The sequence below is a fragment of the Primulina eburnea genome, chromosome 3 (genome assembly GCF_022965805.1).
Source record: "Primulina eburnea isolate SZY01 chromosome 3, ASM2296580v1, whole genome shotgun sequence".
Classification (NCBI taxonomy): domain Eukaryota; kingdom Viridiplantae; phylum Streptophyta; class Magnoliopsida; order Lamiales; family Gesneriaceae; genus Primulina; species Primulina eburnea.
This window is the reverse complement of record NC_133103.1, coordinates 36,808,384-36,952,562: the sequence shown is the minus strand read 5'-3', so window position 1 is coordinate 36,952,562 and position 144,179 is coordinate 36,808,384. Positions and strand designations below refer to the sequence as shown.

At 37.7% G+C, this 144,179-nt stretch overlaps 4 protein-coding genes and 1 pseudogene across 5 annotated transcripts; 2 read left to right on the top strand and 3 right to left on the bottom strand.

The window, feature by feature from the left end:
* Nucleotides 1–31,544: 31,544 nt before the first annotated feature.
* On the top strand, nt 31,545–36,088 carry LOC140827560 (protein PIGMENT DEFECTIVE 338, chloroplastic). The gene is made up of 8 exons (XM_073190257.1): nt 31,545–32,549; nt 33,349–33,423; nt 33,538–33,609; nt 34,019–34,099; nt 34,514–34,611; nt 34,905–35,030; nt 35,379–35,427; nt 35,535–36,088. The coding sequence occupies exons 1-8, from the start codon at nt 31,707–31,709 to the stop codon at nt 35,712–35,714; spliced, it is 1,524 nt and encodes a 507-aa protein (XP_073046358.1). The 5' UTR covers nt 31,545–31,706; the 3' UTR covers nt 35,715–36,088.
* A 3,168-nt stretch (nt 36,089–39,256) lies between these two features.
* Nucleotides 39,257–40,721, bottom strand: LOC140827320 (uncharacterized). Its single transcript, XM_073189969.1, has 3 exons — nt 40,294–40,721; nt 39,944–40,245; nt 39,257–39,540 (listed from the first exon to the last, which is right to left on the bottom strand). The coding sequence occupies exons 1-3, from the start codon at nt 40,719–40,721 to the stop codon at nt 39,257–39,259; spliced, it is 1,014 nt and encodes a 337-aa protein (XP_073046070.1).
* Nucleotides 40,722–79,946: 39,225 nt separating this feature from the next.
* Nucleotides 79,947–83,467, top strand: LOC140828482 (probable F-box protein At3g61730). Of its 2 annotated transcripts, XM_073191430.1 has the most exons (8): nt 79,947–80,156; nt 81,006–81,205; nt 81,282–81,326; nt 81,663–81,827; nt 81,927–81,974; nt 82,298–82,468; nt 82,719–82,826; nt 83,118–83,467. In XM_073191430.1, the coding sequence occupies exons 1-8, from the start codon at nt 80,065–80,067 to the stop codon at nt 83,198–83,200; spliced, it is 912 nt and encodes a 303-aa protein (XP_073047531.1). In that variant the 5' UTR covers nt 79,947–80,064; the 3' UTR covers nt 83,201–83,467. The 2 variants fall into 2 exon arrangements, with proteins under 2 accessions (XP_073047531.1, XP_073047530.1); XM_073191429.1 differs by having other exon boundaries at nt 81,663–81,974.
* A 1,335-nt stretch (nt 83,468–84,802) lies between these two features.
* On the bottom strand, nt 84,803–93,482 carry LOC140827319 (uncharacterized; annotated as a pseudogene).
* Nucleotides 93,483–94,345: 863 nt separating this feature from the next.
* Nucleotides 94,346–119,115, bottom strand: LOC140827318 (uncharacterized). Its single transcript, XM_073189968.1, has 3 exons — nt 118,704–119,115; nt 117,842–118,604; nt 94,346–94,640 (listed from the first exon to the last, which is right to left on the bottom strand). Exons 1-3 carry the CDS (start codon nt 119,113–119,115, stop codon nt 94,346–94,348), a joined length of 1,470 nt encoding a protein of 489 aa, XP_073046069.1.
* Between the last annotated feature and the right edge of the window lie 25,064 nt (nt 119,116–144,179).

Genomic DNA, 144,179 nt, shown 5'->3' with positions numbered 1-144,179 from the left:
ATATTCTGGTTTATTCTAAGACTCGAGAACTTCATCGAGAACATTTGAGAACTGTGTTGCAGCAATTGAGGGATAACCAGTTATATGCCAAGTTAAAGATGTGCGAGTTTTGGTTGGACCAAATGACATTCCTAGGCCATATTGTTTCTAAAGATGGAATTACCGTGGATCCAACAAAGATAGAAGCAATGAAGAAATGGCTTATTCCTACGACAATTTCTGAGGTACGAAATTTTCTTGGTTTGGAAGGTTACTATCTTCGTTTTATAGCCGATTTCTCAAAGATAGCCCTGCCATTGTCCACATTGGCAAGAAAGACAGTTAAATTTGAATGGACAAATGAGTGTCAACAAAGTTTTCAGGAGTTGAAGGATAAATTAACATCGGCTCCAGTGTTGTAACTTCCTGAAGGAGTTGAAGACTTTGTAGTGATCACTGATACTTCTAAGAGAGGACTCGGTGCTGTATTGATGCAACATGATAAAGTAATTTCTTATGCTTCCCGTCAGCTTAAGGATTATGAAAAGAATTATTCGACTCACGATCTTGAGTTGGCAGTTGTGGTATTCACTTTCAAGATCTGGCGACATTATTTTTATGGAGTAAAGTGTGAGATTTTCTCAGATCATACAAGCCTTAAATATCTGTTTACTCAAAAGAAATTGAACATGCGTCAGAGGAGATGGTTGGAACTTGTTAAGAATTATGATTGCATTATTATTTACCACCTTGGGAAGGCGAATGTAGTTGCATATGCATTGAGTCTGGAATCAGGAGTTGTGTTGAGTATAAAAAATCATAATATAATGTTAACTTTACTTGTAAAGCTTCTAATTTAAGTCTAGAATATAAAATAAAAGCAAATAAAAATATTTCAGGAATTTATAAAAAATATTTTTCACATTTTGCTTTCATGATGTAAATATATTGAACTAAATCATCATTACTAGAATTAATATGCTCACTAAAAGTACATGCAATGTTGCAACAATCCGTTAAAACTAAATGATAAATAAGATAATAAACAATAGATGATTAATCACTAGCATCATTAAACAATTTTAAAATTTCACAAATACTCGCACATGTGTTCCATTTATTTGAAAATAAATATCACAAGCACGAACATGATGAAAAATATACATAATAAATATTTTTATTAAAAAGACAATAATAACAATTATATGTTGAATTCCAATGAACTGAAACATCTCGTGCAAATTTAGGCCTCATACAATTTATTTTGTAAAATTTTTCTTGTTGTTTAATAATTTTGGGATTTATCCATAGATAACGAATTGTGGTCCTAATTGGTTTAATATATGATTCTAAATTTTTTATTCCATCTTGAACACACAAATTTTAAAAAATTGTGTTTGTACTAGCATTATCAAAAAATTTGAAAAAACTTGATTATTTAAACTATATTCTTTTAAAATAACAAATATAAGTTGAGAAATATTTTTTGGCGTATGTGATTCATTAAAAAATCTATATGCAAGAAATCTTGTTTTTAACATTCTAAAAACTATGTATCCAATGACATGTAATACCTATATATGAACAAATTAGGTAATGATCACTCCAAATATCCGAACATAAAGAAACTTTATTATATAAATTAATAAATTCTCTAACTAATTCTTATTTTTTTCATCAACTAATTTTTAATTGTGCATTTGAGTGTAGTTCGTGGCTATGTCTAATAGAAGGATTTACACTTATTGAAAGTCAATTTTCAAAATATAATTTATTACTAAAACTAAAAAGAAGTTACTCAATCACATAATATTTAGTCATTTCTTATCTAAATTTATATTCGAAAAATTTAAATAGTTGAGAATCAATACCCATTTGAGATGTGAATGTCGGCAATTGCATTTGAGAAGGATCAATAACAATTTCCACCGAGTGATTCTTCTCGATGTGCCACATTAAATTTCCATAATCACCTCTTGTTGAAATTTGTAAATTTTCAAAAAATATTTGTGTTTGGATTGCAAATCAATGGAAAGAAGTAACACTTTGTCGAAATGCTTGGTGAAAATATCGGATGTGTGACATGACACCACTCGAGTTTTAGGTGTTTTCAGATTGCTCATACTCTAATGATTTTAATGATGATGTGTTTGTTGAGCGACAGCATCGGCTTGAGTATCTTGTTTTTATGTTTTTACTCATCGGAAAAATCAAGATCATAGATGTCGATATTGAATGAAAAAAAATCACGATCATCGAACTCGGGCATGATGCTTTTCCCCTTTCCCTTACCACCCCTATGACTTGATCCGACCATTTTTATTAATATAAAATTGAAGAAATTAGAAAAATAAATGAACAATTGACAATAAATCAATAATCGAGACTTGATATTTTGAGAAATGAGATAGAAATGAGAATGATAGATTGAGAGATAATTGTGTGGAAAAAATGAAAGGGTGAGGGTATTTATAGAAAAATATTTCGAACAAAATAATTCAACGGTTAACCCGCCGGTTCAGGTCCAAGTCCAGGTTGATTGTTGAACGACCACATCATTTTTGATGTCATCAACAACCACAAAATCGTGGCCGTTCATTTCAATTTAATTTTTAAAAATAATAATAATAAACGACTAATCCACCGAGTCCATCATCAGCCATTTGATCGTAGTCGTTGATCTCCAACAAGCACTTAATCGATTGATTGTGGGCGAACACCAAAATAATTTTTTTTAAAATACAAATAAAAATATTTTAATAATTAATTAATCTTTAAAATTAATTTTTCAATTTTATATTTTATTATTTAATAAAAGAAAAATAAAATAGTATTAATAATAATATATAAAAATTATATTTATATAAATATAATTGCGGAGTGGGTCCAGTTAAAGCCGAGATCCTTCCCGGATCTGTTTGGGACTGTTAACCGAGTCTAAACTTGTCTTGTCGAGGCCAATTTAATATGATATCGAGTTTAGACCCAGTCCATTGCCATGTCTAGGAAAAAAGTAATTTTTTTAACAAAAAAAATCGAGGTTTATAAAGCTCACAAATGATTGAAGCAATTTAATCTTGAACTAGTATTATTCTAAATTTGAGATATCAACGAACTTTGAGTTTTCTTATATTAAAATTTCTAACAATTTTGTTTTTCATAAAATAAAAGTGCAAATATTTGAATAAAAAAAAACATGATAATGAAAACCTGGAAAAGCATATGTTTGGAAAAAAATATGACAATAATGCATCATTTTTCTCGGCAAATCCCAAATAAAAAGAATATTGCTGAAAATTAATAGTTGATATATTTAAATGTTAAAAAAAATAAGAGTTGATATATTTGAATATTGAAAATGATAGACATGAATTAATTGTGGCGATGAAAATAAAACCAGCAACATTCCTTAAGAAAACAGTAGACGATAAGAAAATCAGAAGCTACTGCTCTAGTAAAACAAAAGTAGTAGAAATGATAGAAAAACAGAAGTTACCTAACGGGACTATCTTAAATGTTACCGTGAAGTTTACCAAGTACTAGTATTAATTGCAGCATTAAATACTGTACGGGGTCATTTAATTCACTTTACCGATTTTAGTATAAATCAGGACTGATTGTTTTATAGCTTTTCTGCAGGAACCTTTTTAGGTAATAAAGCTGATTCAATCAGAAGTCTGAAGACATCATCTGATCATAGACGTTGAACTCAGTCAGTTATATATACATGGAACAAACCCATATAGAGAAGACACGACAGTGCGCAAAATATCTTTCAAGGATCAACGCTCTTTCACTCAACAGAACAACCTCGAAATTCCTTGATAACTTTGAGTTCAACACAAAGAAAAGTAGCACACGCTTCATAGCCAATATCTGATCTTTGGAAGATCATCTTGTGCTACAGTTTCTTACACTCTTCACAATCATTTACAACACTTATACTTTATCATGAAGAGTTTGTAATCTGAAAAGAGTCTTTTCAGAACTTTGTGTATCACATTTTCACTGTGTTGAGTAACTAGGAGTTTCAGTAGGTAAAAGTGTAAGTCCTTCTGAAGTGGGTGTGTACAAGAGTTGTACAGTAATATCCAAAGTCTTTTAGTGATACCTTCTGGAAACAGGAGAAGGGGAGATGTAGAAGATTTCATCTTCGAACTTCCATAAACAACTACTGTCTACTGTTCTTACTGTCTTTCACCTACTTCATCAGATTATTTCCGCACCTATAATTTTAATCTGGTGAAAGTATATGCAACAAGATAAACTACTATCTCTAACAGGATTTTAGTACCTCCTTAGAAAGAAAAAGGAGTAGAGTTTATTCACCCCCCTCTAAACTCAACTTCGATCCTCAACAATTGGTATCATAGCAGGTTATTCTTGTTCGTGAAAAACTACAACAGATTGCACACTTTAGCAAGATTCCTATGTTCTCTAAGGAAGACTTTGAAGATTGGAAGATTAGAATGCAAGCTCATCTTGCAGCACAAGATGATGACATGTGGTATGTCATCACAGATGGTCCATTAAAGATATTAAAGCCTAACACAGCTGTTGCTGTCACTGAGGGTGCACCACAGATGGTTGAAAAATCAAGAAGTGAATGGACCAGCGAAGATAAGAAGAAGGCCAACCTTGATAATGTTGCAAAGATATATTATATAAAACTCTCGACAAGAACACCTTTAGCAAGATTAAAATGTGTTCTACTACAAAAGATATTTAGGAAAAGCTCATCCAGATATGTGAGGGAAATGAACAAACGAAAGAAAAAAAACTGTCTGTAGCAATGCAGAAGTTTGAGAATCTAAAAATGAGAGCTGGTGAAACTCTAAATGAGTTCGATGAAAGATTTAGTGGCTTGATAAATGAGTTAAAAGCTCTGGATAAAGAGCATAGCAACAGAGAAATAGCCCTCAAGGTGATGAGAGCCTTACCCAGAGAATGGGATGTAAAAACAATGTCTATGAGAGTGTCCAAAGACCTAAACAAGTTGGAACTGTACGACTTGTTTGCAGATCTAAAAGCTTACAAGTTCGAATTGGAGGTAAGAAGTGGAGAAAAGCTTTCAAGTCTACCTACCAAGGCTCTTGCTGCTGCTACTACTGCTACTGCCTCTTCTGCTGCTGCTACAGTTGCTCCTCAAGCATTACCTACTGTCATCATCGATAGCACATCGGAGAAGACTGCTGAACAGATCAGCAGTGATGCTATGTCCTTGTTTGTAAAGAAATTATCCAGGTTCATGAAAGAGAACCATCGAGCTTATCAGGGTCCCAATCGCAATTTCAAGAAAGATTCACCATCTGGTGATATGGGATGCTTTAACTGTGGAAAAATCGGTCACTTCATTGCTGATTGTCCTAAAACCAAAGAAGGATGACCAGAAGAAAAAGGATCACAAGAGGAATGACAAAAATTCCAAAAGAGACCGAAAAGTAATGATTGCTAAAGAAATCAAATCCAAATGGGCGGACTCCAGCTCTGAGTCATCTGATTCAGAAAGTCATTCTAGTGACAGTGATGCAGAAGAAGTCAAATGTCTCATGGCAGACACTGATTCAACCTCGACATCTGGAGAGGTATTTGATTTTGATTCTAATGAATTCACACGAACTGATCTGATTAATGCATTACATGAGATGGTTAATGAGTACTCAGGACTTTCTCAATCATTCGAGAAAGTGAAGACTGAAAATCAAAACCTAAAGGATCAAATTAGTAAGTTTGATTGCCTACAAGAAAGTAGTTGTACCGATCTGAAGGTTGAGATTAATAGGTTGAAAACTGAGAATGATAGGATAAACACAGATTACCAGACACTAAAATCTAAAGTTAGAGGTTATCTGTTCTGGTAAATGCTTGGAACAAGTCCTCAGTTTCACTGGAAAAGATGCAGGAATTGCAGAAGCAATCTGGAGACAAAAGTGGTCTTGGATTCAGCAATAGTGAAAGCATATATGAAACTAGTACTAAGCCAGATTTGGATACGAACAAAGAGAAGTACATTCGCTTTGTAAGATCCAGCTTGTTATATGAACCAGAAGTATCTACTGTTCAAATTGAAAGGAATGTAGATCAGATGAAGAAAAGAAAGCATTATGGTCTTGGTTATGTTGAACCCAAGGGAAGAGTCAACCAGAGCTCTGGATCCAGTAAGGGATTCAACTCAGGAGGACAAATCTCTATGAAGGTTAAAAACTACCAACACTATAATTCTAGACCTGTTCAAAAGTGATACAGACTAGACAACAAAAACAGAAGAGAAAAACAACATTTTATTATGCATAATGTTAGAAGTAACAGACCTTCTGTTGCACGCACATCTTTGGATATTCGAAGTACAAGGTCACCAAAAATTGTACAAATGTGGGTCCCCAAAGGACTGATAAAGCTTGGACCCAAATAGATTTGGGTACCAGATAATAAATTTGTGTTTGCAGGAACAAGAAAAGAAAACAGAAATCAGTAACTCTACATGGTATCTGGACAGTGGATGTTCCAGACACATGACTGGACAGAAAAACCTACTTTCCGAGATGATGAGTTGCACTGGACCAAAGATAACCTTTGGAGACAACTCAAAAGGTAAAACCGTGGGTAAGGGTAAGATTATCCATGGCAATATAACCATTAATGATGTGCTACTAGTTGAGAACCTTTGTTACAATCTGATTAGCATTAGCCAACTATGTGATAATGAATATTCTGTAGCTTTTCAGAAGCACTCGTGTATAGTTAAAGATTCTGCTGAATCTACTGTATTAACTGGAAAGAGAGAAGGCAACACCTACAGAGTCTCTTGGAACTCAAATCATGTCAATACTTCTACATGCTTAGTTTCCTCTCTTAGTAATAAACAATGGCTCTGGCACAAGAAATTGAATCATCTGAATTTCAAATCAATCAATCATCTCAAAAAGCAGAATATAGTTGATGGCTTACCTGACATTAATTTTGTTAAGAATCATGTTTGTTCTGCCTGTCAGCTTGGGAAACAGATAAGATCTAGTTTCAAGAACAAAGATAGCAAATCAACTTCAAGATGTTTGGAATTGCTGCATATGGACTTATTTGGTCCAATCCCTATCATGAGCCTAGGAGGAATGAAATATACTCTTGTTGTTATTGATGATTTTTCTAGATTCACTTCGGTAATATTTCTCGCAGGAAAAGATCAAACCAGTAGCCTCCTGATCAAGCTTCTGGAAATGATTCAAAATGAAAAGATAAATCCTTTTATTTGGAGAAATCTCATCCTCTATCGTTGGTAATTGGAAATCCAGCAGCGCCTCTGAAAACCAGAAGGCAAATGATTAATGAATACATGCATGATGCTTTTATTTCTCAAGACGAACCAAAGAAAATTGAAGAAGCTCTTCTGGATCCTAGTTGGATTGAAGCTATGCAAGAAGAGCTGAATCAATTCAAACGAAACGAAGTTTGGTTTCTAGCACCTAGACCATCTCACCAAGCTGTCATTGGAACTCGGTGGGTATTCAGAAACAAACTAAATGAAGAAGGCACAGTGATCAGAAATAAAGCAAGGCTGGTAGCTCAGGGTTTTAGACAAGAATAAGGAATAGACTATGATGAGACCTACGCACCAATAGCAAGGCTCGAAGCTATCAGAATATTTTTGGCCTTTGCTACGTTTAAGAACTTCAAAGTTTATCAAATGGATGTGAAGAGTGCCTTTCTAAATGGTCTATTACAAGAAGAGGTCTACGTCGAACAACCTCCAGGTTTTATCGATCATTTCTCACCTCTCCATGTATTCAAATTACACAAAGCATTATATGGTCTAAAACAGGCACCTAGAGCGTGGTATGACACTTTATCGCAATTTCTTATCGATCATGACTTTACAATTGGGACAGTAGACAAAACTCTGTTTACTTTAGTCAAGAATAAACATATACTTTTAGTACAGATCTATGTTGATAATATTATTTTTGGGTCAACCAACCCCAAATTATGTGTTAAGTTTGGAAAGTTGATGCAGGATCAATTCGAAATGAGCATGATAGGAGAATTAACATTCTTCTTAAAGTTACAGATCAAACAACTTGATACTGGAATTTTTATAAATCAAGCCAAGTACACCAAGGAGCATCTGAAAAGTTTGGTATGGAAGCATGCTCTGCTGCTTCTACTCCAATGAGCTCATCTATTTAACTTGATAAAGATGAAAGTGGAATTCCAGTAGAGGTAACTCAGTATCGTGGTCTTATTGGTTCATTGTTATATCTGACTGCCAGTAGACCAGATATCATGTTTGCTGTTTGTATTAGTGCGAGATTTCAATCTAACCCCAAACAATCTCATTATATTGCTGCTAAACGTATTTTGAAGTACTTAAAAGGAACTCAAAATGTCGGTTTATGGTATCCCAATGATTCATCGTTAAATCTTATTGTATATTCAGATGCTGATTATACAGGTTGCAAACTAGACAGAAAAAGCACAAGTGGTTTCTGTCAATTTCTTGGTGACAGGTTGATATCCTGGTTTAGTAAAAAGCAGACTTCCACAGCCACATCTACTGCAGAAGCAGAATATCTGGCTGCTGGAAGCTGCTGTTCTCAAATACTATGGATACAGCAACAAATAAAAGACTATGGAATTCAAGCCTCCGACTCACCTATTTTCTGTGACAATACCAGTGCCATTGTAATCACACAAAATCCAGTACTTCATTCAGAACGAAGTACATAGACATCAGACATAATTTCATCAGAGATCATGTGCAGAAGAAGAACATTCGTCTGGAATATGTTTCTACTGATCAACAAACAGCAGATATCTTTACAAAACCTATGCCTGAAAATAAGTTTTCTTATTTTCGAAACTCACTTGGATTGATAGACTTAAATTAATTATCTGTTATCTTCATTAATGTGTTGTGACTTCTTCTGTTTCTTCTGAGTTGTTTTGCAGAAAATAAAAGACAAGCGAAAGAGACAATCAGTAAACATAACATAATATTTTCATTAATAATATAGGCGGGGGCGTACAACTTTCACTTCATTTTTAACGTACTCTCTCCAGAATGCCAACCAAGTGGTCAGCTCTCTGGTGGAGGTACGCAAAAATTCCTCTGAAAAAGCAATCTTTTTCAGAGTCCTCTGCTCCTTTAAGAGCATGAGGAGGTAGACGCCATCATCAGAGAAGACGTCTTCGCTGTCAGAATTATGGAGACGTCAATAATACTTCTCCATTGCTACCAGCTGTTTGGTAGTAGCATACAACCCATCTTCAAAGGAGGACTGAAGCTCCTGGACTTTAGACCAGGTGGCAAGTACTTTTTCCATCACCTTGTCTTCAATCGCTTGTTTCCTTGCAGCAGTCACCCTCTTCATGAACTCATCAACCAAATCAGGACTATTCTCTCTTGCCATTTTGTTTAAAGGTGAATGTTTGACTAACTTCTATGACCGTATTTATAGATAATAAACCAGGTTCCAAAGATCGAGGTAATCATATCTTCTGCGTGAAATACGAAGCGTTCTGAATCAAGTCATCGACGGTTCACTTACCAAGATGTGACATTTAATAATTACATTAATTTAGGGGGAACTTTATTATGATATATTTGATTTTGTATCAGAAGCAGAAGGAGACTTATCTCTTCATTAAAATAAGGCACTCTGTTTAAAACTTCCAGTAGAAGCTGTCAAAGTCTTTTCTGATTCTTTCATATATGAATGTCAATTTATCTTTTATAAATTATGCCTTATTCAGCTAATATTGAGTTATTTGCAGAAGAAAACGATTTAAGATAAATACTGGTATTCCATTGCACATTTACTCAAAGATAGGTTACAACATACAATTCCACATCTATGGAGTACTTCCACTCAACCGGATGCATCTGATGATGAAGAAGTTGACGAGTCTCAAGTCGGCCGAAGCACTTACTGATTCACCAGACTAAGTCTTTCTTACTCTTCTTTTTATTCAATGAAAGCAGTAGATGAACAAAAATGTCAAGATTTCCTTACATTAAGTTTATCTACTCCATTCATTGTTATCAACAGCTTGAAGTACTTTTTATGTTGCAAAGTACTTCAGCAGGAACTTATCTAAGGACTGGTTAGAAATTCTAAACTGAGGATTTTCTTCCTAATCCTTATATCTTGGATAAGGATGGTCTTCTTCGAAAATTATCCAGCAAGCTTGAATCTTGTCAGCCCTAATGTATTGGAAAAAGATGTCTTCAAACATCTGTATACGAGTGACTGAAAGTTGCTTTTGGAATTCCTATGTTGATTCTGATTCCGGAGAAGGCTCCGATAGATCACTTGCAACTATCATTTATACTGATTTGAGAAAAGAAAAGTTTGAATGACTTAGTTTGTAAATTTGCAGGCATTTATATAGAGTATCAGGAAGCTGAAGAGCCGGCAATTTTGGTTACACGAATACCAAGATTCATCCATCTTGTCCTCAGATTTCATATCTCTACATTTATTAGTTGCATTTATCAAGGGAGAACAGTATCTTAGTCAGACTAAGATTTTATATCTTTCTCAGAAAACAGATATAATATTTGTCTTTTCGATAAAACAACGAGTCTGCTGGTTTTATCAAAGTGCTCAAATATTTCAGTACTTTGAAACTTCTAGCAGACGTTATCATAAAACGACAAATCTTCTTTTGATTACTCTTAATAACCGTCTGGACAGCCCGCCTCTTTCAAATTTTAAAATCATTCGAGTCTCTGACAAACTCTGCATGTCTTTTCAAATACTCAACCGTAAACATACTGACACGTGTCCTTGTGTTTATTTGATGGCTGTACATTTATTTTAAAATATCACTTTCTCACTTTTCACTATTACCGTCTCAAAACTTTTGTTACTCAGCTAATACTTTCTCTTAAACATCTTCTCTCTACTGCAGAATCTATCTGACTCTTTCCTACTTACAGAAATGGCCGGAGCATATACTCTTAATGCCTATCAAGTCACTTTGCTTCAGTTTTCAATATCAAAGATGAGAACCTTGTTAAAATGTTTCAAGCCCTTGAAAAATCAGGACTTCGACAATTCTTGGAAACACCCGCTGTTATATACAAAACTGCTCTTCTGGACTTCTATGCTAAGGCAACTGTTCATGAAGGAAAGATCATTCATTCTCAAGGAGACGCATCCATCTCCATTGATGCCACACTGTTGGGAGCAACTTTCCTCCTCCCACTTTCAGGTATCTCTGACCTCTATGATATTTCTAAAATAGAAATTCTACTGCTCTCAGCACTTTCTCAGCTTCTGGAGAAGAACTATCTCCCTCTTGCCACAAAAAGTTCCTCAAAATGGAATATCAAGTTCTTGCTGATATTGTGGCGAAAGCGCTGTTAGTCAAAGCTGGCACGTTCGATAAACTGACAAAGGAGAAAGTCCAAGTGATGGCTGCCATCACTTCAGGAACTAAAGTGGATTGGAGTCGTTTTCTATTCCGAATTATGAAAGAAATGGTTACAAAGAAAAGCTCTGGATTTGCTGTTCAGATCAGCACAATGTTAAAGGATTCTGGTTTCGCTCTTACAAGTGAGCAGAATGCTGCTTCTGTAACAATGATTGATGCTGAAAATATACTCTCTTTAAGGCCCAAGCCAACTGTGGCTGAATTTGTTGCTTTGAAAAAGGAGATTGGAGAAACTCTTTCTGAGGTTCAAAGACCTCAAAGAAAGATTAAAAGGAAGAGAGTGATTATCTCTATTGATTCTGACAAAACAGTATCCGAAGAGTCTGCTGCTCATATTCAATCATCCTTACCACCAACTCCCATAAAAAAGAAAGCTCGTACTGTTCTTAAAATCAAGAAGACAGCATAAATTTCTGAAATTGAAAGTGTACCAATCAGACAAGTGTTTACAGAAGTTGTTTCCTCTGCACGACCCACTACTCCTACTTCACTACCAGCTGCTGCATATGTTCCAGCAACGTCTATAGCCTCTATTTTCAGACCGGTATCTGGAATTGTAATTCGAGAACCAACTACGAGATCTTCTGCCTTTCGACCCATTTTGCCTATCTCATCAACCGATAAAGGCAAAGGAAACCTGAATGAAGAACCACAAATTCCTGGACCCAAGACATTTGTGACCACTGGTGTTGATCTTCACTTGGCAGAAATAGAAAGCTCTGCCAATGATGACATGAATTTCTTTGACGAATGGCACAAGATCCGAGTTTTTCATTCCTTTGCATACTTCCAGAAGAAAGGGTCTTATGGGAAAATGATGAAAACTGAGAAGAAGGTTTTTCAGCTTGTCAAAACTGAAAATATAATCGAGGCAATGCGTAGAAGAAACTACATCCTCGAACAGCTGAAATGTCAGAAGTTAGAATCTGTTCTGAAAACTCTTAAGTCAAATTTTGATACTACGATTCCTACCGCTGTTCAGGATCAGAACGTCATTCATATTCTAACTGACAGATTGAAACAGATGAGTGAGCAACTTCTTGCTCAAGAACAGGCCTTTGGAGAGCCAATTGAGTATCATGTCGGCTTTGTTCCAGACTCTCCACAGATTCAGACAGTTGAGGAACGGACTACAGCTTCACCAAAAGCTCCTGCTCTCAGTACTCCTGCATCACCAAAGAGGCCTCTTCAGTCATCATATCTCCTGTCTGTGTGTGAACTGGCTTCGGTGGAAGAAGTCATTGAATCAATTGTTCCCACGTCCTCTACTGCTTAGGAAACTGATCCAGCTACTTTGTTAGTCCCATCATCTTCTCCAACAGCAGACCAACCCATGGCAGAATCAGATGCTATATCCTTTTTGCCAAATATAGAGAACTTTTCTGCTGCACATCAAGCAGAAATGAAAGTTCTTTTGAATCAGCAATCTAAACCCATGACTGCAGAACGATCAGTTATACCTGCTGAAATTGTTCCATCAGAAGAGAACTTGGTCTCTGCATTTGTTGCTCCTGATGAAAAGACTGTTCCTACGAACACTGCTGCCGAACCAACTGTCACTACTGCTCCAGATGAAAGCTCTGCTAATCCTTGCCCTTCTACTGATTTGGTGGATACCATTTCTCATACCAATAATCAAGTCTCTACTGCGTTGATGGTCACTAATCATGTACAAACTCACACGGATATTCGCCTTGCTGAAATAAGGCAACGCTTGCTTGAGCGAACTCCATCACCAGTATCAGAACCATTCAATTTAGAGTTTCAGATTGACACTCTACAAAGGGAACTCAATAATCTTTCTGATTTAGTCAAGCGGATGTCTCGTCAAAGTGTAGCAGAATTAAGTGGTGCTCAGTTTTTACGAGACCGAATGTCCAAAGAAATACATAAAACGGCGGAATCTATGGATAGAATGTATGCTGAAACTATTGTTTTCAGACAAGCTATATCCAGAAATCACGGTAAAATCGTTCTTGCTCAATCTGACATGCTTAATCGACTCACCGAGCATGATGATCTCATACGCTCATTTTCCACCTCCATGGAATTAACGGATGCCAAGATTGACTCTCAAACTCAATCTCTCACGACCCTTAATGATCGAATCTCTACTCAGGCTCCATATGTGGAAATGTTGACCAATGGCATTCAAAACTTGTCTAGAAGAATGGATGATTTTATGGCCCGTATTATTGCCGCTGATACCAAAAAGGGTGAAGAACAACAAAGAGGAGGAAGAGATCCATCTGAAGGAGGAAGAGATCCGTTTGAAGCTGAACAAAGGAGATTAGAAGACCAGGAAGAACTTCAAACAGAAGATTTCAGGATCCTCTAAATGAAGAAGTCATATACAGGGACATTGGAACTAATGATTGACAATTTATTTTGTTAATTTCACTGATATGATCCTTTTGCTAATTGTTATTTGTTCTTTAACGCTTTCCTACTGTTTAAGTTTTGGCATCATCACAAAGGGGGAAAATGATAGACATGAATTAATTGTGGCGATGAAAATAAAAACCATCATTCCTTAAGAAAACAGTAGAAGATAAGAAAATCAGAAGCTACTGCTCTAGTAATACAAAAGCAGTTGAAAGGATAGAAAAACAGAATCAGAAGAAGATGTTACCTAACGGGACTATCTTAAATATTACCGTTAAGTTTACCAAGTACTAGTATTAATTGCAGCATTAAATAATGTACGGAGTCATTTAATTCACTTTACCGATTTTAGTATAAATCAGGACTGATTGTTTTATAGCTTTTCTGCAGGAACCTTTTTAGGTAATAAAGCTGATTCAATCAGAAGTCTGAAGACATCTTCTGATCATAGACATTGAACTCAGTAACTTATATATACATGGAACAACCCATATAGAAGACACAACAGTGCGCAAAATATCTTTCAAGGATCAACGCTATTTCACTCAACAGAACAACCTCGAAATTCCTTGATAACTTTGAGTTCAACACAAAGAAAAGTAGCACATGCTTCATAGCAAATATCTTATCTTTTGAAGATCATCTTGTGCTACAGTTTTTTACACTCTTCACAATCATTTACAACACTTATACTTTATCAGAAGAGTTTGTAATCTGAAAAGAGTCTTTTCAAAACTTTGTGTATCACGTTTTCCCTGTATTGAGTAACTAAGAGTTTCAGTAGGCAAAAGTGTAAGTCCTTCTGAAGTGGGTGTGTACAAGAGTTGTACTGTAATATCCAAAGTCTTTTAGTGATACCTTCTGGAAACAGGAGAAGGGGAGACGTAGAATATTTCATCTTCGAACTTCCATAAACAACTACTGTCTACTATTCTTACTGTCTTTCACCTACTTCATCAGATTATTTCCGCACCTATAATTGTAATCTGGTGAAAGTATACGCAACAAGATAAACTGAAATATCTGTTCGTTTTAAAAGTGCGGAAATATTTTTTTTTTTAAAGCTCGTCATTACAAAGTAATATTTAAAATAATCGTATTTATTTGCCAATAAAAATTATCGCAGTTTAAAAATGACTAACGTCATCCAAAATCAACGTAAACGTAAACGTGTAAAAATCGTAATATCATCAACATATAAAAATGTGTAACTCCTCTCAAAAACATGAATCAATATGCAGAAGAATAATGGTCCTCGGGTCGTGTCACCGCACATCCCGCCTGTCTACTTAGTCTTCGGCACCTCCGGTCCCCTGATCAAAATGCTCACCTGCATAACACACGCCTAGTGAGTTTAAATACTCAACACACCTGTACCAGTAATAACAAGTACATATACATAGCACACAGCAGAGAAAAATAGCATAATCAACATACATTTCATGAGCTTAAAAAACATGAACATAAGAGTGTCGTGCAAAATCGTAACGTGTCAAAACCTGTTTCATCATGTTATCATATCGTATACGTAATCGTGACATGTAAAAACACGGAAATAGCATGTATCATCGGATCAGCATAGACATGTTAAAATCTTAATTTGAATTCCGATCATTAGCTGTGACTTTCGTATCATCATGTCAGTCGATGGATCCATTTACGTGTAACCGCGGTACCCGGCGGCGAGGGACATCAGCGACTGGCATTAGCCGCCCACTGAGCCCGGGCCTTACATGTCATCGTGTCATCGTGTTAGTCACAACTAAATCACTTCCTTTCAAAACGTGTCATCATGTTCATCACTTAATTAAAAGAATGCGTATACATAATATTTTTCCTTTAAACCAAGCATGCACCATAATTATCATAATAGCGTAAAAATCATAAACATGTTGCATAAACATTTAAAATATCATGAATTTGAGATCAGGGCGCTGCCAGGACCAAAATTTCACCCCGGGAGCAAAATGACCATTTGCCCCTAGAAACCCAAAATTACCGTTTCAACCCTGGACCTTTAAAATTGACCCGAAGCTTACCAAACTCCTTAAAATATCCCAAAAATTTTTTTTATAAACATCTCTAGACGTAAACTCGAGCCCATTTAACAACTTAATCGATTCGTTTTAAAACTTGGATCGGGGTCCCGGTTTTAACCCGAATCGAACCAAAACTTAATCAAAATTTTCCCAACCTTATATCCCACCTTACAAACACTTTGAGGCTCTTAAATAAATGCCAGCGGTCCCCTACCCCACGACCAGAAATTCCAGAACCTCAAAAATATCTTGCCCCCTTCTCTATTGTACTCTATTTCTTTATCTCCCTCAAGAACTCACGTACCTACCTACTCCGGCTGCACCAGCCCTGAACCCACCTATCATGGACCTAGACCAGCCCTTTATATACCCTCCTTAACCACCCAACCGACCCCATGCAGCAAAGGCAAGCCACAGCGCGACAATCATCAAACGCCCACTACCCGAGCCTCATTCTCCTCTACTCAAGCTGCCGCCACAACCAATGGTTCCAGTAGTGGTCGGGCCATCCTGGGCCGTGACTCAGACCCACCAGGGTCTGGTCCGAGCCCCAGTTAGGTCCCCACACCGCCAGCACCACCTCTACCCCGCTCCCCTACTCGCCCAAATCACCACAACCGATCAGCCTTCGCAAATCCCCCGATCTTGCCTACGCTTCCCATTCCAGCAACTAAGTTACGTAGCACACCACATGTACAGCCCCTTAACATCAATATACAGCAACCCCTTACACAAACGCAGAAAAACCGTGAGCATGACAATACATGATGCGATAAAATGGTGCAAACCCGAAAGATTAATCGTGCTCTTGAATAGATCGAAAGATTTGATGAAGAAATTCAAACACATCATTAATATGACGTGCATGATGCAAAGAAAGAAGTAACAAGCGTGCCTGCTGATTTTTGTGAGAACAAATGCTAGAAGAGTCACGGCCGAGACATGGGGAAGGCTTGATCTCAAAGGACAAGTTGAAACCATCTCCTTGCTGATGCAGCTCACGGGGAGGGTTGTGAGTGGAGGGGGTGGGCGGCTGTTTAGTGGTAATTAGGTTTAGGGTAGGTTTAGCATAATATTTAATTAGTTAATCAAAAGATTATGGGCCTAAATTTGGTTTTAAAATATATTAAAATGGGTTGGGGTCCATTTAGCTTAAAAGTATGCCCATCAAGTTCAAACACACTCCCGAAAAATATTTCGTGTTGGAAAGCTTTTGAAATAATAGCCGAACCCTCAAAATGTCCTCTGAATCAATAAAATTTACGTACCGTTAAAAATATGCTCTGACAGGTAAAAATACCCAACAAAGCTCATTTCTTGAAAAATACCTTTAAAACATCTTATAATAATTAATAAAAATTATTCACGTAATAAAAATAATTTTCTTGATAATTCCCCGATCTTCGTTCCTCGTTCGAGCGTGAAATGCACCTAGAAACCCTAATGCATTATCTTATAAAATAATATGAAATAAATTCTACCATGCATGAATTATGCATAAAATGCATAAAAATAATTAAACACAATTTAATAAAACAAACAAACATTTAATGATTTAAAACAATTTAATAAAATACCAAAGAAATTTAATAACTTGCATGCATATGGTTCACGTAGACCTGGACGTTACATAAACTACTATCTCTAACAGAATTTTAGTACCTCCTTAGAAAGAAAAAGGAGTAGAGTTTATTCACCCCCCTCTAAACTCAACTTCGATTCTCAACAGAAAATAAGAGTTGTAAATATTGAAAATTACTGTATGATAATGTATGTAATGATGAATTTATTTTCGGATTATTTCCAAAGAAATTCTATAAATATATCTCTCAATTTGTGAAGAAAATAACAATTGAATAGATAGAAGATTTTATAAGTGTAGTTTGATATATTTTGTGAGTTTTAGATTTTTATTTTTTTACCCTTAATTTTTTTTTTAATATGTTATCAGCACGATACTCGAAGGTTCGGTTCTCCATATTTTTCCAATCTCCAAAACACAAGAAAAATGTAACAATATTAAAAAATAAGAGTATTTACTTTACTGTTTATTTATTTTTATTGTATATATATATATATATATATATATATATATATATATATATATATATAATGTATAATATCATGTTATTATATGAAAGGAATCTATGACACCTCATTATAATAACGTGATGTGATTACACTGCTTATATAATTTTATTGTGTTACTGTTTAAATATTGTATATATATTTGAATAATATCATGTTATTATATAAAAGAAGTTTATGAGACCTCGTTATAATAACGTGATGTGATTATTTCACTATTTATATATTTTTATTGTGTTATATAATAATTATATATATTTGCATAATGTCACAGTATTATATAAAAGAAGTCCTTGACACCTCATTATAATATAGTGATATGATATACATAATTATTTAAATATGATTAATATCATATATATCATACTATTACCGTAAAATTTACATATACATACTTATTCTTCCTCCCTAAAAATTTTCTTCATCAAAATTTTCGAAGAATAAGAAGATGGCTCTTTCAAGGATATTTTGTATAATTATTTTGGTTATTATACTCACTAATCTTGTATTTATCGGATAATATTTGCCTCACATTTTTTCTTTATTTTTAAAAATGCTTGTACTTGTAATTTATCCTTTACTTTTTATTTTCATATTAATAGAACTTAACTAATAAAATGCATTGTTATTTTTCTAGTACCACAATTTCAAATTTGGCAAAGCTCGAATTTGTTGTGCTCGATATTACAGGAAAAAATTATATGTCATGGACTCTTGATGTAGAAATGCATCTTAAGTCATTATGTCTAAGCGAGACCATTAAAGAAAATGATATCTCTTCATCACAAGAAAAAATAAAAGATATAATATTTTTGCGTCGACATCTTGATGAAGGTTTAAAATGTGAATATCTCATAAAAAAAGATCACATGGCTTTGTGGAAAGGAGTAAAAGAAAGATTTGAACATATAAGAGAAGTTATAGTTGTGACCGCCCATGATGAACTGAATATGTTAAGATTTCAAGATTTTAAGAAAGTCAGTGATTACAATTCGGCGATTTATTGAATAATCTCGCAATTAAAATTCTGTGGACATTAGGTTACGGAATCAGAAATGCTTGAAAAAACATTTTCCACGTTTCACGCATCAAATATAGCTCTACATCAACAATATAGAGCGCGTGGATTTGTTAGATATTCTGAACTTATCGCTTGTTTTCTTGTGGCGGAAAAGAACAACGAGCTGCTAATGAAAAATCATCAGTCCCGACCCACTAGATCAACAGCATTTCCAGAAGTAAATGTTGTAAGTAAAAATAAATTTAAACCTGGAAACCAAAATCAATTCAGATACAATGTTTTGGTCGAGGTCGAGGTCGAGGTCGAGGTCGTGGACGTGGACGTGGACATGGTCGTGGTCGCGGCCATTGTTTTGAAAACAATCGAGATAGTTATTTTTATAACTCATCTCAAAAGGGGGTCACTAACCACCCACTGAAAAGGAATCATGAGAACATAAGTGGTAATGAAAATCACTCAAAACTATTTAAAAGTTCTTGTTTTAGATGCGGCACTCCAGGACATTGGTCTCGTATTTGTCGAGCCCCCGAGCACCTTTGTAAGCTCTATAAAGAATCGATAAAAGGGAAAGAAAAAGAGACAACTTCACTGAACACAGTGGTCGTTTGAGTGATTCAACTCATTTTGATGCTGCAGATTTTCTGAATGATTTCTTTCGAAATGATCTATATGTTGGTGGAATAGAAATAAAAAATATTGACGCTGCAGATTTTCTCAACGATTTCTCCGAAAATGAACAATATATTGGTGGAATATAAATGTAAAATAATTTATTCTGTCCAGAACGCATTTTTAACTTCAGAATTTGCGAAAGTGGTAAACTAGAAAGTTGTAGCCCTATGTCTTGGCTTACATCTCCAATAGGCCTCATGTCATTTGGAGGTTTGAGTAAAAAGTTATGCTCAATCTCCCAACATGTGTCATTGTAGGAACGACAATACGCACGACACACTTCGGGGCGCTTTTGGCTCGTCTTCCCTAATGATTTGACCAAAACTCAAAATAAGAAAGTTATAGCCTTATGTCTTATCTTTCTAATGAAAGTGGCCTCACATCAATTGGATCAATATACAAAACATTATGCTAAAAACCACAACTACTGCCACATTTTTCATACGGTTTCTGCACTTCCATTACCTATTTAGCTCAAATCCAACCTTTGATTCTACCCATCCATTATATATTCAATTCTATAACATTCATTACCATTCATACCATAACGTAAAGCCATAAACCATCACAACTACTGCCACAATTTTATTTTTTTCAAAATTCGGGCATTACAATTCCTCCCCTCTAAAAATAGATTTCGTTCTCGAAATCAATCATCTCTTTTAAGTCTAAGATGTGATGATCAATACTGAAAATAAAACTGAGAATAGAAGCGTACTTCATTTGAATAACTCTGGATATTTATGTCTCATTTTATCTTCTAATTCCCAAGTTGCCTCTTCGACACCATGTCTGTTCCACTGTACTTTAATCAACAGTATCAATTTATTTCTGAGTTGCTTATCTTTTCTATCTAAAATTTTAATCGGTCTCTCAATTTAGCTCAAATTTTGATCTAACTCAACTTCATCGGGTGGAAGTACATGAGAAGGATCTGGATGATATTTCCTCAACATGGACACATGAAAAACATCATTAACACCTGATAACGTAGGAGGAAGAGCTAATCTATAAGCCAAATCACCAACACGTTCCAAAATCTCATAGAGACCTATGAATCTCGGTGATAATTTACCATTCTTTCCAAATCTAACTGTACCACGAAAAGGAGATATTTTCAGAAAAACTCTGTCACCTTTCTCAAAAATCAACGGCCGTCTCCTGATGTTCGCATACTTAGCCTGTCTATCCTGAGCAGCTCTCATACGACTCTGAATCAATTTCACCTTCTCTGTCATATCTCTTATCATATTAGGTCCTACAATTGGTGCTTCAGATAAATCGTCCCAATACAGAGGAGATCGACACTTTCTGCCATATAGTGCTTCAAATGGTGACATTCCAATGCTCAATTGATAAATATTGTTATAAGAAAACTCTACAAGTGGTAACGAATCCTGCCAACCAATACCAAATTCCATCACTACATTGTACATCTTTTTACTTCCATGGTGTACACTGAATTTACTGCAATGAGCATCACGCAAAATTTGTATCCTCAATTCTGAAATATTAGGAACTACAATACGATCATTCACAAACAAAATACCCTCATTATTGGCCTGAAATTCTGATCGATGTCCTGATTTAACGAGTTCAACTGATTTTTGAATGCTTTGATGTAACCTTTGGGCCTCTTTAATTTTTACAAACAACTCATGCTCTGCCTGAATCATAAATACTCTTATAGGTTGAGTATCTACCACAAAATCCAAACCAGAAATACAACATTCTTCTATTAAGTCAGATACACTGCTAGTGATCAAGGACATATTGCATACTTTTCTGCTCAAAGCATCGGCTGTTGCATTAGACTTTCTTGGATAATATTTTATTTCGCAATCATAATCTTTCAATAAGTCTAACCAACGCCTCTGTCTCATGTTCAGCTCCGCTTTTGAAAAGAGGTATTTCAAACTCTTATGATCAGTGAATATCTCAAATGTCTCCCCATACAAGTAGTGACGCCAAATCTTTAGCGCAAAAACCACTGCTGCTAGTTCCAAGTCATGTATTGGGTATTTAGACTCATGTGGCTTCAACTGTCGTGAAGCATAGGCAACAACACGGCCATGCTGCATTAATACACAACCCAGTCCTTGATGTGAAGCATCAGTGTGCACTATAAATCCTCCAACACCTGATGGGATAGTCAGAACTGGAGCACTAGTCAATCTCTGCTTAAGTTTACAAAACTAGCCTCACATGCCGGTGACGAAAATAAATGGTACATTCTTTTGTGTCAGCTGGGTAATTGGCCTCGCAATCTGTGAGAATCCTTCAATTAATTTGCGAAAATAGCCTGCCAAACCCATAAAACTACGTACCTCAGGAACTGATGTCGGTCTAGACCAATTGATGACTGCCTCAACTTTACTCGGATCAACTGATATACCAGCACTCGAAATCACATGTCCAAGGAATACCACTCTATCCAACCAAAACTCGCATTTGGATAATTTAGCATACAACTTTTCAGTTCTCAAAATCTGCAGTACAACTCTCAAGTGTTCGAGATGCTCAATTTCAGATTTTGAATAAATAAGAATATCATCAATGAAGATCACAACAAATTGATCTGTATACCGTTGAAACACACGGTTCATCAAATCCATAAACACCGCAGGTGCATTGGTCAACCCAAAAGGCATAACCAAAAATTCAAAATGCCCATACTTGGTACGAAAATCAGTCTTAGGCACATCTGTCTCTCTAACTCTTAACTGATGATATCCGGATCTTAAATCAATCTTAGAATATACTGAAGAACCCTGCAACTGGTCAAAGAGATCATCAATCCTTGGAAAAGGATACTTATTCTTTACTGTGGCTTTATTCAACTGTCTATAATCGACACAAAGCCTCATAGACCCATCTTTATTCTTCACGAATAAAATCGGAGCACCCCAAGGTGAAACACTTGGTCTTATATATCCTATAGCCAATAGATCCTCAATTTGTTCCTTTAGTTCCTTCAGTTCAATTGGTGCCATCCTATAAGGAGCTCTAGAAATAGGCTGTGTACCTGGCATCAACTCAATGTTGAACTCAATCTCTCGGACTGGAGGAAATCCTGGAATCTCATTTGGAAATACATCTGAAAATTCACTAACAATTGGAATATCTGCCAATTTAGGTACTGACCTTGAAATATCAATTGCATAAACCAAGAAACATTCTGCTCCTTTCTGCAACAAACGAGTCATGAACAAAACAGATATCAAAGGAATCTTAGCCCGAGAACCCTTACCATAAAACGTCAAGTGATCTGTCATATTAGGCCTAAACTTAACAATCTTCTGAAAACAATCTACAGTAGCTCTGTATCTTGTCAACATGTCAATACCAACTATGCAGTCAAAATCAGACATCTCCAATACAATACAATCAAGCTCAATAACATCATCTTCATAACGAAATTCACAACCATTTATCATTTCAGCTGACCTCATCACTTTGCCCAGTGGAGTGGAAATAGATAATGTAGATGATAATGGCATAGAATGCAACGAATGCAATGTGACAAAGTGCTCAGCTATGAAAGTATGTGATGCACCAGTGTCCATCAAAACATAAACATGATAACCTGAGAGAAAACAATTACCTGCAATGACATTATCTGGAGCTTTATGTGCCTCATCCTCAGTGAGTGCAAAAACTCGAGCCTGCTGTCTAGGTGGTTGTTCTACCCTGTGGCTACCACTCTGTTTGTTCTGATCTGACCGATTTGTCTGCTTATAGGAATGAACTGTAGGAGTCTGGCGATTCTGGTGAGGTGTCTGTCTCGATGATCCCCCACTCTGAGATATATCACTGCCACGATTAGGACACACTCGAGCATAGTGTCCCACCTGGTTACACAAATGGCAAGCTCCTAAAACTCCTCTACACTGAACGGTATAATGTCTACCACCGCACTGACCACAAGTCAGGCCTGAATAGCCAGTGCTCTGAACTGAACCAGACTATCTCGATCCACTAGAACTCGAAAAATTACTTCCATGCCTCTTAAATTGTTTGCCTCTAGCATTGAACTGCTCTCTTATGTTGCCACTGTTACTGCCAGTATTACCCTGTCTGAACTGCTGTCGAAACTGTGGCTGTTGGGGTCTTTGCGAATATTGAGAACCTCTCTGCCTAATGATTCCAGTTTCAGCTCCCTTGGCTCGATCAAGAGCCTCAGCAAAAATGTTAGGCCTTCCAGTATTAACCAGGGTAAATATATCAGGATTAAGACCATTTATGAAATGATCGGCCTTAGCTTCTTCATCGGATGCTACATGAAGAGCAAATCTCAGTAAATTCGAGAACTTAGTAACATAGTCCTCAATATTCAGATTTCCCTGCTTTAAATTTGCAACTCGGCTCCCCTATCTTTCCTGAAAGAGGTAGGAAAGAAACGCTGATAAAATTCAGATTTAAAAATTTCCCAGGTAACAATCGTACCTCGACCCTCTAAAGCTTTCTTGGTCATGATCCACCAACTCTTAGCAACATCTAATAACTGATGAACAAAATAACTTTATTCTATGATCATCTGGATACTCAAGAGATTCAAATAATTGATCCATATTCTCCAACGAGTTCTCACACTCTAATGCATTCTCGGTACCCTTCAACATCGGTAGGTGCAAATACTGAAATCTGGATAACAGTATCTCCATCGGAGTAGGAGTTATATCCATCTGAGTATGAGTAGCACTGCCCTGATCTTGTGCCACTGGTGTGTCCTGTCTAGGTCTACCACGACCTCTACTTCGAGTAGCCATGTCTGATATAAAATAGATCAAACACATATAAAATCACAATATCATAATCATCTCATTCTTGTATCAATCATCTCTGGCTCTTGAGACTCAACAATCTCAAAAATCTCAAATAAAGCTCAACAATATAATATCTCAATTATATTCATGTATTTCACATTATGGTACAATGATAATGCTAGCAAATATATCTCATGATCAAGCAATTCGAACTGACTCGATCTACCCTGTTCCCAAATATCATACGCTCTGATACCAACTAATGTGGGGCCCCGGGTCCGATATCTAATACTAATAATTTTAAATGTATCAAACCAAACGATTTAATAAAATATAATGTTCACAAACTGACATAAACATCGTCAGAATAATTTAAATGTCTCAATTGTTTGAAATATAATTTTCAACATGTCAAAATAATTAGTGAACAAAAGTAATCCAAACATCATCAAATAGCTCCTAAGACCCGAGAATCCCACTCTAACTCGTATCTCCTCACCTGGAACTGGACTCTGGCATCCAAAGCCTCGTCTTACCTACCGTCAAGCACATGAAAACAAGAGGTAGCCGACGTGCCGGTGAGTATAAACCCAGTATGATACAATCAATAGCATATGAGAATTTAATTTTCAAAATAGTTCATATAAATCCATAAAGATGCAATATAATGCAATGCATGATCAGAAGCTGTGGGCTATCAATAAATTTCAAGATCAAGTGAATCATCTGGTCATAGGGTACCCAAGGGAATAGAATCACCCAGCAACATCCACCGACTCATCCGCTCGGGGTGGGGTGCTGTGTTCTACCATCCAAGGACTATGGTGCGCCTATAGAGAGTGTTCAGTCTATAGCAGCGACCTCCGCATACACTATGCCAACTCAAGTATAGCCCCATACGTCCAACAAATCAATATATCAAGGCGACCTCCGCCATATCAAATCTGAATCAAAAAGTGGCTCAATATGCAATGCAATTATGCATTTCAATCTCATCAAGTCCATATAATAATAAGCTCATCAAAAAGATCAATCATAAAAAATCACAAGTATTTCATCAAGCCATAGAATTTTCAATTTAAAATAAAAATGATACTTTTACCTCGTATGTTACCGACCTTAACATACCTTTCAAATATTACCAAAGAATATCGAAATGTGTAGGTGAGAAGTCTTGAACCTCTGAATTTTACTATAACTCAAGAACTCGGATCATTTATCAAAACAGAGCAATTTCTGTTCAAAATTCATAATTAATTCAATAATGCTTCGAATCAAGATCCGCAATTTGAATATTCAAGAAAACTCAAATCCCAACAATTGTGTAAAGAAGGAATCCATATCATTTCTTAACCGTAATATGGCATAAAAACATTCATTGAATCATTTTGTCAAACACGTGACGTGCGTGATAAAGAGTTAGCTCCTCTACAATTCCATTTATTTTCCAAAATATCAATACATACAATACCATCAATCATTATATTAACAACTTTACCTCAAAACACAAACCAAACAACCCATTGTTTTCCCTTCAATCACTAACCCAAGGAAATAAGCTTTCTTACCTTGCTTCTAAACTCTTGAGGAGAAGAACTTCTAATCTCCGAGCAAAGATTAAGGCTTCAATCAAAGATTAATATCTTGGAAGAAATTGGATTGAAGGAGAAATGAAGAACCCTAGCTCTAAACCGATGGAGAGAAATGAGGATGAGAAGAAATGATACAAAAATCATTCCCCAGTCTAATTTATACCATCCAAACCTCAAAATACGTTTTTTGTACAAGTGATGGGAGCCATGGCGCATGTTTTGGCTCAAGGGCGTTCACCATACTGCCCAAACACCAAAATTTCAGCAATGGGCGCGCCATCACGCGGGATCTGGCGCAGGGGCGCGCTGTATTCTGTCCAAAACGCATTTTTAACTTCAGAATTTGCGAAAGTGGTAAACTAGAAAGTTGTAGGCCTATGTCTTGGCTTGGACCTCCAATTAGCCTCATGTCATTTGGAGGTCTGAGTAAAACGTTATGTTCAATCTCCCAACATGTATCATTGTAGGAACGACGATACGCACGACACACTTCGGGACGCTTTTGGCTCGTCTTCCCTAATGATTTGACTAAAACTCAAAATAAGAAAGTTATGGCCTTATGTCTTATCTTTCTAATGAAAGTGGCCTCACATCAATTGGATCAATATACAAAATATTATGCTAAAAACCACAACTACTGGCACATTTTTCTTACCGTTTCTGTACTTCCATTACCTATTTAGCTCAAATTCAACCTTTGATTCTACCCATCCATTTCTATTCAATTCAATAACATTCATTACGATTCATACCATAACGTAAAGCCATAAACCATCACAACTACTACCACAATTTTATTTTTTTCAAAATTCGGGCATTACATATATTCTCATGGGTATAATACTCAGACAATAAATGAATGAAATGATAAATATATGTGTCTTACCACATATAAATCAGGAAAAAAATATGTAGTTGAAAAACTATCAATGCTCCATAAAGGATTGCATTATACATATGCAATTCTAATTGAATCAAACATGGTAGTTGATAATTCTTCAACATTGATCAATTGGTATGATCGATTAGGACATACTCGTTCAACAATTATGCGAAGAATTATAGAAAATACACATGGTCATCCGCTGAAAGACCAGAAGATCTTTCAAAATAATAAGTTTCAATGCAAAACATGTTTTCGTGGAAACTTATTATAAGACTATCACCAGCTAAAATCCAAACTAAATCACTCATGTTTCTTGAACGTATCCAGGGTGATATTTGTGGGCCAATTCATCCACCATGTGGATCATTTAGATATTTTATGGCATTGATCGATGCCTCCAGCAGATGGTCACATGTATATTTATTATCAACCCAAAATGTGGCATTTGCAAGATTACTTGCTCAAATAATAAAATTGTGGAATCAATTTTCCGATCATACAATCAAGAGAATTAGACATGATAATGCTTGTGAATTTACTCCCCAGACTTTCAATGATTATTATATGTCAATGGAAATCACTGTTGAGCAGTCAGTGGCTCATGTACATACACAAAATGGATTAGATGAATTATTGATTAAATGTCTACAACTGATTGCTAGACCAATGATTATGAAAACAAAACTCCATGTTTCAATATGGGGTCATGCAATTTTACATGCTGCTGCAATAATTTACATCAGACCAAGTGCATATCATAAATACTCCCAATTGCAGCTTGCATTTGGTAAAGAACCAGATATTTCTCATCTGAGAATTTTTGAATTTATGGTATATCTGCCTATTGCACCGTCTTAACAAACAAAAATGGACCTCAAAGAAAAATCAGAATTTATGTTGGTTATGACAGCCCATCAATCATTTGATATCTTGAGCCTCAGATAGGTGACATGTTTACAACACGTTTTGCTGATTGTCATTTAATGAGGAAATCTTCCCAATGTTAGGGGGAGAAAAGAAAAATATCGAAAAGAAAATTACATGGTATACATCATCATTGTTACATCTAGATACAAGAACTAAACAATGTGAAAAAGATGTAAAGAAAATTGTGCACTTGTAAAGAATAGCAAATCAGATACCAGATACATTTGCAAACAAAAAAAGGGTAACTAAATCATATATACATGTTGTAAATGCCCCTGCTCGAATTGAAATTCTAAAGAAACAAATTGAAGACACTCATGATGTCATTAAACGCCTAAAGCGTGGAAGACCAATCGGTTCCAATGGAAAATCCTAGAAAAAGAAAAATCATAGAGAAACAGGATGATCACAAAATAGAGAATGATATTTCGACGGAAATACATGATGATGAAAATGTTCCGTCAGAACCACAAACTGATGAGAATCATGAAATCTCTATCAATTATATTGATACTGGAAAAATATGGAACCGAAAAGATGCAAAAGAAATTGATGAGATATTTTCTTACAATGTGGCATTTGACATCATAAATGACATTGAAGATCATGAACTAAAATCATTTGATGAATGTAAAAATCGACAGGACTGGATAAAATGGAAAGACACCATCCAAGTTGAATTGGATTCGCTAAATAAGCGTAATGTTTTTGGGCCTATAGTCCTTACACCTGAAGGTGTAAAACTTGTTGGATACAAATGGTTTTTATTCGAAAACGAAATGAGAAAAAATGAAATAGTAAGATATAAAGCTCGACTTGTTGCACAAGTTTTTTCTCAAAAGCCTGAAAATAGATTATGAAGAAACGTATTCTCCTATTATGGATGCAATTACGTTTCGATATTTGATTAGTTTGACGGTATCTGAAAATTTAGAAATGCGTCTTATGGATGTTGTAACAACTTACTTATATGGATCACTTGATAGTTGAAGGATCGTTTGCTAAACATCTTTGAGATGCTTCAAACAAAATATTCTCCAATAAGCTGCAATAGCTCGTGTTCTAAGAATATTAACACCGATGAATTAAATCGAGTTTGGTTTTCAAATCAAGCGAAAGAAACTCGAAGTAATACTTTGTGAAGAAGACTGTTAACTTAGAAAGCATTTTATCTTATGTAAACTGAATAACCGAAAGAAGATAGAATAGTTTTTGCATTCTTCAGTTTAGTTATGGTGTCAACTGAACTGACGAATACTCCAACTGATCAAAACAGTTTGAAAGCAATAGTTAATCAGTTAAATACACAAGATATGTTTATGGATGTTCGGAGACTTCAACTGCCCTACATCACCCCTTATACCGCCTCGGGTAGGATCCACTAGAAGACTTTGATTTATACAACTACTTGTACAAACCCACTCAGCTAGGACTTACCCACTTCCTAAACTGAACTCCTAGACTTAGACTGAAGGCAGTACCTTCCAGTCAACACTTCTTTAATGTCTATGTGAGAAAGACTACATACACAAGTTTAGCGTCTTTGTGCAAGACTGTATTTGAGTGTTTGAGAGTGTTTGTGTGTGTGAGAACTGAACAAGGATGTTCTCATACACTGAGGGAAATACGCTTCTAATATAAGTTGATATATCTGTAACGAGTTCCCTCGACTGGGCTGAATGCTTCTCTTAAGCTGGTATAACTTTGAAGTGTGCCCTTTTCTCTTTCTCTCTTGAGTTGTATGTTGTATGAGTCTTCACCGATCTTCTCTTTATATAGGCGGAAAATGCATATCGTACAGTGAGACTCATTTATTGTATCCGCTGCATTTGAATCGGCTTCTTAGACTATGTGTCTCGTCTTTTTGACTGCCTTTCTGAAGCGTTTTGTCTTTAATGCTCTGATGCAACGTCCATTATTGTCCTTTGACGGTATAATGGCTTTGTACCTTCTCGCACAGCTCGAATCCACTTGAAAGAGTTTGTCTTCATCCATAACTGAAGGATTCCAATTGATGCTTCGAACTGGTCAGTTGAACCGATCTTTTAGTTGGGCTGGTGAAATCAGTTGACTCGTCGGTGGAACTGATTCCACACTTCATTCAGTTGGACTGATCAGCTGGGTTTCTTTTTCAGTTGAGCACTACTTCGGCTGGCCAGACTTCTGAGGTTTTTCTGCTGAATCACCTATGAACTGGACAATCAGCTGGACTGCTCAATTGACGTAACCAGCTTGAAGGAAGAATTTGAAATAAACGGCCTTGGAAAAACAAAGTATTGTCTGGGTTTGTAAATGAACATAAAGAATTTGGATTATTTATTCACAAGTCAAATTATAAAGAAAAGGTCCTTAAACATTTTAATATGGATAAATCAAATCCTTTAATTAGTCCAATGGCTGTTAGATCATTAAACAAAGAAAAAGATATATTCCGTCCATGTGAAGATGATGAAGTTATTCTTGGTCCAGAATTACCATATCTAAGTGTTATTGATGCCTTTATGTATCTTGTAAATTGCACAAGACTTGATATATCTTTTGCTGTAAATTTATTGGCAAGATTTAGATCATATCCAACAAAAACACACTGAACGGAATTAAACATATATTCCGTTATCTACGAGGATCGACATACTTGTGACTTTTGTATTCAAAAGATACCAATCAAAGCATAATTGGTTATGCTGATGTTGGGTATTTATCTGATCCACACAAGGCACGTTTCCAAACATGATATGTATTTACTCGTGGAGGCACTACAATTTCTTGCCGTTCACAGAAACGAACACTCGTAACAACTTCCTCAAATCATGTCGAGATTATTGCACTACATGATGCAAGCCGTGAATGTGTGTGGCTAAAACCGATGACTGAACATATCCAAATCTCATGCGGATTATCATTCGACAAGAAGCTCGTGATACTCTATGAAAATAATGTTGCATGTGTTGCTCAAATGAAAGAAGGATACATAATAAACGATAGAGCTAAACATATTCCCCACAAAAGAGCTTGATAAGAATAAAGATATAGATATTCGTTACATTCAATCAAGTAAAAACTCATCAGATCTCTTTACAAAAGCACTTCTTATGAAAATATTCAGAAAGCATGTATTAACATTGAGATCCGCAATCTACAAAATTTGTGAAAAATCCATTCGTGTTTACATGAGGGAGAATTTACGTGACTGTACTCTTTTCCCTTATTATGGTTTTTATCCCGTAAGTTTTTCTTAGTAAAGTTTTTAACTAGGCAGTATAAAAATACGTAATGAAGACAATCATTGTATCATGATCATCATCACAAGTGGGAGTGTTGAAAAATAAGAGTTGATATATTTGAATGTTGAAAATAAGAGTTGTAAATATTGAAAATTAGTGTGTGATGATGTATACAATGATAAATTTATTTTTGGATTATTTCCAAAAAAATTCTATAAATAGGTCTTTCAATTTGTGAAGAAAATCACAATTGAATAGAGAGAAATCTTTATAAAATATAATTTGATATATTTTATGGGTTTGATATTTTTAATTTTTTACCGAATTTTTTTTACTTTTAACAAATATATCATTTCTCCACCCAGCTTTCCTCTTTTCTTCTTGTCTTTTATACTCCTTGTTTTCTAAAAAACTAGGCCATAAACATATTGTCTTCTATTTTTTTGTTATTTGGAATCCGAATATCCAAATTCTAGTAATTTTCCTATGATGCGGGGCATAAAGTTATGATATGTATAGTTTGAGGGGTTCGATGCAATTAAAGTTTCATCTTATCTAACTCAGTTGCAGCTTTGCTCTGCAACTTGTGCGTCGAGAAGATTGAATGAATTACGCCAACGGACAGAGTGAGAGCGTCGGCGAAGCTGCGAACGGCGTCCATCTAGAGTACGCAAGGTGCGCAGGATAAGCAGAAATGCCGATTATTCATCACCCCGGTTGTAGCACGCCGTCTTTCTTCAAGCTGTGTGCACCATTCACTAATTACTGTAATAACTTCTCTACTATTACGCCGTTTGTTAAGCATTCAAAGTCTCGGTTCATATCTTTCGAAAGATTGTATTTTTCCTCCAAATTAGAGAAAGTTAGGCGAGCCCATGTTCGATTGTGCGCTGGAAATGGAGTTTTAGAGGAAGTTGGGGATACCATTTTGCCCCGGGAGCGTGAAAGTGAAGAATCTGAAGAGCTTGAATTACTTAGCAAGCCTTCTCCGAAGATAGTGGACAACGGGCCTGTCGAGGAAGTAGTAGAAAATGATCAAAAGAAACCGGACAGGGATGAAGTGTTAGAGACCTTTTACAAGTTCTTCAAACCATTTGAGGAAGAAATTGATCCCCGAGACATTGGAAATGAGAGTTCAATCGAGGAAAGTAAAAAGGTGATTGTGGAGTATTATGAGCCGAAGCGGGGTGATTTAGTGGTGGGAGTGGTGGTTTCGGGCAACGAGAGTAAGCTTGATGTGAGTGTGGGTGCAGATTTACTTGGGACAATGCTGACTAAAGAAGTGTTGCCTTTGTATGATAAGGAGATGGACCATCTGTTGTGGGACGTGGAGAGAGATGCTGAATTATTGGTGCGGGGGAAGATGGGAATTGTGAAGAATGATGAGGCGCTGAGTGGGGAACCAATGCCAGCTAAGCCTGTTGTGGAGCCGGGCACCGTTCTTTTTGCTGAGGTTCTTGGGAGAACTCTTGGTGGCAGGCCATTGCTGTCAACTAGAAGGCTCTTTAGGCGCATTGCATGGCATCGCGTGAGGCAGGTTTTTTTCTTTCTTTTTTCTGTTTGCGCGTTTAAATCTATTGTATCATGATTGACATAGACTCATACAATTGTGTTGGATTTCGATTCATAAAGTGGTTACGATTGGAAGGAGATGTACAGGTCGAGCCAAAATTCTTGTGATCCTTGTTTTGGAGATTTTTGCCACAGTTGTATTAGTTTGGATATTCAGAAATAGTGGCAAGATAATATAGGTTGGGCTAACAAATGCTATTTACTCTAGTGCAGTTTTGAAACAACCAATGCATATTATTCCTCCTTGAATGACTTCCATGACTAATAATTCTTTAGTTAAGATGCCTACTCTAGCCATTTTCGTATCATTCTTCTCCAAAAATCAACAGGGGATTGCAAACAGAGAATTTTGCTATTAATTGTGAATTTTAATGTTAGAAATTTGTGTCAGGATAATGGAGGTTGGGCCAACCAATGTTTTCTTTTTGTCTTAACTCTGTAATGGTATAACCTCTATGGTGGAAATTCTTGTGATCACTTCCATGGCACATGACAAGCAAATGGGTGCTGTCTAAATAATGCTGGTTCATTGCTAGACCAGTAGGCTAAGCTGCCTCTACTTATCTGATTTTGGTAGATGGAGGAATTGATTTTTTAATAATTGTTGAAACATCAGTATGGATCAGCCTGAAGCCGGGTGATTTCAACATAATTTTCATATTAAGATATGCTGGTCTATATTTCCAATACTGTAATCTTATCCTCCAACGTTTTGATTTTATGGGTACTATATATCGAGACATTTGTTGTTTGATCTTGTGCAGATTAAACAACTTAACGAGCCGCTAGAGATTAAAATAACCGAGTGGAATACTGGTGGCCTCCTTACAAGAATAGAAGTAAAATCTCTCTCTCTCTTCACACACACACTCACACACACTCACACACACATTGCAATATTTCACAAGCAAATTATTTGTTTCACTCAATGATTGATGCCATTTATTTTTCAGGGGCTAAGGGCTTTTATTCCAAAAGCTGAATTGATCAATAGAGTCAACAACTACACTGAACTGAAAGAGAACGTATGCAAAAATTCTGTTTCACACGTCTACCGTCTTTTCCATGATATTTTTGCATTTCAGACAGATATTGTGTTTTATGCATTACTGATGGTTAGTCATAAATATGAATTTGTTGGCTGAGCTGTTACGAGTGCACACAGCCAATCTATTATCTTTCATCTACATGTTAAGGGCATAAAGCCGCTTCAACTAAGGGGAAAAAAACTAATAATAAACTTTCTTGCATGAACTGCAAATTTTTTGAATTAATAACTATAATTGAAATGTAATTAGCATTCAAAGCCTGTGCTCACTCATCTAAGCCATTGCATGACCGATGTTCATGTTATTTACCTTTATGTTTGTTCACCAGCACATTGGTATGTTATTATGCTAATTGGCTACCTCTCTCTCTTTTTTGATTTTCCAGGTTGGACGTAGAATATATGTGCAAATCACTAGAATAAATGAAGAAACTAATGATTTAATACTCAGTGAGAAGGAAGCTTGGGTTGGTATTTTCTCGTCAAACAATCTCCTATCGTCCTAAAGGGCTTTTCAAATCTATCTATTAAAGGGCTTTTCCAATCCATCTATTATATTTGAATATTGGATTCAGTTTAAGAAAAGTTAAAGGTCGGGTTGGTAGAAACATGAAAAAAATGTTTTTATGAATTTTTTTTATTGGATACCTTTACCGATCAAACTTTCATATGTTTAATTGTTTCATTATTTTCAGCTATATTAAATATTCTTAAGGTTGAGTCGTTGAGATCCATTCCATTTGAAAGGCAGTGTAACATTTCTTCTTGGGCCGCATTTTCTGCTTCTTTCCACTACAAATTCCTGGATTAGGATGCACTGTGTCATTATTTACTTGTTTTTTTTGTGATAATCACATCTAACTTGGTTATACAATATTTAGGCGATGATGCATCTTCAAGAGGGAACACTTCTGGAAGGAACAGTCAAGAAAATTTTTCCATATGGTGCACAGATACGGATAGGTGATACTAATAGGAGGTGAATGATGTTTGTTTAGTTAGAATTTTCAATTGTAGTTTACCCGCTGATCTTGATATTTTGTTACGTCCTTGTGTTGATAAGGTATTCTTGTCGTGAATATCAACTTCTAAGAATATAATGTGAATTGAAAGATATGTTGGCTTCTATGAGCTTTCTATTTCTCAACTCAAGATATTATTTCTCGTCAATTATTTACCTGCACTATGTATCCCTATGCTTACAACTTTGGTCCTTTTTGTGCTTTTTGTAGAAGAGCATAGATTATTATCTAAATTCCTTGTCTTTTGCAGTGGATTGCTGCATATTTCAAACATAACTCGAGGGCGGGTTAATTCCGTTAGCGACGTACTGGCCATTGATGAGCAGGTTAAAGTACTGGTGGTTAAGTCAACATTTCCTGACAAAATTTCGGTGAGGTATATTATGACATTCACATGCTGTTCCTAAGTATCTTTTAGCTTGATCTATCGCTATTGGAGTCTGACAATTGGTTCCTCTAGTTGCTACTCTCTGAAAAGCTACGGTTTTATATTAAAAAATGTTTATAAATTCTTCATTATAATCGAAGCTGCTTCTGTGTTGAGGCAGCCATTTTGTTGCTACAATTTTGCTCTGACTTGAATTGTATGAAGTTAATTAGTCAATAGAAGAGGTTTTTCGTTTGTCTAGTTTGTCATTAGAACATTTCTATAAATATAAGTAAAAATTGATTGCTGGAGAATAGTTAAAAGGACTAAAGTTAATAACTACATTTTGTCTTACAGCATTGCCGACCTCGAAAGTGAGCCTGGACTTTTTTTGTCTAATAAGGAGGTAAACATTTTAAACCATGCAATTTAGTCACTCGTTTCATCATCTTTAGGGTATCTCTTATAAATATCTACTAGCAATTATCTAAGCACAGCTTCCCCTTTGTTCAGAAAGTATTTTCTGAAGCTAAAGTAATGGCAAAGCAGTACAAGCACAAAACTTCAGTCTTTTCTGCTACACGAAAACTAGAGGCTCTTCCAACATGCGGCATACCTTTCGAAGATGAAGAAAGATTGTGTGCTAATTGGAAATGGTTTAAATTTGAAAGAGACGGTGAGAAGGATTTGTGACACGCGAACTACGGAAAGAACAAGAATCATCAAATCAGGGATAAGTAAATCACTGGTAATGCTCCAAGAAATCTTGGTGGATGTTTGGCCCTTTGTGCAATTTTGCAGAACGATCAAAGTTATCGGTCATTTAACTGTCCATTAACCAAATTCAACAGAGGGGCTAATATATTCTGTAGTTTGAGAAACACTGAACAAACTGTTCTTCTCGAGAATACTTCAAGCCCGATACGATTGTTCAGTAATTTGTATGCTACATTTACTTAGGATGTAGAAAGAGTTCTTCAAACATTATTGCAATGTCATTTTTACTGTTGGTGTGATTATTTCGGAATGTAACTCCAGCCCGGTATATGTTATATACTTTCATTTTATTTGCATATTATTTATTTACACACGAAAAAAATTCGGCTCACGGGACGATTAAGAAATTAAGCCTGGTCAAATTTTTTAAAAATATTTTAACTTCGAACACAATTTGTCACGTCCCGTGACTGGGGTTAGTCGTCATCGACGTTATTCAATAATCATATAATTGTCAAACAACAAGTTTCGTAGAACAATATATACCAAAACTATTTTATTTCTCATAATCAACAAAAATAATTGTCTTTACAACTCGAACGCCAAAATAAATTAAAAAAATGTCTTAATAGTGCGGAAGCGATAATCATAAACTAATCTTTAAAACTTCGGGGATATCTAGAAATCTTCTATCATCCGCAAAATTGCTCTTCTTCCTCTTTTTCCTTTTGCTCTTTGTTCTTATTTGGGAGGAAGGAAATAAAGGGCGAGTATTTTGGTAAATACTCAGGAAGCAGGGGCCGATTGAGTACATACATAACAACATACATGATTTCGAGGAAATACCATATCATGCAAAAATAATTTCATACAACATACTTCATAAACATAGACATCCTTTTTTATACTTAAAAGCTCTCATTTTTCGAAATAACATCTAAAATTTCGTTTGCATGCGCTCTACAGAAAAATATAACATAAGGAAAATTGATCTTAAATATTTGACAGTAAAAATAGTTCAGTTTAAAATAACCAAACTCATCCAAAATCATACGTAAACACAAACGAATAAAAATATTAAAATCATCAACGTATGAAAATGTTCATCTCCTCTCAAATATCATAAATCATAACGCGGAAAGCATACGGTCCTCGGGTCGTGTCACCGCACCAGGTCTGCCTACTCAGAGTTCGGCACCTCCAGTCCCCTCACCATCAAGCTCACCTGCATTACACACGCCTAGTGAGTCTAAAGACTCAACACACCTGTATCTTAAATAACAAGTACATATACATGGCACACAATAGTGAAAAATATCATACTCAACATATATTTGAACTTAAAAGCATGAACATAAACGTGTCGTATAAAATCATAACGTATCAAAACATGTCATCATATACGTATACATTTTATTTAAATTGAATTTAGTACATTAGTTGTGACTTTCGTATCAATTCTATCGTATCAGCCTCTATTAGATGGATACATCTTTGTATAACCACGGTACCGGGCGACGGGGACATCAGCGACCCGTCCACTAAGCCTTGGCCTCAGCTCATCATATCTCATGTCATCGTATACATATACATCGTCAGTCACAATCAATTCTCATCCTTCAAAAACATCATCATATTCACCATTTAATAAAACATGCATATACATCACTTTTTCCTTAAAACCAAGCATGCACCGTATTTATCATAATTTCATAAATATCATATACATTATGCATAAACATTTAAAACATGATAAAAAAATGTGTTCAGGGTGCTGTCAGGACAAAAATATCCGACTCTGGTGCAAAATGACCATTTTGCCCCCGAAAACCCAAAATAACATTTTTAACCCTGGACCTCTAAGATTTGACCCGAAGCTTACCAAAATCCTTAAAAAATCCCAAAACATATTAAAAGTGTTTCTTAGACGTAAACTCGAGCCAGTTTCACAACTTAAACTATTTGTTTTAAAACTTGGACCGGAGTCTCGGTTTTGACCCGAATCGACTCGGAACTTAACCCAAAATTTCCAACTTTTTACCACACCATAAAAACATGTAGAAGGCCCTAAAACCTAAAAAAACAGACTCCTAAACTTTCAAAATTTAGGCCGACAAGCTGCTGAATTTCGCTCCTTATTACACCAACCCTAGTACACTTGCTTCCCAATTTTTGCGGTCTAGCCCACAACCGATGGAACTAGCCACGACTCAGTATTTCCTGGACCACCCTAGGACGTATGTAATTATTCTTCAGGGCAAATACCACTGCTGCTAGCTCGAGGTCATGAATCGGATAATTATTCTCATGGACCTTCAGCTGTCTGGATGCATAGGCTATCACCCTGTCCTGCTGCAGAACCGCGCCCAAACCGAGCTTTGATGCATCTGTAAAAACCACAAACTCTCCCTACCCTGATGGCATAGCTAGTACTGGTGCAGTGGTCAATGCTAGCTTCAGTATGTTAAAGCTCTCCTGACACTCAGATCTCCAGATAAACTCGACATTCTTCTTTGTCAAGGCGGTCATAGGCACCGCAATAGAAGAGAATCCCTGGATGAATTTTCGGTAGTAACCTGCTAATCCCAAGAAACTACGAATCTCTGTCACGCTCTTGGGCACTGGCCAATCTCTGACTGCCTCGACCTTACTGGGGTCGACCTCTATACCATCCTGAGATACAATGTAGTCCAAGAATGCCACTCTGTCCAGCCAAAACTCACATTTACTGAACTTGGCATACAACTGTCTGTCCTGTAGAGTCTGCAGTACTGTCCTCATGTGCTGACTGGGCTCCTCCATGATCTTTGAATATATCAAGATCGTCAATAAAAACTATGACAAACTGATCCAAGTATGGCTGAAACACGTTATTCATGATATCCATGAAGATGGCTGGTGCGTTCGTTAGGCCGAAGAGCATAACCATAAACTCATAGTGCCTATAACGCGTTCGGAAGGCTGTCTTATGCACATCAGACTCTCTCACTTTCAGCTGGTGCTATCCGGATCGAAGGTCTATCTTTGAGAACACAGATGCTCCCTGAAGCTGATCAAACAAGTCCTCGATCCTCGGCAGCGGATAATTATTCTTGATTGTGACTCTGTTCAGCTCTCTGTAGTCGATACACAGTCGCATGCTGCGATCCTTCTTCTTGACAAAAAGAATTGTTTCGTCACAAGGAGAAAAACTAGGGCGAATGAAACCCTTATCTAGAAAATCTTGTATCCGGTCTTTCAGTTCTTTCATCTCGGCAAATGCTAGATGGTATGGTGCCTTAGATATCGACACTGTCCCTGGCATGAGCTCAATTGAGAATTCCACCTCTCTGTGTAGTGGAACGCCTGAAACATCGTCAGGAAAAACACTAGAGAACTCACTGACTACATCCACGTCCTCTAGCCTCTGCTCGACTAGCTCAAACACTGACAGAGAGGAAATGGCGTGCGACATCTGCTGATGTCTAGCTTCAAAAAAATGGATTCCCACTGGGCGGTCTGACAAACACTGACTTCTGTCAAAAATCTATGACTGCACCATGAGAAGATAGCCAGTCCATCCCCAAGATGATGTCAAACTCTGGTAATGGTAGCACTATCAAATCTGCATGCACCGTATACTTCTGTAACATAAGCTCCAATCTCTTCACTATCTGAGAAGTGAATATCTGTTCCCCGGAAGGGATCGATACTCTAAACCCTGAATCCATCGCTACTGGTATGATTCCTAGTCCCTTGACGAAAGATTCGGATATAAAGGAATACGTAGCCCCTGAATCTAGTAATGCATGTGTGGCTACACCTGCAATAGATATCCTCCATCCGACAAAACATACCATCAAATCTAATAGTGTTGAACTTAAGGAATTTCTTATTGGTAATTAACCAAAAATCCTCAAAAATCACTGAATTACCCAAACATTATTCCCGAAAATTCGAAATTAATCCTCAAAAAATCGAAAATTGCAACTTAGCCCCTTATAGTTTCGAAAATAGTCCCCACAAACCTCGATTTTTTTTAGCAATCAAGTCCTCAATTAAGTCCCTAACATTTCTCAAATCAAACAATTACATTCTTAGTCCCAACTAGGTAGATCTTGCATTCTAATTCCTCTTTAAGTTATATGTCCCAATAAATAAATCTTCAAGCAATCATTAAATCCAAGCAATCATGCGACAATTAAAATCTTGAACAAAAGGGTTACCAGTAATCAGTGTCGAGTCTGGTTTTGCCTCGGCCTCCTCGGCATGCATCACATAAGCTCGGCCGGTAGTGGGGCCCTGGCTCCTAGGGCAATCCGCCACATTATGGCCCTCTTGTCCATAAACGAATCCTTTAAAGGTCCCCCACATAAACTTGCCGAAATGGAACCTGCTGTACTGTGGGCATGGCTGCCTGTCATCTGGCTTAGGCGCCCTTGACGACTGAGGAGGTCTCTGCTGCTCCTGCTGCTGTGGTCTCCTAAACTGCCCTTGGGGCTTCTGATGCCCATGCTGCCTCGGAGACCTAGTAAACTACTTTTTCTATGGCTGGGAACTGGACAGAGTCTGATGCCTATTCTTGTGCATCTCATGGTCTATATCCTGCAGAGCCTGCTCCGCCTGAAAAGCGCAGGTGGTGGCCTCATCATAACCTACCGACGTCATCGGCATGACGTCTCGGCGAAGGTTGGGTCTCAGTCCATCTAAGAAATGTCTCAGCTTCTGGGCAACATCTCCCGCTATCATGGGCACAAAATGGAAGCCCCTGTCAAACTTGGAGATAAACTCTGCCATAGATAAATCCCCCTGTCGGAGACTCATGAACTCCCTTGTCAGGCGACCCTTGACGTCCGCTGGAAAATACTTCTCGAAGAACATCTCTCTAAATCTGGCCCACGTGAGAGTAGCCACATCCACTGCATGTGTAGTTCCCTCCCACCAAAGGGATGCGTCATCCCTCAGCATATAAATGGCGCACCTGGGCCGATCGACATCCCTCATCTGTAGGTACTCGAAGTGTAACTCCAGAGCCCTAATCCATCCCTCTGCCACGAATATATCGATGGTAACTCCGAACTCTTTCGGGTTAAGCCGACGGAACTGTTAAAAAACATCTGTCTGTTGACGGGGGTACCTGCTGGCCTAGCTGGGCCTGCTCTAGGAGCTCGCTATCACCTCAAGTACTCGAGTAGCTGGGTCCCCTAGCGGCGACAGTCGAGGTCCTCTGCCTCCTCGAAGAATCTCATCCTGCCTATCTATAATGGGAGCACGTCTGGGAGGCATATCTGAATATAGTCCAATTTATAATCGTAACCCATCAAACAATTAATGTAGTTTTTTTTTTAAAAAAAATAATAGACCTTAAATCGTAAAAGCAGTTAAACCTATACAGTAAATCATCGTAAAGCGTAAATCATGTTTACATGCATGTGATAACAGTAAATCATTTAAAACATTTAAATCATAAAAGCTTATAGACTTGAGGCTTGAAGACTGAGTGACAGAAGCTGGTGGTGCAAAACCCTATACAGGACCCTTGCTCTTACACAAACTGTGATGTCTACTCCTTTAAAAGTGTTGAAATATATATATTTTTTATTTTAAAAAAGCTTTCATTTTCGAAATAACATCTAAAAATTTCGCATGCATGCGCTCTACAGAAAAATATAACGTAAAGAAATTTATCTTAAATATTTGACAGTAAAAATAGTGCAGTTCAAAATAAACAAACTTATCCAAAATCATACGTAAACACACACGAATAAAAATCTTAAAATCATCAACGTGTGGAAATGTTCATCTCCTCTCAAATCTCATAAATCATAATACGGAAAACATGCGGTCCTCGGATCGAGTCACTGCACCAGGTCTGCCTACTCAAAGTTCGGCACCTCCAGTCCCCTTACCATCAAGCTCACCTGCATCACACACCCCTAGTGAGTCTAAAGACTCAATATACATGTACCCAAAATAACAAGTACATATACATGGCACATATCAGTGCAAATACCATACTCAACATATATTTCGTGAACTTAAAAGCATGAACATAAACGTGTCGTATAAAATTATAACGTGTCAAAACATGTCATCTCATGTGATCATGTACATATAAATTTTCTTTCAATTGAATTCATTCATTAGTTGTGACTTTAGTAACAGCTCTATCTTATCAGCTCTATCCGATGGATCCATCTACGTATAACCACGGTACCGGGCGGCGGGACATCAGCGACAGCATTACCCGTCCACTGAGCCTTGGCCTCAGCTCATCATATCTCATTTCATCGTATAGATATACATCGTCGGTCACGACCAATTCTCAACGTTCAAAAACATCATCATATTTACCACTTAATAAAACATGCATATAAGTAACTTTTTCCTAAAAATCAAGCATGCACCGTATTTATCATAATTTCTTAAAAATCATATACATGATGCATAAACATTTAAAACGTGATAAAAAATGTGCTCAGGGCGCTGACACAAATCTCGACTCGAATGCAAAATGACCATTTTGCCCCCGAAATTCCAAAATGACTGTTTTACCCCTGGCCCTCTAAGATTTGACCCGAAGTTTACCAAACTCCTTAAAACATTCCAAAACATATTAAAAGTGTTTCTTAGACATAAACTTGAGCATGTTTCACAACTTAAACGATTCGTTTTAAAACTTGGACCGGAGTCCCGGTTTTAACCCGAATCGACTCGAAACTTAGCCCAAAATTTCCAAATTTTTATCATACCATAAAAACATCTAGAAGGCCCTAAAACCTAAAAAAACTGACTCCTAAACTTTCAAATTTTAGGCCGACAAGCTGCTGAATTTTGCTCCTTATTACACCAACCCTAGTATACTTCCCAATTTTGCGGTCTAGCCCACAACCGATGGAACTAGCCACGAGTCAGCCTTTCCTAGACCAACTTAGGACATCCCTGAACCTACTGAACCTACACAATCAGCCTCATGCATGAATCATAGATAACCCGATCGAGGATCACCCCAAACGCACACCACTCTCCATCTTCCTACCCCATGATCGATCGACTTCGTGCCTTGTCCCAGCAATGGTCGAGCCTTCCTAGGCCATGGTTCAGACCCACCAGAGTCTGTTCCATGGCTTGGTTCTGCCTTTGCACCGCTGGTTCATGCCACACACTCGATCTACTCTCCCACGAGCCAAACACCATGGAACTTCCTCGGTCCCTTCCCAACTCGACAAGGCTTCAACTCCACCCTAATTCCCCTACTTATTCAGTGATTCAGACCCCCTCGTGACAGCAGCCTATAGCCCCCTTCCAGAAATTCAAAACAAACGTGAGTTGGTTAAAAAGGAAGCAAGGATTTGAAAAAAAACCGAAGCTTTACCTTGTTATATGCTGGATCAAACATTTCTATGCAAATAACACATTTATCAGCAAGTATTTAGCATGTATGACTCAGAAATAAAAGTACATGGCATGACTTGAAGAATTCTACGCAAAAACGTCGAAGAACAAGTGTCGGGAAAGCGTAGGATAAATTTATCTTTCAAGAAATGCACTTGGCCGAAGCTTTGCTTGGGTTTTGGCTGCTGAAACTGAGGGAGAATGGTGAGTGGGGAGGGTGTCGGCTAATGAAGAGTAATATTAGGTTTAGGGTGTGTTTTAGGTTAAATAAAATAGTATAATAAACTCTAATGGGCCATTAACTATTAATTAAAACTTTAAAAAGAGTTTTGAGCCCACTAAGCTAAAAAAAATAGGCCCATCATGCCCAAAAACACACCTGAAAAATATTTCGTTTTGGTAAGTTTTTGAAAATAATATCCGAACCCTCAAAAAGTCCTCTGATTCAATAAAATTTGCGTAGCACTGAAAAATATGCTCTGGCGGGTAAAAATACTCAACAAACCACATTTCTTGAAAAATACATTTAAAATATCTTATGTTAATTAATAAAATTTAATTGTGCAATAAAAATACTTTTTCTAATAATTCCCCGGTCTCCTCTCCTCGTTCGAGCGCGAAATGTATTTAGAAACCCTAATGCATGAAATTTTAAAATTTCATGAAATAAAATCTATCATGCAGTTATTATGCATAAAATGCATAAAAAAAATTAAACATATAATTAAATAAAACCCTAGATTGAATACATTCAGGTTACGTGAATTAAATTCCTAGACCTCACACTTAGGCACTGAGATTTATCTACGTTACATGGTTTACTGACGTCAGTATCTAATTTGTACTCCTCTAAGGGAGCGAGACCATATAGCGGTTACATCCTCACCGCGTAAGAGTCATATCATATATTTGAGATTCCCTCCCATATCCGGTGGAATTCTCACAGTACCATAACATAATTCACATGATCGTCATATCAAGAAGGGAAAAACGAAACAACAATGCTCGACCGAAGTTTAAAAGAAACGAAGGAGCGCATAACAATTTCATGATTTTAAATCAAGCACACTTACAAAAAACAAGTGTGACAAATAAAAACTCACTTGCGAAAAAATATGCACATAAACAAAAGCTCACTTACAAAAGATAAATGTGCAAACTATAATATAGCAAAAATATACTTACAAAGTAGTACTTGATGAAATGTGAATGTTGGAAGGAGCGACGCCTTGCTACTAGCTCAAGAATCGAACAAGTATCCCCAAGAAGCACAATGAATTTCACCTCCATGTAGCTCGAAAAGGGTGAGGGAAATGCTAGGAAAAAGTTGTGCCTCTTCCTCCACTACACCACATGTATATATAGTGGTTGAGGAGCATGAACTAAGGCTATGATTGGCTCCTAAATTTCGGTGGTTAGCCCGTCAATTAATCGGTGGATTGATGCCTAGATTTAGGGTGATTAAATGGTCTAATTATTAGATGATTGCAAGAGCAAATTTTCAGTCAAATGAGTTGGCTCTAATCATAGTTGATTTGGCTCCCAATCTTGTGATTGATTACCTCATGTATCCACTTATAAAACATTATAGCACCAATTAATTATTTAGTGATATCTTATTACATACATGTGAAATATATATTTTATGTATACACACCCTTTTTAAATATAAGAAAAATCCTTCCATAATAATTGTCATGCCATGAAAAAGTACTAGAGTTTTAATACTTTGTAGACTTGATCAATATATATAATCATGTATTCAAATTAATGGTCTCAAGTAGATAATTCATACACATACTAAATATAAAAATAAAATTTTATACATGATTAATTAATTACAAGACTCGGAAATCTAGATTCTCACACAATTCATTATGATTTTGAGGGTTATTTTTAATAAAAAAAAGAGTTTGATCAAGATTATCAAACTATGATTATGTCTGCCTTTCAGATGACACCAACACTATGCTGTTGGAAAATAATGAATATAGACATGGATCATGTGATCGTTAATATTTTTCTCATGAACACCATATAACTTAATGATTGTTTTCATGATATAAATATACTACATTTCAAAGTATTCATTGGTTTGATCACGTATTAATATGATGTTCTTTCTATGCATATTGTTATATACAAATCCCAACTTGTTGAGTTATAAACTCATAGAGCTCATGTATTTCAGGAACATGTAATGAGAATAATTAGGATGTCGATCCACCAATGGATGTTTGTCAAGTGTTTTGCCTTGACGAGAACTTGGGCATGATATAATTATCACTTTTGTTGATATTTTGATATATGTAAAATGATATATTGTAGTAGAGATGATGTAAGGTGTTTGAAGTAAGGTTGTGTGGTTAAAAGGGATTTATATGTTTTAAAGTTATGGTAACAGAGATGTTTATGTAGTCTATCGAATGAATATCGGTTTTACATGAATGAAAATTTATTTTATGGTTTGAGTATTAGGTTGTATTCTTTTAAACTGTTATTTGTCTTTTTTATCTCCATATTTATCCAATAATTCATCTATATCGGATTCAAACTCAAAATTAATGGCATATTATTTCTCTTTATACGATACAAAATGATTGAAAAATATGTCATCCATTGAATCATCATCATCATCATCATCATCATCTATATAAAAGAGCTAATATGACCATTGTGAATTATCATTTAAGACCTTAAGGAGTATATAGAGTGTGTATTTTGTGTGAGTTAATGTGGATATTCTGTGTAAAGTCCAAAATACGATGACGTAATCCAACTGCATACAAATCTAGAGAAAATGAAAAATGACTACTAATTAAATTTTTTTAGTTGCATGAATTAATTATGATATGAATGTTTGCATGTTTAAAATGTACCTTTCTACATGAATGCATAAAACTGAGTTTTAAAGATTATTCGAATTGCGATCGAGGAACGGAGATTGGAGACTATATAAGGGAAAATATTTTTATTAAATAATTATTTTTAATTGTTTAATGTGTGGCGTATTTTAAATTGCATTTTCGAAAATCGGGTGTTTTTACACGCCGAGTCGTATTTTTAAATGGTAATCAATTTTCGATGAAAATATGAATTTTTCGAGAACTCGGCTAATATTTTCACAACCTTTCCTAAACAAAATATTTACATATTAACTAATGGGCTTAATGGACCTATTATACCCATGTTATTGGGCCTAAATCTTGTCATGCTATTTTATATTAAAAACAAGACCCCTAAAACCCTAACCCACATTCACAACTCACGTCCCTTCACCCTCAAACACACTAGGACTCTTCCTAGAATCAAGACACATGCACACACGAGAAAAATTGAAGGGGAAGGTCATGGTTTTGAAGAAAAATCAGCATAGGGCCTTCTTTTCGTCGACGTACTCGTATCGTCAAGTTGTTTTCGTGTGTAATAAACGCAAAGACACACCTTAATCTTCCTTCAAACATCTTTCACACCATATTATGTATTTTTAATTATGTTTGCATGAGGAATATGATGCAACACTTTAATTTTTCTTTTTATGGTCATATTTGCATAAAACTAGAGTTTTTTTTTAAAAAAACTCTTCCTAATGATGCACAAAGGCGCTGCCATGGTAGGGTAACTTGAAGGGATATTTTTCCACATGTTTAAGGACCCTCAGGAGCAAGTTTGAAGGCTGGACAAAGAAAGCAACTAGGTTGAACGAAAATTGTGTTTTTGTGTGGACTAGGGTTTTGGCTAGAGCACCTTGAGAGCCACGACCTTAGCTGCTGTTAGGGCGTGACCAGGAGATCTAAGGAGGCTATGTGATGGTCCTAGGGTGGTTGGACGATGGTTGGACCGAGGGCTAGGGTGATCGCGTGATCTTGGGGCCGCGCATGCCTTGGAGGGTGACGAGTTGAGGGTGTTGGCTTCTAGGACCGCTAGGTTCTATCCAGCAGCGTGTTTTGGGTTTGTTCTAGGTCCTACGAGGGTCAACTAAGGTCAGGAGTTGGTGGCTAAGGGGCTGGAGTCGAGGCAAGCTAGGGATCGAACAAATTAGGGCTAGGGTTTGTGTAGAAAATTTCAGAAGGTTCCTAGGCTGGTCTATGGGTCTTGCTTGGCTTAATTTGTGTTGTATATGGTATAACTAGGTGTTATTAAGCTATGTTTCAAGTTTGGTTAGGTTTCGAGTCAATACAAGTCAAAACGAAGATGTATGTCTAAGTTTAAAAACGAATTGGGAAATTAGTTGAGAAGATTAAGTTTACGTCTAAGAAATAATTATAGGTATATTTTAAGGTCATATGTTAAGTTTGGATGAGTTTGGGTTGTCGTTTTAAGGCCTAAAGATAAATTGGGAAAGTTAGAGTTCCAAGGGCAAAACGATCATTTTACACATAAAAAATGTTAGACGTCGTGGCAGTCTTCTGAATGCTGTAATAGATGTTAAAGTGTGTATTTTAAATGTTTATGGAATTTTATGATAAAACGTTAATTCTAGAATATATGTTGCATGCTTGGTTTAAAAGAAACTGATTTATATATGCATGAATTTTTATAAGTGATGTAAATATGAAAAGTTGAAGGAGGTGAATTGATTGTGACTAATACGATGATACGATGATATGTAAGACCAAGGCTCAGTTGACGGGTGAGGGTATCGTTGATGTCCCCGTTGCCCCGTACCGTGGTAATACGTATATGTTGAAAGGAAATATGATATGATATGATGAAAGGAAAATGTTAAAGTTTATGTTCATAAAAGTTATTTTAAGTAAAAGTATTTTCATATTGCTTGTGAATTGATATGTATTACTTGTTATCATGATTAAGGTTTGCTGAGTCAATAGACTCACTAGGTCTGATCAATGCAGGTGAGCATGAGATTGATATTAATGGAGGTCTTAATGGTTGATCTTGTAGAACCCGATTTCAGTACACGTATAACCCATGCATCTATTTAAATTATTAAAACATTCAATTTATTTTAAAGGAGTTTAGTCATGCATAATTTATTTAAATGCACTATTTTAAATTAAGTTATGTTACGTCATGCACGTTAAAATGTCTTTTGAGTTTCATGTTTCAGACGATTATTCGAAGCGGGATTGAGGAAAAGACTCGGTGATGATTTTTGGCAATTTTAAAGATGGTATTTTATTTTAAGTTGAGTTTGGGGGCATTTTTAAATAATTTAGTGAGTTTTAGCATTTTTGAGCCTAAATCATTATTTAGCAATTTTAAGAGTTTAAAACTTTTAAAATTAGTATTTTATGAGATGTTAGTATTTTAATGTATAAGATAATTATTTAGTAATGGTAAGACGTTTAAACTTTTAAGTTTAGCACTTGCACTATTTATTTTTTTTGAGTTGTGTTAAAGTAAGGGAAAGTTAGTATATTTTTTATTAAGTTGTCAATTAGTCATTAGCAACTTTTAATTATTAACACTCACACACACATTAGTGCTCAAAACACACTCCAACACACTTTTACACGCAGTAATCACACGCACAAAACACACACTCTTCAATCCATTCTAGTTTGTATTATTGAGAGAAAAAGCTTAGGGTTCTTGGCAAAACAGCAGCCGCCCCTTTTATTCAATATTCCCAGCGATTTTCGTTGGTTATTTTCGAGGAAAAACGGTGACACGTTCGTTCCCGATCTAGCCTCGCTCCATCTCCGCTTCGGTGTCGTCGCTACGGTATTTTAAATATCAAAAAGGCACGTATATTCTGTTCTTGCTGTGTCGATCAAGTCATATATCGAATTGCGTTGTTTTTATGCGTAAAAGTTATGTATGATGATAGTAGTTTGAGCGGATCATGGATCGGATCAATCTCGAAGGAAAATTTTTAGATCTAAAACTCGTTTTTACTGTTCATGTCAAAACTGCGATTTTCCTGTTCATATTTTGGGAAAACTTTCAACGGCAAAAACGTAGAACTTTTCGATACCTTTGATTTGACATAAAATTCTAGATTTTTGGACGAAAAATGAGAGAGTTATGATATTTTTCGTGTGACTGCTCAAACTGAAATTTTAAGAAAAGTTTGGTACCATTGTATTTTTGAAGTTTTATGTTGCAGGCTTCGTTGGAAATCGACGGGCGATCGTCGCTGCATATGAGTATGTTAGTATTGAGGTTTGTTGTAGGTCTCAAGGTTTTGTTGGACGTCGTTAGGTGTTTGAATTAGTTTAAAGTCGTAGGAACTCGGTTGATGTCAATTGCCAATTAGCACTGTATTGGGTAGCATGGTGGACGTCATATCTTGAAGTGTTTATATAAGTTTTATGCAATGTTATGGTGTCCTTAAGGTGTTGAATCATCGTGTTCAAGTGTCAATTTGGGTGTGTAGGCATGTGCATAATTTTTCTCGCAGGTTTCTTCGTACAGTGTGCAGACGGACCCCCACACGGACCCGAGCACGGGGTCCGTGTCTTTGTTTTCCCTTGGTGCGTCTTTACAGTAGGTACACGGACCTGGTTCCGGACCCATACACGGGGTCCGTGCCCCTTCCCTTCCCGAGTAGTCCTTTTACAGTACCTACACGGACCCTCACCCGGACCCTGACACGGGGTCCGTGCCTTTGTTTTCCTTCGGTATCAATGTCCAGAGCCTACACGGACCCCTATACGGATGTAGTTACGGGGTCCGTGTCCTTCATTTTTGGGGAAGGAAAATTTATTATGCTTTGAGGTTAGACGTCATGGGTTAGTACAATGATTTACAAAGTCGAGTCATGGGGAATTGTAGAACGTCCTAAGAATTTAATGAACTCGTAAGTGAGCATGATTTACCTACGTCTAAGTATGCAAGTTAAGCATGTCAATCCATGATCAGTATGTGAAGCAACGGCCCCAATCGAAGCTCAACGAATCCCTCAACGCCAAGTAAATATGTTTGACGTGCAAAGAAAATATGTTTAAGTTTTTGAGGTATGCTAATTGACTTGTGACCAAATTATGAATGGGTTTGGAAGTCGGTGAACGTGGCCGAGGACCTCTCCGCCCCGTTAAATTATGAACGGGTTAGATCGTGGTTGGAAAGCGTTAAATTATGAACGGGGACCAACCAGCCCGTTAAATTATGAACGGGGATCTCATGTATGCGACAGTGGATACGTCCCTGTCAGCCCAGTACTGTGGTGTGTCTGATCAGGCGTTTATTATGTATGGGTCACTTGCTTTGAAACATCCTCTACGAAAAATGATGAAGTTATGTATGTTTACGTATGCAGTATGTTTATGAAAGTTTATGATGATGGCACGTCTAGTTATGTATGTATGTTCAAGTTCAAGTTTATTTCAAGTTGAAGTTTATGCAAGTTCAATTTAAAGTATGTATGTCCTATTTTAAAGATGCATGCGATTTTATTATGTAATACTCGTTATTTCCAGTTTATACGTGTTGAGTCTTTAGACTCACTAGACTTGATCGATGCAGGTGAGTACGATGAGCAGGAATTAGGAGGTGGCGACCAAGGGGCAGGCTTGGGCTGAGCGGCAGGCTAAACCCGAGGACCGCAAGTTTATGTTTATGCAAACTTTTAAAATACTCTGATGTTATGATTTGAGTGTGAGACGTTTTAAGACAGCGTTCTTTTAGCAAACTTTTATTTGATGATGGATTATTTTAAAGATATTTTATGAATGTTGGGTGACTACCGTACGGATGTTTTATTTGAATGAAATTTTTATTTTTCCGCAAATTTCAAGTAGTAAAAGTACGGTACGTTACAGTTGGTATCAGAGCCAGGTTCTTGTAAAGGGTTATGCCTACTGCCAGTCGCAAGAAGCTCTCGAGGTCACACCTCAAGTCTGTAAGTTTTAAAGTTTTGAGTTATGCTATGTATTATGCATTAAGTTATGATTTCAGCACGTCTATGTTTTAAATTCGATTTACGTGCATCTTATGATATTGGTATTGCATACATGCATGTTGGGTTTACGTGTTGGGTAATTTGTTGGAACAGTATGCCTCCTAGACGTGTGATCGACCGTGAAACAAGAGATGAGAACAGAGAGCATCGGGAGGAGGAGAGGGCCAATCCTCCACCACCTCCACCACCAGATATGCAGGCTCAGATGCTTGCCGGTATGACACAGTTCTTCGCACAGTTTGCGGGGAACCAGGCAGCAGTAGGCGCAGGGGCGAGGCCCCAACCAGAGGCAGTATATGAGAGGTTTAGGAGGATGAGTCCGAAGGAGTTTTCGGGTACTACTGACCCGATGGTCGCTGAAGGATGGATCAAGTCCATCGAAGTAATCTTTGACTTTATGGAACTGACCGACGCAGATAGGGTCAGATGTGCCACGTTCCTTCTGACAGGGGACGCCAGATTATGGTGGGAGAGTGCATCTGTGGCAGTCAACTTGCAGGTGCTGCCTTGGAATGGTTTCAAGGAAGTTTTCTACTCCAAGTACTTCACTGAAGAAGTACGAACCAGACTCACCAACGAGTTTATGACGTTGCGGCAGGGGGACAATAGCGTGGCAGATTTTGTTAGGAAGTTTGAGAGGGGATGTCACTTCGTGCCCCTCATTGCTAATGATGTCCAGGCGAAGTTGAGGCACTTCTTAAATGGTTTGCGGCCGATCTTGCGCCGTGACGTGAGGGTAGCTGGCCCTACTTCTTATGCAGTTGCAGTCTCTAGAGCTCTGGCTGCAGAGCAAGACCAGCGGGATATTGAGGCGGACAGGCAGAGCAAGAAGCCCTATCAGGCTCCACCGCAGCCACACCATCAGCAGCAGAATCAGCGACCCCACTTTAAGAAACCGTATCAGGGGCCACCAGGAAAGAAACTTTTTCAAGGACCGCCGAAGGGCAAGGGTCCCGTTCAGCAGCAAGGGGCGCCGCAGAGGCCCGTTGTTTACCCAGTGTGCCAGAAGTGCAACCGTCAGCATCCCGGACAGTGCCTATGGGGATCCGGGAAATTTTTTAAATGTGGGGCTACAGATCACGTGCTGAAAGAGTGCCCACAGTGGAAGCAACCAACCCAGGGCAGAGTATTTGCCATGCATGCACAGGAGGCGGACCCAGACACCACCCTACTGACTGGTAAACTTTTCTACCTAAGCTCAGTATTATATTGCCTTGCATGTGGAATTTTTCTTCTTGGGATTATTAGCGTGCTATTAATACTTTGTGTACCTAAGGTTATTGAGTTCTATTGTGCTTAAGGTTTATGGTATAAATTTTGAGATATAAGTTAGTTTTGTGTTGTGCTAACGCGTCTTAGGAAACATTTTCATTAAGAGACTATCCACAACCGCGTTGATAGACTCAGGAGCCACTCACTCCTTCATATTAGAGACGTTTGCTAATCATTTGGAACTCAAGTCCATAGGCCTAGACGTGAACTTTTCGGTGACAGTCCCGTCAGGGGAAGAACTGTTGGCTACCAGTGTGATCAGAGACATTGATCTAGAACTACATGGCCACCTGGTATACGCAGATTTAATCCTATTGCCGATGCCAGAGTTTGATATCATTCTGGGAATGGATTGGTTGACCAAGAACAGAGTCTTAATCGACTTTCAGAAGAGGTCAGTTTTGGTTAGACCGTCGGGCATGGAGCAGTTTCTTTTTGAACCAGCCAGATGGAGGAGTTTCCCTCGCATGATCTCGTGCATGCAGGCAAGGAGGCTAATTTCTAAGGGGTGTCAGGCCTTCTTGGCTAGTATTATCTCAGCGCCTGACGTGTCCACTCCATCTTTATCAGAGGTACCTGTAGTCAAAGAATTTCCAGACGTCTTTCCTGATGACGTCACCGGCCTTCCACCAGAGAGAGAGGTGGAGTTTGCAATCGATCTCGTGCCAGGCACATCGCCAATCTCTAAGGCACCGTACAGATTAGCTCCAGCTGAGATGTTAGAGCTCAAGCAGCAGATTCAGGAGCTCCTCGACAAAGGATTTATCCGCCCTAGTTTCTCACCGTGGGGCGCGCCAGTGCTTTTTGTGAAGAAGAAGGATGGGAGCATGAGACTGTGCATCGATTACCGAGAGCTGAACAAGGTAACGATCAAGAATAAGTACCCACTTCCAAGAATCGAAGACTTGTTTGATCAATTGCAGGGAGCTACAGTTTTCTCTAAGATAGACTTCGATCAGGGTATCATCAGCTGAAAGTTAAGGATGCAGATGTTCATAAGACAGCATTCAGGACCAGATACGGGCATTACGAGTTCTTAGTAATGCCGTTTGGATTGACCAATGCTCCAGCAATTTTCATGGACCTCATGAACCGAGTATTTCAGCCGTTCCTCGATCAATTCGTCATAGTATTCATTGACGACATTCTAATATACTCGAAGAGCCATGAGGAGCACAACCAGCACTTGAGGACAGTATTACAGACATTGCAGAGTCGCAAGTTATTTGCGAAATTCAGTAAGTGTGAATTTTGGTTAGAAAAGGTAGCATTTTTGGGGCATATAGTATCTGGCAGTGGAATCGAGGTGGATCCAGCGAAAGTAGCGGCTGTCAAAGAATGGGTTGAGCCGAAGAATGCATCTGAAATCCGCAGCTTCTTGGGTTTAGCAGGCTACTACCGTAAGTTTATTAAGGGATTTTCATCCATAGCGGTGCCACTCACTTCACTCACTAAGAAGAATGCTAAATTTGTGTGGAGTGATGAATGTCAGAAGAGCTTCGACACCTTGAAGCAAGCTCTCATTTCAGCACCGGTGTTAGCCATGCCGTCAGGGCAAGGAGATTATGTGTTATACACCGATGCATCTAAGCTCGGTTTAGGAGCAGTGTTGATGCAACAGGTTCGAGTTATAGCTTATGCTTCCAGACAGTTAAAGGTGCATGAGAAGAACTACCCGACTCACGATCTTGAGTTAGAGGATGTTGTCTTCGCACTGAAAATTTGGAGACACTATCTATACGGCGAGAAATGTCAGATTTTCACCGACCACAAGAGTCTCAAATATTTCTTCACGCAGAAAGAGCTGAATATGAGACAGAGACGGTGGTTAGAACTTGTGAAGGACTATGATTGCGAAATTAGCTACCATCCGGGAAAAGCTAACGTCGTGGCAGACGCTTTGAGCAGAAAAGTGGCAGTCATAGCACAATTGTCAGTTCAAAGGCCGCTTCAGTCTGAGATTCAGAGGTTTGGTCTAGAGATTTATCATAAGGGCAGAGCTCCTAGACTGTCTAATCTGACAGTCAAATCTGATTTACTAGACCGCATTCGAACAGGACAGCCTTCAGATGAGCAACTACAGAAATGGAGACTGAAGGATGAAGCTAAGGGCAGTGTTTTGTACACAGTGTCAGATGGTATCGTGAGATACAGAGACAGAATGTGGGTGCCTAGTAGTGATTCGATCCGACAGGATATTCTGACAGAGGCACACGCATCTCCGTATTCTATTCACCCAGGAGGTACCAAGATGTACAAGGACCTACAGTTATTGTATTGGTGGCCAGGGATGAAGAGAGACATCCGCAGATTTGTATCTGAGTGCCTCACTTGTCAGCAGGTGAAGGCTGAACATCGGAGGCCAGCAGGATTGGTTAAGCCACTTCCCATTCCCGAGTGGAAGTGGGAGAACATTACTATGGATTTTGTGGTTGGATTACCGAGATCAGTCAGAGGATCGAACTCCATTTGGGTTATAGTAGACAGACTCACTAAGTCAGCGCATTTTTTGCCAGTGAAGACGACTTTCTCCATGACGCAGTATGCGGATCTCTATATCCGGGAGATCGTCCGGTTGCATGGTTTCCCAGTCTCTATTGTGTCCGACAGGGACCCGAGGTTTACATCGTCCTTCTGGAAGAGCTTAAATGCAGCTATGGGGACGAAGTTGCTTTTTAGTACAGCTTTTCACCCGCAGACAGATGGCCAGTCTGAGCGAGTGATTCAGGTTTTAGAGGATTTGCTAAGGGCGTGCATGATTGATTTTCAAGGAGCTTGGGAGTCTAGACTACCTCTAGTGGAGTTCACCTACAACAACAGCTTCCAGACATCCATTGGTATGGCCCCCTATGAGGCACTGTATGGGAGGAAGTGCAGATCACCAGTTCATTGGGATGAAGTTGGTGAGAGAGCAGAGCTTGGGCCAGAAATAGTTCAGCAGACTGCAGACGTGGTGGTCAAAATTCGTGAGAGAATGAAGACTGCCCAAAGCCGTCAGAAGAGCTACGCCGATAAGAGGAGGAGGGATCTCGAGTTTGCCGTAGGAGATCACGTCTTCGTCAAGATAGCACCCATGAAGGGTGTTATGAGATTTGGGAAGAGAGGCAAGTTGAGTCCGAGGTTTATTGGACCGTTTGAGATTTTGGACAGAGTTGGGACACTAGCTTATCGTGTTGCCCTTCCGCCGAATCTGGCCGGGGTGCACAATGTGTTCCATGTCTCGATGTTGAGAAAATATTTGGCAAATCCTTCGCACATTCTGAGTTATGAGCCTTTGCAGCTTGCTCCAGATTTATCTTATGAGGAAAGACCGACTCAAATCCTCGACAGACAGGAGCGCAGACTCCGGAACAAAGTGACTAAGCTAGTCAAAGTTCGGTGGCGGAACCAATCAGTGGAAGAGGCCACATGGGAATCAGAGACAGATATGAGACTTCGCTACCCGGAATTGTTCGGTAAGACTTAATTTCGAGGACGAAATTTATATAAGTGGGGGAGGAACTGTAGAACCCGATTTCAGTACACGTATAACCCATGCATCTATTTAAATTATTAAAACATTCAATTTATTTTAAAGGAGTTTAGTCATGCATAATTTATTTAAATGCACTATTTTAAATTAAGTTATGTTACGTCATGCACGTTAAAATGTATTTTGAGTTTCATGTTTCAGGCGATTATTCGAAGCGGGATTGAGGAAAAGACTCGGTGATGATTTTTGGCAATTTAAAGATGGTATTTTATTTTAAGTTGAGTTTGGGGGCATTTTTAAATAATTTAGTGAGTTTTAGCATTTTTGAGCCTAAATCATTATTTAGCAATTTTAAGAGTTTAAAACTTTTAAAATTAGTATTTTATGAGATGTTAGTATTTTAATGTATAAGATAATTATTTAGTAATGGTAAGACGTTTAAACTTTTAAGTTTAGCACTTGCACTATTTATTTTTTTTGAGTTGTGTTAAAGTAAGGGAAAGTTAGTATATTTTTTATTAAGTTGTCAATTAGTCATTAGCAACTTTTAATTATTAACACTCACACACACATTAGTGCTCAAAACACACTCCAACACACTTTTACACGCAGTAATCACACGCACAAAACACACACTCTTCAATCCATTCTAGTTTGTATTATTGAGAGAAAAAGCTTAGGGTTCTTGGCAAAACAGCAGCCGCCCCTTTTATTCAATATTCCCAGCGATTTTCGTTGGTTATTTTCGAGGAAAAACGGTGACACGTTCGTTCCCGATCTAGCCTCGCTCCATCTCCGCTTCGGTGTCGTCGCTACGGTATTTTAAATATCAAAAAGGCACGTATATTCTGTTCTTGCTGTGTCGATCAAGTCATATATCGAATTGCGTTGTTTTTATGCGTAAAAGTTATGTATGATGATAGTAGTTTGAGCGGATCATGGATCGGATCAATCTCGAAGGAAAATTTTTAGATCTAAAACTCGTTTTTACTGTTCATGTCAAAACTGCGATTTTCCTGTTCATATTTTGGGAAAACTTTCAACGGCAAAAACGTAGAACTTTTCGATACCTTCGATTTGACATAAAATTCTAGATTTTTGGACGAAAATGAGAGAGTTATGATATTTTTCGTGTGACTGCTCAAACTGAAATTTTAAGAAAAGTTTGGTACCATTGTATTTTTGAAGTTTTATGTTGCAGGCTTCGTTGGAAATCGACGGGCGATCGTCGCTGCATATGAGTATGTTAGTATTGAGGTTTGTTGTAGGTCTCAAGGTTTTGTTGGACGTCGTTAGGTGTTTGAATTAGTTTAAAGTCGTAGGAACTCGGTTGATGTCAATTGCCAATTAGCGCTGTATTGGGTAGCATGGTGGACGTCGTATCTTGAAGTGTTTATATAAGTTTTATGCAATGTTATGGTGTCCTTAAGGTGTTGAATCATCGTGTTCAAGTGTCAATTTGGGTGTGTAGGCATGTGCATAAGTTTTCTCGCAGGTTTCTTCGTACAGTGTGCAGACGGACCCCCACACGGACCCGAGCACGGGGTCCGTGTCTTTGTTTTCCCTTGGTGCGTCTTTACAGTAGGTACACGGACCTGGTTCCGGACCCATACACGGGGTCCGTGCCCCTTCCCTTCCCGAGTAGTCCTTTTACAGTACCTACACGGACCCTCACCCGGACCCTGACACGGGGTCCGTGCCTTTGTTTTCCTTCGGTGTCAATGTCCAGAGCCTACACGGACCCCTATACGGATGTAGGTACGGGGTCCGTGTCCTTCATTTTTGGGGAAGGAAAATTTATTATGCTTTGAGGTTAGACGTCATGGGTTAGTACAATGATTTACAAAGTCGAGTCATGGGGAATTGTAGAACGTCCTAAGAATTTAATGAACTCGTAAGTGAGCATGATTTACCTACGTCTAAGTATGCAAGTTAAGCATGTCAATCCATGATCAGTATGTGAAGCAACGGCCCCGATCGAAGCCCAACGAATCCCTCAACGCCAAGTAAATATGTTTGACGTGCAAAGAAAATATGTTTAAGTTTTTGAGGTATGCTAATTGACTTGTGACCAAATTATGAATGGGTTTGGAAGTCGGTGAACGTGGCCGAGGACCTCTCCGCCCCGTTAAATTATGAACGGGTTAGATCGTGGTTGGAAAGCGTTAAATTATGAACGGGGACCAACCAGCCCGTTAAATTATGAACGGGGATCTCATGTATGCGAAAGTGGATACGTCCCTGTCAGCCCAGTACTGTGGTGTGTCTGATCAGGCGTTTATTATGTATGGGTCACTTGCTTTGAAACATCCTCTACGAAAAATGATGAAGTTATGTATGTTTACGTATGCAGTATGTTTATGAAAGTTTATGATGATGGCACGTCTAGTTATGTATGTATGTTCAAGTTCAAGTTTATTTCAAGTTGAAGTTTATGCAAGTTCAATTTATAGTATGTATGTCCTATTTTAAAGATGCATGCGATTTTATTATGTAATACTCGTTATTTCCAGTTTATACGTGTTGAGTCTTTAGACTCACTAGACTTGATCGATGCAGGTGAGTACGATGAGCAGGAATTAGGAGGTGGCGACCAAGGGGCAGGCTTGGGCTGAGCAGCAGGCTAAACCCGAGGACCGCAAGTTTATGTTTATGCTAACTTTTAAAATACTCTGATGTTATGATTTGAGTGTGAGACGTTTTGAGACAGCGTTCTTTTAGCAAACTTTTATTTGATGATGGATTATTTTAAAGATATTTTATGAATGTTGGGTGACTACCGTACGGATGTTTTATTTGAATGAAATTTTTATTTTTCCGCAAATTTCAAGTATTAAAAGTACGGTACGTTACAGATCTTATTGGACTGAAGGTGCACACAACCCCAGGACCGTCACTAGTTTTTCGCAAATAAAACTATGTCTATGATTACTTAAATATTTTTATTACTCATGATGCTTTTGAGATGTTTTTGAGAGAATGCCAGAGTTAAGTTTATTTTTGAAATAATGTTAGTTTAGGTTGGTTGACGTTTTAAGATTTTATGTTTTGAATTAATTTTTTTTTTTGGATTTTCAAATAATAGTCGGTTGGTTTATTTTTAAATGATGCAAAATATTCATATTTTAAATTTTCAGTGTTTCGGCTGAATGAATAAGAAAGAAAAAAAAATTCTTGTACCTTTAAGAAAAACAAGTAGTTGATGTTTCAATATGGCTCAAGATTAAGTGTTAAGCTACGAATCTTTCTCAATGCACATACCTTACCTTAGTCTCTTCGCCCGAAGCCTATGCTTTTTTGAATCCAATCGTAGATGTTATACCATTTATACTTTTTTTTACCTTTTACGTTTTGTTTGGCAAACTGGTGTAAGTTTTCGATGAAATTCTTAATAATTATTATTTAATTAATAATATATATAAAGATTAAGGATATATTGAGACTATTGAGTTTGAAAATTTGACGTGTTTTTGGTCAAATTTTCATGATTTAATTATTAATATTTTTTTCTTAAGAACGTGAATCTTGATAACAATGATCTTGTTGCCCATTTTATTTTTGTTTGGAGTTTTCCCCAATTCGAGTTTCTCTAAATTTGAGAAAATTATACTTTCTCTCGATGATTCTGAACCAAATCGCACCAAAAAATAAATAAAATTGAATTTCCTCTGTCGGTGAACGTCGCCTGATGTAAATGAAACAAGGAAATTGGTCTTTAAATTTGACTCAAAACAACATTTCCAAGATTTTGTTTGTCTTGTGTGTTTTTTTACGTGCGATATACAAATTTTTTGAGAGCATGTAATGCTGTTACTTATAAATCGGAACTGGCAAAAATTAAAATTCAAGAAAACTGTAAATTTGGTTGTTCATATTTATTTATTTTTCAAATTTTGTTCCCTTACGTTTTCAATTTTGATTTTAATTCCTCATGATTATTTTTTTTTTCAATTTTAATCTTATTTTCCACTTATCGATGATGTGGTGCTAGCGTAATACTAACATGTCAAAATTCATTTAACTACATTAATACAAAAATGTCTAAAATTACGACTGAAATCACCAAAATTATTACATATATAGAGAATAAAAGTGGATGGAAAGATAACTTTAATGAATTATGAGTTTAAAATTGTTTATAGCTTATATACACGTGTATTGTTTAAAAGTGAAAAAATTCAAACATACTCGACAAAAAAAAAAAACAATTTCGCCATGAACTTCAATAATTGGTTTTGTAACGCCCCAGATTCGAAAACTGTCCTCCCTGTACCAAGACGATCTTTCCAGCGTGCTTATGTCCTCACTCACACGCACCCTTAGAAGCTTCCCAGGAGGGTCACCCATCCCAGAATTGTCCCAAATCAAGCATGCTTAACTTTGGAGTTCTAATGTGATGAACTACCGAAAAGAAGATGCACCTTCTTGATATGAGTAGTACATATCAAATCTTTTAAACCATCTTCAACTGTATAGTCTATTATATTGAACAGTCTCGCAATCCCTCTCATTCCGCTGTGGGATCGGTTCATTCATGTTCCCTCCACCTAGAAGCCTGCCAGGAGCCGCTCATTGTCCGTGCAATCTCATGGCACCGACGATCACCCCCCGCCCTCTTCGGCCCCGGGCCTCACATGCCCACCAGCTTCGGCTTGGTTCGTCCCCGAACCACACCGTACTAAGAGAGGTCGGCTCTGATACCAACTGTAACGCCTTAGATTTGAAGACTGTCCTCCCTGTATCAAGACGGGTCTTTCCAGTGTGCTTATATCCTCACTCACACGCACCCTAGGAAACTTCTCACGGGGTCACCAATCCCAGAATTGCCCCAAGTCAAGCACGCTTAAGCCCTCTTCAAGTGTACAGTCCATTACATTGAACAGTCTCGGAATCCTTCTCATTCCAGTGTGGGATCGGTTCATTTATGTTCCCTCCACCTAGAAGCCTGCCAGGAGCCGCTCATTGTCCGTGCTGTTGGGGAATTTACCCGAAATGATGCCGATCACGATGATAATATTGCCGAAAAATTGCGGAATAAAATAATCAACAAGGACACAAATATTTACGTGGTTCACCCAAGATAGGCTACGTCCACGGAGCTACTGCAAATCTTTTATAACTGAAAGAAATATTACAACAAGTATATGCAACAATACACTAAATATCTCACACTCCCAACTCGAGTATAACCGAGAAAATAATTTTTCTAACTCACACAAGAGAACACTCAACACTCAAATGCTCTCTCTATTTTTCGAAGCTTTGTAATTGCTTCTGTTTTGGGATGCATTTTCAATACGAAGGATGCACTTATTTATAGGTGCAATCCTCCATGTGAACAAAGGAAACGATTTCCTTTTCTGACGGCCACCAATAAAGTCTTCAAATTTGACACGTTTAGTTTTGTTGACAAGGTCTATGCTCAGTTTTCCAATCAACATTAATGAAGGGTCCTCTCACCTAACATTTCTCCCACTTGAAGACTTGATTTCAATCATGTCTTCACACCATCAGTGCAGCAGCTCATATCTCCAATGTTACTCCTGGAGACCAACTGAAGTCGAACACAACTTCAGTTTGTCAGTGGTTACTGTCTTCGTGTTCATATCAGCAGGATTCTTGCTTCCAAGAATCTTCTCAAGCATCAAGACTCCATTTTCCAGTACTGATCTGATGAAATGGTACCTAACCTGTATATGCTTTGTTCTAGCATGATAAACAGGATTTTTTGCTAAATGAATAGCACTCTGACTGTCACAGTGTAATGTGCTATCTTCAAGCTTCTGACCCAATCCTTCCAGAAAGGATCTCAACCATATCATCTCTTTGCTAGCTTCTGTAACTGCAACATACTCAACCTCAGTAGTCGAAAGCGCAACTATCTTTTGCAGCTTAGATACCCAGCTTACAACTGTACCACCTAATGTGAACACATATCCAGTATTACTTTTCCTGCCATCCAGGTCACCACCCATATCAGCATCGACAAAACCCTGTAAGCCCAGTTTTGACCTCATGAAGCATAAAGAACAACTAGCAGTACCTTTCAAATACCTGAGAATCCACTTAACTGCTTCCCAGTGTTGCTTTCCTAGATTACTCATAAACCTGCTCACGACTCCCACTGCATGTGCTATGTCTGGTCTTGTACACACCATTGCATACATGAGGCTTCCGACAGCAGAAGCATAAGGAACCTTATTCATATAAGCCTTCTCCTGCTCCGTCAATGGTGATTGTGCTTTGGTTAGTTTGAAATGGCTAGCCAAAGGAGTACTCACAGATTTAGCTTCATCCATATTAAATCTGCTAACCACCTTTTTCACGTACTCTTCTTGAGATAACTTCAAGAATCCATTTACCCGGTCTCTAAAGATCCTCATTCCAAGGATTTGCTTTGCAGCATCCAAATCCTTCATGGAAAATTCCTTTGATAAATCTTTCTTGAGTTTATCAATTTCTTCTAGACAAGCTACAGCTATCAGCATATCATCTACATATAGCAGTAGTATGATATAAGAACCGTCAAACTTTTTCACATAACAGCAGTGATCAGTTTGACACCTTAGGAAACCATTTTCACTCATGAATCCATCAAACTTCTTGTACCACTGTCTTGGAGCTTGTTTGAGACCGTACAAGCTCTTTTAAAGTTTGCACACCATTCTCTCTTTTCCCCGTACTTCAAAGCCCTGTGGCTGCTTCATATAAATTTCTTCATCTAGGTCACCGTGAAGAAACGCAGTCTTTACATCCAACTGCTCCAAATGTAAGTCTTCCTTCGCAACTAGTCCAAGTACTGTTCTGATAGTGGTTAATTTAACCACCTGAGAGAAAATCTCGGTGTAATCAATTCCTTCCCGTTGTTGGAAGCCTTTTACAACAAGTCTTTCCTTGTACCGCTTGCTACCATCATGCTCTTCTTTTAACCGGTACACCCACTTGTTATGTAACGCTTTTTTGCCTTGCGGAAGTTGTTGGAAACCAAATTTCGGAGTTTGACAAACTGAAGAAACTAACTGAACTATGAGACCACTGAACATTTAACAACTGAAAGCAGCTGAACAAATGAAGAAAACTGATCAGTTGGAAACCGATCAGTTAATATACTCAGCCGCAAACATATCTCAACTGAATGGTTCTCGGGAAAGAACAATCAACCGACAAAAGGACATAGTAAACAGCAAATGAATATGGAAAGCCACACCTCAATCATTACAGCATAGAACAACGTATTTCGGCTATTGAAATTAAGACGCCGTATGACAATCAATGAAGAGAACATTGCCCAACAAATTATGAAGTGGCAATCAACGGATACTAGAATTCAAATGTACATCGAAGTGACCGTTGAAAGAGAAGTATAAATATGACTGAAGAACAGTAGAAGAAAAACAGACACGATTACTCAATCTTAAGCTTGCTGTTACTCTGTAAAAATCCTAGCTCACTTTCATTTGAATCACTCGTAGCAATCAAGGCTACAATCTGAGCTTATTAGCACTCTCTAAAAGCTATTAGATTCAATTGTGCTAATATCAGTTACGTACTGAGAATATTGTGTAGAACTAAGAGTTTCAGTTTTGGCAGTTGTAAGTCCAAACTGAAGTGGGTCTGTACAAGTGTTGTACTTGATCAAAGTCTTTTAGTGAATATCCTATCTTTGTGATAGAAGGGGTGACGTAGGAGTAATTAAATTCTCCGAACATCCAAAAACAACTCTTGCATATTTCTTTCAGTTTCGTATTCTATCTTTCAGTCAGTTACTTTCCGCAACTACTCTAGTTTAACTGATTGTTATTGACCAACAAGATTCCGACATTCAGTTTGTCACTAAACTGAACTCAAATATTGTTAAAGAACAATTTTAAGTGTGAGTGTTCATTCAACCCCCCCTTTCTAAACACTCTTGTTACGAAAACCGATCCTATCAAGTGGTATCAGAGCAGTTGAATCTTGTTCTTGAATACTTCTGATCTATAAATCTACTAGCATGACTTCATTCAATAAAATTCCTAAGTTCTCAAGAGAAGATTTCGATGACTGGAAAATCAGAATGCAGGCTCACTTAGCTGCACAAGATGATGATATGTGGTATGTCATAACAAACGGACCCATGAAGATTCTAAAAGCACACACAGCAATAGCCATAACTGAAGGGGCACCACAGAGAATTCAAAAGCCCAGAGAAGAGTGGACAACTGAAGACAAAAGGAAAGCTAATCTTGACAATGTGGCCAAAGATACTTTATACAAAACACTGGACAAAGTAACCTTCAACAAAATAAAGATGTGCAAAACAGCAAAAGAAATTTGGGAGAAGTTGATTCAGTTATATGAAGGAAATGACCAAACAAAAGAAAATAAACTCTCAGTTGCTGTCCAGAAATTTGACAATATCAAAATGAAGGTTGGAGAATCAATGAATGAGTATGATGAAAGGGTGAGCAGTATTGTGAATGAATTAAATGCACTCGGAAAAGTGTATACCAACAAGGAGGTTACACTAAAAGTGATGAGAGGTCTTCCAAAAGAATGGGATGTCAAAACTATGGCTATGAGAGAATCTAAAGACTTGAACCAGATCGAACTCCTTGAACTATTTGCTGATTTAAAAGCTTATGAATTTGAATTGCAAAACAGAGAAGGAGAATCATCTACTCCTACAACTACAACTGCTTTAGCAGCTGTCAGAACTGAACCAATTAGTTCAGTTGAGAAATCTGCTGATCAGTTAAGCAATGATGCTATGTCATTATTCATCAAAAAGTTTGGGAGGTTCATGAGAAAGAACCAAGGAAACCTTCAGAAGCAATACCAGAGAAATAATTCCAAAGAAGAAACAAATGCTTGCTTCAATTGTGGCAAAACAGATCATTACATTGCTAATTGTCCCAAACCTAAAAAGGACAGTCAAGGATCAACTGACAGAAAAAAAAACCATATGAGCATAAGAGAAGACCCAGAGATGATAAGAAAACCTACAGAAAGAAACACGAAGTTCTATTAGCTGAAGAGAACAAATCCAAATGGGCAGAAACTGATAGTGACGAATCAGAACCAGAAAGCTCATATAGCTCAAGTGATGAAGAGGAAGTCAAATGTCTAATGGCAAATGATACTGAAGCAGAATCTACAAGTCAACAGGTATTTGATTTTAGTTCAACTGATTTTACACGATAAGAACTCATTTTAACATTGCATGAAATGGTAAATGAGTACCAGAAACTTGCATCATCATTTGAGGAAATAAAGTCAAAGCAAGATGATCCCATGGTCAACAAAACCAAAACTGAGGAATCAGTTGATAGGTTGAGTCTAGAAAGGGAAATTGCTGAGCTAAAAGCAGACAGAAAGAAAGATCAGTCACTGATCTAGAAATTGATCCTTGAAAATTCAAAACAAACTGAACTTATGCAATCCTGGAATAAGTCGTCTACTTCATTGAATGAGATGCATAATTCACAAAAATCAGTTTCTGATAAAACTGTTTTAGGGTTCAGTAATCAAGGAGAAATGTTTTCAAATGATACTCAACCAAAGCTGACAATGAACAAAGGGAAGTACATTCAATTTGTCAGATCAACAGTAGAACAAGAGAAATTTGAGCCCAGCAAACTGAATGAAAAACCTATTGAGAATATGTATAAGGCCAGAAGACATGGAGTTGGTTACAGTCCAAAAATCTCTACTGACTCAGAAAATCATTCATCAAAAAGATTTAGCAAGAATTATTCAAATCATTATAACTGCAAACCAGTCCATAAAAGATACAGACTAAACAATCAGTTGAACCAAGCTAAAATACATACTGTATCATCTGTACACTTTTCACCAAGCACACAAAAACCGAGAAAAACCATTTGGAATATAGCTACTGGAAAGTCAGTTAGACTAATCCAAGTATGGGTTCCAAAGGGACTAATAAGCTTTGGACCCAAATAGATATGGGTACCAAATCAAATTATGTGTGTGCTTGCAGGTAACAGGTACAAATAAAAATTCAATATGGTATTTGGACAGCGGTTGCTCACGAAATATGACAGGAGATGCAATTATGCTGTCTCAACTGATCAAATATAGTGGTCCAAACATCAGTTTCGGAGATAATTCCAAAGGTAAAACCGTGGGTAAAGGTAAGATTATTCATGGTAACTTTACTATTAAAGATGTTTTATTAGTAGAGAATCTGAAGTATAACTTGATTAGTATCAGTCAGTTATGCGACAATGGATTCTCGGTACAATTTGATAAAAACTCATGCTTAGTTAAAACATCAACTGATGAAATCATACTAACTGGAAAACGATGTGGAAACACATATAAAGTCAGTTGGAATGAACAGCCTTATGCACCAGTCTGCTTCATTGCTTCAAAATCATCTCAAAACTGGTTGTGGCATAAAAGGTTAAATCATTTAAACTTTAAATCCATTGCTTATCTGAGTAAACATGAACTTGTAACTGGTTTGCCCAAAATAAATTTTTCAAAAGAAAAACTTTGCTCAGCATGTCAGTATGGAAAACAAGTACGATCTTCTTTCAAAAGCAAGGGCTGTAAATCTTCATCCCGATGCTTAGAACTATTGCACATGGATCTCTTCGGTCCAATACCAGTCATGATCTTAGGGGGAATGAAATACACCTTGGTAGTTGTAGATGATTTTTCAAGATTTACTTGGGTTATATTTCTCAAATCCAAAGATCATACGGCTGCACAACTGATTAAACTCTTCAAAAGACTTTTAAATGAAAAATCAATTGGGATTGATCGAATCAGATCTGATCGAGGAACTGAATTCATCAATCAAACACTTTCAAGTTTTCTAGAAAATGCTGGAATCAAGCATGAGCTCTCAGCAGCAAGAACTCCTCAGCAAAACGGTGTAGCTGAGATAAGAAATCGGACCCTTAAAGAAGCTGCTAGAACAATGCTTGCTGATTCTGGCATTTCTCTAAGATTTTGGGCAGAGGCAGTAAACACTGCATGTTATACTCAGAACAAATCAATGATTAATAAGAATCATATAAAAACACCATATGAGATCTGGCATGGAAGAAAAAATATAATCACTTATTTCAAAATATTCGGCTGTAGATGATTTATTCATGATAATGATAAAAATAACTTAAAAGCTTTTGATGCCAAATCTGCAGAAGGAATTTCCCTTGGATATTAATCAGTTAGTATAGCTTATAGAGTCTTTAATAAGAAAACTTTAAATGTTGAATAATCGACGCATGTTAATTTTGATGAAACTGTACTAACTGATAAGCCAACTGATCAAGTTGAGCTAGCTGATCGATTTACAGATATCAGTTTGGAAGATGATGACAAAGAAGAAAGTCATAACAATCAAGACATCTTTCAAACACCAGAACCAGAAATATTGGATCAATTAAATGAGCAGGAAGTCAATGATAACAATCAGTTATTAAAACAAACTAATAACATTCAAATACCAGCTAACGAGGCATCAACTGAAGCTGAAAATTGCACTCAATTACCAACTGAAGCAGTTTCTGATGAAACAAATGCAGAGTACAGATGGAGAAAATTACATCCACCACATCTGGTAATAGGAAATCCATCTGATCCAGTAAGAACTCGCAATCAAATGTTAAATTTATTTATTCATTCAGCCTTTGTTTCACAACTGGAACCAAAGAAAATTGATGAAGCTCTTGCTGATCCTAACTGGGTAAATGCTATGCAAGAAGAGCTGAATCAGTTCACTCACAATAACGTCTGGAACTTAGTTCCAAGACCAACTTCAAAAACCATTATAGGTACAAAATGGGTGTACAGGAATAAACTAAACGAGGACAGTTCAGTTATACGCAACAAAGCAAGACTAGTAGTACAAGGATATAGACAAGAAGAAGGAATTGACTACGATGAGACGTATGCTCCAGTCGCAAGATTGGAAGCAATCAGAATATTCCTTGCTTATGCATCTCACAAAAACTTCAAAGTTTACCAAATGGATGTGAAGAGTGCATTCCTAAATGGTCAGTTACAAGAAGAAGTATATGTTAAACAACCTCCAGGTTTTATAAACCACAAACTTCCTGATCATATATACTATTTGAAAAAAGCATTATATGGTCTTAAACAAGCTCCCAGGGCTTGGTATGAAACTCTTTCAAAATTCCTAACTGATCATGACTTTACAGTCGGATCAGTTGATAAGACCTTGTTTTAATTTACTAAAAATGATCATATTCTACTAGTTCAAATTTATGTTGATGATATAATTTTTGGGTCAACTAACCCCAAATTGTGCGAAAAATTTGCTAAGTTAATGCAGGATAAGTTTGAAATGAGCATGATGGGTGAACTGACATTCTTTCTTGGACTGCAAGTGAAGCAACTGGAAACTGGTATATTCATTAGTCAAACAAAATATACAAAGGAGTTGCTAAAGAAATTTGGTATGGAATCATGTTCAGCTGCAACAACTCCCATGAGCTCATCAGTTAAACTAGATACTGACGAAGGGGGAATATCAGTGGAGGGGACATTATATAGAGGGTTAATAGGTTCATTGTTATACCTAACAGCCAGTCGTCCTGATATTGTTTTTGCTGTCTGTATGTGTGCCAGGTTTCAAGCAAATCCTAAGCAATCACATTTCTCAGCTGCTAAAAGAATTCTGAGATATCTTAAAGACACGCAAAATGTTGGGCTATGGCATTCCAAAGACTCCACCTTCAATTTAGTTGGATACTCAGATGCAGATTATGCAGGATGTAAGCTTGATCGCAAAAGTACAAGTGGATCTTGTCAGTTCTTAGGAGACAGATAGATCTCTTGGTTCAGCAAGAAGCAGACATCCATAGCTACCTCAACAACAGAAGCAAAATATCTTTCTGCTGGTAGCTGTTGTGCACAACTGATCTGGATTCAGCAACAACTGAAGGATTATGGAGTAACATCAACTGAATCGCCCATATTTTGTGATAATACCAGCACAATTGCCATCACTTACAATCCAGTTCTTCACTCAAGGACCAAGCATATAGATGTCATGCATCACTTCATAAGGGATCATGCGTTAAAGAAGGATATTCGACTAGAATATATTTCAACTGAACAGCAAGGAGCTGACATCTTAACAAAACCATTACCCGAGGCTAAGTTTTTTTATTTTCGAAATATTCTTGGTTTAATTGATTTATCTTAGAAATTATTAGTAATATTGCTTCACTAACAGAATTATACGAAGAAAAGAAGAACACAACAAATTAAAATTAACACTTCATTAAGAATACCAACGTTCCCATTTTACAGAAGATATCATGGCATCAACTGAATCTAGCCACGCCCTAACCCAATCATTTAACTTATAAATTCAAACTCTAGCAAATGCCCTAGATTTCGAAATCTTATCAACAATATGCCACTCCTTCCATAGCATCGCCTCCAAAAGACATTCGTCTTCAACCAAATCCCTAACATGTCTAACTTCAAAACGTTCAAGGTACTTCAGTGGTCTTGCCTTCTGAGCACGAGTAGGAATAGCACCACTGTCACTCACCCTCTTCAACTCATGAATCTTTTTCCATGTTGACAACACCTTCTGAAAAACATAAATCTCCATCTTTCTCTTGATATTTGTTAAACGAGGGGTTGACTGCTCAGTAACATGAACATGAGTGCTGCTGCATGCATCAGAATCAGACATATTGAAATATTTTTTGAAATGATGTTGCATCACATTTTTATCACTATCATCTTATTTATAGGAAAATAACGTTGAAGAAACTGAAGAGTCTCACGACAATTAATGTGTCTTTCACATTTACCGAGGATTTTAAGTTGTCAGTTGTTCATAGTCAACTGACACCAGTTCGAATTCTGATAATAATTGTTTAAATAGTCCTAGTTCATAATCAACATATGACAGTTAGTTTCTCATCAGTTTATGTCACAACTGATAAAATATATCACTTGCAGAAAAACAGAGTTAAAAATCAGATAAATATTTCATTACTTATAAATGTTTGTCTGGATTACATCATCATATATATTCTCCACAACAATTATCCAAAATTTCAGCCAAACAGATAAAGAAGAAGGAGCAGTCATGAGAAAGCTGTGAGAATGAGCTATGCGCCTCAGGATCTTCAATTCCTTGCGGAGCATCAGCTGATACATGTGACCATCCTTGAAGACGTCCACCCACACAGCAATATTCAAGTGTTCTCGCACTTGATTCAGTTCTGCCACCAATTCAGGAGTAGTGGCCTCCCCAGAATTGTACAAGAGCTCAAGCTCCTGCAATCGCTCCCAGTAATGCAAACTCTTATAGAAGACTTCTTCTTCAATCTCAGCCTTCCTGGCCTCTACAGAAAAGGAAGAAAGACTTGAGTCACCAGTATCAGATATTTTTGAATATTTTGAATGATATGTCTAAAACTAACTGAGTGATTTCTATTTATAGAAGAATATCAAGAAAGCTAAAGAGTCGTCAATGGTTCAGCAAGACCAATAACTATTTTGTAGCACTATTTTAATTACTTTATGCACCAATTTAGGGGGAATATTAATTTTAAAAGGTTAACTGAGAAGACAATTGTTTGTAACTTCTCAACTGAAATGAATCAGTTTCCCAACTGATCGTTCAGTTGGATTGTTCACAAATCTTCTCACATACGTTAACTAATTAAAATTTATTATATTCTAAATCAATTGATGTGACTGCATATTGACGACGTGCCTTACTCTAAAACCGCTAATCTTTATACACACGATTACAGCACACGTACACCTATTTTTTATTCAAAATTTTCATGGACTGACACATGTCCAGAATTTGAACAGTCACGCTCAAATGTACTATGCCCGCTTCATTTCAGTTCTTCTCTTTCACGCATACAATCAGTTCTAAGAGCATACTAATTTCCAAAGCTTATTTTCTACGAATTTCAGATCATCTTACCTTCAGAAATGGCTAATCAGATCCCTGCTCACGTGATGAATGCCATGGCAATCGATTTTGACTCAGTTTTATCAATTCAAGAAGCTGATATAAAAAATGTCTTTCTGAAGATTGAATCTGCTGGACTCAGAATGTTCTTGGGACAATCTTCACAAGAAATATACTCGAAGGAAGTGAATGAATTCTATATGAAAGGGTATGTTACTGTTGAAGGAAACATCGCTGTCACTATCAATGATAAGTTGCTGATCTTATCCAAAGAAAACTTTGGAGAAATGTTTTCCTTGCCAAGTGATGGATATGTCAGCTTCTCTAAAGTTAAAACATTCGATATTGAGCAAATGCAATCCTCATTATCTGCTGATGGGGGGAAAATCAAAGTCTCCGACCCAAAGAAAGAACTGAAACCAGAAATTCAGTTGTTGGCTGATATTGTAGCAAAGGGAATTTTAGCTAAAGCTGGCCCATATGCAGCTCTCACTCTTGAGAAATTCCAGGTGATGACAATCATCATGGGTGAGAAGAAAGCCAACTGGAGTTACATTATTTTCAGCATTCTAAAGAATATGCTTCTATCAACAAAACAGTCCAGGGGGTTTGCTATTCCAATCAGTTATATTCTGAAACTCAAAGGACTGGTAGCTAACAATGCCGAAAAATTCTCAAAATTAAGATATTCAATGCCAAGAATATATTGCCACCAAAAACCAAGATGGATTTCTCGCCTAAACAATTCGTAAAAGTCAAGAAGGAGATTGGGATGCAGCAAGCTGCTCCTAAATCAGTCAAGAAAGCCAAGACGCTGGCCCAACTGAAGGCTACAAAGCGAAAACTGATTCTCAATGAATCAGAGTCTGAGAAAACTCCTTCTCCCAAACTTATCAAGATACCAAGGACAAAAAGAACCAAACCAATACCAGTAGTGGAACCGACCATTATTGAGAAACTGTCTCAGTCAACTGCTGTAGTAGCCCGAATTCCAAATTGGGTAATTAACGGAGTAATGGTGATTAAGAAGGTTTAAGGTGTAATTTTGACCGAGTCATGATCGGACGGATCGAAGATGGTTCGGAAGCACCGAAGAGGTCGGAAGGTCCGAAGTGAGTTCGGTGGATCCGATCATTAGGTGTCAAGAGTTGATCGACACGTGGGAGTTCGGACGTTCCGAAGTGTAGGTTCGGTGGATCCGATCATGAGGTGTCAAGAGCAGCTGGACACGTGCATGTTCGGACGGTCCGAAGTGTATGATCGGAGGATCCGATCATGAGCTGTCAAGAGCCAATGGACACGTAAGAGTTCGGACGTTCCGAAGAGGGTTCGGACGATCCGAACATGGCCTATAAATAGTGGTCGGATTTCCTCATTTTGACTCGCCAATTCAGAGAATTCCATAGCATTTCAGTCGTTTCTGACAGGTTCTAGTCTTGTTCCGAGATTTGGGCACTAGCGGGGAGCTGCTGGTCTTGTAGCAGAGCTGTGCTCTAGTTGGGAGCTAGCGGCATCAGCGGGCTAGCGACGGACGAAGGTTTGGAATTTTATCAGTATTTATCTCAGGATTATCTAGTTAAGTCTGGTAGATAAGTTTAGTGATGGTTTTCACTTGATGAATAGGCTTGGATTAGACCTGTTGTCTGGTTGTTCCAGTGAATTAGGATTGCTGTGATAGAGGTACGAAAGTACTATCCGAGATATCCTGGTTGAGTATACATTCTTATATGTGTTGCATGATTATGTGGTGCATTGATATATGTCATATGATGCATGCTATTATGTCACGTTTATTACTGCACGTTGCATTTCATGTTGAGCCGTATTCTCCTTTGAGATAGCCTTTACTGTTGAGCTGTATCTCTTTCGAGATAAGCTATATCTTGGGGCCGCTCAGCACTGTCTTGTGGACGCATGGACACCGAGAGTACACAGTGGCCGACGGGTCGGGAGGGCTTCGGTGGTCCGGGACATTTTAGGTCCACGTCTGTCTTGTAGTGGATGCAGTGACCCAGAGGTTGGACCGCGCGGCACTATCCACTTGGCGCCTCTAGACTGAGCATTGTTGAGATCCTTTTGTGACTCCTGTTTCTTGACTACCCCGGTATCATGATCATAGCATGTGCATTTCATATAGGTCTGTATACTCATACTTTTGTACTGGGCGTTCTTATCGCTCACGTCCTCGGTTTTGTTTATTCTTGGACACCCCATTCCCACGGGGCAGGCCTCAGGTTGGACAGCTCAGGAGGAGCAGGAGGAGGACGTTGAGTAGCTGATTGGTTTAGTTTATCGGTATTGTTTTGATTCGATATGGTTGTATTGGATATTTTATTTGGAGTTATTCTAGACTTCGATTGAGTTGTATAACCATTATTTTTGTTGACTATTTCCGCTGTTATCTCTGATTATTGTTAATTAGGTTAATTGCATGCTTAGTTCTTGCCTAGTAGGTGATTCTGGAACGGGTCACTACAACTGCTGAAAAGCCTATTCAGGCTATTCCATTGCAGGTCATCCCTCCTGATGATACAGTTCCAACTGAAAAGATACCCACAAGAGTAAAAGCTCCCTTCACTCGTGTAAATCAACCCACTATTTTACCTCAGGCTAGACCAAAAGGCGTCACATTAAAGGAACCAGCGGAGTCTACAAAATCTGGCTTACAAATTCCTCATATTCTAACCACAGAGAAGGGAAAAGGCAAGCTTGAGGAGGAGACAAGGCCATCTCACTCCATTCAAACTCATATCGATCTAATTTGGGAAGAGGTAAATACATTTGCCACATCAAAACTCACAGCTTTTGACCGTTGGAAAAGCTTCAGGACCGAAATTTTTGCCAAGAAATTGAAGCACAAATCCCAATTGAAGACGTTTATTAAACTAGAAAAGATAGTTTTGAGGATAGTTAAAGCTGCTACCATTATTCAAGCACTGGAAAGGAGACAGTATTTCTTTGATCAAATACGAGCTAATCAGCTGACTCAGATGGTTAGACAGTTGAAAGAAAACTACAACCCCACAGAGCCAACTGCATATCAAGATAGAGCTGTGTTCACTCAACTGGATGCAGATCTTAGTGGCCTACAAAGGGAAATAAGGTTTTGGGAACAAGATCAAGAACTTGTTTTTCCAGAAAAATCTTCAGGAACAAAGGAATACAAATCTTCATCACCTCAGAAGAATGAATCTTCTGAAGAACTCATTGCTGAAAAATCAACCCAGGAGGTTCCACAAACAACAGCCGAGGATCAACATCTATACTCTGAGACTGAACTTATCTTCGCCAATATCGATGAAATCATTCAGTCAGTTACTCAGGAAGCTCAACTGAAGCACATAATCTTGAATCAGTTGATTCTCTGACTGAACAAAAAGAACAAGAAGTTCTGGTTACATCTGAAGACCCAGTTCAAAATTTTATTGCTGAAGAACATATTCAATTCTCTGATAATGCAGAACAAGCTCCATTTTTTGTAGATCCAGAAACAGTTCAGCAAGTAACATCTGAAACTGAAGAGCAAATTGAAGTGCTCACTCAGAACCAAGAGGAAATACTCACTAAATCTGTGGAAGAGCAATTGCCTAATGTTGGAGACCTTCAAACTGAAGAACCCCCCCAAGTTTCAGCTGTTGATCAAACAAAAGAACAAGCCCATGACTCTCCAATAGCAGTTACCACATACAACCCTGTTATTCTAGAACAAAGTGTTTCTGATGCTCAGAAGCAACCTTCTTCATCTCAAGGTCAAGAAGAGACAGTTGATCGCACTATGATAATTTTCACTTCTCCAGAACAAGTGCCAAGTCAGGAAGATATAGGAGTCATGTCTCCTGAAATCTCAAATTCTGAAGCATTGTTCGATGAAATCAACAAAATCAAGACAAATATGAATCAAATAATGGATGCCATCAAATCCATTCAGTCAACCCAATACTATCATTCTGTAAAGCTAAATGGATCTGAAGATTTTGTTTTTACAAAGCTAAAGAATATTCAAGAAGTTGTAACTGAACTCTCAGTTGCCATAGAACACAAGCCGAACAAAGCCACAACTGCTGCTCTTTTCGTTGCTCAAGATGTGATCAACCAACAAGTTGAAAGACTAGAAACATCTGTTGCAAACAAAATAGACTCACTGCAAACCTCAGTTCTTACTGCCATCTCCAGTATTTCAGCTGATGTCGGCATCTTATCTACTGAAGTTCGACAATTATCTCTTCACATGGCTCAGTTTGACAAAAAGGGGGAAGTGTAGTATGACTCAGAAAAAACATTGAAGAGCAGTTAGCAGTTTATTTTGAGACAGTTTTTGTTAAGAAGCAGTCTATAAAAGTTCAATCATTCAGTTAATATATGCTTAGTTTTGTCAAGCACCAAAAAGGGGGAAATTGTTGGAAACCAAATTTCGGAGTTTGACAAACTGAAGAAACTAACTGAACTATGAGACAACTGAACATTTAACAACTGAAAGCAGCTGAACAAATGAAGAAAACTGATCAGTTGGAAACCGATCAGTTAATATACTCAGCCGCAAACATATCTCAACTGAATGGTTCTCGGGAAAGAACAATCAACCGACAAAAGGACATAGTAAACAGCAAATGAATATGGAAAGCCACACCTCAATCATTACAGCATAGAACAACGTATTTCTGCTATTGAAATTAAGACGCCGTATGACAATCAATGAAGAGAACATTGCCCAACAAATTATGAAGTGGCAATCAACGGATACTAGAATTCAAATGTATATCGAAGTGACCGTTGAAAGAGAAGTATAAATATGACTGAAGAACAGCAGAAGAAAAACAGACACGATTACTCAATCTTAAGCTTGCTGTTACTCTGTCAAAATCCTAGCTCACTTTCATTTGAATCACTCGTAGAAATCAAGGCTACAATCAGATCTTATTAGCACTCTCTAAAAGCTGTTAGATTCAATTGTGCTAATATCAGTTACGTGCTGAGAATATTATGTAGAACTAAAAGTTTCAGTTTTGGCAGTTGTAAGTCCAAACTGAAGTGGGTCTGTACAAGTGTTGTACTTGATCAAAGTCTTTTAGTGAATATCCTATCCTTTTGATAGAAGGGGTGACGTAGGAGTAATTAAATTCTCCGAATATCCAGAAACAACTCTTGAATATTTCTTTCAGTTTCGTATTCTATCTTTCAGTCAGTTACTTTCCGCAACTACTCTAGTTTAACTGATTGTTATTGACCAACAAGATTCCGAGATTCAGTTTGTCACTAAACTGAACTCAAATATTGTTAAAGAACAATTTTAAGTGTGAGTATTCATTCAACCCCCCCCCCCCCTTCTAAACACTCTTGTTACGACAACCGATCCTATCAGAAGTTCTGTCAACTCCCACGTCTCATTGGATGACAGTGAATCCATCTCATCTTCCATGGCCAACTCCCACTTGGTTGAATCATCATTTTGCATTGTCTCTTCATAGGTCTCCGGTTCACCTTTGTCTGTCAGCAAAATATAGTGAAGTGCAGGGGAGTATCTCTTAGGTGGTCTAATGGTTCTCAAAGATCTCCTGAGTTCAATCACCGGGGTTTGTGGTTCATCATCTTTTGCAGTTTCTTCTTCATCTTCCTGGTTACTGGTTTTCGATTCATTCACAAGAATATATGTCAATGGCACTTCATCAGTCTTCTTGACACATCCCTACTCCAAATGATCTTTCGATTTTTGTCTCCCAGAAACGATAACCAAACTCATTATCTCCATAACCAATAAAGAAGCATTTCTTTGATTTCGGATCAAGTTTTGTTCTGCTTGCTGAATCAATATGAATATAGGATAGACATCCAAACACTTTCAAGAAAGAAAGGTTTACTTCTTTGCCGCTCCATACCTCTTCGGGTATTCTGCAGTCAAGCGGTATCGAAGGTCCTTTGTCCTCTGTTGATCAGATATGCTGCAGTGTTAACATCATCAGCCCAGAATGATTTTGGCAATCCAGAATGCAATCTCATGCTCCTTGTGCGTTCATTCAAGGTCATGTTCATCCTTTCAGCTACACCATTCTGTTGAGGTGTACCAGGAATGGTTTTCTCCATCTTGATCCCGTTCTGTGCACAATATTTCTTGAACTCATCATCTTCATATTCTCCAACATTGTCATACCGTAAGCACTTCACCTTCAAGTTGGTCTCATTTTCCACCATGGCTTTCCACCTTTTAAAGGTCTCGTAAACATCGGATTTATTTTTCAGAAAATAAACCCAAACTTTTCTACTCGAATCGTCAATGAATGTGACATAGTATCTCGAGCCTCCAAGGGATGTGACAGGAGATGGTCCCCATACATCAGTATGAACCAGCTCCAACTTTGCTGCTTTCGGTTCTCTACCGCTTTTTGAAAAGCTCACCTTCTTCTGCTTTCCAAAGATACAGCTTTCACATAGTTGGTGTTCAACAGTCTTTAATTCTGGTAGCTTTCCTTTTGACACCAACATCTTCATTCCCTTCTCACTCATATGGCCAAGTCTATAATGCCATAGACTTGAATTGGCTCCAGCATCCACAGCTGCTAATGTGTCTCTGCAACTGGAAATCATATACAGTGTTCCAGTTTTCTTTCCTCGAGCAACGATCATGGCTCCTTTGTTAACTTTCCCGGAACCATCACCGAAGGTCACATTGTGGCCTTCATCATCGAGCTGTCCCACCGAGATCAAATTACTTGTCAATTTTGGTACATGTTTGACTTTGTTGATTTTCCAGACAGATCCATTTGACATCTTCATTCGTACATCACCCATACCAACAATTTCCAAGGGTTTTCCATCAGCCAGGAAAACTTTTCCGTAATCGCCAGTGATGTAATTATCAAATACATCGTGATCACCAGTGGTATGAAACGAAGCTCCCGAGTCCATAACCCAAGAATCAACAGGGCTTTCCATGGATAATAGCAGAGCATCATGTACTTCCTCAATGACAGCTTTGACATTATTCTTCGTTGATCTGCAGTTCTTTTTCAGGTGACCAGTCTCACCCCAGCTCCAACACTTCATATTCTTTTCAAAGATGTTTTTGTCTTTTCCATTTCTTGATTTGGATCTACCGCGCCATCGGTTGGAACTCCTTTCACCACTCCTGCCTCTTCCTCTGTTATCAAGATTTAGAGTAGATCTCGATGATGTTGCTTCACCCGAGTCTTTCCTGCGAACTTCTTCAGCAAGGATTTGATCTCTAACATCATTGAGTTGTAGTTTCCCTTTTCCAACAGAGTTGCTAACCGCTGCCCGCATCGGTTCCCAGTTGTCTGGTAAAGACGCCAGAAGAATAAGTGCCCGAATCTCATCATCAAATTTGATGTCCACTGATGTCAGCTGGGAGACAACCGTGTTGAATTCATTTATGTGTTTTGCCACCGAAGCACCTTCTCCCATCTTCAAGTTGAATAACTTTTTCATGAGATGTACTTTATTATTTGCCGATGGCTTTTCATACATGTCCGACAAAATGGACATCATCTCCTCCGTGGTTTTGGCCTCCGCCACGTTCTTTGTTAGGGTCAATCGTATGACACCTAAAACATGTCGGTCAAGGAGCTCCCAATCATCATCCTCCATCTTTTTCGATTTCTTTCTTGATAGAGGTTGATGCAACTTTTAACTGTACAGATAATCGCTTATCTGTAACCGCCAGAACGAAAAATCTGTTCCATCGAACTTGTTAATTCCTGGTCCCGATCCATCATCTCCGGCCATCGCTTCTCTAGCCTTAGAAAAAAAATCTAAAAAATCTTTTCTGATGTGGAAGATTAGACAAAGCTGCAACCATAGACCATACTCAGAATTCTTAAGATTTTTCACAACAAGACTCTGATACCAGTTGTTGGGGAATTTACCCGAAATGATGCCGATCACGATGATAATATTGCTGAAAAATTGCGGAATAAAATAATCAACAAGGACACAAAGATTTACGTGGTTCACCCAAGATAGGCTACGTCCACGGAGCTACTGCAAATCTTTTATAACTGGAAGAAATATTACAACAAGTGTATACAACAATAAACTAAATATCTCACACTCCCAACTCGAATATAACCGAGAAAATAATTTCTCTAACTCACACAAGAGAACACTCAACACTCAAATGCTCTCTCTATTTTTCGAAGCTTTGTAATTGCTTCTGTTTTAAGATGCATTTTCAATACGAAGGATGCACTTATTTATAGGTGCAATCCTCCACGTGAACAAAGGAAATGATTTCCTTTTTTGACGGCCACCAATACAGTCTTCAAATTTGACACGTTTAGTTTTGTTGACAAGGTCTATGCTCAGTTTTCCAATCAACATTAATGAAGGGTCCTCTCACCTAACACGTGCAACCTCATGGCACCGACGATCACCCACGGGCCTCACAGGTTACTTTTCAAGTAATAGAATTCTTGAAATTTTCAACTTATAGTTACCCAACTTAGAATATTTGTAAAGGCAGGATTTCCTCGTTCGAATCACGAACAATAATTAATGAAGGGTTAGGTCTCTTGTGAGACGGTCTCACGGATATTTATTTGTGAGACGGATCAACCTTGCCGATATTCGCAATAAAAAATAATACTCTTAGCATAAGAAGTAATATTTTTCATGGATGACCCAAATAAGAGATCCGCCTCACAAAATAAGACCCGTAAGACCGTCTCACACAAATTTTTGTCATAATGAAGATTGTCGAGTAGTTAAAAATGTAGTAGTATTTATAAGTGAACTCATCCTATTTTAGTTAAATTCTGAATATATACTTTTATTTAAGATACTAAATATCCAATATCATTAATTGAAATTTACAAAAGAAAATAACTACATCTCAAAGCCCCATGAATTGACGTCTCAAATTGTATTCACAATCTTCCCATATATTTTGTAACTAATATGTTTTTCGTGGGACGGTCTTACAAAAGTTTTTGTGATTACGTAACACCCTGATTAGTAGCTAAGTATTTTTAAAATAAAATTTAGTGAAATAATTATGTTAAACAGTATAAATTTAATTTTGGATAAAAATTTAAAAATAAATTTATTTTGATATTGTCCTATAATTAATAATTAGATCTTCTAGATAAAATAATTTGTATTTTAAATTAATTAGATAAATTGTGATAAGCCTATTATTCTTGTCTGGTATGATTATTCTCAAGACGTAATTGAAGTTTGCATGATTGTTATAGAATTTTCCATTTCCGTCGGTTTGAAACGAAATCAGCCACTGAATTATTTGGGTGCCGCGAAGCAGTGGATTAAAGCCCGCAACAAACATGGAATTTGAACCGGCTCGCTTCCCGGGGATATAAATGGCTCCAAATTCAATTCTTCTCTTCACACTGATAATCGCTCGAAAGAGAATTTTCACGTATTTGAAGCTGAAGAGAGAATTATGGGGAAGCGATTGCGAAGAGCAAGATCGATTTGCTGTTGCGCCTCTCCCAGAGTATCTGTCCACGTTTCTCGTCAATCGAACGTCAACTGGTTAATATACTTACTTCATTTACGTGTTTCAGATTCAGATATGGATTAACCAGTGTTTATTTTTGATACGATAGTGATATGGACGATTCGGATTTTGATTTTTGTGAAGATTTGTGTGCTTATGCTTGCTGCATTGTAACATAAGTAGATGCATTTAACTGAAGCGGAGGATTTAAGCTTTGAAACATAGCTAATTCGAAGTTTGTTTTGGATTGTGGAAGCTCGGCTCTGTTTCAGTGAATAGGAGGATTCCACTTTCACTTTTGGCATATTTGTATGTTTTTTAGCTTGAGCACTGATGAATCAGAATGATTTAGGAGAACGAATAATTTGTGTCAGCTGAACCATGCATTTCACTTCCAATTGAAATTTGTCTATTATGTGATGAGAGGTTCGTGAATCTGCTTGACCTTTGTATTCAATGCCTTGTGCGTCCTTTTTTTGGTTACGAAATTACTCAGTTTATGGGATTAGATTTGCATTAGGTGATATTTGAGTATGATTTTTGCCTGAAATTGTTTGAGCATTGCATTGAAATCTTGTGAACTGTGAAGAGTTGCTGAGTTAGAATCTATTCAGATCCTTCGTTTATCAGCTTATTATCATTTTGATTTAGATTAGATTTCAATCACATGTTTCAGAATTTATTGGCGCACGTAATTTCGAAATTTGACTCACATTGTTGAGCATTGCCATGACGCTGAGTTTGAGATCTGCTTTTTACTCAGTCACGTTGACGATCTGTGATGATGGCAACTTTTTCATTTTCTTTTCTCTTGATGAAAGAGTTCATTTCCTTTAAATTTAATGCAACTTCCATCTGTTTACGTTTGGGTTTAATGCAAAAAGGTTTGAAGTGGATATATGGACCGAAATTGCCAAGTTTATGGATGGGAGATCTCTGGTAATGCTAGGAGCGACCTGCAAGTGGTTCAATCATACCATGATGGAGGATAGCATCTGGAAATTCGCATGTTTGCGTGATCTTCAGGTGCCTGATCCAAGAAATGTCAATTTCAAATGGATCAAACTTTACACTACAGCTTTTGGTAAATTTCAGCCTGCGCTCTTCCATAAAATTTTTCAACTACATGTAGTAAGAGAATTCATGAGTAAACTCTGCAGACGGAAGCCACTCGTACATGTTCTGCCAACAGGAGAAGCATATCGGTAAGTGCTATTTCTGGTTGTATTTTTAACTTCTTTCTTTTTTAAAACACATGCAACTAAATATTGATTCCACTTACTGCATTAGATTGCTGATTTACAAAAAAATGGGACGGAAAGCTCTCTTTAGCTTATGTTATCGTACAAAAAAATCACATGAACCCATTCATACGTCTGCAGGCTATGCAGGGAGTATATCTCCGAATATAGAATAGAACAAATCCGGAAATTCTTCAAGTGATTGGGCATGGTCGCATAGCATTTAGTTTGAATTCGATGCCAATAATACATGTTGAAACTAATGTTTTCTTAAAAAAATTTGTTTGGTGGGGTGGATAGATTGGATGCGAATTGGAGCATTTTCGATTGATTCACATGCGGTACTCTTGACTGAGAGCCTGACAGGACCAATAAGAATTCCAAAAGAAGAGACAGCACAGAAAATGTTGCAGATGACTGGTGGTTGTATATTAAACTCAATAAAAACTGGAATCTGGATTGCTGGTAACCAGTTGCAGTTTCCCATATACCATATTATTATGCCATGCTTCATATTATTTCAAGACTTAACCACCATAATTTCAAATGCAATCATGTTTGAAGACTTGCAGCTTGTTCGATGCCCTATCTGTGACCTTGATGCATGTGACGGTAAGCAGGAAATTAAACCAATATTTTCTTTATAACTAGAGTATCATCAGATTTTCATTAATTTTTCTGGAAACTACAAAATTATACAAAGACAACCAACCAGGTCCTACGAAAGCACTCCCAATTTTATATTTCTAAATGCTGTTGAAGTTTGATTCTGATACTAGATGAATGAAATATATCCATATAACTATCTTAGTTTATTGTATTACATTAAACTCGAAGAAGAAGCTTACAATTGATGCATGTTGTGATTAAAAAAGGTTGATTATGATGTATGGATCAACACATCGACATTAAGAAATTGAGACGCTTTTATGCAGGAACTATGCAAGTCTTGGATGCAAGACATATTGAGCTGTTCCTGAATGAGGGATATCTAGATGGGAGTTGGGATTATGAATTAGTTGGATCCCATGACATAAACAAACAAGCTGATGCAGCCTCCGGAGGGATCTTTGACATCGAGCACATCAATGATCAATCAACCTCTGGTATGTCGACAATATTCCGCTGGAACTGAGGAACAGCATCATGTATCATGCCCTTGATTCAAACCCCACATGTAAAATGATCGAAAATTTACAAAATCAGTTATGCACCCACCAGAAGTTCAATTGAATAAGAAAACCAGTATTTTGAAATTATCAAACATCAATTTGAAATTTTCTTTTTCATTTGAAAATAAAGAGCATTCTTAACTGCAGATATGACAGAACTGGACTAACTCTGAACTCATTTCAGATATTCTTAACAGTAAGTTATGGGTGGGAAAAAGCACGGACTGGCAGCCAAAATCTATGGTAACTCTCCATGCGGTGGCAGTGAACACCAACTTACAACAGAATGATGGTAAGCTCGAAATCTAATTTAACCACTTAACATTACTAGTATGTAGATAAATTGCATTCACCTTTTATGAAATTTTCAATTCCTGAAAAATCCCATTAAATTTCCCCTTGAATGCAGAAGTTTTAACTGAAATAATCTGCTTTTTTTTTTTATAAAAAAAATGATAGTTTAGTTTCAGTATCCGGGAAAATAAAAGAGAAACAAGAATTAAATATGTACAGGTTTCCGCCAATTCAAGTTTATAAGTGAATTACTCTAGTTTCACTTACTGATGAGCATAATTCGAAGCAGGACTTCAGATTAAATACCATGCTATGAAGGCTGGAAAAAATGGGGAGATTGTTTCAATTCGTATATCTCAGCAGCTGCTCTAATTCCTGCCTAAATCTTGACTGAAAATAGAGTAAGAAACTTTGATCCATTTTTGACATTTTTACCTGATTGATCCGTAGCAGAGGAATAAAAATGTCTATCATTAAATACAAACATATACTCAAATGTTAAAAGAAATTCAGCAATATTTTCGTAATAATATACCTCATATATACTATATAGCAAGGAGCGGAGTACTTCAGATTAAAATATGTCCATATGTTTACGTTAAGTGCAGAATATCTGGATTTGCCCAATTTTTTGTTTTGGTGTATGTCTCTCTATCATCCCATCTCATAATAATATTAAGCCATAAATTTTCAAGAGATTGGTATTTTAATTTCTTTACATGTTGGTAATAAGTTAATTAAAATTATAACTATTTAAAAATATCCATTATTGTAAGGCAAAAACTTGTGCGAGACGGTCTCACGGGTCGTATTTGTGAGACAAATCTCTAATTTGGGTCATTCATGAAAAAATATTACTTTTATGCTTAGAGTATTACTTTTTAGTGTGATATCGATAGGATTGACTCGTCTCACAGATAAAAATTCGTGAGACCGTCTCACAACAGGCTGACTCTTATTTTAATTATGACACGGATTAAAATTTCAAAGTTAAAATTATCAACATCTTATTAGGAATAATAATTTCTTTTTTACGCAGTATGTGTGTGGTATAAAATTAACACGGTATTGTCTCTTTCATGTATGACCAAAATGATCGCTCGAAAATGTTTTTGCTATAACTTTAAGTATCATAGATTGATTTGTTCAAAAAAAAAAAAAGTATCATAGATTGATTAGATTAAATGCCTTTCGCATGACAAATACATGTTTCTAAATATGCGCAAATGTTTTCTTCAAAAAATTTCGTATATTAATTAATTGATTACAAAATTTTATTATCCAAGCATATATAAATTACTCGATTCTGATTTTTTTAAAGACCTAGTTATCAAGAAAAAAAATTGTAAATTGTATATCTTTCAATATTAAACATATGTAAATGAACATTGAAATAATTAAAATGAGAAAGTTTACTATCATTTTCGTGTACGATACACTTAATTCAACACACATTTCTTTATTCTAATGATAAAAATATCATGGACAAGTTAGTCAAAATTACGTTTACAAATAAAAAAATGCACTTCAAAAGTAAAGGCAAATTCATATATATATTTTTAGACAGAACCGAATTTATTATTTGGAAAATAGATATAGCATTAAATTTGAAATTTTAATAACTATATGATTAAATATGCTGCTACTAAGAGCAAAGGTACAGAGATTGATTTACAACTTAAAAAGATATGAGATGAAAACCATAAACCCTTTATAATTACATGACCGAAAATACTATTTTGCCTTAATATAATTTTACAATAAAAAGTAAAAACCCATGATTTAAAAAAGATAAAATAAATTATGCACACACGAACTCTATTCATGAATCGTATAAATTAAGAGTATCCTTTATGCTTATTTTACCCAGACATCTTCCTACCTGATGTCGAAAAATCGAAAGGTGTTTATCGAATACATCCCATCCGATTGGAGACGGGAACAACGAATTTAATCGAGAGAGACGACATAATCTAGTTGAAGTGGAATTTACTCCTTTGAAGAATCGTTTATGAATTTAAGAATATTTTTCATTCATGGTGTGCCTTTCACTAGATAATTAGGTCGTTGACAATGCTAGTAAAGATTTGGCACAAGACTTGATAATTTCCAACTATACCTGCGATGAAGCAATTTGTTCTTGTGTGCTTCGCAATCAGCAAGAATTATAACTCTTACATTTCAGGCTTCAGGGCACCGACATACGGCGAGTTCCAGTACTGCCCATCAAAGTCGAATCCATAGCCCACCACAAAATAATCAGGGCACTGCCAAGACATATCGAAAGTTTATTCACACGTATGTAAAATTCAAATTTCACGAAATCAACATCACAACATTTCTTCATAGACAAACTTGGACAATGTTGTCCACAATGTCAACACATTTCGATATAGATAGGAACTCAGAAAATTCAAGAAACTCAAAAACTAGTCCGATCAATCATCAACAGTGCAAACAAGCTTTTCAACAAATATACGATTTTCTTCCCTTTCTTGTTTCATCAGTCAGGTAAAAAAGTTGCATCTTTAATAAAAAAAAAAATTTCAAATCAGTTCAATGGAAAATTATTAAAATTCCAAAAACAAGAGTTTGATCGTTTACATGAATCCTCAATAAATGTAATTAAAACTAAAAATCATTAGGACAACATAAAGGGGAAAACAGGATGCGACAGCAAGCAAATCAGCTGGACTGATGTTCTTTGTTATAACATACTATATTCTTTGAGAAAAGTAGCCGAGCCATCAGGCAGCATGAAATTCTCACATCTATGGAAAATGGTTTGGAGAGAGAGGGAGAACCTCGAAGCCACATTAATACTTTCCTTCTCCAACTAGTTCAAAATGAACCTTTCGTATTGCGGGTTTATCAAGAAGAGAGCACACGGATTCGGACGATGCACCTTTAGACTTCATGTAATCAATCAGGCAGGACAAAGTGTTCCCAGTATCAACAATATCCTCAATCTAAATAGTGCCAAAAAAGGGTACAGAATTAACTTCCAGTTAAGCCACATAAACATATACAACATATGAAACGAGAGTTGTACTGTGACAAGTATCATATAGGGCATCAAACCAAGACAACACTGATAAACTACTGACTGCATTTGACAAGCATCGTAGCAACACCTACACACACAAAGTCACAATGTTAAGAATCATGTCCCACTTATGTTTGTCGGAGGAGTTTGTAATTACTTATAAGAATTTATCTATCACCTCAAGTTAATCATTTCCTCGAAGTGAAAGCATGCAAAGTAGCTTCTACTGGAGTGCATTCGACAGAATCTGACATTTGGGGGATGGACAAGAGTGTCACATAATGGTACAAGTGCATGGTACAAGTGCAGGTAACCAGCATGAATAACTAAATTCCATATGCATGGTATCTAGTTCCTAACGTTCAAGCTGGTTACTTGCAGCGGAAGTTTAAATTTTTTTTTTACGTTAAAAATGTTATTTAAGCGTAGTATGATTTAAAGTATTTATAGAGTGTTCTAGAATAATTTGCTTTTGCGTATATACCATCAGCTCCAACTATTCCGGATTTTAAGCAGAGATAGTTCTTTTTGTAAATATTTATAAATGAATATTTTTTCTTCTTCAACCGTCTAATCAAGTCCACAATCAGAATCTAAATTCATCGTATAGATCGCACTACAGATCTAAACGAAATTTGCAGCGTAACGACGGTGATGTGGTGGAAGGTGGTCGAATTTTGTGAGGGAGGAGAGAGAGAATTTTGGTAGACAAAAACTTGTGTATAAAAGTTATGTTTGTGATTCAACTATTGATTACACATATATTTAAAGTCTCTTCCCGATCTAATCAGGAATCTCGTTTTATCAAGATTCTAATTTTCATTATTAAAAATTCTCAGGTATGTATTTTTCATTCTTGAAAATATCATGCATAATTAAATTATTATCAACTTTTGATAATACAATATACATATATACATATACACATACACACATATATATACACATATATTTATTTATGCTTTAAATTAAATAACTTTTATTTAATGCTCAATCAATTATTAACTAATTAATCTATCCTAGACTCTTCTAGAATATTCCATGAGAATTTTACACTTAGTAGCCACTACTAATAATTTGTATTTAATCAGTATATTCTAAATTTACTAAATGAATAATTGTGAACTCATTACAACCCCGATCGATAATCAGACAAAGCCGAAGTATCGAGGGTGCGAATCTCGTTCACGTAGTGAAAAATGAACATTCGAAGGCAATTTTTCAGGAATCCAGTTTTTCGCAGCTCCCAGTTTTGTGAACTCCTTCAGTAAACGAGACAGTTCCACTCGCCTCACTTAACAAGCAGTTAAGCTAAATTTCAATACTTTCATTACATGGAATCAAACTCCTTTATAATCAATCTCTTTTATATGCATCAAACTACAGTTGTCAAATTCAACTCCTTGAACTTGACTATCTCAACGTGGACACAAAATCCAATAATTGTGTATACCCTCAATGGTTCAGAGATACAGTTAGTCGTGGTTTCACAACTTCATATGATTCAAAACAACATTTGTTCCTATTCAGGATTACCCTAATTAACCTCATTCTTTTCATCAACCTCTTGATCAAGAATGTCAGAACTCAAGTCGATTGCACCCATTAGATCATGGTAAGAGCATCTAGTAACATCGCCCATGATCCTTAAGGTATCATTGATAGCGCACGCAAGAACTTTAAGTTATGGTTAACGTACAGTAACATCAGTTTTACACATGACAAAGTCTTTGTTCTCATGTATCAATTTTGTTTGTTAATCATCTAAAACATAATCGATCTAACAATTTTCTTTTGTTGCTAATTGACAAAACTTGGCAAACATAAGCAATAATAGAAAGACTGGATTTTATTAATCCCCAAAGAACTAAAGAAATACAGAAAAATTGATAATTTGAAATCTGATGATGACTGTTTTAATGCTTAGATTGACTGGAGTGCTTGGGTTGACTTGATTTGGATTTTTTCTCAAATTCAGTCTTCTTCTTTTCGGGAGGCTTGGATGATTCGATTTTCTTTACTTTCTTCTATTTATCGATCTGAGCTGGTGTCTTGAGAAATGTTAGAACGTTGGACAGCTAAGTACTTACACCATCAATCTTGGATGACAACTAAGAGTGCACATCCTCGATCTTCACTGCCAACCGAAAGTTTCTGGTTTGAATTTGTCCACCAAGATGAGTTGCAAAGGCATCTTGTGTTTTCTTAATATGTATGATATAAGAAAAAAATTTCATAATAGAGCAGAGAAGAACGTTAGGTCGATCAAAATATTATGATTGCTTAGGGGCATGAGGATCTTTCCATCATCAGTAATTGTCACTTGACAATAGAAATTATTCAACTTGGAAACACAGATATCCAAGGAAGATCTTTTAAATATACCGAGTCCAAATGACTCTATAGACTTGAACACTTCTGTTATTTCAACATCTTCCATGGAGTAGAATGAGTTGAAAACAATTGCAAAGGAGTTTTTGATATAAGATGAGGTAGCAACTGTAGCGGTCGTGTAATAAACCGTACTATTTTCTACTTAAAATTTGCGGAAAAATTAAAAATTTTCATGAATACGAAAATAAAATCAATACGGTCGTCACTACATCATCCATTCACCAATAAAAATCTTGTTAAAAGAAAAGCTTGCTCAAAACCTCTCGTATCAAAACATAAAATCAGAGTATTAATATTTTCCTGCTTAAAATCTTAAAATAACGTGTGCGATCCTCGGGTCTAGCCTTCTACTCAGTCCAAGCCTGCTCCTTGGTCCCCACCCCTCGTCTCATCATGATCATCCTCACTTGCATCGATCAAGTCTAGTGAGTTTAAAGACTCAACACGTATAAACTGGAATAGCAAGTAGTACATAATAAAACCACGTGCAACTTTAAAATAGGACATACATACTTGAAGCCTGAACTTGCGAAATGAACTTGAACTTGCATACATACATAGACGTGCCATAACTTAAAAATTTTCATAAACATGCTTGCAGACTTGATCATTCTTAAACATACATGACTTCATTTTGCGTAGAGGCATGTTTCAAAGCAAGTGACACATACATAATAAACGTCTGATCAAACAAACCACAGTACTGGGCTGACAGGGACGTATCCACTGTCACATACATGAGATCCCCGTTCATAATTTAACGGGCTGGTTGGTCCCCGTTAATAATTTAACGCTTTCCAACCACGATCTAACCCGTTCATAATTTAACGGGGTGGAGAGGTCCTTGGCACGTTCACCGACTTCCAAACCCATTCATAATTTGGTCACAAGACAATTAGCATACCTCAAAAAAAAAAAAAAATCTTCAAATATTTCCTTGCACGTCAACATACTTACTTGGCGTTGAGGGATTCGTTGGATTTCATTTGGTTCCGCTGCTGCACACTAACATGAATATCAACACTTATCTTGCATGACTTAGACGTAGGTGCTCGAGCTCACCACCGAATTGCATAAATAGCTTATGACATTCTAGATCACTCGGGACTTGATCTCGTTTAATCATACTAACCAGGACATCAAACCCCGAAACAAACTCTAAGATGCCGTGTGAACATTTCCCAACCATAAAAGACATGAACTCACTATTAGAACTTGAAAAGAAGAAAGAACAAAATATTTGGACAGAAGGGGTGGCGCTCGGGCGGTAAAACTTGACCGCTCGAGCGGCCGGGTCCATGCTCGGGCGGTAACAAACTTCCGCTTGGGCGCCGAGGTCACGGGGAAAAACACTCGGACAGAAAGAATGGCGCTCGGGCGGCAAAATTTACCGCTCGGGCACCGAGCAACTGGACTCCGCGAGTTAGAAACTTAATCTCCCAAATTCGATCACACCGACAGTGAACAACGCTTCGAGACTCATCCTAGGATACTATGGCACTGACTCGACTCCACCTAACTTTCCAAACATCTCCAAAACAACAACGCAAAAAGTACACAATAAACCCGTAAACACGGTCTTTGACAACAAAACGGTTATGAACGACTACTCAATTTCCCAATTGCCTTACGACACGAAACGAATTGTCAATAACCATCCCCACATCATTAACAATATACCTATACGCAGCAGTGATCACCCGTCGATCTCCAACGAAGCCTGCAACAATAAAACTTCAAGAACACAATTTACGTAAAAGTCGCAATTTGAGCAGTCCCACTAAAAACGCCATAAATCACTCAATTTTTATCCAAATAATTCGAATTTTATATCAAATCGAAGGTATCAAAAAGTTATACATTTTTTGCGTTGAAAGTCATCTCAGCTTCTTGACTGAAAAATCGCAGTAACTCAAAATACAGTGAAAAACGTGATTTTAGATCTAAAAACTATTTCAAAGCGCATCGATAAATTTCTTGCTCAAACTACTACACACCATACATGGATTTCACGCATAAAAACAATGCAACATATACTATGACATGATCGACGCAGAAAAGAGATATTATACGTGCCTTTTGATGATAACGTTACCGAAACGACGACTCCGACGAGGAACGAGTGCGATGATTGATCCGAGACGAACGTGACACTAATTTCTTGCAATAAAATCACTGAAATTTGCTGGAGAATATGGAGAGGGAGTGGGCGGCTGCTGTGTATCTTAGAACCCTAGGTTTCTTTCTCAAGAAAATGAGATGGAAGAATGTGTGTGTGCAAATGAAATATGTGTGTGTGACTTACGTGAGTGGTGTGTGTAATAATGTGTGTGTGCATGAGTTTAGTAAATTAGGGGAATATAATATGCTAAATTAACAATTAAAATTCTAATTAAAAGATAATCCCCTCATTTACAAAATCTCTCAATTAAATAAAACACCCAACCACTAAAATTTTAAAATTTTGAAGCTTCAAAATCACTTAATAAACAATTTAGGCTTTAAAAGGTTAAATACTAAATAAATTATTTGGAATGCCCCAAACCCAACTTAAAATGAAATACCGCATTTAAAATTTGCCAAACTCGTCACCGGTCTCTTTTCGTCGCTCCCGCATCGAATAATCGCGTGAAACATGAAACTTGAAAACCATTTTAACGTGCATCACATAAACATAAAAAAAGATTTAAAATAATGCATTTAAATAAATCGGGTAAGGCTAAGACTCATGTTAAATTTAAATAAGAAATTTAACAATTAAATAAATGCATTGATTTTACGTGTACTGAATTTGGGCACTACAGGTCGTTACCATTTCTGCAAAGGAAGAGCTTGAAGAAAACCAAGTGTCGAATTTTGCAGAGAAAATGTTGAAATAAGAAAGAGAATTTGAAAAATATGGTGAGATAAAATGAGGAAGGGTAACTGATATTTATATGTGCAACTGAGGTTGTCAATTGGGACACATGTCATGTTGTCACTTAAAAACTTTAAAATTCAAAAAAATCGTACGTTGTATGAACGAATCACTGAGTTGATCGGAATTTAAATCTTAATAAATGCAATTTGAAAGGAATTTAAATGGTCAGTTACCCTTAGAATATTTATTTAAGAACAAATGAGTCAACTTAGGATAGAGATCAGTTAGGATAGAGGTACTGATGGATCAATATGGCTCTAATTCAAATTGTCTCATTATTAAGGCTTTTTGAATCAGTTCCCTAAACATATGAATTTTAAGACTAATCAATAAGATCTAAATTGTTTCTAAAATAAGAAAAACTTAGCATCTGCGAGTAACTTAGTGAAAATGACAGTTCCATATGTTATTCTTCAACACATGGTAAATGATGACGAATATCAATGTTTTTGCTCCGAGAGTGCAAAACTAGATTGTATATGTTTGTTATTTTACTTTTGTTGTCGTAGAAAATTAGTGACCATGTTGCATCAATTTCATAGTCTTTATGTTTTGTTAAATCCACAACAACACCTCTTAGCAGCTAGATATTCACCTTCGACAGTTGAGGTGGCAATTGATGCATGTTTTTTGCTAAACTAAGATAGTCAGTCTCCGAGAAATTGATAAGTTTGACTCATACCCTTTCTCTCCAATTTGAATCATGCATAGTATGCATTTGTATAAGTGTAATGACCCGATTTAATTATATGCTATTTTGAAATAATTAAGATTACTTATTTTAAAATGAGAAATTTAAAATAATTAATTCAAATAATGAAATCGTGTGTTTAAAACTAATATCAGTTTATAGAAGATATTAAAATAGATATTTCAATTTTATAGCACACAAGAGTCGAAATAAAATAGATCAGATCTATTCTTAAACTAATATATATATATATATATATATATATATATATATATATATATATGTGTGTGTGTGTGTGTGTGTGTGTGTGTGTGTGTGTGTCATTCTGATACCATAGGCAGAGAATGATACACCAGGAAAATAATTCAGAAAGTAATAAAAGAAAATAATTCAGAAAATAATAACTTGAAACAACGATGGTTCCCTATTAAAGGAAATCCACGAATATATGCAGAAAGTAATAACTTAAAACAACGATGGTTCCCTATTGAAGGAAATCCACGAATATATGCAGAAATTAATTTGCAGAAAACAATACAAAATTCTTTAAGGCGGTGGTTCCTCCAGTTTCTGATGTCTATAAACCTTTAAGGGGTCTATATACAGAGCATATTTTTGCAAAGAACTCCACGAATCTTAAAGAAGTAGGCGGTTTAACCAGTCATGAACGTATTCATATAGATATATATAAGAACTCCAGAATTTAAAACAAGATTTTATTACTAACCTTTGGAATCAAATCTTTACATAAATGAGAGATAAAAATCAAAAGGGTTTCGGATTTCTGGATAATGGTTCAAGGAATTTGGATCTGGGAAAGGGTTTCGGTATTTCTGGGTATATATATATAAGAACTCAAGAATTTAAAACTAGATTTTATTACTAACCTTTGGAATCAAATCTTTACATAAATGAGAGATACAAATCAAAAGGGTTTCGGATTTCTGGATAATGGTTCAAGGAATTTGGATCTGGGAAAGGGTTTCGGTATTTCCTGGGTTTCGGATTTCTGGATAATGGTTCAAGGAATTTGGATCTGGGAAAAGGTTTCGGTATTTCCTGGGTTCAAGGAATTTTGATCTGGAAGTGAGTAGTGGATAGTGGAGAGAGAGAGAATAATGGTTCAAGGAATTTGGATCTGGGAAAGGGTTGCGGTATTTCTTAGGTTTCGGATTTCTGGATAATGGTTCAAGGAATTTGGATCTGAGAAAGGGTTTCGGTGTTTCCTGGGTTCAAGAAATTTTGATCTGGAAGTGAGTAGTGGATAGTGGAGAGAGAGAGAGAGAGAGAGATGTTTCGGTGCCTCTATACTGAGGTTATGTCCCTTTTTATATACTTTTTTGGGGGTATTTTCGGAATTTTTTTTTAAAACACATGAAAATGTACATAAATACAAATACAATACTAAACAATCTAATACAAGCATTTATACTCCATTATTTCCAAATATCGGTCCAGGGTCGTCTTGTCCAAGGAGGTCATCTTCTTCCAGGTTGAGCAAATCATCAGAGGATTCTGACTTTCTTGAAGGTCCTGGTGAGAATTTCATTAGTATATCTTGCATTTCTTCAGGAGTTTTAGCAGCTGCAAGCATTGCCGTCATATGGGATTTTTGTGCTAGGAATTCTGTATGTTGTCTTGTTGGAATCCTGTAAAGCGGTTTTTGAGTTGGGACTCTTGTATTTTTATTATTAATGATCCAATCTTGGACATTGGTGGCTGTAAGACTCGGAGGAATTTTGAATTTGTCCCACCATTTGACTTTAAATCTTATCTTAATTTGTAAAAAATTTTCATCTGAAAATTCAACAGTCCATGAAAGGACCCAAGGAAGATAGAATTTCATACAAAAAAGGACAAGAGGATGGAACTGTTTTTCTTCTGCTGTCGGGGCATATTGGGCTCTAAAAAGATTAAAGGAATGTTGACAGGGTGTTTGAGTATCTCATAAGTGGATCCAAAATATTCCCACCATGTGTACCACCAGGGTGGGAATATTTTGGGGTTACAAATTTTGGTATCAAAATAGAATAACCATGTACGCTTGTGTTTCTGGTTTTGAATTAAGAAAGAATTGTACCAGGCCTGTTGATAGTCCCAGTAATCAAAAGGTATTTCGAAAAATGATGCTTCTTTATATTTTTCTGGAAATAATATGGGGTTTGAAAGATTATAGCCCCAGTCAATTGGAGCAATGACTTTTAGGATTTTACAGGTGGAATAAGCGGGATCATTATGGCTTTGGTCCAAGAAGCAATTTTTAAACAATACTGAGTCAGTAGTTTCCAGAATTGCTTGATATAAATAAGGGGTCTTATTTTCGTTCCAAGGTTTATAATATCGACCTTTTCCAAAGTATTTTTGAAGTGTTTCAAAGGGATCTTTTTCATGGAATCCTAATTCAACATGTTTTATATTTTGCCAATTATTTTTCACAAAGTAATCAGAAGGAGCGTTTAATGGTGGTTATGTGAGAACAAGCTGGGAATTTGTAGTGTGATAGGCTTTTGAGGAATTATCTGAAAATGAAACAGTTTGGAAGGAATCTTTGGTAAGAATTTCTTTAGAAGGTTTCTTGTCGGGGCTTTCACTTGTCTGGGTTTTTTCAAGGGCATTTTTTATTTCAGGTGTTTTGAGAAAGGATTCAAGGAATTTGAGTCTTTTTTCCAAATCATCACTTACATGTGGTTTTGATTGTGCAGTATCTTTAAGATTCTCTTCTTCTTCTTTTGTAACGATGTCATACCAGTTTTGATTTTTGCTGGTTCGGTAGGGGTGTGAACAAGCTTTTTATCCTTTTTGGGTGGCATTTCTGTTTTGGAGAAATTCTCTTGTGAGGAAATCAGGTAAATAATTTGTATCTCCTTTTATAAATTCGATTTCAAAATCAAATATGCTAAGAATAGCTTGCCATCTTGCAAAAATTTGTTTTAAGGCAAGATTTTGGACATCCTTTTGTAAAATTTCTTTTGCACTTTTACAATCTATTCTTAATAAAAAATTTTGGTTTAAAAGATCACTCTGGAATTTTTGAACGCATAAAACAATACTCAGAATTTCTTTCTTTTTAGCTGAATAATTTTTCTGGGTATTATTCCAATGGGCAGAAGTGTACTGTACTATGTTTTCTTTATTCTCTTGTTTTTGTTTTAATATACATCCATATCATGAATCTGATGCATCTGTTTCTACGATTTTTTGTAGGTTGGGATCTGCGATGGGAAGACATGGAATTTCTAACATTTGTTTTTTGATATTTTTTACAATTTCTGTATGTTTTTCTGTCCATGGTTTTGGGTTTTTTCTGAGTCTATCATGTAAGGGTTTTGCTATTTTATTGATATTTGGGCAAAAATCTAGAACATAATTTAGACTTCCTAAGAATCTTTGTAGTTGGGTCTTATCAAGAATTTTGTCTGGAAATTTATTTGTAAATTCTAAAGATCTTTCAATGGGATTTATGGTACCACGAGATATGTAATGATCTAAAAATCTTATTCTAGTCTGAAAACAGCTTATTTTTGATTTTGATACAACTAGACCATTTTGTTTTGTGATATAAAGAAATGTTTTTAGATGTTTGAAATGATCATCAACATTATTAGAGAATATTAATACATCATCAATGTAAACAATGCAGAATTTTGAATAATCATTATAGATTTCATTCATAATTCTTTGGAATTCAGATGGAGCATTTTTAAGTCCGAAGGGCATTACATTCCATTCATATTGTTCAAAGGGAACTGTAAAAGCAGTTTTATATTTGTGTTTTTGAGAAATTTGTGTTTGCCAAAATCCAGATTTCATATCAAATTTGGAAAATATATAAGCATTATGGAGTTTTTGTAATAAGTCTTTTTTATTTGGTATTGGATATCTGATCCATTTTAACGCTTTATTTAATGGTTTGTAATTAACTACTAATCTGGATGTTCCTCTTTCAATTTCTGAATTTTTATTAACGTAAAAGGCAGCACAACTCCAAGAGGATCTAGATTTAGAAATTAACCATTTTTTCTCTAAATCTTGAATTTCTTTTTTACAATATTCTTCTAATTCAGAATTCATTTGGATTGGTCTAGCTTTAGTTGGTATTTGTCTGTCATTGAAATCTTCTTCATAGGGAAGATCCACAATATGTTCTTTTCTATTCCAAAAAGCATTAGGAATTTCTGAACAGACTTCTGTTTCTAGTATTTTTTGGAATTTTTGAATTTTATTTTGAATTTCTTTTGTTTCTATTTGGTTTTGTATTCTTTTTAAAGAAACATCTTTTTTAAGATTTTCTAATTGAAAAGTCACTCCTTGGATTATGGTGTTAATATTATTTTCATAGATTGAACATGCTTTTATTAAGTTAAGGTTCTAGTTCGAGGTTTTTCTAAAAATTCAAATTTTAATTTTTTATGATTGAATTTAGAAGAAATAGAATTATTGTTAACTTTATATGGGTTAATTAAACTAATAAAAGGAGTTCCTAATATTACAGTGTGATGAATATCATTTACTAAAACAAAAGTGGTTTTTATGTGAATACCATTATTTATTATTGATGCGTCTGTTTTTGAATTTATATTTAATCTTGAATTATTAGCAGCTGAAAGTTTTTCTTGTGTTTTTAGTTGGAATTCAGTAGGTATTATTCCTGATTTGATACAGTTTAAATCTGCACCAGTATCAAATAAGGCTATTGTATTCATTTTGAAATTTTCTGAAAATACTAGATTTATTTTTAAGATGTATTTTCTAGAAGTTATTTCTCTTAAAACAAAAAGAAAATCTTCAGGAATTTTTTCAATATTTTCAACCTTTTGGGTTCATCATTTTCTGTTTCTGAAGAACTCTCAATATTTATATTTTGTAGGATTAATTTTATTGCTTCAGAATTTTGAATCTGTTTTTCTTTTAATTCTCTTATTTCTAATTTTATTTCTTTTATATCTTTTTGTAAGTCTTGGATTGTGATCCCTTTATCCTTTTTTTTTCTAATATTTCAGTTAAGTCGTAAGTATTTTTTGAAGTACTTGGGAATTTTTTATTTTCTTCTTTGTCATTAAGAGATTTTAGAATTTTTTCTAAATATTCTTTTTGGATTGTTGGGTCATTAATATTTTTCAATATATCTAAGATAAGTGATTGATCTTTGGTGAGCATATTGATTTGTTTTTCAGATTCACTACTAGTTATGATTTGTTCATCTGCTAATGATTCATCAGTATTGGTAGAGTTTTCAGTTTCTGAATTTCCTTCAGAAGAATCAATTAAGAGATTAGAAATTTTATTTAATATTTCTTCTTCTAATTCTAATTCATTTAATTTCTTATTTAATCTACAATAATTTGTCGTATGACCTTTCTTATGGCATCTATAACATTCAATATCTTTGAAGGATTTTTTGAACTCTTGCTTGTTATTTTTAAATTTTCTAAATGGTTTTCTTCTTGGTTTTTTGTAAAATTCTTCTTTCGGGTTAAAATTATCTTTTTGATTTCTTCTAAAGTTTTTCTTATAGGGTTTTTTATGTATTTTTTGACAATTTTCTGAGTATTTTGATAAGGATGGTTTATTAGTATTTATATCGAATTGATTATAAAAAGTTCACAATTCTTGTTTTGTTCTTTTCATTTCCCATTTTAGATGTTTTTGCAACTTTAAATCTTGGCATATTTTTTTAGCCCTTCTTGTTGGGTTTGACTAATTAAATGACCATAAGTATATTCATTATAGGCTATAATTTGTTTACCACTGTTTTCTCTAATTTTATTTCTTACCTTATCTCCTAGAAGAGTTGGTAAGCCTGCAAGAATTTTTTCTTTCCAAAATGGTTGATTAGAATCTTCTCTAAGCATTATTCTAGTTAAAAAAGTACTCTTATACCATTGAAAATTACTTAATTTTTTACATTTTAGATTTGATAGGAGTTCTGCATTTTTATCTTTTAGATGTGAAGGATCTCCAATAAAATGTAAGGAAATTGTTAATATTAAAGTTGCTACATCATCTTGTTGCGGATTACCATTTTCATCTAAAATTGGTATTCCTTCTTCATCTGTTTTTATAGAGTTTAAAATATCTTTTTGTTGTTGAATTGTGAGATATAATCCCACTAACCTTTTATTTGACCTGAGAATCCTGCAATGAGGAGTTCAGCGATAGTTTTATCATGAGTTCCTATTTGGGTTTTATAAGCATTTGCATCCATAGTCATTTGTTGTAATAAATTCATGATGTTATATTCTTTCATACCATCTATATTCCAATTGTAGACTGGAGATGCCTTAAAACTTGGTTGGGTAAATGGTTTAACTACTCCTAAATCAGGAGCATGAATAATTTGTAGGGACTGATCCCAACTTATTTTATTGATTTTTGTAGAATTTTGGAATTGTTCGAAAGTTTCACTAATATCAGAATCTTGACTTAAAGTATTTATTCTAGGGATAGATGAAGGTGAATCTGGAACAGTTTGATTCATTGTTTCATTAGAACTACTGGTTGTTGCCATTATTCTACTCAATTGATCTTGAATGTTTTTTATAAATTCAGACTTATTATCTTGAATATTTTTTACACTAGGTTTAGATATTTGGTAAGGTTTAAAAACGGGATTTTTAAGTTTAGTATCAATGTTTTCATGGTTTATTATTGGTTGTTTTTGTAAATATTTTTCTAATTTATCTAATTGTTTTCCTATGGTATTTAAATTAACATTTGTGAAATTATTTTGTTTTATAATATTTTTTATGTTAACCTTATCATTTTCTCCTGGATTTTTTTTTTTGGAATAGCTTCTATTTGTTGATTTTGTATATTTATTTTAATCCCTTGTAAAGGAGGATGATTAGATTGGATTGTCCTAGTATCAGTTATTGTTTGCCATTCTTGTGTTTTATTTCTTATTGTAACATGATTTATACTTTTAGAAAAGGGATATTTTAATGAATTTTGAGAAGCATATATTTCAAACCAGTCAAAAAATAAAATATGTATTTTATTTGTTTTTATAAATTCATAAAATTCTTCTTGAATAATTTTTCTAGAATCTATAAAATGTTGGAAAAACCATATCCTTTTTTCCAGGTTATGTTTGGCATAAAAATCATCATGTAAATTTTTTTATTTATTTTAAATTCTTTTTCTATAACATTTAATTCATTTGTAATGTTTTCTGTAATTGCAGAAAATGTTGGACTAGTTGGTTCTTGATATGATTCTGAATTATGAAATTGTTTTTAAGAGCTTTCTTCTTTTATTTTCGTATATTTTGGTCTAGGAATTTCAGAGGCATAATCTACATTTTTTAAAACTGAATTAGGTAAATCTGAAGTAGAATATCTAGGTTGTGTTTTATAGGGAGAAATATTTATGACTGAAGGGATTTGTGATATTCTTCCTAGATCTATGGTATCAGTAATAGAAGAATCATCATATCTATTGCTACTACCAGATTTTCGATTAAATGAGAGTTTGACTTTTCCATCTGCATATTGATTTTTTTCTTTTAATTGGATGTTTGTTTCTATGTGTCCTATATGTTCTGGATTAATAGCACCTTCTAAGATCCATTCTTCGGGTAGTGTTATATCTTTCCATTGAATTGGTTTTGGAATTACAGTATTGGATTTTCCTAAATCTGTTTGTAATAAAAGGGTTTCTCCTTTCTTACTATGATATTTAATTTTGTAGCAAAGACAGAATTCATAGCCTTGTAATGGATTCTAAAAATGACAGCAACCGGTATTGATCCTTTAAGCATATTATAATTATGAGTTTTTATTTGTAAAACTAAGGATTTTAAAATGTTTTTATCGTTTAGTGATACTAAGAAGTTAAGATAACAATCAAAAGAAATTGGTCCAGTACACAGATTGGATTCAACGGAACTTAATAATGAATATTCAAAATTTGTGAATCTGGCATCTCTTAAAATAGTAAGGATGGAAGTATTTAATCCTTCTTTAGTTAAGGGTTTTATTCCTACTTGAACTAATCCTATATGAATATATTTATAATTTTTATCTTTGTGTTTTTGTAAGGAATTTTGAGATAATAAATTGATTGTTTCAAAAGGCTTTGTAAGTTGTAGATCTCTTTCTTCTGTTTTAATCGTGAAATCAGATCTAAATATTTGGAATTTAGAGTATTTGTAAATCTGATCTTTATTTATTCTAGGAATTTCCCAGTTATCAATAGATTTATAAAAATCTTCTATAATTATTTCTTCGGTGTAGAACCCGTAATTAGACTACGTACAAGCCATGCATAATTCTAGTATTTTGAATTTAATTGACTTCATTGCATGATTATTTAAATGCTTTCCTTTGAAGTTAATTATTTTAGCCAGCAGTTTGATTTTATTCTTTCAGTTATTTCAGTGAGGCCGGACTGGAGTTGGAGTTTAGAGATAAAATTTAAGATTTAGAAAATATTTCCAGGATTTAATTTAGCTAGCAAGTAAGTTGATTTAAGTTAAAAAGGAGGTTTATGATTTATTTTAATTACTTGAGGTGAGTAGGAAATAAATTCATTTGAGTTCAATTAATTAAGGGATTTATTCACTAAATTATTTAAAGGATAAGTAAGGCTTTTAAGGGTTATAAATTTAGTAAATAAGCAACACTTCCCTTCATTTCTTTATTTCAAATTTTCGGCCCCTTAGTTGCTAGATTATTCATTCGCCAACTCACACCTTTTAATCATTTCTTTATATTTAATTAGTAGGATAATTCTTTTATTTTTGGGAGCACCATTTAATTAACTAATTAGTATTATCCTAGTCTAGTATCATGAAGGATAATCAGCCACCCCATCCAATCCCTCCAACAAATCATTTGATAGCAACAATTATTCAAAATTCAAATAAAGGTAGACTTGGTCACCCCTTTGTATCCCTTCATTATTGGATCTCCCCTCACTCCCCTAACCACTTAATCCCTCTCCCACACCACCGAAATCAGTAGCATTTCGGTAGGGTTAACCAAGAAAGAAATCGAGAGAATTAGTGAGAAAGAAGAGAGAAAAGAAAAGGAAAGAAAATCACTCCACCTCCTCCGCGCCGAGCCGTCGTATTCTTTCGTTTTTCTTTCAAACGAAAACGAAGGCATGTCTAGATTTCTTTCAAACCTCAATCAAGTCCTACTATTATTTTAAACATCACTTTTACATGATTTTTACACAAGAAAACCGAAATTTACATCAAGCATTTTCGAAATGCATGTGCAGAATTTTTTCGACTTTCATGATGCTCTTCACGGTTTTCTCTTGTTTCAGTTGCTACAGGTTATGGTTCGACTCCAGGCTCCCAAGGCTGCTCCTAGGCATCTACTAGGATGTATTAAGACCATATTGGTCCGTTTGTTCAACACCATACTCGCTGGAATTCAGCGTTGACAGCAGCTCACCCCCTTCACGCCATTTGAGTTGCTATTTTGCTGTTGTGCTGTCAAAAAGGCATGGATCTGATCATGGCTGCCCCAGGGGCCTATAGCCATGGTTAGATCACTTCCCTATCATGCCTAAGATGTGACTAAGTCGCCCTTTTGGTGGCTTGGTCCATGGTGCATCGGTTTTAAATCAAATGCAAGAACAGCCCCTCCCCTCTCGGCCCCTTCGATTTTTGACAGCATGTGTGTATTCGAGTTTTGTGTATGGGTGTGGATCTTGGTTGGCCTATGGCCCTTAGCCACGGTTCATACCCTACCACTGGATGTCTAGATCGTGTCATGTCAATCAAATGACCACCGGAGCGATCCGTGACAGCAAAACAAGAACAAGAGCCCGACGTGCAGAATTTGTTTTTCTGTAGGAACTTTCGGTTGGTTGCCGGAATGAGGCAAATTGTGGCTGGCCTAGGGCCCTTATCCATGGTTCAAATCATTCCTTGGGATGTTTGTGAGAGGTTTTGATCGGTGGTTCAAGCCCCAATGGCCGTTAGCCTCGAAAACGACGCAAGCAAACCCAACACAGTTGCTGTATTTTTGTACAGCAACTTGCTGTGTGGGTTCGGTGGCTCGTTCCAGTTCTCGGTTGGCTTTTAGCCTATAGCCTTGGACTGGACAGTGCCTCATTGAGTTTGGAAGGTCATGTTTTCTACCGTTCATGATTCGGATCATTTTTGAGGTCATAGAGAATTTACGGTGCGATGTGCCAAATTGACTCTCGAAAGAGCGTTTCTTGTTTTGGCCTCCATTTCTCCTAGATTTCGACCCTCATCATTTTAGGAGAATTAGTTCATAATTTTAAGCGTATTTTAATCATGACTATACGTCGGTTCAGTGTTGGTTTGGGTTGGTTCGGAGTCATGCTTAAATACGAAGTCGTTAGACGTAATTGTCGCATTTTCAAACTTAATTGCATAGTTTGGCCAAGTATAAGCTATTGCATATTTTTCATGGCATATTTAGGTTGCAGCGAGCTTGCGAGCGATCCAATCCAGTTGGTAAAATATACAAGATATTTTCATTTAATTATATTACGTGTATGAAAATAGAAAATACTTATTTTTGAGATTTATGCGATATTGCTTGTGGTCAATTCACTATTATGGGAGCATTATTTTACATGGTCGCCAGTGACCGATCAATTCAGTTTGGTACCACCCGGTCGTCAGTGACCGGTCAGTTCAGTTCAGTTTGATACTCCCCGGTAACCAGTTACCGATCAGTTCAGTTCAGTGCAGGGGCCACAGGCGTAGACCATAATCTCAACAGAAAATTATTATCAGTCATTTCAGTACAGGGCTCCAAGGAGCAAACATTTTTACTATTATATTTAATTCAGTCATGCACGTATTATAAATGCTCAGTGCAAGTCATTTTCAGTATGCCTCATGACATGATATCTTATCCCATGCAAATTTTACTTTAGTATTTACTCGTTACCTACGATATTTGCATGCTGAGTCTTTAGGCTCACTAGACTTGATTGTTTTAGGTACTGATGAGCAAGGGGCCGAGGGCGAGGACCAGTGAGCCAGCTTGGGTCGGCAGTAGTGCCACCCGAGGACCTCATTTGCAGCATGTTACCATTTTATGCAAACATTTTTATCCGTTGTTGAATATTCTTAAATTGTTATTTTTGGCAAACTTTATTTTCTTCCGCTGCTATATTTTTAAACATTGAACTTGATTCATCAGTCGATTTTATGAATGAGGCAATTTAAGTTCTTTAAAAAGAAATTTTTTTAATTTTCCTCAAAATTTTCAAGCAAGGATTTTCGGGCCTTCACAGTTGGTATCATAGCCTATGTTCTTGTAAAGGGTTACACTACTACTGACCACGAGAAGCTCACGATGCCACGTCTTTGGTCTGTAAGTTTTACATTTCAGCATTTTATTTAAAGCATGAATTATTTTGACAACATGCTTCCATGAAATAGTTTCGATCAGATTTTCAGTATTTCAGTGTTCATTTAAAATAAATTATGGAATTATGCATGTTAGTTACGTATGGGTTATGTTGGAACAGTATGCCCCCTAGATGTCAAGTCGGACGCCCGAGAGGTGGTGGCGAGCACCGTCCCGAGGACGGTGATGATCAGAGACAATGTCGGATACGAATGCCCAGATGCTAGCTGGGATGACGCAATTCTTCGTACAGTTTGCGGGGAATAATGCCGTTGCCGCTGCCGCAGCCAGGCCGACAGGGCCCGAGGCTGTCTATGAGAGGTTTATGAAGATGCGTCCGAAGGATTTTTCTGGGACGTCTGACCCCATGATTGCCGAAGGATGGATCAAATCCCTCGAGGTCATCTTCGAGTTTATGGAGCTGGGAGATGGAGACAGAGTCCGATGCGCCACCTATCTGTTCACTTCAGATGCCCGCTTATGGTGGGAAGGAGCGTCAGTAGCCCTGACCTTGGCTACGCTGACCTGGGCACGCTTCACGGAGGTTTTCTACTCCAAATATTTTGCAGAGGAAGTTCGCACCAGGTTGACCACCGAGTTCATGAGCCTGAGACAGGGAGATATGACGGTTACGGAGTTCAACCGTAAGTTCGAGAGGCGCTGTCATTTTATGCCCCTGATCGCGAATGATGCCAAAGCCAAGTTGACGCATTTCCTGGTGGGTCTACGACCGATCTTGCGCCGGGATGTTAGGGTGTCTGACCCTACTACTTATGAGATCGCTGTCTCCAAAGCCCTAGCCGCAGAGCAGGATCTGCGGGATATCGAGAGGGATCGCCAGGGCAAGCGCCCAGTCCAGGTACCACACCGCCGTCCTCCTCATCAGCATCAGCAGCAAAACAAGAGGCCTTTTCACGGACCGCCTAGAAACAGAGGCCAGCAGCAGCAGCAGCGGGGACGCCCGGCCCCGAGGACTTATGAGCACCCAGTCTGTCCCAAGTGCTCACGCCGCCATCCTGGAGCATGTATGTCTGGCTCAGGAAAGTGTTTTAAGTGTGGCAGTCCAGACCACATGTTCCTGCAGTGCGCTCAGAGGAATCTGCCTACCCAAGACAGAGTTTTTGCTCTCCATGCCACGGAAACAAACCCGGAGACTGTTGTTGACAGGTACCTTTAAGCTTTAAGATATTATTTGAATTTCCGTGTTTTGGGAATAGGGATTAAGATTGAACTTAGAAATGTGATAGGATTGCATGCTCTACTCAGTAGTATTTGGGGATTTAAGTTAGAAGAACTCTTATCTTTGCATGTCTATAAGTTTAGTTCTTGTAGCTATTGGATTCAAATTAGAGTTTGTTACGCCTTAAACGCATACAAATCTCGAGGATGAGATTAATGTTTTTAATGCTGTAACATATCCCAAAGTTTTTGTTTTGATGATACCAAAACTTGGATTAAAAATGTACTAATGTTTTATATTGAGGCATGCAGGAAATTAAGAACAAGGTTACGTTCGGAAGATCCGAAATTTGGTTCGGACGTTCCGAAATTGTGCCAATCAGAAGCAAAATAGAAGCTGTTCGGAAGCTGCGAGGAGCAAGTTCGGACGTTCCGAAGACTGGATCGGACGTTCCGAACACAAGCAATCAAATCACTTCAATCCGGAGACAAATTGATCTGACTGTTGATTGAGTAGATTTCGGACGCTACGATGGACATGATCGGAAGCTACGAAGTGTTGAAGATTTCAAATCTCCGGAAACGCGGGAATGTTCGGACGATACGAACTGGAGTTCGGACCTTCCGAAGTTGTTCATACACTGTCTGAAAGAATTGTTCGGAAGAAACGAAGTTTGATCGGTCCCTCCGAAGCATATGTTCGGACCCTACGAAGTCAAGAACGGAAGATCCGAAGTCATTCCAGAATTACGCAAATTGATTTCAATCACATCGGACGTTGTGAAGTATAAACAGAAGATCCGAACCTTGGCGTCCAAGACTAGTATAAATAGGCCTTTGAGGATGCATTCTCAATCATCCCACTCCATTTTCTTACTTGTTTCTTACAAAGCTTTCTACTATCTCTTGTGTGCGTTGATTAAAAGAGTTGTAATATCAAAAGAGTTGTAGAAAAAGAGTGAAAGTAATACTCTCGAGTGGGTTGTAAAGTTCGTGGCTATCCTTGGAGCCCTCAAGGCCAAGTAGACGCATCGAGGCGTGGTTGTAAAAGCTAGCTTGGAGCTCCTAAAGCCAAGTCGTCATAGTGATACCTCGATCCTCATCGAGAAGGGGAGACGTAGACGATTCTTCGTCGAACTTCCATAAACATCTCTATCCCTCTTTACTTTACGCATTTACTTTACTACGCATTTATTTTACGCACTTACTTTACGCATTCATTTTTATTTGTGATTGTCCCTCAAGTCTTCCGCTTGCAATTTTTGCAAACTCGTTTTAAAAACGCTAAAGGGCCTTAAAGAACCTATTCACCCCCCCTTTAGGTTCTTCAAGTGGTATCAGAGCCTAGTTTTTCAAAATCTTTTAAAATGGCCAATCTAGCAAGCGAGTATGCCCAAGGACAATCCACAAATCGTCCCCCTCTTTTCAATGGTACCAATTACGGATATTGGAAGAATAGAATATCTCTATACATCCAATCCGTCGATTACGACCTTTGGAAAATAACGGTGAAAGGTCCCTATATCCCCATGAAAACGGTGGATGATAAGGAAATTCCTAAGGGAATGGATGACCTCACCAAGGACGATATGAAACTTATCTCTCAAAATGCTAAAGCTATGAATATTCTTCATTGTTCCCTAGAAATGAATGAATACAACCGAATCTCGGCTTGCACCTCCGCCAAAGAGATTTGGGACAAATTGGAGATTTGCCACGAGGGAACCAATCAAGTCAAAGAAACGAAGATAGATCTTCTCCAACTCAAGTACGAGACCTTTGAGATGGAACCCAAGGAGGATATCGACACCATGTTCCGGCGGCTCACCCAAATCATCAATGAGCTTGCCCAACTTGGTGAGAACTACCCAACTAAACAAGTGTGGAGGAGAGCCCTTCGAGCACTACCGGCGGAATGGGATGCAAAGCGCACGGCTATCATTGAATCCAACAAGGGAGATGCGGCATCCTACGACCTTGATCAACTTCATGGGACCCTAAAGACCCATGAACTTGAAGTATCTACCCGGAAGGAGACAAAGAAAGATGACGACAAAGTAAAGGCGAAAGGGATCGCCTTGACCAGTCAACTTGAAGATAGAGACGATGAAGAAATGGCACTCCTCACTAGAAAGTTCAAAAGATTCATGCGGAGTTCCAACTTCAACAAAAAGGACAAAATGATTGAGAAGGAAGTGACCTGCTACAACTGTCAACAAAAGGGTCACTATGCAAACGAGTGTCCCTCCAAGAAGAAGGCCGGCAAAGACAAGAAGAAGGCCCTTCTAGCCACGTGGAGCGACAGCGACAACGAAGAGGAGTCTACCCTATGCTTCATGGCAAAGGAAGATCATCTGACCGACTCGGATGACGACGAGGTACCCTCTTACGATGAATTACTCTCCGCTTACACTAGTATGTACAATAAGGCTAAGTCACTTAGAAATGAGAATAAGCAACTTAAAACTGAACTAGAAGCTAGGATGCATGACAACACTAAACTCAAGACAAACCTAAGAGACTTAGAGAAAGCCTTCAACAAGTTCAATGTGAGTAGCGGTAAACTAGAAAACCTCTTGAGCATGCAAAGGTGTAACTTCGACAAAGGAGGTCTAGGATATGAAAAGAAATCAGTCAACTTCGCTAGTCTTATCGCAAAGGCAAAACTAAGAACACCAACATGCACTTACTGTTGTAAGATAGGCCACATAAGACCTAAATGCAAGAAACTTAGACACCAACACAATAAGAATAGTTATTGGAAATGGATCCCCAAATCCCCAACTACTACTAACCTCAAAGGACCCAAAGAAACGGGTACCAACTATCAAATTGTATCTCAATCTTATAGGGACAAAGGGGAGACAAGTTATCGAGCACTTGGTATCTTGACAGTGGATGCTCTCGACACATGACGGGAGAAAAGAAGCTGCTACAATCCATTGGACCAAAAGAAAAGGGATCGGTGACCTTTGGAGACAACAGCAAAGGGATCATAGAAGGCATCGGCTCAATAGGTATATCTAACTCTACTATTATTGATGATGTACTTCTTGTGAAAGAACTTAAACATAACCTCCTAAGCATTAGTCAATTGTGCGATAGGGGTTATGAAGTCAAATTCACACCACACGATTGCACTGTATCACTCACAACTGACAAATCCATTAGTTTCAAAGGTTATAGAAGTGAAAATGTTTACAAGGTCGATTTAAAGATTTTATCTTTTTCAAAAATAAAAAGCCTTGTAACATTAAATGTTGATGACAACATTCTTTGGCATAGACGACTTGGTCATGTTGGGATGAGCACCATAGAAAAACTTTTAAAACTTGACCTAGTTTCCGGAATGCCAAAGCTGAATTTAAAATTAGATTCTTTTTGTGATGCTTGTCAACTTGGTAAACACACAAAGGAATCTTACAAAAATAAAAATTTTGTATCCACTTCTATGCCCCTTGAATTACTTCACCTAGATTTATGTGGTCCCTCGAGGACAACTAGTCTAGGAGGTAAATCCTATGCTTTTGTCATTGTGGATGATTTTTCACGTTTTACTTGGACATTGTTTTTAGCCCACAAAAGTGATGCCTTTGATCATTTCAAAATTTTTGTCAAAAAGGTTGAAAATGAGAAAAATCTTTTGATCAAACAAATCCGTAGTGACCACGGAACGGAATTTCAAAATGAAAATTTTTCAATTTTTTGTCAAAGCAAAGGCATTGGTCACAACTTTTCTTGTCCTAGAACTCCTCAACAAAACGGTGTCGTTGAGAGGAAGAATAGGACCCTAGTAGAGATTGCAAGGACCATGCTATGTGAGCATTCTCTACCAAAATATTCTTGGGCTGAAGCGATGAGTTCTGCTTGTTACATCATCAATCGCGTATCAATAAGGCCAATTCTCAAGAAAACTCCATACGAACTATGGAGAGGGAGAAAGCCTAACATTTCTTACTTCCGCGCTTTTGGATCAAAATGCTTCATCCACAACAATGGTAAGGACAACCTGGGTAAGTTCGATGCTAAATCGGACAAATGTATCTTTCTTGGTTACTCTACTTCTAGCAAAGCATATAGAGTCTTTAATAAACGCACTTTACTAGTTGAAGAATCTATTCATGTCATATTTGATGAAACTAACCCTTGCTTGCCTAGACCTGTTGTTTCTGATGATGATGATATAGATATCCTTGGCGAAGAGTTGGAGTCCACAAGCCTAGATGATGTTCCTAAAGATCAAGAGGACGCACCTCTTCCGAAGGAGTGGACTACGCACAAGGATCATCCCATGGACCTCATCATTGGTAGCCCATCGAAGGGAGTATCTACTCGCTCCTCTAATATGTGCAATTATCTTGCTTTTCTTTCTCACATAGAGCCTAAGAACATAGAAGAAGCTTTACTTGATGATTCTTGGATTATTGCTATGCAAGATGAACTAAATGAATTTAGAAGGAATAAAGTTTGGAATCTTGTACCTAGACCCACTGATAGACCTGTCATAGGAACTAAATGGGTATTTAGGAACAAGTTAGATGAGCATGGTACAATCACTAGAAATAAAGCTAGGCTAGTAGCTAAAGGATATAGTCAAGAAGAGGGAATTGATTATGATGAGACTTATGCCCCTGTTGCTAGACTAGAATCCATTCGCATGCTACTTGCTTTTGCTTGCTCTAGAGACTTTAAATTGTTTCAAATGGATGTTAAAAGTGCTTTTCTTAATGGTGATTTGAAAGAAGAAGTGTATGTTGAGCAACCTGTTGGTTTTGAAGATGTGCACTTATCTGATTATGTGTATAAACTTGATAAGGCTTTGTATGGTTTGAAACAAGCTCCTAGAGCTTGGTATGAGAAATTGTCTACTTTCTTGCTGTCTAATGGTTTTTGTAGGGGTAAAGTTGATATTACCTTGTTTACCTTGACTAAAGATAATGATTTACTGATAGTACAAATATATGTAGATGATATTATTTTTGGTGCTACTAATGAACACTTGTGTAGAGATTTTTCTAAACTTATGCAGGATCACTTTGAGATGAGCATGATGGGCGAGCTCAACTACTTCCTTGGTCTCCAAATCAAGCAATGCAAGGATGGTTTCTTTGTCAACCAAGGGAAGTACATCAAGGAGATGCTCAAAAAGTTTGGGATGGAGTCTTCCATAGCCTCATCCACACCTATGAGCACGACAGTCAGACTCGACAAAGATGAGGGAGGTAAACCTGTTGACCAAAAGTTATTTCGTAGCATGATTGGCTCCCTACTCTATGCGACTGCTAGTAGACCTGACATTATGTTTAGTGTTTGCTTGTGTGCACGATTTCAATCATGTCCAAAGGAATCACACTTATTCGCCTTAAAACGCATTTTCAAATATCTTTCAAATACTCCAAATCTCGGATTATGGTATTCTAAGAACTCATTTTTCGATTTAAAAGCTTACTGTGATGCCGACTTTGGAGGATATAAGGTGGATAGAAAGAGCACTAGTGGTACTTGTTTCTTTATGGGAAATTGCTTGGTGTCATGGTTTTCTAAAAAGCAAAACTGTGTTGCACTTTCAACGACCGAGGCCGAGTATATGGCTGCCGGTAGTTGTTGTGCACAAATTCTTTGGATGAAGTATCAATTACTCGACTATGGTGTTACTTTTTCAAAAATTCCAATCTTTTGTGATAATACAAGCACCATATGTCTAACAAAGAATCCAGTTCAACATTCTCGTACAAAACATATTGACATTCGACATCATTTTATTCGTGATCACATTGAGCAAAATGATGTTGAACTTCACTATGTTGACACCAAGAATCAAATTGCTGATATTTTTACAAAACCACTAGATGAATCTACTTTTACTCGTTTGCGTGGTGAACTTGGCATGATTGAGTTGTAAACATTGGTCAAATACTCTCGTACATATTTGTTAAATTGAGGGGGAGTATTATTAATGTGAGCATTATAATGTCGGATAATACAAATTAATTGTATTTATCCATAATTATGGCTCAAAATTCTTTTATGTGCTAAATATTTTAAATTTTAGGTGTTCCTCATCTTGGCTCCTTCGGAATCACCGTTCCTTATTCGGATGCTTCGTTTCACTTCGGATCCACCGAACGTGTTCGGATCGTCCGAACCTGACCATAGGTTCCAGAACCTCCGATTCACTCTTCGGACCATCCGAACACACATCGGATCGTCCGAACCTCCTTCCGATGTCATTTAATGTTCGCGCCTTCCCAATGCCTGACTGTCGAACTTCGGACCCTCCGTTTACTCCTTGTAGCCTCCGTTCTAGGATCGGAATGTCCGACTGTTAATCGGATTGTCCGAACGTCTTGTCAGATACCCTATCTGTTCGCATTCCGGACCTTCCGAACTCATGTTCGGACCGTCCGAACATGGCCTATAAATAGGCGTTCGGATCCTCTGATTCATTTGCTAATTCACATCCTTCTTTCTTTCCCCACAAAACACCCGCTACTCACTATGCCTCCGCGCCGTAACACAGCTGGCCGAAATGTTCGCCCTCGTCACGGTGCCTTTCACCATGATCTTACCCAACCACCCAACCCTCGTCCTATCCCACCTGAATTCGAAACCCGTAACATTCTGCCTGGTCGTACCCTTCACACCGAATACCTCCGTGCGAATTCCTTTACGTTGATTACTTTTATTGAGTCTCAACGTTGGGGGAATTTTTTCCTACCTTCCGTACCCGATGTCATCTACCCCTCTCTCATGCATCAGTTCTATGCGAACTTTTCCTTAGTTCTTGGTGGTGATGACACTCGTGTTGTTACCATTGTTCAGGGTCGGTTCATTTCTTTTTCTACCGCCGACCTCTCTACTTGGTTCGATCTTCCTCGAGACGGACCGAGTGAGTTCTTTTCTCAGTCTTGGACTGAGAATGACCCCACTTTTGATCGAGTCACTGCCTTGACCACCATCTTCGGTCGTCCGCCTACTCCTGCCGATGACCGTCCTCATGAGAAGGACCTTCCTCCTCAGCTTCAGCTTGTTCTAAAGCTTATCACTTCTTCCATTGTTCCTCGCAGTGGAGACCTCTCCACTTGCAAGTATCTCGATCTGTACATTCTCTATTACTTAGTCTCCTAGCGCTCTTTTAACCTTCCCCGTTTTCTTATGTACGCCATGCAGTACGCGGCTACTTCTACTCGCGTCTCTTTTCCGTTTGGCCGGTTCATTAACCGGATTCTAGCCCATTTGGACATTGATTTTGCAGATGAAGAATCCGTGTCTATTTCTCCCCGCGAGACTATCGACCATGATACCGTTGTTAAGATGGGACTCTCTTGGAATCCCGTCTTATCCTCTTGGGTCGTCGACAAGGATCGCATCTTTGCGTCCTATCGTCCGACCGAACACTTTCATGTTCCCTTCGGTCTTCTTCCTCCTCACGTTCAGACGAGAGGATTTCCCGCTGGTCCTCCTACTACGGGTACCACTCCTACCCCTTCGTCTGATATTCCCTCTACATCCCAGCAGCGTGGTCCCGACCCTATTAGCACTCCTTTGATGACCATGGATGACCTTTCTCATGGCTTCACTCCGCCTGCTCCCTCTGGACCCTACGATCGGATTTTCGAGTATCTCGAGCGATTGGAGACTCGTTTCGACACTCGTTTCTCTCTTTTGGAGTCTACCTTAGAGCGCCATCATACTGAGACTTCCTCGCGTCTTGATTCCATCGAGGCTGAGATGAGGAGCCATAGAGAGTCGCGGGATGCAGATTCTTAGCTTATGTTTTTGTTATTTTTGTTTATTTTATCTTTATGCATCATTGTATAAAAGACTTGCATTTATTAGTGGATATTTTACCTGTTTATTTGTCTCTCTTTATGCTTATGTCTTTTTGATTATCGCAAAAAGGAGGAGAATTTATTTGGTTAAAATTGCTATTAATTCAACCTCTTAGACTTGTTATTTGATTAAGGGGGAGTTATTTAATAACCATTAGATTATGTTGATTATTGTTTCTCAATTTTTAACCAAGTTTTGTGATCATCAAAAAGGGGGAGATTGTTACGCCTTAAACGCATACAAATCTCGAGGATGAGATTAATGTTTTTAATGCTGTAACATATCCCAAAGTTTTTGTTTTGATGATACCAAAACTTGGATTAAAAATGTACTAATGTTTTATATTGAGGCATGCAGGAAATTAAGAACAAGGTTACGTTCGGAAGATCCGAAATTTGGTTCGGACGTTCCGAAATTGTGCCAATCAGAAGCAAAATAGAAGCTGTTCGGAAGCTGCGAGGAGCAAGTTCGGACGTTCCGAAGACTGGATCGGACGTTCCGAACACAAGCAATCAAATCACTTCAATCCGGAGACAAATTGATCTGACTGTTGATTGAGTAGATTTCGGACGCTACGATGGACATGATCGGAAGCTACGAAGTGTTGAAGATTTCAAATCTCCGGAAACGTGGGAATGTTCGGACGATACGAACTGGAGTTCGGACCTTCCGAAGTTGTTCATACACTGTCTGAAAGAATTGTTCGGAAGAAACGAAGTTTGATCGGTCCCTCCGAAGCATATGTTCGGACCCTACGAAGTCAAGAACGGAAGATCCGAAGTCATTCCAGAATTACGCAAATTGATTTCAATCACATCGGACGTTGCGAAGTATAAACAGAAGATCCGAACCTTGGCGTCCAAGACTAGTATAAATAGGCCTTTGAGGATGCATTCTCAATCATCCCACTCCATTTTCTTACTTGTCTCTTACAAAGCTTTCTACTATCTCTTGTGTGTGTTGATTAAAAGAGTTGTGTTGATTAAAAGAGTTGTAATATCAAAAGAGTTGTAGAAAAAGAGTGAAAGTAATACTCTCGAGTGGGTTGTAAAGTTCGTGGCTATCCTTGGAGCCCTCAAGGCCAAGTAGACGCATCGAGGCGTGGTTGTAAAAGCTAGCTTGGAGCTCCTAAAGCCAAGTCGTCATAGTGATACCTCGATCCTCATCGAGAAGGGGAGACGTAGACGATTCTTCGTCGAACTTCCATAAACATCTCTATCCCTCTTTACTTTACGCATTTACTTTACTACGCATTTATTTTACGCACTTACTTTACGCATTCATTTTTATTTGTGATTGTCCCTCAAGTCTTCCGCTTGCAATTTTTGCAAACTCGTTTTAAAAACGCTAAAGGGCATTAAAGAACCTATTCACCCCCCCTTTAGGTTCTTCAGAGTTCCAATCTTTCAGGGAGAATTTTTATATCTGGTTCCGCCACCAAGGCCTTGATAGATTCAGGGGCCACTCACTCGTTTATTTCGGAGGTCTTTGCAAACTTTCTCAAAATCAAGACCATTGGGCTAGATATAGCCTTGAGCTACACGGTAATCTTGTTTATGCGGATCTGATTGTACTACCGATGCCAGAATTTGACATCATCCTAGGGATGGACTGGCTATTGAGGAACAGAGTGTTGATAGACTTCCAGCGGAGATCTGTTCTTTTCCGACCGCCTGGAATGGAACAGTTCTTATTTGAGCCGGACAGGTACTTTCCTTTACCGCGCATTATTCCTTATGTTTAGGCCAGGAAGCTCATGCATAGAGGGTGTCGGGCATTTCTAGCGACCTTTTTATCTGTCCACGAGGAACCCAGCCAGTCAGCCTCAGATGTTCCGATTGTCAGAGATTTCTTAGATGTTTTTCCCGAAGACGTCTCTGGTATGCCACCCGAGAGAGAGGTGGAGTTTTCCATTGAGCTTATGCCAGGTACGACTCCGATATCCAAAGCGCAGTACCGACTAGCACCGACAGAGATGGCAGAGCTTAAGAAGCAGATTCAGGAACTTCTCGACAAAGAGTTCATTCGCCCGAGCTTTTCACCATGGGGCGCGCCAGTCTTATTTGTAAAGAAGAAGGATGGCTCTATGAGGCTTTGCATTGACTACCCGGAGTTGAACAGGGTTACAGTGAAGAACAAATACCCACTTCCGATGATTGAGGACCTGTTTGACCAGTTGCAGGGAGCTTTGATTTTCTCCAAGATTGATATGCGCTCTGGTTATCACCAGTTGAGGGTGAGAGATGCTGATGTTTTCAAGACTGCTTTTAGGACTCGTTATGGCCACTACGAGTTCCTTGTGATGCCGTTCGGTCTGACGAATGCGCCAGCGATCTTCATGGATCTCATGAATCGCGTATTTCAGCCGTATCTTGACCAGTTTGTGATAGTGAAAGGATCGATGAAACGGGTGAATAGTGTTTAGAAGGGGGGGTTGAATAAACACTGCTCGATTAAAATTATTCTTCGAGAAACTGATTTCAGTTGTATTACAAACTGAATCTAAAATATCCTTTCGGTCAACAACAATCAGTTAAACTGAACAAACAGTTGCGGAAAACTAACTGACTGAAAGATATAGTATCTAATTGAAAATGATAACTGAAAGTAATAACACCACAATTTGTTTCTGGATGTTCGGAGACTTGAATAACTCCTACGTCACCCCTTCTATCACGCAGATAGGATATTCACTAAAAGACTTTGATCAAATACGAAAAGGTGTGATGTGAATCTTGATACGAATAAATAGCAAACACGATTAAAACGCAATCTCACCCTCTATTTAATTACGATAATAAGACTCGTATATTTTCCCGATCTTTTGAATCAAGTAATTGATGTGTTATTCACCTCTAAACTATAAGAGTTTAGCAACAAATAAACACGAGGATAACAATCGAAATTTGATACGAACCTTCGAAGAACGACGCCTACGACAACCCGCACAAGCACGATCGACAAACTCCACAAAATTATAAACTTTGATAAGTTTGATTTGATTTAACAAAGCTAAAGCGAAAAGTTGAGAGAAAAATCTCACAAGTTTGATAAAACTCAAAATAATATGTGTATTATGTGTAAAATTTCGTCCAATATGGTTTACATATCAAAAAGATTACTAGAATCTAGTTACCTAACAAAATAAAACTCTAAAGAAGGAAATAATTCGTGCATAAAAACACTAGGCACGGACCCCGTGCAGACCTCCGTGTCTGGGTCCGTGTACACTCGGTAAATAGACTTCAGTTGGAAACAAGGGACACGGACCCCGTGCCCACCTCCGTGTACGGGTCCGTGTAGACACTGTCTTCGCCAATAACATAGGGCACGGACCCCGTGTCTGGGTCCGTCGTCGGGTCCGTGTAGATACTGTCAATGGGCACCTCAGGTTGTATAGAGCACGGACCCAGTGTGCAGGTCCGTATAGACTCGGTCAATGCTATCAATACTTGAATACTATTCCTTTGGTCTTCTAACACACTCCCATGCATCACGACTCCTTCATGCCTACTCATGACTCCTTGTAGTGCCTCCTTGAACTTCTTTAATCGACCCCTCGTGACTGGTCCCTCCGGCAACTGCAAAGGATCCCATGCTTTCCTTGGGACTTGATGACCCGTGTTCGCATCATCCTCCCCTTCTTGAAAAGGATTTGTCCTCAAATCTTGCTCATCACCTACATCAAACAACGACAAATCACTAACATTAAATGTAGAACTTACGTTGTACTCACCTGGCAGATCGAGTTTGTAGGAGTTTTCATTGATCCTCTCAAGAACTTGGAATGGTCCATCGCCCCTAGGTAATAGCTTTGAGCGTCGCTTCTCTGGAAACCTCTCCTTCTGCAAGTGTAGCCACAACCAATCACCCTTCTCGAATACCACCTTCTTTTTCCCATTGTTAGCTTGCTTGGCATATTGCTCATTCCGCTTCTCAATATTGGCTTTGGCCTTTTAATGCAACCCCCTAACAAATTCAGCCTTCTTTTTGCCATCCATGTTTAACCTTTCACTCACAGGTAAAGACATCAAATCCAACGGAGTCAAAGGATTAAAACCGTATACAATTTCAAATGGCGAATAGCTAGTAGTAGAATGCACACAACGATTATAAGCAAACTCAACAAATGGCAAGCAATTCTCCCAATTCTTTAAGTTCTTCTTAAGAATAACACGCAAAAGTGTTCCTAATGTTCTATTGACTACCTCAGTTTGACCATCAGTTTGAGGATGACAGGTCGTAGAAAATAGTAATTTAGTGCCAAGTTTAGCCCATAGTGTTTTCCAAAAGTAACTTAAGAATTTAACATCACGGTCAGACACAATAGTCCTAGGCCATGCAACCTAACGACTTATCTAAAGAACAAATCCGCAATGTTAGATGCATCATCAGTCTTGTGACAAGCAATAAAATGTGCCATCTTAGAAAACCTATCCACAACAACAAATATAGAGTCCCTCCCCTTCTTTGTCCTAGGTAACCCAAAAACAAAGTCCATAGAGATATCAACCCAAGGTTCACTCGGGACGGGAAGTGGTGTATATAATCCATGTGGTAGTGTCCTAGACTTAGCTTGCCTACAAGTTATGCACTTCTCACAAACACGCTCAACATCACGCTTCATGTGTGGCCAATAAAAATGTTCATGCACTGCACTTAAAGTTTTAGCCACCCCAAAGTGTCCCATCAAGCCACCCCCATGTGCTTCCCTAACAAGTAATTCACGAATTGATGGTTTAGGAATGCACAATCTATCCTCTCTAAACAAGAAACCCTTATGCAAGTAGAATTTATCATGTGGACCATGCATACAAGTTTCAAACACTTCTTTAAAGTCATCATCTAGCACATACAATTCTTTAACAAGCTAAAACCCCAAGATTTTAGATTTCAAAGTAGAGAAAAGCACATACCTCCGTGATAGTGCGTCGGCCACTACGTTTTCCTTACCTTGCTTGTATTTGATATGTAGGTGAATGTCTCTATGAAAGCCACCCACTTGGCATGCCGCTTGTTCAGATTTTGTTGCCCCTTGAGGTGCTTTAGAGACTCATGATCCGTATGAATCACAAACTCTTTAGGCCTCAAGTAGTGCTGCCACGTCTCAAGAGTCCTCACAAGTGCATAGAACTCCTTCTCATACGTGGGATAGTTCAGCGCTGCCCCATTGAGCTTCTCACTAAAGTACGCCACCGGCCTTCCTCCTTGCATCAACACGCCACCAATACCTACACCTGAAGCATCACATTCAATTTCAAAGGTGTTAGCAAAATTGGGTAAAATAAGTAAAGGAGCATTAATTAATTTTTGCTTAATGAGATTGAAGGACTTCTCTTGCTCCTCGCCCCAATGAAATGGAACGTTCTTCTTGATCACTGCCGTCATTGGTGCTGCCAATGTGCTATAATCTTTTACAAACCTCCTATAGAAGCTTGCAAGACCATGAAAACTTCGGACTTGACCAACAGTAGTAGGCGTTGGCCAATCTCGAATAGCACTTACCTTGTCTTCATCAACTTGTATACCCTGTGAACTTACCACAAAACCAAGGAAGACAAGTTTGCTAGTACAAAAATCACATTTCTTCAAGTTAGCATACAAATTTTCAGCCCTTAATGTGATTAGCACAAGTTTCAAGTGGTTAACATGCTCATCTAAGTTTTTGCTATACACTAGGATATCATCAAAATAGACCACAACAAATTTTCCTATGTGTGCACGCAAAACATGATTCATTAACCTCATAAAGGTGCTAGGTGCATTAGTTAAGCCAAAAGGCATAACCATCCACTCATATGACCCATATTTAGTTTTAAAAACAGTTTTCCACTCATCACCTTCTCTCATCCTAATTTGGTGATACCCACTTTTCAAATCAATTTTGCTAAAAATGCAAGACCCATGCAATTCATCTAACATATCATCTAGCCTAGGTATGGGGTGCCTATACTTAATGGTTATGTTATTGATTGCCCTACAATCCACAGACATACGCCATGAGCCATCTTTCTTAGGGACTAGTAAAACGGGCACCGCACAAGGTGACATGGACTCACGCACAAACCCTTTATCTAATAGCTCACTTACCTGTCGTTGCAGCTCCTTAGTCTCCTCCGGATTGCTCCTATAAGCTGGACGGTTCGGCAAGGCACTACCGGGCACCAAATCAATTTGGCGTTCAATCCCCCTCAATGGTGGTAAGCCTTGAGGTAGCTCCTCCGGAAATACATCGTCAAATTCCTGCAATAGTGAAACAATAACGCTCGGAAGGGATCCGGCTATATCACTTGTGTTAAGGAGGATCTCCTTGTAAAGAATTAACACAAGTGGTTCATGTGTGTGCAACAATTGTTTCAACTCACCTTTTTGGGCCATGTATGATTTCTTTTTGGCCTCTTTCCTCTCTTTTTCTTTTCCCTCATTTTCTTTCCTCTCTTTTTTTGTTTTTATGGCTATCTCACTCTTTCGATCACTCTTTTTTTCAGCCTCTTCATTTTTGTTTTCAAAGGCCATCTCACTTTTTAATTCACTCCTTTTTTCGGTCTCATCTCTCTTTTTCTTTTTCAATTGGTCCTCCAATACTTGCTTTGGGGACAAAGGAAGCAATACAATGGATTCTTTCTTTAAAACAAATGAGTATCGATTTTTGAACCCATCATGAGTAACGTGCCTATCAAATTTCCATGGTCTACCCAACAAAATATGGCAAGCATGCATGGGCACCATGTCACACAAAACCTCATCCACATACTTCCCAATAGAAAATGACACTAGAACTTGCCTATTTACTTTCACCTCCGCACAATCATTCAACCATTGAAGCCTATATGGTTGAGGATGTTTTATTGTAGGCAATCCCAATTTTTCTACCATCTCAACACTAGACACATTGGTGCAACTTCCCCCATCTATGATTACATTGCAAACCCTACCATTCACAAAACACCTAGTGTGGAACAAATTCTCCCTTTGGCTAGCCTCCTCGTCCTTGACTTGGGCACTCATGATTCGCCTAGTCAATAGCGCTTCTCCTATAACCGCTCTATATCCCTCATCGGGATCCTCCAGCCAGGCATATCATCATCACTACCCTCGCCATCTCCCTCACTTTGAGACTCATACTCACCATAATCATTCAAAAACATTACCCTCTTATTAGGACACTCACTAGCAATATGACCCAACCCTTAACATCTAAAACATTTAGTATCTCTAGAACGAGTAGAAGGAATTTCAGTTTTACCTTGCACTCCGTGTCTAGGTGCCTCTTGCTTTGTCTCAATCTTAGGCTTGGTCACCACTTTGCTATCATCACGCTTTGCTACATTTGGTCGCCAAGAAGAAGACGTACCTCCAGTTTGGTTGGTGCGGCCAACTCCACGCCTTTTGAGTTGTTGTTCCAGCTTTATGGCCATTTGCACCATCTCGTCAAAGTCCAAGTAGTGCCTAAGATCCACTTGATCTTGAATCTCCCTGTTCAAGCCACAAAGAAAACGAGCCATGGTTGCCTCACTATCCTCCTCAATATTGGCCCTAATCATGACTACCTCCATCTCCTTATAGTAGTCCTCAACACTCTTTGACCCTTGCCTCAAAGTTTGTAGCCTCTTAAACATCTCCCTAGAGTAGTGATTAGGCACAAACCTCTTCCTCATGACCCTCTTCATCTCATCCCAAGACTCAATGGGTCTCTCATTATACCTCCTTCTAGTGATCACTAATTGATCCCACCAAATGAGAGCATAGTCTAAGAATTCAACCACCGCCAACCTCATCTTCTTTTGTTCGGAGTAGTGGTGACATTCAAATACGAACTCTACCTTATTTTCCCACTCTAATTATGCCTCCGGGTCAGATTTCCCATGGAACGATGGAATTTTCATCTTAATGCTACCCATGTGACCATCTTCCCTAGTCTCCTCATATCTACCCCGCATGGCTTCCCTTTTTCCTCTCCCAAATCCTCTACCTCTTCCATTCCTACCCCAATTCTCATTTTGACTCTCATCGCCTCCTCCCAGATCATATTCCTCATCATCTCTACCCAAATCCCTAGGCTTAGATTTACCCCCACTAACACTAACCTCAAGTTTACCCAACCTCTCATGCAACGACTCCATTTGGGTCGTCATCATCCTACTAAAATCCCCAAACAACGCATCTATTTGGACCTTGGACAACCCCGAATTCGAACTATCTCCTACCTCCCTCTCCATTTAATTTCAAAGTTGTACCTGCAAGAAAACGTTAGTATAAAACAAATGATCCTCACCCAAATGCTCACGGTAACTCCAAAGAAATTCACTCATCTCTCTTCTCTAATTTTTTTGCTCACAACAAATACTCACTAGTCACTCCAAAGAAATAACACTCACACTCAAGTAATGTCACTAAAATTTGAGGGTTCTCTCAAGAGCGTCAAGCTTTGTATTTTGAGTAAATCAAACAATCAAGTTTCAACTCGTGACAAATGCGACCGACTCACTTGGACAGTGTAGACGAGAAATTCGAATGTATGAACTATATATATATATATATATTTTTGACTGTGAGAGGCAACTGAATATGACTCTCTAGAGAAAATAGAACAAGATATCAAAAAGAAATACTGGTGATTTTCGGAATTTTTGTACTCTTTTTTTTTTTTGGATGAGTACTACTCGAAAATCCCAAAAAAAAATTAAGAGCAAAAATTTTCAAGAATCACAGATTCACGAAAAAAATAAACGAAGAACGATAGATTGACAAGATCTGACAAGGAACGAAGAAATATCATAGATCTGAAATTTAATAACAAGATACTTACTTGATTTCAATAAACCTATGCTCTGATACCAAATGATGTGAATCTTGATACGAATAAATAGCAAACACGATTAAAACGCAATCGCACCCTCTATTTAATTACGATAATAAGACTCGTATATTTTCCCGATATTTTGAATCAAGTAATTGATGTGTTATTCACCTCTAAACTATAAGAGTTTAGCAACAAATAAACACGAGGATAACAATCGAAATTTGATACGAACCTTCGAAGAACGACGCCTACGACAACCCGCTCAAGCACGATCGACAAACGCCACAAAGTTATAAACTTTGATAAGTTTGATTGGATTTAACAAAGCTAAAGCGAAAAATTGAGAGAAAAATCTCACAAGTTTGATAAAACTCAAAATAATATGTGTATTGTGTGTAAAATTTCGTCCAATATGGTTTACATATCAAAAAGATTACTAGAATCTAGTTACCTAACAAAATAAAACTCTAAAGAAGGAAATAATTCGCGCAGAAAAACACTAGGCACGGACCCCGTGCAGACCTCCGTGTCTGGGTCCGTGTACACTCGGTAAATAGACTTCAGTTGGAAACAAGGGACACGGACCCCGTGCCCACCTCCGTGTACGGGTCCGTGTAGACACTGTCTTCGCCAATAACATAGGACACGGACCCCGTGTCTGGGTCCGTCGTCGGGTCCGTGTAGATACTGTCAATGGGCACCTCAGGCTGTATAGAGCACGGACCCCGTGTTCAGGTCCGTGTACATGTCCGTCCAGACTTGGCCAATGCTATCAGTACTTGAATATTATTCCTTTGGTCTTCTAACACACTCTCATGCATCACGACTCCTTCATGCCTACTCATGACTCCTTGTAGTGCCTCCTTGAACTTCTTTAATCGACCCCTCGTGACTGGTCCCTCCGGCAACTGCAAAGGATCACATGCTTTCCTTGGGGCTTGACGACCCGTGTTCGCATCAAGGTGTACTGACCCACTTCAGTTTGGACTTATCACTTTGCCAATACTGAAACTCTTAGTATACAACGCTTTTACAGATCGTAACTGATCTTAGCACAACTTATAGAATTTATCAATCGATTAAAAAGTGCTATATAAGCTCAAGAGTGTAGTCTAGAATACTACTGATATAACTGATAAGCGTGAGCTTGATTTCTGAATGTAATTGGATATTTTTGCAGCGTAACAGCAAGTAAGATACGATAACTGAGAGTCGGGGGGTGTTCTTCAGTTGCTGTCTTCGACTATTTATAGGCTTCCCTCTCAACAGTAACATTAAAGATATTTGAATATTCTAACCGTTGATTGCCACGTCGATATATTCTGACAATCGTACACTGTTCATTCTGAAATGCGGCGAGCCACTACCAGTTGCAGATAGATGTACTATTTGTCGGTTGTTGATTTCAACTGATGACGTATACAGCTGAGAGATCAGCTGGTAAAGATCAGTTGACGATGGAATAGACTTCAGTTGTAGCGATCAGTTGACTGGTGAAGTGTTCAGTTACGTCGATCAGTTAGTCAAATTCAGTTGGTAAATCTTTTGTCAAACGCCGGAATTTCGTTTCCAACAATTTCCCCCTTTAAGGTGTTTGACAAAACTATGGTGAAAGATACTTGATTTAATTCAAAGTAGATAAAATAACTGAATCAACTGAATTCACATTTCTTCAAAATAAATACAATAGATACTGCTCCTATTGTTTCTTCTGCTGTTCTAAGATCTCCTTGATCTCTTCCCCATTTTTGTCAAACTGCTCCATCTTGAGAGAGAGCTTCCCAACGTCAGTAGAAAGGAGCTTGACAGAGGTTGAAATGTTATCGATAGCAGTAGTCATAGTGATTTGTAGCAGTTCGACTTTTCTTGACATAAGTGACTCCATACTGTCGACCCGTCGGTTTATAGAGTTTTGAGTGGCAGTCAGGCTTGAAAAATTCCTCTATTTTTCTGAATATCGTTGACGGCGAATGAAAGAGCGGTAACAGCAGATTTTATATCCTTCAGAGTTTTTAACGATTCCTGATTATCGTCCAACTTCAGAGTATGCGATAATTGAGTGTTTTGAATCTTGGAGATGGCAGTAATCATTTGACTCATACTGTCTTGCATATGTTGAACTTCTTCAAAAATGAGATCAAAATCTGATGAAGATGGATGAGATTGTCGAGAAGTGCTTGGTTCACTTGTAGTATGCTCAGAAATTATCAAGGCTTGATCAGTTGAGATTGTTTCAGCAGCATCTCGAACTGAAGTATCAGCAGCATTAATTTCTCCTTGATCCCGAGGTGGTGAAGGAGGATTTGGTTCAGTAGATGGTGACACAACTGAAAATTGTGCCTCTAAAGGGTGATCGATTGAATCAACTGGCACATCAGTTGGGATAACCTGATCAGTAGATGGATCTGGCTGAACAGGTTCTTCTGCAGAAAAAATGACTTATGGATTGATTTGATCAACAGAGTGATCAACTTTGTCAGAAACGGGTGCACTAATCTGGGATTCTTCCACAACGGCCTGAATAACTTCATCAATATGTGCGAAGGAGAACTCAGCTTCGGTATACAGTTGTTGTTCAACTAGGAGGTGAAAGAGGCTTATCATGAGCTGGCTCTTCAGTTGGAACAAGAACTAAAGCTGATGATGGTTCTGTTTTGTCAGATAATGCTTCTTCAAATATTTCCTCGTCGTCATCATCTGAGTCTCCTTGATGGAGAACCAATTCTTGATTCAATTCCCAAAACTTGATTTGAGATAGTACTCCTAGAAGATCAGTGTCTAGCTGAGTAATTACAGCTTGATCAGCGTAGGCAGTAGGACTTGTAGGTAAATAGTTGGTCTTCAGTTTGGCAACAATTTGAGCCAATTTCTTCGCTCTTGTCTGATCAAATATATAACTTTTCCTCTCCATAGCTTGAGCAATGGAGGCAGCTTTGACTGTCCTGAGCACAAAAGCCTCCAGTTTGATGAATTTGCTCAGTTCCGACTTCTTCTTCAATTGCTTGGCAAAGACTTCAGTGCGATAGGCTGTCCAAGCATTATAGAACTTAATTTTTGAAGCAGCAAAACTGTTAACCTTTGCCCATACAAGGTCAATATGAGTCTGAATTTGGTTGGAGGGTCTGGGCTCTTCAATCAACTTCCCTTTCCCTTTATCAGTACTCATGATGTGAGGAATTTCCAATCCTATTCGAGTAGATTCCACCTGTTCTACAAATTTTATGCCTTTAGGTCTAGCAGGTGCCACACCAGTAGGACGAGAGATTTGAATCAGAGGAGCTTTGATCCTAACTGATTCTTTTTTGGTACCAGTTGAAACTTCTTGTGGGATGACCTGCAGAGGAACTGCTTCTATAGGATGCTGATCAGCTGTAGAAATCATTGCATCAATAGTAATGGATACCTCAGAAGTGGTTTTAACCCTTTGAGTTCTTGGTTTCTTCGTAATATGTGGGGATGGAGTCTTCTCTGACTCAGAGGCACTCAACACTAATTTTATTTTAGCGACCTTCAGTTGAGCCAACGTTTTGGCCTTCTTAACTGATTTAGGAGCTGCTAACTGAGTCCCAATCTCCTGTTTGATTTGCACAAACTGACCAGGAGTTATATCCATTTTGGTTTTGGGTGGCATCGTATTCTTTGCATTGAAAACCTAAAATTTCGATGACCTTTCAGAATCATCAGCCACAAATCCCTTTACTTTCAACAGAAAACTGAGGGTGGCATCGTATTCTTTGCATTGAACACCTAAAATTTCGATGACCTTTCAGAATCATCAGCCACGAATCCCTTTACTTTCAACAGATAACTGATTTGAACAGCAAAACCTTTGGACTGTTTTGAAGACAGAAACATATTCTTCAGAGTGGTAAAGATAAGGTGCTTCCAGTTGAGCTTGCAATCAGTCATAATAACAGAAATGGCTTGAAACTTCTCCAAGGTGAGGGCAGCAAATGATCCAGCTTTTGCCAAAATCCCTTTAGCAACTACATCAGCAAGCAACTGAATTTCATGCTTCAGTTCCTTCTTAGGATCGGAAACCTTAATCTTCTGTCCATCAGCAGAGAGAAGGGTTTGCATTTCTTCAATATCAGATGCTTTAACATCCGAAAGTTGTGCCAAACCATCAGTAGGTAACGAAAATAATTCCCCAAGAGAGTCTTCAGAGATGATCAGCAATTGACCATTAACAGTAGAATTAATGTTACCCTCAGAATCAACCATGCCGGTGGAGTAGAAATCCTGAAGTTCTTTGGGATAGATGTCCTGTGAGGATTGTCCCAAAAATATTCTGAGTCCAGCAGCTTCAAGTTTCTGAAACACCTTCTTGACTTCAGTATCGCCGAAGGATAACATGGATCCAAAATTGATGGCCATAGCGTTCAGCATAAAAGCGGGAATTTGAGTTGCCATCGATAAGTTAATGACTTCCTGAAACGAAATTGAAGAATAGAATAGTTCTTGCTCTCAAAAGTTTGTGGATAACTGTAAGGTGAAACTGAAATGAAGCGGGTAAAGGTACATATGTACGTGACTATTCAAATTCTAGACACGTGTCAGTCCGTAGAGATTTTTTAAAAAAAATAGAGTGTGTACGTGTGCCATAAGCGTGTGTACAATTTGAGCGGTTAAAAATGAGTCCACGTCATAAACTGAAATTCATCATGAGTTTAGCAGACAGTCACGTCATTGATTTGGAATAAAATAGATTTAATTAGTTAACTTATATGAGAAGATTAGTGGAATATTCAACTGAACGATCAGTTAGTAAAACTGAGTCCTTTCAGTTGAGAATTCACTAACAACTGTCTTCTCAGTTAACCTCTTAAACCACCATTCCCCCTAAATAGATGCATTAAGGAAAATAACAATAAAATAAGCCAAATTAATTAAGAAAATCATGAGGCTTGGTAGAGTAATCGTCACTTAAGGAAATGTCCTTTCATTTTCCTCGACTTGGCCTATAAATATGAGTTGAAGGGTTAGTCATAAGTATCAGCAGACAGTATTAAAAAGAATGGAAGGAGCAAGTAGTTCAATCGTCTCTCCCTTTTCTCTTGAATCCCGAAAATCTGCTATAGAAGACGAAGTGTTCTATGCCAGTCTTCCCTACTGGGAAGAGTTACAGGAGCTGGAGCTCTTGTACAACACTGGGAGGGTGACCACCTTCAGGCGGAAGGCCCACTTGAGAGAGGTGCGAAAACACTTAAATATTTCTGCAGAGGTGGATGTCTTCAAGGAGGGCCATCTCTATCAGCTGATGCTTCGCAAGGAGCTGGAAACTCTTAATAGCATCGCCTCTACTCACAGCTTCTGCAAGACCTCTTCCTCAGCTCTAGCTGTTTGGATGAGAATGTGGATAGCTAGTGTAGAGGAAACTTATGAAAATGTAGTCCTCTCCAACTTATATGGATAAATAAAATGATTATTTTGATGAAGCTTCGTTTTTCTTTGTTTCTGCACTCAATGATTTTAAATAATCAGTAGAACAACAGTACAGCTGACATAAGAATCATAAGCAATAACAATTAATTAAGACAAATCAATTAATCCAAGTATATTGTGAAAATGAGAAAACTTAGTCTCAGCCAGAGGTTTGGTGAAGATGTCAGCCGCTTGCTGTTTAGTTGATACGTATTCCAATCTGATGTTCTTCTTTAAAGCATGATCTCTGATGAAATGATGTCTGACATCTATGTGCTTAGTCCTGGAGTGAAGAACTGGATTATACGTAATAGCAATGGTGCTTGTGTTGTCACAGAATATTGGCGATTCCTTTGCATCAACACCATAATCTTTCAGTTGTTGCTGAATCCAGAGCAATTGGGCACAGCAGCTTCCAGCAGCAAGATATTCTGCTTCAGTTGTGGAAGTTGCTATGGATGTTTGCTTCTTACTGAACCAAGAAATCAGTCTGTCTCTTAGAAACTGACATGATCCACTTGTGCTTTTTCGATCAAACTTACATCCTGCATAGTCTGCATCTGAATAGCCAACTAAATTGAAAGATGAGTCTTTAGAGTACCATAATCCAACATTTTGTGTGCCTTTAAGATATTTCAAGATACGTTTGGCAGCAGAGAAGTGTGATTGTTTAGGATTAGCTTGAAATCTTGCACACATACATACAGCAAACACAATATCAGGACGACTAGCAGTTAGGTACAATAATGAACCTATTAAACCTCTATAAAGCGTCATCTCAACTGATATTCCCCCTTGATCAGTGTCTAATTTAGCTGATGAGCTCATAGGGGTGCTTGCAGCTGAACATGATTCCATGCCAAATTTCTTCAGCAATTCCTTAGTATATTTGGTTTGACTGATAAAGGTTCCTGAATCCAGTTGTTTCACTTGTAGACCAAGGAAGAATGTCAGTTCACCCATCATACTCATCTCGAATTTCTCCTGCATTAACTTGGAAAATTTTTCGCATAATTTTGGGTTAGTTGACCCAAAAATAATATCATCAACATAAATTTGAACAAGTAGAATATGATCATTCTTGGAAAATTTGAACAATGTCTTATCAACTGATCCAACAGAAAAGTCATGATCAGTTAGAAATTTTGAAAGGGTTTCGTACCAAGCTCTTGGAGCTTGTTTAAGACCGTATAAGGCTTTGTTCAAATGATAGACATGATCAGGAAGGTGATGATTGACAAAACCTGGAGGTTGTTCAACGTAGACTTCTTCCTGCAATTGGCCGTTCAGAAATGCACTCTTTACGTCCATTTGATAAACTTTGAAGTTTTTGAATGAGGCATAGGCAAGGAATATTCTGATTGCCTCCAGCCTTGCAACTGGTGCATATGTCTCATCGTAATCAATTCCTTCTTCCTGCCTATATCCTTGTGCTACCAACCTTGCTTTATTGCGCACAACTGATCCATCTTCGTTTATCTTGTTCCTGTACACCCACTTTGTACCTATCACAGTTTTTGAGAGTGGTCTTGGAACTAAGTTCCAGACATTGTTATGGATAAACTCATTGATCTTCTTGCATTGCATTTATCCAGTTCGGATCAGCAAGAGCTTCATCAGTTTTCTTTGGCTCCAGTTGAGATACAAATCTGAATTGATAAATAAGTTAAGGATTTGATTTCTTGTTCTTAACGGATCAGATGGATTACCTATCACCAATTCTGGCGGATGTGATTTCTTCCATCTAAGTTCAGCATTTGTTTCTTCTGTATTAGCAATTCCCTCAGTAGGTGACTGAATGTCTTCAGTTTCAGTTGGAGCTAATTCAGTTGGCAACTGATTCTCATTTGTGTGCTCCACTAACTGATTGTCAAGATTTGCTTCCAATTCAGCTGATTGATCCAATATGTCAGGTTCAGGTGATTGGAGGTTGTTTTGATTAAGATGGATATCTTCTTCATCATCATCGTCCAAGCTTATATCTGTAAATCTATCAGCTAGCTCAACTGTATCAGTTGTCTTAGAAGTTAGTGTAGACTCATCAAACACAACATGAATAGATTCTTCAACATTCAAAGTATTTTTGTTGAAGACTCTATAGGCTTTACTCACTGAAGAATAACCAAGAAATATTCCTTCTGCAGATTTAGCATCAAAAGATGTTAAATGGGTTTTACCATTGACAAGTATAAAACATCTGCAGCCGAATATTTTGAAGTATGAAACCACACTTTTTCTTACATGCCAGATCTCATAAGGTGTTTTCATATGATTCTTATTAATCATTGATCTGTTTTGAGTGTAACATGCAGTGTTCACTGCCTCTGCCCAAAACCTTTGAGAGATAGAGGAATCAGCAAGCATTGTTCTAGCAGCCTCTTTGAGGGTCCGATTTCTCCTTTCAGCTACACCATTTTGCTGAGGAGTTCTGGCTGCTGAGAGCTCATGCTTGATTACGGTATTCTCTAAATAATTTGAAAGAATTTGATTGATAAATTCAGTTCCTCGATCGGACCTGATTCTATCAATTTCAACTGATTTTTCATTTAATAATCTTTTGAAAAGCTTAATCAGTTGAGCAGCAGTTTGGTCTTTGGACTTGAGAAATATAACCCAAGTAAATCTTGAAAAATCGTCTACAACCACCAAGGTGTATTTCATTCCCCCTAAGCTCATGACTGGTATAGGACCAAATAGATCCATATGTAACAGTTCTAAGCATCGGGAAGAAGATTTACGACCCTTTGTTCTTAAAAGAGGATTTGATTTGTTTACCAAACTGACATGCTGAGCAAATTTTGTCTTTGATAAAATCCATTTTGGACAATCCAGTAACAAGATCATGGTTACTCAAATATGCAATAGATTTGAAATTTAGGTGGTTCAATCTATTATTCCACAACCAGTTTTTAGAAGATTTTGAGGCAATAAAACATACTGGTGCATAAGGTTGATCATTCCAGCTGACTTTGTAAGTGTTTCCACACCTTTTACCAGTTAGGATGATCTCTTCAGTTGAGTTTTTGACTGAACAAGAATGTTTGTCAAACTGAACTGAGAATCCATTATCGCATAACTGACTGATACTGATCAGATTATACCTGAGATTCTCAACTAATAAAACATCATTAATGGTGAAATTACCATGGATAAGCTTACCCTTACCCACAGTTTCACCTTTAGAATTATCTCCAAAGCTGATGTTTGGTCCAGTGTACTTGATCAGTTGAGTTAATAAATTTGAATCTCCTGTCATGTGGCAGTGAACATCCACTGTCCAAATACCATATAGGTCCAATGCTTGTACCTATTACCTGCAATCAAACATAAGATAAGATTGTGGTACCCTTTTCTATTTGAGTCCAAAGTTGATTAGTCCTTTAGGAATCCAAACTTGGATCAGTCTAACTGACCGTCAAGTTGCTGTATTCCAAATTGTCTTTCCGGTCTGTGTGTGTGATGTATGGTGTGCAGAAGATATAACATGTGATTTGCCCTTTTTCGACTGATTGTTCAGCCAGTATCTTTTCTGAACTGGCTTGCTGTTATAGTAATTTGAATAGCCATTTGAATAATTTTTGCTGAAAAATTTTGGTGGGTGACTTCGTGAGTCAGTCACAACTTTTGGGCTATAACCAATACCACATCTTTTGCCCTTGCTCATATTGTGAGTTGGCTGTTCAATCAATTTACTCGGCTCAGCTTGTTCTTGTACCATAACTGATTTGACAAAGTGAATATATTTCCTTTTGTCCATATTCAGTTTTGGTTGAATATCTTTGGAAGGTATTTCATCCTGGTTACTGAACCCTAAGCCAGTTTTATCAATAAATGATTTCTGAGAGTTCTGTATATCAGTCAATGCAACGGATGATTTATTCCAAGCCTGAATGAGCTTAGTTTGCTTTGTATTTTCAAGCATTAACTTTTGAATCATTAATTGATTCTTGCTCCTTTCAGAATTGAGTTCGGCAATCTCCCTTTTTAGACTCAACATTTCAACTGATACATCAGTTGTTGTCTTATTGTCAGAGGGATCAGTTTGCTCTACTCTGACCTTTTCAAATGATAAGGCAAGCTTTTGATATTCACTAACCATGTCATGAAGAGTCGAAATAAGTTCTTCTCTTGTGAAATCAGTTGAACTGAAGTCAAATACCTGTTGGCTGCTTGATTGAACTTCTGTGTCGTCAGCCATCAAGCCCTTCACTTCTTCCTCATCTTCACTAGAGCTACAAGAGGTTTTTGGTTCTGACTCTTCGCTGTCAGTCTCTGCCCATTTGGCTTTGCTATCCTCAGCTAGGAGTACTTCATGCTTCTTTCTGTAAGGCTTCTTGTCGTCCTTAGATCTCCTCTTATGCTCATACACTTTCTTCTTTCTTTCAGTTGAAACTTGACTATCCTTTTTAGGCTTAGGGACAGTCAGCAATAAAATGACCAGGTTTGACACAGTTGTAGCATGCATTGGACTCTTCTCTGGATTGTTTCTTTGGTACTGCTTCTGAAAATTCCCTTGATTCTTCCTCATGAATCTTCCGAATTTTTTGATGAACAATGACATGGCATCATTGCTTAATTGATCTGCAGCTTTCTCAACTGAACCAGTTGGTTCTGATCTTACAGCAGCTAAGGCAGTAGTTGATGCTGGGGTAGATGGTTCTCCTTCTCGAGTTTGCAGTTCAAACTCATATGCTTTTAAGTCAGTGAACAGATCATGGAGTTCAACTTTGTTAAGATCTTTAGACTCCCTCATAGCCATGGTTTTAACATCCCATTCTTTGGGAAGACCTCTGATAACCTTCAATGCTACTTCTTTATTGGTATACACTTTTCCAAGTGCATTCAGTTCGTTGATGATGCAGCTGGTTCTTTCATCATATTCATGCATTGTTTCTCCAATTTTCATTCTGATGTTATCGAACTTTTGTACAGCAACAGATAGCTTGTTTTCTTTGGTTTGTTCATTGCCTTCGCAAATCTGGATTAATTTCTCCCAAATCTCTTTGGCTGTTTTGCACATCTTGATTTTACTGAACGTCACTTTGTCCAATGTTTTGTACAATATGTCTTTTGCTACATTATCCAAATTAGCTTTTCTCTTGTCTTCAGCAGTCCATTCATCTCTGGGCTTTTCAATACGGTGAGGTGCCCCATCTGTGATTGCAACTGCTGTGTTGGCTTTCAAAATCTTCATGGGTCCGTCAGTTATAACGTACCACATGTCATCATCATGTGCAGCTAGATGAGCCTGCATCCTGATTTTCCAATCGTCGAAGTCTTCTCTGGAGAACATAGGAATCTTGTTGAATGAAGACATAGTGAGCGATTTGAGTATAGATATTCTTTGAAAGGATATGACTCGCTCTGCTACCACTTGAAAGGATCGATGAAACGGGTGAATAGTGTTTAGAAGGGAGGGTTGAATAAACACTGCTCGATTAAAATTATTCTTCGAAAAACTGATTTCAGTTGTATTACAAACTGAATCTAAAATATCCTTTCGGTCAACAACAATCAGTTAAACTGAACAAACAGTTGCGGAAAACTAACTGACTGAAAGATAGATTATCTAATTGAAAATGATAACTTAAAGTAATAACACCACAATTTGTTTCTGGATGTTCGGAGACTTGAATAACTCCTACGTCACCCCTTCTATCACGCAGATAGGATATTCACTAAAAGACTTTGATCAAATACAAAATGGTGTACTGACCCACTTCAGTTTGGACTTATCACTTTGCCAATACTGAAACTCTTAGTATACAACGCTTTTACAGATCGTAACTTATCTTAGCACAACTTATAGAATTTATCAATCGATTACAAAGTGCTATATAAGATCAAGAGTGTAGTCTAGAATACTACTGATATAACTAATAAGCGTGAGCTTGATTTCTGAATGTAATTGGATATTTTTGCAGCGTAACAGCAAGTAAGATAAGATAACTGAGAGGTCGGGGGGTGTTCTTCAGTTGCTGTCTTCGACTATTTATAGGCTTCCCTCTCAACGGTAACATTAAAGATATTTGAATATTCTAACCGTTGATTGCCACGTCGATATATTCTGACAATCGTACATTGTTCATTCTGAAATGCGGCAAGCCACTACCAGTTGCAGATAGCTGTACTATTTGTCGGTTGTTGCTTTCAACTGATGACGTGTACAGCTGAGAGATCAGCTGGTAAAGATCAGTTGACAATGGAATAGACTTCAGTTGTAGCGATTAGTTGACTGGTGACGTGTTCAGTTACGTCGATCAGTTAGTCGAATTCAGTTGCTGGATTCAGTTGGTAAATCTTTGTCAAACGCCGGAATTTTGTTTCCAACAGATAGTATTCATAGACGATATTCTCGTCTACTCCAAGAATCAGGAGGATCACAGCAGACATCTGACCACAGTGTTGCAGACCTTGCAGAAACATAAGTTGTTCGCGAAGTTCAGCAAGTGCAAATTCTGGTTAGAGAAGGTGGCGTTCTTAGGCCACATCATTTCTAGCAGTGATATTGAGGTAGACCCAGCAAAAGTTGCAGCAGTCAGAGATTGGGTTGTGCCTCAGAATGCATCCGGGATCCGCAATTTTCTTGGGCTAGCAGGATATTACCGGAAATTCATTCAGGGATTCTCCTCTATTGCCGTTCCACTCACATCACTGACCAAGAAAAATGCTAAATTCGTGTGGAGCAAGGAGTGTCAGAAGAGCTTCGATACTTTGAAGCAAGCTCTTATCTCAGCACCAGTTTTAGCCATGCCATCAGGGCCCGGCGAGTTTGTCCTTTATACGGATGCTTCGAAGCTCGATTTAGGTGCAGTTTTGATGCAGCATGGGAGAGTGATAGTGTATGCTTCTCGACAGCTGAAAATCCACGAGAAGAATTACCCTACTCATGATCTAGAGTTGGCGGCCGTAGTTTTTGCCTTGAAGATTTGGAGGCATTATCTGTATGGAGAGAAGTGCCAGATCTTTACCGACCACAAGAGCCTCAAGTATTTCTTTACGCAGAAGGAGCTGAACATGCGTCAGAGGCGTTGGTTGGAGCTTGTGAAAGACTATGATTGTGACATTAGCTACCACCCGGGTGAAGCTAATGTAGTTGCGGATGCTTTGAGCAGAAAAGTCGCAATGATGGCTCATTTGACGATTCAGAAACCTCTTCAGCTTGAGATGCAGAGGTTTGATCTAGAGTCATATCCTCAAGGTAGAGTTCCCCGTTTATCTACCTTGACTATCAAGTCCTCTCTTATTGACCGTATTCGCAGTGGTCAGGCAGCAGATAAGCACTTGGCACAATGGAAACAGAGGGATGAAGCCAAGGGCAGTGTCTTTTATACAGTCAGCGACGGTATAGTGAGATACCGAGACAGGATGTGGGTTCCTAGCAGTGATACTATCCGAGCAGATATTCTATCAGAGGCCCACATGTCCCCGTACTCCATTCACCCTGGGAGTACGAAGATGTACAAAGATCTACAGTTGTTGTATTGGTGGCCAGGGATGAAGAGAGACATCAGACGTTTTGTATCCGAGTGTCTGACTTGCCAGTTAGTGAAGGCGGAGCATCAGAGACCAGCAGGTTTGCTCAAGCCTCTTCCCATTCCCGAGTGGAAGTGGGAGAATGTTACCATGGACTTTGTGACCGGATTGCCGAAGACAGTCAGAGGATCAAATGCCGTCTGGGTGATTGTAGATCGTCTTACCAAATCAGCGCACTTCTTGCCCGTTAAGACGACTTTCACCATGGTTCAGTATGCAGAGTTATATATCCGGGAGATAGTCCGACTTCATGGTGTTCCAGTTTCCATCGTATCTGACAGAGATCCCAGATTTACTTCCTCGTTTTGGAAGATTTTGCATTCGACTATGGGTACGAAGTTGCTTTTTAGCACATCTTTCCATCCGCAGACAGATGGGCAGTCAGAGCGAGTTATTCAGATCTTAGAGGATCTTCTCCGTGCTTGCGTTATTGATTTCTCCGGGAGTTGGGAGTCGAACTTACCATTGGTTGAGTTCACCTATAACAACAGCTTTCAGTCTTCTATTGGTATGGCTCCGTATGAAGCACTGTATGGCCGCAAGTGCAGATCTCCTGTTCATTGGGATGAAGTAGGAGAGAGAGCAGAGTTGGGTCCAGAGATTGTTCAGCAGGCGGCAGATGTAGTAGTCAAGATCCGTGATAGGATGAGGACTGCTCAGAGTCGACAGAAGAGTTGTGCCGATCAGCGGAGGAGAGAGTTAGAGTTTGCAGTGGACGATCATGTTTTTGTGAAAGTGGCACCTATGAAGGGTGTCATGAGATTTGGGAAGAAAGGGAAGCTCAATCCGAGATTCATTGGACCCTTTGAGGTCCTTGACAGAGTTGGGACGCTAGCTTATCGTGTTGCTCTTCCGCCGAATCTGGCCGGAGTACACAATGTGTTCCACGTCTCCATGCTGAGGAAGTACATGGCGAATCCTTCGCATGTGCTGAACTTTGAGCCGTTGCAGCTTACCCCGAACCTGTCTTATGAGGAGAGACCAGTGCAGATCCTAGACCGACAGGAGAAGAAACTTCGGAACAAGTTGGTTAAGCGAGTCAAAGTCAAATGGCTCAATCATTCAGATGAGGAAGCTACATGGGAGTCTGAGCCAGAAATGAGGAGTCGGTACCCAGAATTATTCGGTGAGTTCTAATTTCGAGGACGAAATTTCTTTTAAGGGGGGAAGGATTGTAGAACCCGTAATTAGACTACGTACAAGCCATGCATAATTCTAGTATTTTGAATTTAATTGACTTCATTGCATGATTATTTAAATGCTTTCCTTTGAAGTTAATTATTTTAGCCAGTAGTTTGATTTTATTCTTTCAGTTATTTCAGTGAGGCCGGACTGGAGTTGGAGTTTAGAGATAAAATTTAAGATTTAGAAAATATTTCCAGGATTTAATTTAGCTAGCAAGTAAGTTGATTTAAGTTAAAAAGGAGGTTGATGATTTATTTTAATTACTTGAGGTGAGTAGGAAATAAATTCATTTGAGTTCAATTAATTAAGGGATTTATTCACTAAATTTTTTAAGGAAAAGTAAGGCTTTTAAGGGTTATAAATTTAGTAAATATGCAACACTTCCCTTCATTTCTTTATTTCACATTTTCGGCCCCTTAGTTGCTAGATTATTCATTTGCCAACTCACACCTTTTAATACTTTCTTTATATTTAACTAGTAGGATAATTCTTTTATTTTTGGAGCACCATTTAATTAACTAATTAGTATTATCCTAGTCTAGTATCATGAAGGATAATCGGCCACCCCATCCAATCCCTCCAACAAATCATTTGATAGCAACAATTATTCAAAATTCAAATAAAGGTAGACTTGGTCACCCCTTTGTATCCCTTCATTATTGGATCTCCCCTCACTCCCCTAACCACTTAATCCCTCTCCCACACCACCGAAATCAGTAGCATTTCAGTACGGTTCACCAAGAAAGAAATCGAGAGAATTAGTGAGAAAGAAGAGAGAAAAGAAAAGGAAAGAAAATCACTCCACCTCCTCCGCGCCGAGCCGTTGTATTCTTTCGTTTTTCATTCAACGAAAACCAAGGCATGTCTAGATTTCTTTCAAACCTCAATCCAGTCCTACTATTGTTTTAAACATCACTTTTACATGATTTTTACACAAGAAAACAGAAATTTACATCAAGCATTTTCGAAATGCATGTGCAGAATTTTTTCGACTTTCATGATGCTCTTCACGGTTTTCTCTTGTTTTAGTTTCTACAGGTTATGATTCGACTCCATGCTCCCAAGGCTGCTCCTAGGCATGTACTAGAATGTATTAAGACCATATTGGTCCGTTTGTTCAACACCATACTCGCTGGAATTCAGCGTTGACAGCAGCTCACCCCCTTCACGCCATTTGAGTTGCTATTTTGTTGTTGTGCTGTCAAAAAGGCATGGATCTGATCATGGCTCCCCCAGGGGCCTATAGCCATGGTTAGATCACTTCCCTATCATGCCTAAGATGTGACTAAGTCGCCCTTTTGGTGGCTTGGTCCATGGTGCATCGGTTTTAAATCAAATGCAAGAACAGCCCCTCCCCTCTCGGCCCCTTCGATTTTTGACAGCATGTGTGTGTTCGAGTTTTGTGTATGGGTGTGGATCTTGTTTGGCCTATGGCCCTTAGCCACGGTTCATACCCTACCACTGAATGTCTAGATCGTGTCATGGTCAATCAAATGACCATCGGAGCGATCCGTGACAGCAAAACAAGAACAAGAGCCCGACGTGCAGAATTTGTTTTCTGGTAGGAACTTTCGGTTGGTTGCCGGAATGAGGCAAATTTTGGCTGGCCTAGGGCCCTTATCCATGGTTCAAATCATTCCTTGGGATGTTTGTGAGAGGTTTTGATCGGTGGTTCAAGCCCCAATGGCCGTTAGCCTCGAAAACGACGCAAGCAAACCCAGCACAGTTGCTGTATTTTTTTACAGCAACTTGCTGTGTCGGTTCGGTGCTCGTTCGAGTTCTCGGTTGGCTTTTAGCCTATGGCCTTGGACTGGACAGTGCCTCATTGAGTTGGGAAGGTCATGTTTTTGACCGTTCATGATTCGGATCATTTTTGAGGTCATAGAGAATTTACGGTGCGATGTGCCAAATTGACTCTCGAAAGAGCGTTTCTTGTTTTGGCCTCCATTTCACCTAGATTTCGACCCTCATCATTTTAGGAGCATTAGTTCATAATTTTAAGTGTATTTTAATCATGAATATACGTCGGTTTAGTGTTGATTCGGGTTGGTTCGGAGTCATGATTAAATACGAAGTCGTTAGACGTAATTGTCGCATTTTCAAACTTAATTGCATAGTTTGGCCAAGTATAAGCTATTGCATATTTTTAATGGCATATTTAGGTTGCAGCGAGCCTGGGAGTGATCCAATCCAGTGGGTAAAATATACAGGATATTTTCATTATGTCATTTAATTATATTACGTGCATGAAAATAGAAAATACTTATTTTTGAGATTTATGCGATATTGCTTGTGGTCAATTAACTATTATGGGAGCATTAGTTTACACGGTCGCCAGTGACCGATCAGTTCAGTTTGGTACCACTCGGTCGCCAGTGACCTGGTCAGTTCAGTTCAGTTTGATACTCCCCGATAGCCAGTTACCGATCAGTTCAGTTCAGTGCAGGGGCCACAGGCGTAGACCATAATCTCAACAGAAAATTATTATCAGTCATTTCAGTACAGGGCTCCAAGGAGCAAACATTTTTACTATGATATTTAATTCAGTCATGCACGTATTATAATTGCTCAGTGCAAGTCGTTTTCAGTATGCCTCATGACATGATATCTTATCCCATGCAAATTTTACTTTAGTATTTACTCGTTACCTACGATATTTGCATGCTGAGTCTTTAGGCTCACTAGACTTGATTGTTGTAGGTACTAATGAGCATGGGGCCGAGGGCGGGGACCAGTGAGCCAGCTTGGGTCGGCAGTAGTGGCACCCGAGGACCTCATTTGCAGCATGTTACCATTTTATGCAAACATTTTTATCCGTTGTTGAATATTCTTAAATTGTTATTTTTGGCAAACTTTATTTTCTTCCGCTGCTATATTTTTAAACATTGAACTTGATTCAATCAGTTGATTTTATGAATGAGGCAATTTAAGCTCTTTAAAAATAAATTTTTTTAATTTTCCTCAAAATTTTCAAGCAAGGATTTTCGGGCCTTCACATTCGGCATTAATTATTTTATTATTATCATAAAAAGATGTACCAGCAGAGTTTAGAGAGGTAGATCTAGAGAAAATTGAATCCATAATTAAAAATTTTATTCTTGAAATAAAATTTCTCTCTACAATCCTAAGCAATTCTTAGGGTTAACGGCCTTAAAGGACTTACTACCCAGACTATCTTAGGCAAAAACACTGAAGAGAACTTAAATTTCTAAACTTAAAATTTTTATTACAGATTTTAATTTCTATAAACACACACCCCCGTGTGAATTGACACTTTCACCCTTATTATTTTAAATACAAAACAACATTTCCCATAGGCTTCTTCCATCACACCCTCCCACTTTCTCTTTCCGTCGCTTCTTCATTTACACCAAACTCCTACGCTATTTCAATTCGACTCTCACAATCTGATTCCAAACATATATAGATAATGAATTTTGATATTTCCAATTTTAAAAAAAAATTAATTAGGCTATGACATCGCTTCTCTTTGACCCATAAACTGAAATCGGAACTCTCTCTCGTAAACCATACTGGCTATTTTCTGTCTGTGGCGGAAACTTGCTGATGACCATATCTTCTAATTAAAAGTGTGAATAAGTATTTACATCAACCATTGTGAATTTACACTTTCACCATTGTAGCGTGTTTTCACTACCGCAAGTGTACGATGTCAAGTTTTAGTACTGGTTTTGAGTACAGATATCGATCCTACGAAGAGTAATTATTTAAAATTTTATATTAATTACCATAATTGACATAGCTCGACTTTATTTAGACAAATCAAATGGTTGGTTTATAATCAATTCAAATAAAATAACAATTCCTGTAATTCTAGCACACAGTAGAAAATTCACTGAGGAGATAAATCTAGAGATATGATTTCGTCTGGCTTCCCCTAAGCTAAATCAAAATTAACTAACATGTTATTAAATTGCATCGTATCTACTAACCAAAAACTCGCAATTTGTTTTCTATTCCCTCTGTTGAGTGATAAATAGAACTGTATTACCTATTACCGATTTAATATGTCTATTCAAAATCAAGCAACACGTAATAAATGCAACCAAGGTCCTCTTATGGATTCGTCAGAGTTATAAGTCTTTTGCACGTTATAAATATCTAACGATGTGATTTTCCTTGTTCTAATTTCGATCACCTCTCTCGAGTGTTAGATCTCAATTATTAAATCAGTCCAATTATGGCCAGTAATCCAAAAGCATTAATCACGAGAAATCACAAATAAACACGACGAATTAATTCATGAAAATTCAAAATGTCACTAACACAGGTTCAACCAAGACTACATCAATCTCTAGAATACAAAATTAGTTCATACTCGAATTTAAATCAATACAAAACCTGTTTGTAATCATTAAAAACGTAAAAGTAAGAAACCGAATTAAGAACGTGTTGGCGAGAGATGAAAGTGCGTCTCCGTGTCCGGATTCAACGTCTTCTATCTCCGTTCTTCGCGTCCCGTGCTCTGACTTTTTTAATCTCCTTTTCTCGAGTGGTATGACGGCTGCGTGTAAAAAATGCGGAATCCCTAAAAATCCACGCGAAAACCTATTTAATTCCGAAAGGTTGCGCCGCGCGCATATGCGCGACACAGACTCGCGCATATGCGCGGGTCTCCTGTTCGTGCCTTCTTCTTGCGCGTGCATATGCGCGCCATGAGCAGCGCATATGCGAGCTGCTCTCTGTATTTCACTTCTTGGGCATTGCTCGCGCATATGCGCGATCTTACTCGCGCATATGCGCGAGACTCACTGTATGGGTCGCGCATGTGTGCGGCTTTGGGAGGCGCATGTGCGCCGATCTTTCTGTCCTAGTTGCGCTTGCTTGGCTCACATATCTTCTACTAAGCGCCATTTTGGTTCATTTTCACGCCCATGTCGTGGCCGCTCCTAGGCTCCTGCAATCACACCAAAAAGCAAAAAAAGCGCGTAATTCCGCTCAAAAAGACTAACAATCGATATGACGTATAGGAATAATGTAAGTGCATAAAATGCACGTATCAAATCCCCCCAAACTTAAACTTTTGCTAGTCTCGAGCAAAATAAAAATGAATAAAACATTAACTAGACTAAACTAAACTAAACTAAACACATCCTAAAGAAAGTGACTAAACGAACAAGAATTGTGGAATAAAAGGATAACCACTAGCCTCAGAGATTACAGTTTCCATGATATTGAATCGAACACATGCCAAATTACTCAAAGTTCATGTGTGTGTGTGTTCTGCTATTCTCGTTTACCCACTCCAAATGCCAAGATAAGTTCATAGCTATTCATCTCATAAAATTTTGGACTCCTCGACACACATGTAATTAGCAAAATCATTGCGACACACATTTACCTTCACAAATCAACAGGACTTATAGGGTAACATTTGGCTAAACAAAGTTGTATTATGAAGACAACAATTAAACAAATAAAATTTAATATCATGAGATGCGCACATGTGCACAATCAAATTCTGTGTCTATCGACAGCATTTTTCAAGTGTCCATAGGCTTAACTTTGACAACTCTTCTCCACTAGTATATTGGGTACGTATCACTCGGTTAATAGGTCTTTTAAGCTTATAACGTTAGGCTACGGCTAATGGCTTCAAATGAAGGTAGGGAGTCAAAAGTGAGAGAAAACAAACCAATTTATTTTTCAACACGCGTCTCCTTCCTTTTGTTTCACTTCCACTTGCCTTGCCACAACATATTCACCATTTTGTCCTCCTTTTCACATCATATGTCATACTCTTTCCCTCTTTATTCAACTTTTTCTTTCTTTTTCTTTTTTTTTTATAGACATTTCTTTCTTTCTTTTCACCTTTTCATGCTATTCTTATGTGCACACAAGGGAGAAGAACTTTTGTAGTGATACACAGGTTCGTTTTCTCTCAGTTTTCGGTACTAGTGTATATGCTCAAAAGTTGTTAGTTGACGTAGGAGTTTAGAATTGATACGAATGGGGGCTTTTGTGTGTTTTGGCACACTCCATTCGATTTTCATTAAGCTCAAACATGGGACACTAGGGTGTATATGATGTTATGGGTAGGCTTGAAAGGCTCAAACGTTCCAAAAATCGCCTAAATCATCCCTAAGTCACACAATACCCGTATCTCGCCTCGAAGAGTGCCAAACCAAGTTCTAGATTACTTTCAATTTACCAATCAACAAACACAGACAGATCATGTTTTCGGGTATTCAAACAGAACAAATCACATCTCATTCTCATTTAGGCTCAAAGGGCTAACAATTGACAATTTATTCAAGGAAAAACAGGCCCAACATATTTCGAAGACTGCCAGAATCATTTTTGTGTTAGTAAACATGCAACTCAATAACAAGTAATCAACATGCAGGTTTTGGAGTCCCTTCATTCATTTCAAATCACAACCACATGAACACTCTCTCGACATCGGGTGTATCAACAATCATAGCAATTGTGATTTTAATGTGTAAACGGTTAAGTAAGGATGTCATGTATTCAGATTCGTAATCATGGAACAACATGAATTTCGCGGGTCAACTCTCATCATTGTTTGGTTATTACCTTAATTCCACAATTCTCAAAAAATTTTAACGACTAAGAAAAGAAAAAGATAAAGACTAAATGAAACATTTTTTTTAAAAATAAATAAACATCCAAATCAACTCAGATCAAATAATCAAATCACCCCCCAAACTTAAAATATGCATTGTCCTCAATGTATAAACAAGAAAGAAACAGGGACAAGCATACCTCACACGACGAGCGTCAGTGTTCGCCGTCATCATCATCATCATCCTCATCCATGTGCTGGGGTGGGGCCTGTGGAGGAGGTCCTGGATACTATGGTTGTGGTTGGATTTTCGAGGGCGACGCGGCGGCGGTCGGTGTTTCGAGGGCGGCGCGGCGGTGTGCTAAGGAAGAACAAATGATGCTGTGTAAATCTGAGGAGGGTTTCGCGAATGGGCACTTTTTTTCTTAAACTGAGTCGCGCGCATATGCGCATCTTAAACCCGCGCATATGCGTGCATGCTACTGGCGTGCGTGGTCGAATGTGGCGCATATGCGCGTCTTAAACCCGCGCATATGCGCTGAGGCTACTGTCTCGCTGGAGGTTCTTCGCGCATATGCGCGTTCTAATGTGGCGCATATGCGCCGATGTCTCTGTGTGCTTGGCGCATATGCGCGCCTTGAGTGGTGCATGGGCGCCGTGTCCTCTGTAAAAATCACGCATGTGTGCGCAAATACGTCGCGCATGTGCGCTGCGGCACATTGTCCATAAGCTCTTTTTCATTTTTTTTAAATAAAATACCTGCAAAAATAACCAAATGCAAATTAATACTTGATTAGAGAAAGTTAAAATTAATAAACTAAGGAATTGAAATAAAATAAAATAAAATAAAATAAAATAAAAAACAAAACAAAACGAATGCAAAAATAAATAAATATGGGTTGCCTCCCACACAACGCTTGGTTTAACGTCATCAGCCCGACTGTCACCAATCCTGTTCATGGTGGGTCGTATGATTTCTTGGATGCCCTTACTGCTACCAGTTGACCTTCAACTTTCATGGTCATCTTTCCTCGTTTCACGTCAATGATGGCTCCAACAGCAGCCAATAATGGTCTCCTAGAATAACGTGAACGCCCTGACTATTCTCCATATCGAGTACCAAGAATTCTGCTAGAACTTTCAATTTGTCAATCTTCAGTTCAACATCATCCATAATACCCAATGGCACCTTCACCGATTTATCTGCCAGCTGCACGCTTAATTCGGTGGATTTCATCTTGCTCAATCCAAGTTTCTCGTAGAGAGAACTTGGCATTATATTTACACTTGCTTCTGAGTCACAAATAGCTTTTTCTACTAAATGACCCCCTATTTCACATGGTACAATAAATTCACCGGGATCTAGCAATTTCTGAGGAACATTTCTTCGTGTTCCTTCGGTAAATCCACCTTCCACCTGATCTGCAAACTCAATATTAGTGTTTAGGTTCTTGAGATCTTCAAGACCTTTTTTCTTTTGAAATTCATCTTGTAATTGTAGAAATCTTTGGGGGTAAGGAAGTAAAGAAATATCAATGCATTGATTTAAATCGTACCTCACAGATTTCTTACCTCGGGCCTTTTTGGTTGGAGTTGGCTTTTCATCCCGAACAGGTATAAGTTCAACCTCCTTCTCTTCTCTGCCTACCACACAAATCTCTTCATGGTGTATAAAAATGACATTCACCTCTCATTAGATTTGGGTCGGCAGTCTTTTGAATTGCGCTTGACGGTTGAGACGTTAGTTGCTTCGTTATCTGCCCCACTTGCGATTCCAGGATTTTCAAGGTCGCACCAATACTCGCCATGTGTGTCTCAAGGTTGTCCAGTCTAGATTCAGTTCTAGACATCCTTTTACCAGATTCAACAACAAATGTTTCGACTAAATCTTCAAATGATGGCTTACCTTCCCCATTTGATGTATTGAACCCCGGTGGAGTGTTCAACACATTCTTATTGTTTGCATAAGAAAAATTTTCATAGTTTCTCAACCCAGGATGATAAGTATTAGGGGGAGGGTTACCTCGATATCCGCCAAACCCTCCAACATTTTTGTTGTTGATATACTGAGCTTCTTCAAGAAAATGTGCTTCTTAAACGACAGGCGATGGTCCCTCAGTATTTGATGTGCTCGCTTTATTCATGGTTGCTATCTGTGTAGTCAATGCTGATACTTGTGCAGTGAGTGACGTGATAGGATCCACAGTATAAACTCCGGCAGTCCTCTGTACTCCTGACCTCTCAGACGGCCATTGGTAGCTATTAATAGTCATCTGCTCAAGCAAGTAGTAGGCTTGAGCAGGAGATTTGGCAAAGATTGTGCCACCTGCCGCTGCGTCCCCTATTGTCCGTGTCTGACCATTCAACCCATTATAGAAAAGCTCAATCTGTACCCAGTCTTCAAAACCATGATTCGGGCACCTCCGCAACAACTCTTTGTGCCTT

What these genes read in the sequence shown, in the direction of transcription:
- LOC140827560 (XM_073190257.1), top strand. Translation starts at nt 31,707, where the DNA reads ATGCCGATTATTCATCACCCCGGTTGTAGCACGCCGTCTTTCTTCAAG. An exon ending in ACACTGAACTGAAAGAGAAC is followed by an intron (nt 33,610 to 34,018) that starts GTATGCAAAAAT and finishes TTGATTTTCCAG; the next exon opens with GTTGGACGTAGAATATATGT. An exon ending in TTTTTTTGTCTAATAAGGAG is followed by an intron (nt 35,428 to 35,534) that starts GTAAACATTTTA and finishes CCCTTTGTTCAG; the next exon opens with AAAGTATTTTCTGAAGCTAA.
- LOC140827320 (XM_073189969.1), bottom strand. Translation starts at nt 40,721, where the DNA reads ATGAGGGATGTCGATCGGCCCAGGTGCGCCATTTATATGCTGAGGGAT. An exon ending in CATGAGATGCACAAGAATAG is followed by an intron (nt 40,246 to 40,293) that starts GCATCAGACTCT and finishes GTAGTTTACTAG; the next exon opens with GTCTCCGAGGCAGCATGGGC. An exon ending in AGACTCGACACTGATTACTG is followed by an intron (nt 39,541 to 39,943) that starts GTAACCCTTTTG and finishes TATCTATTGCAG; the next exon opens with GTGTAGCCACACATGCATTA.
- LOC140828482 (XM_073191429.1), top strand. Translation starts at nt 80,065, where the DNA reads ATGGGGAAGCGATTGCGAAGAGCAAGATCGATTTGCTGTTGCGCCTCT. An exon ending in ACTTTACACTACAGCTTTTG is followed by an intron (nt 81,206 to 81,281) that starts GTAAATTTCAGC and finishes TAAACTCTGCAG; the next exon opens with ACGGAAGCCACTCGTACATG. An exon ending in TGACCTTGATGCATGTGACG is followed by an intron (nt 81,975 to 82,297) that starts GTAAGCAGGAAA and finishes GCTTTTATGCAG; the next exon opens with GAACTATGCAAGTCTTGGAT.
- LOC140827318 (XM_073189968.1), bottom strand. Translation starts at nt 119,115, where the DNA reads ATGGTAGAAAAATTGGGATTGCCTACAATAAAACATCCTCAACCATAT. An exon ending in AAAAAAGAGTGATCGAAAGA is followed by an intron (nt 118,605 to 118,703) that starts GTGAGATAGCCA and finishes TGGCCCAAAAAG; the next exon opens with GTGAGTTGAAACAATTGTTG. An exon ending in ACATTAAGGGCTGAAAATTT is followed by an intron (nt 94,641 to 117,841) that starts GTATGCTAACTT and finishes CTACCGAACCAG; the next exon opens with CAAAAATCAAAACTGGTATG.